Source organism: Bos grunniens, chromosome 4 (assembly GCF_055505025.1).
Source record: "Bos grunniens cultivar Pamir isolate PY7600 chromosome 4, Bosgru_T2T1.0, whole genome shotgun sequence".
Classification (NCBI taxonomy): domain Eukaryota; kingdom Metazoa; phylum Chordata; class Mammalia; order Artiodactyla; family Bovidae; genus Bos; species Bos grunniens.
Genome location: NC_141168.1, coordinates 88,469,656 through 88,594,630, shown reverse-complemented (window position 1 = coordinate 88,594,630; position 124,975 = coordinate 88,469,656). Strand labels below are relative to the sequence as shown.

General features: G+C 39.4%; 2 protein-coding genes and 1 long non-coding RNA gene across 17 annotated transcripts; 2 read left to right on the top strand and 1 right to left on the bottom strand.

Annotated features, from left to right (window-relative positions):
* The first annotated feature begins 47,958 nt into the window (after window positions 1-47,958).
* KLHL7 (kelch like family member 7) lies at window positions 47,959-104,457 on the top strand. 11 transcript variants are annotated; one of them, XM_086397369.1, is made up of 11 exons: window positions 47,959-48,320; window positions 64,712-64,814; window positions 65,717-65,810; window positions 66,086-66,210; window positions 69,011-69,186; window positions 71,890-72,064; window positions 80,160-80,302; window positions 95,547-95,787; window positions 98,033-98,234; window positions 101,645-101,742; window positions 103,071-104,457. In XM_086397369.1, the coding sequence occupies exons 1-11, from the start codon at window positions 48,201-48,203 to the stop codon at window positions 103,352-103,354; spliced, it is 1,761 nt and encodes a 586-aa protein (XP_086253495.1). In that variant the 5' UTR covers window positions 47,959-48,200; the 3' UTR covers window positions 103,355-104,457. The 11 variants fall into 11 exon arrangements, 10 of the variants coding, with proteins under 10 accessions (XP_086253495.1, XP_086253498.1, XP_086253500.1 ...); XM_086397372.1 differs by having other exon boundaries at window positions 47,959-48,981; XM_086397373.1 differs by lacking the exon at window positions 47,959-48,320 and adding an exon at window positions 48,366-48,548.
* LOC147374492 (uncharacterized) lies at window positions 88,060-110,385 on the bottom strand. Of its 2 annotated transcripts, none has more exons than XR_015162818.1 (2): window positions 109,616-110,385; window positions 88,060-90,511 (listed from the first exon to the last, which is right to left on the bottom strand). It is a non-coding gene; the product is annotated as an uncharacterized LOC147374492 (long non-coding RNA). The 2 variants fall into 2 exon arrangements; XR_015162819.1 differs by lacking the exon at window positions 88,060-90,511 and adding an exon at window positions 91,642-92,901.
* On the top strand, window positions 110,057-124,129 carry NUP42 (nucleoporin 42). 4 transcript variants are annotated; one of them, XM_086397383.1, is made up of 7 exons: window positions 110,057-110,263; window positions 112,906-113,134; window positions 114,500-114,594; window positions 119,223-119,299; window positions 120,064-120,150; window positions 122,800-122,869; window positions 123,512-124,129. In XM_086397383.1, exons 1-7 carry the CDS (start codon window positions 110,152-110,154, stop codon window positions 124,087-124,089), a joined length of 1,248 nt encoding a protein of 415 aa, XP_086253509.1. In that variant the 5' UTR covers window positions 110,057-110,151; the 3' UTR covers window positions 124,090-124,129. The 4 variants fall into 4 exon arrangements, with proteins under 4 accessions (XP_086253509.1, XP_086253507.1, XP_086253511.1 ...); XM_086397381.1 differs by having other exon boundaries at window positions 122,785-122,869; XM_086397384.1 differs by lacking the exon at window positions 110,057-110,263 and adding an exon at window positions 110,308-110,588 and having other exon boundaries at window positions 122,785-122,869.
* The last annotated feature ends 846 nt before the right edge of the window (window positions 124,130-124,975 follow it).

Below are 124,975 nucleotides of genomic sequence, written 5' to 3'. Positions count from 1 at the left end.
TGGACCAAGCTGGGATTATGTTAAGAAAGAGGAGGAGGAAGTTATGCCTATTGAACTACTAACAGTGTCCACATCCTGGATTTCTTAAAAACAACCCTGGTTTCAACTATTTTCTTCCATTGGGGTTGTAAAACATGATCATTTTTAAAATGACTATTTCAAAACTCTCTCGAAATCCTCTGGTGAATGTACTGTGTCCTGGAAAGACAGTAAGAATATATCAGAATTCAAAAGAGCTGAGGTCTAATTCTGTCACTGTTTAAGCCAGTGTCATTGAGAAATTAACTTGGGACTCTCTGAAACCCAGCTTTTACTTCTCTAAGGATGTTGAAACAAAGTCTTCAAATTCTTAAAAGCAAAAACGACTGTAGCCAGCAATTACTTAGCACTTACTCTGTATCACACATTGCCAAGGATTTTATTTAGCATGCTATCATTGACTACTTAAAATAGCCTCAGGAATGATGAGTGGATGGGGGAATAGATGGGCGGGTGGGTAGATGGATAGGTACATGAGTGGATAAATAAATTAATTAACAAATTCAAAAAAAGAAAATCCCCTATAAAGTCTGTGGTGGTGGTGGTTTAGTCGCAGTCATATCCGACTCTTGCAATCCCATGGACTGTAGCCGGCGAGGGCCCTTTGTCCATAGGATTTCCCAGGCAAGAATACTGGAGTGGGTTGACATTTGCTTCTCCAAGTGATCTTCCTGACCCAGAAATCAAATCCAGGTTGAATTCTGTAAGCAGATTCTTCACCAACGGAGCTATGAGGGAAACCCTAGGCTATAAAGTCTGTAACTTGCCCCCAATTCAGTAGGCTGCTGAGTGAAAACTCTGAGATTCGGGTCTATCTGACCTCACAGTACACCTGCTAAGCCACTATTCCACATATACTGACCCACTTTCCCTAATTGCCATCAAACTAATTCTTTGTGATTCTGTAATTTATATGGTTTCTTATGGTTGAGTTCATTATGCTTTTTAGGAAAGACAAATTTTAGCATAACGAAAAGAATGTGGGCTTTTCATTTAGGCTATATTGGAATCTTGGCTTCACCACTCTCCTGATATATGACTTTGGGAAAGTTATGTAACTCCTCTGAAACTTTAATTTCCAATCTGTAAAATAACATTTTGCATAGCATTTGTGAGGATTAAAGGAGATAATACATTTAAAGTTCTTGGCACAGAGCCTGGACTATAATAGATACTCGATAAATGTTCATTTCCTCCTCTGCTTATTGTCTTGTGGGAAATGTTATCTGCTGAATGAATAGGAAATATTTTAGAACATTTGTTTATTAATTTCCCCAAATATTTTCATTCATAAGTGTCCTTATTAAGTTATACCAGAAATGGAAAAATTCTGCCTGTGCCTCTTGGCTGAAATTTTTCTAGATATAAAAACCCAGAAGATATAAGAACACAGAGAGAAGACCGTATCCAGGACAAGAACAACGCAAGACATTCTATCAGTTCCCCTATATCCACACTATCCTAACAATCTCTTCCCAAAGTTTTTTCAAGTGGGCTGTGTGGGTCTACATTTGAATTTGGAAGACTATTTCCAAATTTAGAGGAGTAGTCCTCCTAACCTGTGTTAATCTCAAAATAGAACTATCTCTGTGAGGTAAGGAGTCCATTCTTTCCTTTCACAGTGCTCCCCCCAAATGGAAGGGTAACAACACCCACAGACAGAGTTTGGGGAAAGCTATTTGATTTATGACAAGAAAAGCCATGGCTCCCAAGGAAAAACTGCTCCCTTTGAATCAGCTACGTTAAGGAAAACAGAATTTTACCCTCCGAGCTTAGAAGGGTGTGTGTAGTTAATAGTTCATGATTCATTCCTATGGGATTTGAAGACTTGTTTAACTGACAAATTTTTTGTGGCTCTATCATCACATCATTTTTAATGGTGAAAAGTGATAGAATTAGAAAACACAGCCCTTTCAAATACTTGAAAAATAAGAAGTTCTGATGTTTGCTTTAAAATCTAATGTTACTGTTTATGGTAGGCTATTTAATTTTGCTATCTTGAAGAATAACAAATTTTGGATTTAGTCACTCAGTGGTGTCCAACTCTTTGCAACTCCTTGGACTGTAGCCCACCAGGCTTCTGCATCCATGGGATTCTCCAGGCAAGAGCATTGGAGTGGGTTGCCATTTCCTTCTCCCATAGTAGTAGCAGTAGTAGTGGCAAAGTTCTCTGTTCTTTTTCCAAATGATATTTCCTTCAGACCCAAAAAATGAGACTGAATAAAGCATAACATATAGAACACAAGTTCTATATGTTATGAACACAAGAAAGGGAATACCCCTTTCTCCATCATCATAGGGACCCCAGGGCTCCCCAAAGTGCCATTCTAAAATCTGCCTCTCAGAGCCTAGAGAACTTGGCTGTCTCACTTAGCAGTTACTGGAAGAAGACTCATCTCCGGTGTGCCAGCAAGGGCCCCAGAACAATGTGCTGAATTGTACAATAAGAAGCTCCACCCAGGCAGTCCTGGCTCAACCTCTGCTTGCCCTTAGCCTGGCTACAAAACACCAATAACTGTGGCTATTTAGAATGTTTTTCCTCTCCAGATCCTGGTATGGACAGTCCCAGGCACAGTACCATGTGCTCCCCTCCCTGCTGTTCCCCTGTCTCCGAATCTGGGAACATCCTCAGGGACCCAAAAAAGGACTACCAGTCATGAAAGGGCAGTCCATGGCCATAAAGGGGAGTGTGTGGAGTTAGGAAGGGCAGTTTTGCCCACTTAGCTTTCTTGATTTGGCGAAGTGGTTATGGGCAGATGGCATGAGTTTGGTCTTTGTCAAAAACAAAATAAAACACAGAAAGGCTGACTGACAGTGTGTTCTCCGTCTGGCCACCTCTGTGTCTCTACCACTAGTATTTGTATCCACTGAGCCCGCATCCAGGGCCTGGGACCTGGACTTGGTTGAAGACACTGTCTGAAAGTTATGGGCTTCCCTGGTGGCTCAGACGGTAAAGAATCTGCCTGCAATGAGGGAGACCCTGGGGAAGGAAATGGCAACCCACTCCAGTATTCTTGCCTGGAGAATCCCATCAACAGAGGAGCCTGGCTGGCTACAGTCCATGAGGCCGCAAAGAATTGGACACGATCATCACTTTCCCTTTTACTTTCTTAATGTTCCGTGCCTGCCAACAACCCAAAGGTTAATATTTGTTTTAATTCTTTTTTTATTTGGCTGCGCCAGGTCTTAGTTGTGGCTCATGGGCTTTTCTTTTTTTTTTTTTCCCAAGTTGCAGCATGTGGGATCTAGTTCCCTGACCAAGAATCAAACTGAGGACTCCTCTATTAGGAGAATGGAGTCTTAAACCACTGGACCACAACGGAAGTCCCTCCAATGGGACTTGGTTTTAATTGGTTTTAATATTAAAACCAATGCTAAAGAAGTTAACCAACTTAGCCAAGTTCAGAGTAGTGGAGATGGGATTCTGCTCCATGACTGCCTAGTTTCAAAGCTCATAGGCTTTCTACTGCATTTGCTTGTTCTTGAGGAAAGGGGTTTTGATTGGAGGATATGGCGAAAGATGGACAGTTTTAGAGACAAGGTGAAATTGGGGTCACACCAGACCTAAATAAATGCTTTATTAGAAGTCTCTAGGAAGACACGGGGAACACAGATCCACAAGGGAATTGGGGAAGAAAGACAAAGAGAGGGAGGAAACTAGAGACGAACATCACCTAATCCAAAAACTGAACACGGTGAAGCCAATTCTGATACTTGAGCATTATTAGATGTTGTGTAGGAACTAAATCTCTTACAGTTTTTACTGTGTGACATTTTAATCTGGTGGAAGATATACCTTCAACTTCTGCTCTCATTTAATTCTTCATCTTGTTTCTGAGGCAGTCAGCAAAGGGATCCAAGATACCGGATCTGGTCCTAGTCAGTCAAACACTGTGAATTTTTTTTACATTGGCTCAGGTGCCAAAGTAATGATTCATTTCGCACAGATAGCCAATGGGATTGATTTCCAATCATGTCTGTCTTGGTCTATATCAGAAATAGGTAAAGGAGATCAAAAGGTACAAACTTCCAGGTATAAAATAAGTCCTGGGGATGTAACATACAACATGATGACTACAGCTGATAATAATGTTTTGTATATTTGAAAGTTGCTAAGAAATTAGATATCAAAAGTTCTTACCATAAGAAAAAATTTTTAACCATGTGTAGTGATAAATGTTAACTAGACTTATTGTGATGACCATTTTGTAGTACATACAAATACAAAACCATTATATTGTAAAAATATAATGAAACTAATGTAATGCCATATGTCAATTATATTTCAATAAAAACAAGAGAAAGAGAGATCTGCAAGTCTGAAAGTATTGTAAACTTACTGTAAATGATTCCATAGTTCATTTACAAACTTGCCAGGAAGTTCCTGCTGTGTCTGTGGGTGTGATGATAGACGGACCGAATGAGGCGGAGTTTTAACTAGTTTAAACAATGTACCTCAAGTAAAATTTATCTCCAATCATTCTAATTCAAACAACCAACTGTTAAAAAGCAATACTTCGGATAATCAGGGAAATATGAACACTGTATATATGATGATGTTAAGGAATTTATTGCCTACTTCTTTTGGTGTCATAATGGTATTGTGGTTAGTTTTTGTTGCCATTGTTTTATGATATCTCTTAAAGCTACATCAGAGAAGGCAATGGCACCCCACTCCAGTACTCTTGCCTGGAAAATCCCATGGATGGAGGAGCCTGGTGGGCTGCAGTCCATGGGGTCGCTAAGAGTCGGACACAACTGAGCGACTTCACTTATGTACAGATGAAATGATAGGATACTTGGGATTTGCTACAAAATAATTTGGTGGTAGAGGGAGGGAGTGGAGAAAAAGTAGATGTGTAAAAATGAAACTAGATTGGCTGTAAATTAATCATTGGAGAAGCTGAGTGAAGAGTAAATAGAAGTTTGTTTTATTATCCCTTATCCTTTTGTTTATGTTTAAAATTTTCCATTAAAAAGTTTTGTTTTTCTATATATAAATTTTATCAGTGTAACATATGGAAATTTCAAAGGCTTTGGAGGCAGGTGAACCAGAGTGCAAATACTGGTTCTTTTCACTAACCAGTTAGTAAAAAGATTCTTAAACTCATGGAGCTTCTTTCTCATCTTTAAAATAATTAACTTGTACCTCATAAGAATATTGAGAATTAAAAGAAATATTATCTCTAAAGTACCTCACACAGTGCCTGATACATAGTAGACACTCAGTAACTATTGTTATAATTGTACAAGATACTGAAGACACAGGCATTTCAAAGAAACTTGGAACAACATGTTTTGAGATTTCAACTAAGAAAACAAAAGGTGGTACCCTTTCATCAAGAGCCGGAGGTTAAAACTTTTCCTAGGCAACAAGACAATTATCCCAAACACAAAAGAAAACAACTTTCCATTTATCTCATTTCTAAGGTAACCATTGCATCACTAGTAAAATGACCCAAGGATAAACTGGACATGGTTTGCAAGGTCTCAGATTCCATTCTGCTTCAGCATTTGAATGAAAAGGGGGAAAGAAAAATGTCCTTGGCTGGGAATAGGAGAATAGAATCCAGAATTTTTTTATTGATACATTTCTCTGGTTTACGGTTGCACTTAAATTTAGTTTAATTATGTGTGTATTTGAGTCACATAGATCTCCTATGTGAAAAATGATTACTATTAATAATAATCAACAAAAATGATTATTGTCATCATGTTTGTTGTCATGTTTATAACTTGCTCCTTTTTCTGTAATAACTTAACCCAGTTACTGGCTTTACCATTCAGCTACTCAAACCAGAACTCTGGTAGACATACGCAATTTCCTTTTTTCCCCTCACCACTTCTCACCCACACACTTTTAACTGATTCCCAGGTCATCAGTTTTATCTCTCTGATGCCTTAGGCAAAGTCCTCAGCATCCTATAATTAAATTTTTGCAGCAATCATCAAACTGGTTTCTTTATATCCAGTTTCTTCTTTAATTATATTGCAAAATGCTGGCAAAAATGGCATTTTAACACTCAAATCTGATTGTTTCATTACTCTGGGTAAAATATTTCTGTAGCTCTCAATTTTCTACAGAACAAGTTCAAATGCCTTAGCTTGGAAACAACCTTTGTCCGCACTTCTAACCACATCTGCTCTTCAACTGTGCATTCAAATGCTCCCTGTCCCTCGCTCTCAAGCTTTGCTAAATGACTTGCCGTTTTCTACAAGTTCCATGTTTTCTTCTGCTTCTGTGTTTTTGCACATGCTATTCCCTCTGCCTTGCAAGACATTCATTCCCTGTCTATTTGACAAACCTTGCTCATACTTCAATATTCTTTTGGTTGCTTAGCTTTTCACCATCAGTTTCTCACAGACACCATGCTGAGTTAGACCCTCTATTCTCAGAGCAGCTTGCACATGCATGCATATGCTGCTGCTGCTGCTAAGTCGCTTCAGTCATGTCCAACTCTGTGCAACCCCATAGACGGCAGCCCATCAGGCTCCCCCGTCCCTGGGATTCTCCAGGCAAGGACACTGGAGTGGGTTAGCATTTCCTTCTCCAACGCATGAAAGTGAAAAGTGAAAGTGAAGTCGCTCAGTCGTGTCCAACTCTTTGCGACCTCACGGACTGCAGCCTACCAGGCTCCTCCATCCATGGGATTTTCCAGGCAAGAGTACTGGAGTGGGGTGCCATTGCCTTCTCCGATGCATGCATATACCCCTGTCTAAAATCTTATAATAGTAACTTGTGTATGTGTGTGTGAAAGAGAGAGAGATCCCATGAGCTCCTAGAGAACAGAAACTAGAGCTTAAATGTTACCCAGTACATGGCACGAAATAGGTGTTCCGGAATATGTGCAATAATTGAAGGGAACAAATTAAGCAAGAGAAAAGTTTAAAAGTGCAATATAATGAGTAACTGTACTTCAATCTTTCAAAAATACCTATCTTTCCATGAAGACTTCCCTATAGCTCAAACGGTAAAGAATCTGCCTGTGATGCAGGAGGCCAGAGTTTGATCCCTGGGTCGGGAAGATGCTCTGGAGGAGGGAATGGCAATCCACTCCAATATTCTCGCCTGGAGAATTCCATGGACAGAGAAGCCTGGCGGGCTACAGTTCATGGGGTCACAAAGAGTCGGACACGACTGAGCAACTAACACACACACATTCTTCTATGAAATATAAAGCTAAAAAAAAAAAAAAACTATCTTTCCTAGACGACGCCTTCCTCCCTCAAGCCTTAGTTCATTAGGTTATTCTTTCTGTCTAGACTGCCTTTCTCTTCAATTTTATCCTTGACTCATCTTTTAAGAGGGCTTCTCTAGTAATTCAGATGGTAAAGAATCTGCCTGCAATGCAGAAGATCCAGGTTCGATCCCTGGGTCAGGAAGATCCCCTGGAGAAAGGAATGGCAACCCACTCCAGTATTCTTACCTGGAGAATCCCATGGACAGAAGAGCCTGGTGGGCTACGTATAATCTATGGGGTCTCCAAGAGTCTGACACAACTGAGCGGCTAACACTTTCAGTTTCCTTTAAGAAGCTACTGAAGAGGTAACATCATTATCTCTACTAGGGTTTTCCTGAGCCTCTAGGGACAGTTACCAACCTCCTTGTTGCTGCTGCTACTGCCAAGTCGCTTCAGTCGTGTCCGACTCTGTGTGACCCCATAAACGGCAGCCCACCAGGCTCCCCCGTCCCTGGGATTCTCCAGGCACGAACACTGGAGTGGGTTGCCATTTCCTTCTCCAACCTCCTCCTTAAATGCTTGTAAATCTCTCATGTGAAAAATAGATTCTTATTAAACTCTTGTACTTTATAGTATATACCGGAGCCCCTTGATATTCATAAGGTATATGTTGTGAGACCTCACATATCCAAAAGTTTGACTATACAAAAGTTTATACAGGTTTCTGAATTTCTTCTAAATTAACTCTCTAGTTTGAATTTTGAATTTCCTCCCAACACAAGATAGTCAGCTTTTTGACTTTCACTTGAAATCCTTCATTTACTTGATGGCCACTTTAAAAAAAAAATTTTTTTTTGGCTGCCCTGGGTCTTAGTTGGAGCATGTGGGATCTAGATCCCCTACCAGGGATCGAACCCGGGCCCCCTGCTTTGGAAGTGCGGAGTCTTAGCTACTAGACCACCAGGGAAGTTCCCTGACAGCCATTTTTAAGAGTCAGACTTACTGGAATATGATTTACAGACAGTAAAATTGACTTTTGCTTTTGGCAGCATCTCAAGGCTGGCTGCCGTCTATGGGGTCGTACAGAGTCGGACATGACTGAAGCGACTTAGCAGCAGCAGCAGCAAGGCTGAAAGCAGAGTCCTAACCACTGGACCTCCAGGGAATTCCCCATAATCACCTTTTAGATGTATGATTTTATGAATTCTGGAAAATATATCCAGTCATATAACCACTATCACAATTTATGATACATTTCTACCACTCCCAAAAGTTCCCATGTACCCCTTTGTGGTCACTCCCTGGCCTACAGCTATCCCTATGGTTTTAACTTTTCCACAGTGTCACATAGGTTGAGACAGATAGCATGTGGCCTTATAAGTTTGACTTCTTTCAGTTAGCGTAACGCATTTGACATCTGTCCCTTGTACTGCTGAGTCACAGCCTATGGTATGGAATTCCATCGTATGGAATGCATCACAGTACGTGTGTACACATTGCAGACATACTGTTATTTACTCATCCTTTCACATGTAATGAACATCTGTGTTGTTTGCATTTTTTTTTCTGGTGGTTATGAATAGGCTTCCATAAGCACTTATGTACCAGTCTTTTGTAAACATATATTTGTATTTCTTCTGGGTAAAAACCTGGATGATGAGTTCGGTCATGTAGAAAGAACACGTTTAACTTCATAAAAAACTGTCATGTTGTTTTTTCAAAGTGGCTGCACCATTTTTCATGTTACCCGCAGTGTATGAGACCAGTGGCACAGCATCCCCTCACCGACACTAAGAGATCTGTGATGATATCTCACTGTGGTTTTAATTTATGAAATGCATGAAATTTCATTATGTATGAATTTATGTATGAAATGTCTGTTCACATATTTTCTCCATTTTTTAAATGACTTTGTTTGTAATTATTGAGTTGTTAGGGTTCTTTACACATTAATAATGGAGAAGGCAATGGCAACCCACTCCAGTACTCTTGTCTGGAAAATCCCATGGACAGAGGAGCCTGGTGGGCTGCAGTCCATGGGGTTGCTAAGAGTCAGACAAGACTGAGCGACTTCGCTTTCACTTTTCCTTTCATGCATTGGAGAAGGAAATGGTGACCCACTCCTGTGTTCTTGCCTGGAGAATCCCAGGGGCGGGGGAGCCTGGTGAGCTGCCGTCTATGGGGTTGCACAGAGTCGGACACGACTGAAGCGACTTAGCAGCAGCAGCAGCAGCACATTAATGAAATCAGTCTTTTACTAGATAGTGTTTTATAAATATTTATTTCCAGTCTGTGGCTTCTCTTTCATTTTCTTAATATTGTTTTTTGAAGAGTGGATGCTTTTAATTTTGATCAAGTCCTGTTTATCAACTTTTTCTATTTTGGTTTGAATTTTTTTGGATGCTCTTTACAAAAGTTTTGCCTAACCCACGTTCACAAAGATTTTCACCTCTTTCCTCCTAGAAATATTATACTTTAGGTTTTACATTTAGGTCTGTGGTCTATTTTGAGTTAAATTTTTACTATAGTGTAACGTATAAGTCAGCGTTCAGATTTTTTGTACATGTATGTCCAGCATCTGTTGTTGCAGCAGCAACATACTGAAAGCCTAGAATTTCTACATCACATGATTGCATAGTCTTCACAGCATGTTCGTCAAAAATCAATTGATCATGTATGAGTTGTTTTATGTTTGGATTCTGATCTAGGGTTTGGCCAACTTTTCCTGTAAAGAAATGGATAAGAAAGATTTTAGGACGGCAGGCTACAATCTTCCCTGTAACTAATCGACCCTGTCATTACAGCATAGCAGCAGCCATGGACAATATGTAAACAAAAAAGCCTGACGATTTTTTTGTGTCAACAAAACTTTCTTTTCAAAACAGAGAGCAGGCCAGATTAGGCTTTTAGGCTGTAGTTTGACAACTCTTGGTATAGTCTGCTTCACTGTTCTGTGTCTATACTTTTGCCGGTACCACACTGTATTAATTACTGTGGCTTGTAAGTTTTGAAATCAGGTAGTGATGTGATTCTTCCAACTTTTATCTTTTTTCATAATTGTTTTACCTTTCATTTAGTTTAGCCATTTTTCTGCAGAATTGTTTTGACTATCCTTTTCGCTTTCCTATATAAGTTCAAGATATGCTTGCCAGTTTCCAGAAAAGAAAAGAAAGAATGCTGCAATTTTTATTAGAATTACTCTGAATCTACAACAATTGGGAATAACTGGAATCTTAACAATATTGAGTCTTCCAGTCCATGAACACAGACACTTCTTTCTTTAGAGATTCTGTTTCTACTATCAGTATTTTGGACTTCCCTGAAGGTTTAAACAGTAAAGAATCTACCTGTAATGCAAGAGACCTGGGATTGATCCCTGGGTTGGGAAAATCCCCTGGAGAAGGGAATGACTTCCCACCCCAGTAGTCTTGCCTGGAGAATTCCATGGACCGAGGAGCCTGGTGGGCTACAGTCTGTAGGGTTGTAAAAGGTTGGACATGACTAAACGACCAACACTTATCAATATTTTGTAGTTTTCAGCATATAAAACTGACACAAAGTTAAAGTATTTAATGGTTTTAGTTCTATTGTGACATGGTACTTTTTATTTCACCTTCCAACTTTTGCTAACATATGTACACAATTGATTTTTGCATATTGAGCATGTATCCTACAACCTTGTTAAATTCACCTGTTAGTTACAGAAACTATTTTGTAAATTCTTGGGAATTTTTTATGTAGTCATGTCACCTGCAAATAGAAACAGCTTAATTTCTTCTTTTTCAATCTCTGCATTTTTTACCTTTCCTTCTTGCACTGGCTACAACCTCCAAAAGGTAGTAAATAGCAATGGTGGGAGTATACAATCCTCCCTTGTTCCTGAAAGTAGAAGAAAGCATCTAGTCTTTCACTGTAAGTATAATGTTAGTTATAGCTTTTTCATAAATCTTTTATTAAGTTGAGTAAGTTTCTATTTCTAGTCTGCTTAGAGTTTATATCATGAACGAATGTCAAATTTTGTTTAATTCTTTTTGTGCATCCATTGGAATGATCATACAGTTTTTATTCTTTAGTCTATTGATAGTGTAAATTACATTGATTTTGTTACAATATTAAGCCAACTTGCCTTCCTGGGACACACTTCCTTAAACAGGATGCTTTATCCTTTTGGGATATGCATTATCCATATTGTTGGATTTGATTTGACAATACTTTGTTGGGAATTTTATGCAGAATATTAGTCAGTAGCTTTATTTTCTTAAAATAATTTTGTCTGATTTCGGTATCAGGATAACGTTGGCCTCATAAAAACAGTTTCCTGTGTCAACCATCCCAATACAAATTAGACAGCTTTTCAATTCACACCCATTTACTTGACAAACATTGAAAAACAAAAGAGCCTCTTCAAAGTGACTCCCTTTTCTCTGTTTTAAAATTTTTGGCCATACCCTGCAGCATGTGGGGCCTTAGTTCTCCAATCAGGGATTGAACCCCTGCAGTGGAAGGGGGAGTCTTAATCACTGGACTGCTGGGTAAGTCCCCCAGAGTGACTCCTTATATGAAAAATAGTGTGCATCAACAAAGCTTCTTTAGAATATGGATGACAAGCAGTAAGGTAGACACATACTCATTGGTTCATTAACTGAATCTAGAACCTCAGACACTTAGTATAAAAAAAAATTCTAAGTCTCAGCACAATTGTATATTAGTATACCTCATTTGTCTCTTACTGGCTTGAGACTAGCCAAAAAACACATGTTAAATCTAATTGAGTCTGCGTCTCTGTAATTGCTACTCTAATTTTTGTTTTAAAAAAATTATTTCTCACTAGAATATCTCTTTATGGACATGGCATATACTTTATTATCTTTGTATTTGCAAGGCTAGTGCTAGGCTTGGAAAATCTTGGGCATTAGCATAATTTATCTAATGAATGAATGAGCACTAGAAAAAGCTACACTTTGTACAGCTTTTCCTTGTACATAACTCTTATTTCAGAACAGAATAATACTCTCTGAAACAACATATATGTCATAAACACTAAAATTAAAAACTTTCACTTTGCTAGAAGTATTCCATTTGTCTTTGGGTCTTACAGGAGAATAGCCAAATTGTATTAAACATAAATAATGATAATCGTTGCTTTCTTTTAATGGAAGCTTTAATAAACCTCAAGATCATATTGAAATCATAATAGTCTCAAAATACCAGCTACATTACACTATGAGTTACAATAGTACTGGTTATGTATATCCTTTTTGCAGAAATATTTTTTAGGCTTTAACATCTCCTTTAACTTTCAAAATAACCACAATTTTGTACTTATGGCACTTCTATGTCTGTGTCAGTAAGAGAAAGAACTCTACATGAGAAATCTGCCTGAAGACTTTTATATATGTACCTCATGAATCAAGACAAAAAAGAAAAATCTGAATTCCTTGTCTTTGAGGTAGCTGATCAGTGAGCTGGCCTATACTACAATGACATCTACTGGCGCAAGTAGGACTGAACATCCAGCGATAATTGTAAACGACATAGCAGTCTTTGAGTCTCCCTTTATGATTGCTGGCTGGTAACATGAGCTGCACCAGCCAGAATTTCTTAAGAACAAAGCTCATGTGTTTTTGATCTTTGACTCTCTGGTACCTAGTATTGTGCTTCTCACATTAAAAATGCTCCACAAATGTGTTGGAAGATCATGAACATAATAGCTGGTAGTAACCTTTTTAAATGGCAACCCACTCCGGTATTCTTGCCCAGGAAATTCCACAGACAGAAGAGCCTGGTGGGATACTGTCCATGGGGTCATAAAGAGTCAGAAATAACTGACTGACTAACACTTTCACAACCTTTTAAAAGCATGAAATCTGATAATATTGTAACAGTGATTTACATTCTTTAAAAATAATAGAACATAATGGTAGCCCTTCATCTTTGTGATTGATAAAGCTCACAAATTCTAACAATAAAAATAGATCCCATGTTCCAGAAAATTCACACACAATTTTACAAGCCATTTCACAAAGGTCCTGAAACCCATCTCTCAACTCCAGGTTAAGAATCCCAGTTCAGGAGGGAGCAATATGCTTTAAGATATTTCAATATGTATGTGGACAAATTAAAACAGCAATGAGGGCTTCCTGGATGGTCCAGTGGCTAAGACTCTGCTTCCAATGCATAGGGCACAGGTTCAATCCCCGGTCAGGGGACTAGATCCCACATACCACAACTAAAGATCCCAAATGCCACAATTAAGATCAAGTGCAGCCTAATAAATAAGTGAATAAATAAATAAAACAATCAGATGTCACTAGGTACCTACTGCCGCTGCTGCTAAGTCGCTTCAGTCGTGTCCGACTCTGTGTGACCCCATAGACAGCAGCCCACCAGGCTCCCCCGTCCCTGGGATTCTCCAGGCAAGAACACTGGAGTGGGTTGCCATTTCCTTCTCCAATGCATGAAAGTGAAAAGTGAAAGTGAAGTCGCTCAGTCGTGTCCGACTCCTAGCGTCCCCATGGACTGCAGCCTACCAGGCTCCTCCATCCATGGGATTTTCCAGGCAAGAATACTGGAGTGGGGTGCCATTGCCTTCTCCAGGTACCTATTAGAAAGGCTAAAACCCAAAACATGGAAAACACCAAAGACTAACAAATATGTGAAGCAACAGGAACTCTCGTTGTTGGTAGGAATGTAAAATGTTACAGTCACTTTGGAAAACAGTTTTGCAGTTCCTTATAAAACTAAACATCCGTTTATGTATGACCAAATACTCATGCTCCTTGGTATTTGCCCAAATGGGTTAAAAAACTATGTTCACACAAAAATTTGCAAACAGATTTTTATAACAATTTTATCCATAATTTCCAAAAGCAACAAAGATGTCCTTTAGTGATAAAGGATGGAGAAACAAAAGATAAACAAATTGTTGGAATTCGTGCAATGAAATATTACTTAGCAACGAAAATAAATAAACCGTTACGTCATGCAAAGACTTGGAAGAACCTTAAGGACGAAGGAAATTTCTTTTGTTCTTCTAGGTTCTTCTGGCTGGTCTGAGAACTAAATTGACTTGAGACAGATTAGTAGGAGAAAAATCACACAAAAGTTTAATAACGTGTACATGGGACAGACCCAGGAAAACTGAGGATCTCAGCAAAATGACTGAAACCTCACTGAAACGCCCTCTGTGGCTAAATACAAGCGTATACTGGGGGTAGTAATTTGGGGCTTGAAAGCAGAGGAAGGCAATTCACATGAAGTTGGAAGAGCAAATGTTTGGTAAACAAATGTTTGCTGGGCCACTCAGTGGCAAGGGGACACAGAGTGGACTCTGATCTTTAGGCCCTGCCAAATTTCCCCCACCACACCTCACCCATGTTCTTTTCATATATTGCTAGTGATAGCTCTATTCTGGGAACAGCCCCTTTAAATGCTTTAGACAACGAACGCATGCATGCTATGCATCCTAAGTCCCTCAGTCGTGTCTGACTCTTTGCGACCCTGTGGTCTGTAGCCTGCCAGGCTACTCTGTCCATGGGTTTCTCCCAGGGGAGAATACTGGAGTGGGTGGCCGTGCCCTCCTCCAGGGGATCTCCCTGACCCAGGGATCAAAAGTGCGTCTCTTATGTCTCCTGCATTGGCAGGCAGGTTCTTTACCACTAGTGCCACCTGGGTCAAAGTTTCTTCCTAAGTCTCTTGGACCTTGATTGTTTTCAGCTCAAAAGAAACCACAAGCCAAAGAGATATTTTGGGCTTGCAGAAAACTATTCTGTAGGATACTGTAATAATGTCATTCATTATCATTAAACATTTGTTCAAACCCAGAGAATGTACAACAGAGAAAGTGAATAGTATTGTAAACCATGGACTTGAGTCAATAATAGTTGATGACTATTGGCTCACTTTCAACAAGTGTATCACACTAATGCACAATCTTAAGAGTAGGAGAAACTCAAGGGAAGGGAAGGCAGTGAAGGAGGTGTATAGGACCTCTGTGCTTCCTGATTAATTCTTCTATAAACCTAAAACTATCATAAGAAAAAATACTCTGAAGGAGTGGTAGGGAGGCTCAAGGGAGAGGAGATATATGTATACATATAGCTGATTCTCTGTGTTGTACAACAGAAACTAACACATTGTAAAGCAATTATCCTCCAACAATTAAAAAATGACCTGCCTCTTGAGAAACCTGTATGCAGGTCAGGATGCAACAGTGAGAACTGGACATGGAATAGACTGGTTCCAAATCGGGAAAGGAGTACATCAACGCTGTATATTGTCACCCTGCTTATTTAACTTATATGCAGAGTACATCATGAGAAATGTTGGGCTGGAAGAAGCATAAGTTGGAATCAAGATTGCCGGGAGAAACATAAATAACCTCAGATATGCAATGACACCACCCTTATGGCAGAAAGTGAAGAGGAACTAAAGAGCCTCTTGATGAAAGTGGAAGAGGAGAGTGAAAAAGTTGGCTTAAAACCCAACATTGAGAAATCTAAGATCATGGCATCCAGTCCCATCACCTCATGGCAAATAGATGAGGAAACAGTGGAAACAGTGGCTGACTTTATTTTCTGGGCTCCAAAATCACTGCAGATGGTGATTGCAGCCATGAAATTAAAAGACGCTTACTCCTTGGAAGGAAAGTTATGACCAACCTAGATAGCATATTAAAAAGCAGAGACATTACTTTGCCAACAAAGGTCTGTCTAGTCCAGGCTATGGTTTTTCCTGTGGTCATGTATGGATGTGAGAGTTGGACTATAAAGAAAGCTAAGCGCTGAAGAATTGATGTTTTTGAATTGTGGTGTTGGAGAAGACTCTTGAGAGTCCCTTGGACTGCAAGGAGATCCAACCAGTCCATCCTAGAGGAAATCAGTCCTGGGTGTTCATTGGAAGGACTGATGCTAAAGCTGAAACTCCAATACTTTGGCCACCTGATGCAAAGAGCTGACTTATTTGAAAAGACCCTGATGCTGGGAAAGATTGAGGGCAGGAGAAGAAGGGGACGACAGAGGATAAGATGGTTGGATCACATCACCAACTCGATGGACATGGGTTTGAGTGGACTCCAGGAGTTGGTGATGGACAGGGAGGCCTGGCGTGCTGTGGTTCATGGGGTTGCAAAGAGTCAGACATGACTGAGCAACTGAACTGAACTGAATTAAAAAAAGGAAAAGAAAAAGTAGTCTATTAATTTAAAAAATAAAAAGAAATAAACTACTATCATACTGACATATGATTTGTTACAGTGAAGAAAGTGCATGTGGTCCTATAAGGGATGAATTGAACAAGTCTACCTTCTAATGTTATTCTCCACTACAATTTTAAATGATACATAATCTGTTGGAGTATCGGGGTTTGCTCAGTCATGTCTGACTCTTTACAGCCCAGTAGCCTGCCTGGCTTCTCTGTCCATGGAATTCTCCAGGCAAGAATATTGGAGTGGGGTGCCATTTCCTACACCAGTGGATCTTCCCGGCCCAGGGATTGAACCTGTATCTCTTGCATCAACAGGCAGCTTCTTTACGACTAGCACCACCTGGGGAGCCCACATACTCTATGCAAAAAGTTTACTTTATACATAATCCTGTAATCAAGTCTGTCTAACAGAAAGCTATTATAAACACTACAGAGAAAAAGATGTTGTACTTAATTCCTGGGCTGATGAAATTAAACACTTCATTTGGTGTGCTTTTCATTTTGATGTCCCTTAGGACTGAGACTTGCCTTTCTCAGAAAGTATTGTAAATCAACTGTGGTTTGCTGATGTGATAGAGGGAAGAAGGATGATTTAATGATGGCTTCCGCCAAGAGCTCTCAAGCCCATCTAGCAACCTGCTGCCAAGAAATGTTTAATCGTGTGGTAGGGAGTTCTACTCCCTGGATCTTTGTGAAAAACTGAAAATTGCTTTTGGCCTGTCAGTTGCATTGTAAAAAATCTTAGGCTTAAAAACTAATCTTCACTTTATCTTAGAAAGCAGAATGGCAGTCTAGCAAATCATGATTCCTACAAGTCCTCTTCTGAACTCCTGGTGCTTACCGAAGTAGAAGTATTTTTAATCCTTCCCCATCAAGTTCAAAGGGAGGTGGACCTTTGGGCCATAGCTTGAGAAATTTCAAAACAGCAGTTTGTCTTCTGACCTGAGTTACTTGAAGTTTGGGTCTATTATTTTTAAAAAAGCCTTTTTTTTTTTTTTTCCAAAATACCTTCATGTCTTCACCAGGGAGAAGGCCTAACCTTAAGTAACTGGGAAAAAAGTAACTAATAGTAAGATAAGCTTGGGCTTCTCTAGTGGCTCAACAGTAAATACCTACCTGCAATGCAGGAGATGAGGGACATGCGGGTTCGATCCTTGGGTCAGGAAGATCCCCTGGAGGAGGAAATGGTTACCCACTCCAATATTCTTGCTTAGAAAACTCCACGGACAGAGGAGCTTGGTGGGCTACAGTCCATAGGGGTCACAAAGAGTTGGACATGACTGAACACACACACAAGTTAAGCTTATAGCTATAACTGTTCATATTATTTAGGTTTAAAGATATTATTTTGCTGTGACTAAATGTACTTGGTTTGTGTCTAAGGAAAAGACCCTGCCCCCAAATGAAGAGATAAAGCCAAAGGAAGTGAATCCCTGCACTCCCACTGGAGTCCTAGCTTGTACTCAGCTTGCTGGGAGTGCATATACAGAAGTCTAGTCCACCAGGGCCAGGGGAAGCTTTCTGATGGAGAGCAGACCATATGAGATGTGACCAGCTTCAGGGAGTCTCCTTTAAGACCTCTATCTACATTAACATCTCTACCTTCCCAGACTTCTGTTAGAAATGCATTTATCTTGTTTTGTTAGTTGCAGTTCTTTCTGCTCACTCTCTATAACACTCTGGAACGAATTCATCTGTCAGATTTCACTCTTGTAGCATTTGGCCAAAAAAAACAGGACTCTAAAGAAACTAATGTACTCTTACATATCTATTGAAGATAGGAAGGAGGAATGATTTTGGAAGAAGAAAGTATTGGGATTGCCCAAAAGCACTGTCACAGCAGCACTTCTGCTTAAAAGTATTTATTATAATCTACAACAGCAACTAGGCAGGTGTGTTTGCCTCCTACTCAGTATCTAGATTCCTTTGCTGAGAAATTCAGAGGGTGAAATAACTAGCTGATAACTGTTAGTGATGTGGGAGATAGATGGGCTCCAGGTTAGACATTCACAACTGGCCTCCTGTTTACATCTCATGGGCATGAAGAAGTAGGCTTCAGGCTGAATACTTAAAACTGTTAGCATTTTCTGAGACAAGACATAGGTGGGCTCCAGTTAAGGTATTTACAACTAGCCTCCTGTTTGCTCTCCAAAATGGAAGTAACAGCAGAAACAAGGTAAATAGTCAGTGTTTGTCTCTTGTAAACACCTTAAGGTAATTGTCATGGCAAGTACAAAGAGGGGCAAAACTCTGTTTGAGTAAAGGATTAAGGAATCTCCGCTCTCCCCTTGTTTGGGACAAGGGAGACACTATACATGCGCAGAAAGCTCCTTGTGGGTCAAAAGTCAGGGTATAATGCCGCCATAATGAGTCTTGCTCCTCCCAGAAGCCTTTACTTCCAGATCCATCTTGGCTGAGGGCTGCATGAGCAGCCAGGGGAGGGTCTCAAATAGGTAAGGTATAGAGAAAGAAACCAGATAATTGGCCTGAAAGAAGACAAAGACTCGGAAGAACTAACTTACATAAATGACTTTTACTGCCTCTTTGCTGCATTACTCCTCACTGAGGAGGACACTCACACCCTTTCTCTCCAGGTGTGCATCTCTGCCTCGCTCTGTCTTAACTAAAAAAACCATTTCTCTGTGTGTTCTCCCAGCGGTTGTTGTGCTGTCTCTAATAATAAACTTTGTACCTGCTTTTATAGTTTCTGCTTCTGTGAATAATGCATGTTTCACTGGGGACAAAGCTCCAGGGAAAAAATAGCTTCTAGCCTCTAACTCTTGCTGATCTGGTGACTAGGATTCCTGGTTTTCATCCAGGCTACCCAGGTTCAATTCCTGGATCTCACTTTACGCCACTGCTCCCTGCTGCCTCGCCGAGATCATTGGTACATTTACTAACATTTCCCCTTCCTTTGAGCACTAAATGTTTACCTCGTGAAAATCCTTTGGCCAGACATTAATTTGAGATACTATCTGCTTATCTTTAAGGTAGAGGAATCTGAGTTGTTATACTCAAAGCAGCTGCTGCTGCTAAGTCGCTTCAGTTGTGTCTGACTCTGTGTGACCCCATAGATGGCAGCCCACCAGGCTTCCCCGTCCCTGGGATTCTCCAGGCAAGAACACCAGAGTGGGTTGCCATTTCCTTCTCCAATGCATGAAAGGAAAATTGAAAGTGAAGTGACTCAAGTCGTGCCTGACTCTTAGCAACCCCATGGACTGCAGCCTACCAGGCTCCTCTGTCCATGGGATTTTCCAGGCAAGAGTACTGGAGTGGGGTGTCATTGCCTTCTTGGACTCAAAGCAGTATCAACCTGATTTTAATAAGTCACTTGTTATTAATTAGACCTATCAAAATAGGAAGAAATGATTGTAGGGAAAGCGGTAATGTTGTAAACATACTACTAAAACAGGTCATATTCTTAAAATCTATTTATTAACATAAACCATATATTTGATACTGAGAGCCTGATATTTTGGCCTAGGTCACACAATTGCTAAGTAACAGTCAGGATTCAGACTCTAAGCTCATCTGACTCACATTATCTCCCCCATTATTACATCTGCTCAATGACTCATTAAATTTCAGTCACTGTTTCACATGCTTTGTGTCCATTAACTCTTTAATCATCACTGTAGTTCTATGAAGTAGGGACTATTATTATCTTCATTTACACATGAAGACCCTTGAGACAGTGACAGCAGAAATAATCTGCCACAGGCTCTGCAGCTAGTAAATGGTAAAGCTTGGATCTGACCCCAGATAACCTTCCCTGGAGGTGACGGAATTCCAGTTGAGCTATTTCAAATCCTAAAAGATGATGCTGTGAAAGTGTTGCACTCAATATGCCAGCCAATTTGGAAAACTCAGCAGTGGCCACAGGACTGGAAAAGGTCAGTTTTCATTCCAATCCCTAAGAAAGGCAATGCCAAAGAGTGCTCAAACTACCGCACAATTGTGCTCATCTCACATACTAGTAAAGTAATGCTCAAAATTCTTCAAGCCAGGCTTCAGCAATACATGAACCATGAACTTCCAGATAGTCAAGCTGGATTTAGAAAAGGCAGAGGAACCAGAGATCAAATTGCCAACATCTGCTGGATCATCGAAAAAGCAAGAGAGTTCCAGAAAAACACCTATTTCTGTTTTATTGACTATGCCAAAGCCTTTGACTGTGTGGATCACAACAAACTGTGGAAAATTCTGAAAGAGATGGGAATACCATTCCACCTGATCTGCCTCTTGAGAAATCTTTATGCAGGTCAGGAAGCAACAGTTAGAACTGGACATGGAACAACAGACTGGTTCCAAATAGGAAAAGGAGTACATCAACGCTGTATACTGTCACCCTGCTTATTTAACTTATATGCAGAGTACATTATGAGAAACACTGGGCTGGAAGAAGCACAAGCTAGAATCAAGATTGCCAGGAGAAATATCAATAACCTCAGATATGCGGATGACACCACACTTAATGGCAGAAAGTGAAGAACTAAAGAGCCTCTTGATGAAAGTGAAAGAGGAGAGTGAAAAGTTGGCTTAAAACTCAACATTCAGAAAACTAAGATCATGGCATCTGGTCCCATCACTTCATGGGAAATAGATGGAGAAACAATGGAAACAGTAACAGACTATATTTTCCTGGGCTCCAAAATCACTGCAGATGGTGACTGCACCCATGAAATTAAAAGATACTTGCTCCTTGGAAGAAAAGCTATGACCAACCTAGACAGCATATTAAAAAGCAGAGACATTACTTTGCCAACAAAGGTCTGTCTAGTCAAAGCTATGGTTTTTCCAGTAGTCGTGTATGGATGTGAGAAAGCTGAGTGCCGAAGAATTGACGCTTTTGAACTGTGGTCCTGAATAAAACTCTTGAAAGTCCCTTGGACTGCAAGGAGATCCAACCAGTCCATCCTAAAGGAAATCAGTCCTGAATATTCATGGGAAGGACTGATGCTGAAGCTGAAACTCCAATACTTCGGCCATCTGATACAAAGAACTGACTCCTTGGAAAAGACTCTGAAGCTGGGAAATATTGAAGGCAGGAGGAGAAGGGGACGACAGAGGATGAGATGATTGGATGACATCACCGACACAATGGACATGAGTTTGAGTAAACTCCGGGAATTGGAGGATGGACAAGGAGGCCTGGCATGCTGCAGTCCATGGTGTCGCAGAGTCGGACATGACCGAGTGACTGAACTGAACTGAACTGAACCTTCCCTGGGGGCTCAGCGGTAAAGAATCCACCTGCAATGCAGGAGACGTTGGTTCAATCCCTGGGTCAGGAAGATCCTCTGGAGGAGGAATTGGCAACCCACTCTACTATCCCTACCTGAAGAATCCCACAGACAGAGGGTTACAGTCCGTGGGGTTGCAAAGAGTTGGATATGACTGAAACAACTAAGCATTCACACACAGCCTTGACAATACAGTAATGTTTCTCTAAAACTCCAACTTGAGATTTGTCTTCTTACAAATGAATTTTGAATTCCCCCCCGCCATGGTGATCGGTTTCAGCCTATATAAGACGTCTCGCTTCCTACTTCCTTTCCACACTCTCATTCTTCACCTGTAGCTGGTGAGTTTAGTGACAGCAGCACACCGCAGACATTCAGCAGGCTCGCTCTGAGTCAGTGGACGGGATTCAGAGCCTAACTCCCGGCTGTGTAGACATGGGCACGTTCCAGAACCTCTCTTGTCTATAAAATGAGGATGTTCAACCTTATCTCATGTAATGTTATGAAGATTAAAAATGTTTATCTGCATGCACCCCAGTGTTCATAGCAGCACTCTTTACAATAGCCAAGACATAGAAGTGACCTAAGTATCCATCAACAATGAATGGATAAAGATGTGGTACATATATATATACAATGAAATACTACTCATCCATAGAAAAGAATGAAGTGATTCCATTTGCAGCAACATGGATGAACCTAGAGAATATCAAATTGAGTGAAGGAAGTCAGACAGAGAAGAAATATACCATATGATATCACTTATATGTGGAACCTAAAAATTAATAAAATGAATTTACTTACAAAACAGGAACAGACTCACAGACATAGAAGACAAACTTATGGTTACCAAAGGGGAAAGGGGGGAGGGGTAAATTAGGAGTATGGGATTAACAGAAACACATCACTATATACAAAATAGATAGGCAACACAATACATATATATGTGTATGTATGTATATAGTATATTAATATAGCTAAATCATTTGGCTGTACATCTGAAATTAACACAGTATTATATATCAATTATAACTGTACTTCAATCAAAAATGAAAAAAATCTACGTGTGTGAAAATATTCTCAGACCAGTGACTGGGACCATTCAGTAACTGGTAGCTATCATTATTATTAATCATTACCATTGTGATTATATTACTGCTCTACTACTATACCAGGAACACAAAATGATGAATGCTTGCCATTTTCAGTTACATATTTGTGTGCTGTTTCCAAAGGAAGGTATTCACATTTTCAATCCTGGGAAAGATGACTCACATTATTCTTTCTTCAAAAACTTTTGAAGCAAAGCACTAAGAATTTGGAACAATAATATGCTTTAGGAAAAACATCATATACCAAAGAATGACAGTTATTTCTCACAAGTGCAAAGTTAGAAACTTGAACTTAACTTTTTGCATTAAGCAAACAGATCAGGGATGACAGAGAAGCAGTAGTTATTAAGGTGTATCATCTCCAACCCATAAGCAACAGTGACTCAGCCCAGTGACACTGCCCACGCAGATCTGCTGTCATGAGCCTTTCACTGGTAGTAGGCTTTAGCATACGACCCTGTAGCAGACACTGGATCCAGCTGCCCTTCTTCCTTTCTCCATCACTAGCAGAGAGCCAAACTCCATTAAGCACCAGGGAGCAAAATGCTCAGGGAAGTTCAATTCTGCCTCTGGGAATCAATCATAATTGGCCTAAATCAGTACACTGATAATCTCATTGCCCTTAATTTCACTGGCTTAAGGATGAAAGAGTGACACAATTGGGGTCAATTAATTATAATGGGAAATAAACTGAAGGTTATTTGTTTAATACTCTGATAAAAGAGTCAAAGGAAAAGAAAACCCTTCCCTTTTGCTCATGTCTGATGAGGGCATACTGTTTAGAATGTTAGCAATTATCTCATGAGCATGAGGAGAAAAACAAAAAAATTGCAGTGTAGCTGATCAAGAGCTCAAGAATCATTAATTCTGAGACTTCCCACCTCTAGAGTTTTATATAAGATAACAGACTTCCATTGTTTAGCCATGTTTAGTCAGTTATTCCTGTTACTTGCAACCAAAAGCTTCCTAATTAATTCAAACTATAATCCATTCGGTTCTAAACTAAAATTTATGGGTGAAGTTAGAAGAGTTCCTAAAGCTCTCTGTGAAAGTGATGTATTATGGAGAAATAAATAAAACAATTAACTCTGGCTTATAATAAATATCCCAAACATTCCTCATATATTAGGATGGAAAAAGAATGAAAAGAAAATGAATTTTAGGATGAGACAGATATGGACTTGAATGGACTCTATCATTTAACAGCAGTGTGATCTTAAGCAATTTATTTAACATCTCTGAGCCTCTCTCTTTTGACCATGCGGATACTGGGACATTGTTGTTATTCAGTCGCTAAGTCATGTCTGACTCTCTGTGACCCCACAGACTGTAGCCTGTCAGGCTCCACTGTCCATTGGGTTCTCCAGGCAAGAATACTGGAGTGGGTTGCCATTTCCTTCTCCAGGGGATCTTCCCAACCAGGGATCAAACCCAGGTCTCCTCATTGCAGGCAGATGCTTTGCCATCTGAGCCACCAGGGAAGCCCATTGTATAGTGGGTTATTTAAATCAGGACTGTGTTTAGTGGTTCACTATATTGTGCCCCCTTTAATATACGTAAGTGTCATGGTCCCGGAGCGGGTTGGAAAAGAATTTCCAGACATGAGACAGAACAAGAGGGAAATAAAGTTTGTTAGAGTGGGAGACGCTGTTAGAACAGCGGGCCAGCTCAAGCAAGATCCGATGATGAACAGGGGTCCTTAGTCCACTTTTATAGCCCGGGTACAAGGAGTGGGATGGGGTCTTGCGGGTCATTTGCTGACTGGATTGTTGTAGCCACGCATTTTGGGAAACAAACTCACTCAGAAGGACAATGCAGATAGTGGAGTGCAGTTTATTACACTATTACACCTGCGGGCCCAAGGCAGAGTCTTCTCTTAGCCAAGGACCCCAACCAGTTTTTGTGAAAACCTTATATACCCTAAGTGTACGTACCCAAACCCACCCCCCCAAATTCCCTGAAACTAGTCTGAACAAAGGAAAAGAAAGATACAACCAAAGTTAACCCGTGATTCATATGCCTTAAGCCTAGGTAGTTAACAGTGGACAATTATCAATAGGTCTGTGGTCATACCCTAATAAGCATAATAGAATTTATGATTCTATTCAGTTAAACAGATAATTAGGGTGCTTTTTTAGCTGATGGAGAGTCTAGGTACGAGCCCTGGGGCTCTTCCACGGGGTGGGGGTGGTGAGGGGGTCTGGTTTTCCAGTTGATATGTCGTTTCCATAGATACTGGGCATTTAGCTCAAACTCCACAGTCCAGCCCAAGATGGAGTCCTGCTTTCAAGATGGAGCCTGTTCTGTCTGTTTCCTCCTTCAGGATGAGGCGTGTAATACTGGGTAGGGGAAGAGTAGGGCAAATACCTTCTCCCTATGGGGTAGGAGGGGAGACAGGTTATACTGTTCCATTAATAGTTACAACATGGGGGAGGGAAGGATGATAAGGGTCTGGTTTTTCCATTCCTGCATTCCAAGACCCTCCTTGGTTTTATCTGCTCTTTCTTCCTTGGGTCACCACAGTAAGTATCTCAACTCTTTCTGTAGCTTGTTTTAGGAAAAATATATAAAATCTATATATTAAAATTTGAAATTATAACCAACGTACTGAGCAACTGAACAACAGCAATTGAACCCAGACTCCACAGCGGGCAAGCTAAGAACAATATAGTGTTTTCTCCCCACTGCCCTTGCAGATCCTCTCTGATTGTTCTTTTCTGTCCCTTGGATAAAAGCTTTGGCAGATCTCAAAGCTTTTTCTTGCCATTCTTGGTAAGAAAGGAATGTTCTCCTTATTTTCAGGTCTTAAAATAATTCAATTGAGTGAAATATCAAAACTGTAAACTCTCATCCAATTGAAAACATCTCTCCTGCCTCCTCTCGGCTAGGATGGAATCAAGACCTGCAGGAGTAATGCCTCTTCTTCTGTCTCACATTATCATTTCCTCCACCTGCTGGCTGCCATATAAGATCTCTTAAAGGTTTGGAGCAGGGGTGAAGGAGAAACATAAGGCACAGGAACAGTCCTTGACCAGTAGTTTTAACCTGACTGTGCTAATTTCCAAAAGCACCCTCTTTCCCTCTGGGGCACCATCTTGGGATCGCTGGTGAAGCCCCACCCTTACCTCCTCTGCACCCACCTACCTCTGGGACCAGCTGTCTCCACATCTGTTGATGTAGGCAATGCATCCTCAGATGGCCCTGACTTTGCTTCTGAAAAGTTGTTGCTGAACCACAGAAGACATTGGGATTCTTGGCTTCCGGAGGAGAAGAATTCAATCTGGGGCCAGGGACAAGGCTTGATCGCTCAGAGCTTTTGTGTAATAAAGTTTTATTAAAGTATAAAAGAGATAGAAAAAGCTTCTGACAGATATCAGAAGGGGGCAGAAAGAGTGCCCCCCTGCTAGTCTTTAGCTGGATGTTATATAGCTACTTGCTGCTGCTGCTAAGTCACTTCAGTCATGTCCGACCCTGTGCAACCCCATAGACAGCAGCCCACCAGGCTCCCCCGTCCCTGGGATTCTCCAGGCAAGAACACCGGAGTGGGTTGCCATTTCCTTCTCCAATGCATGAAAGTGAAAAGTGAAAGTGAAGTCGCTCAGTCGTGTCCGACCCTCAGCGACCCCATGGACTGCAGCCTTCCGAAAGGCTCCTCCATCCATGGGATTTTCCAGGCAAGAGTACTGGAGTGGGGTGCCATTGCCTTCTCCTTATATAGCTACTTACAGTCTGCTAATTATAGAAAGGAGATGTCTCAAAACTCAGAGACTGGCACAAGGCCCCTCATCCACAACATGCATTTTTAGATAACATTGGCACCAGGTTAGTCATCCAGGGCCATAAAATGATTGACATGAATCTTAAAGAAAGGCATGTTTCCAAGCAAGTACAGTCTCATTAACATAGCTTAAGAGAACATTTGCATGAGCAAAACATACTAGTTTGTCAAGGCGGTTCTGAGTCTTAGGTGGAACTGACTTAAAGAGTCTACATTAAGTACATAGTTCATTAACATAGCTTAAGACAAACATTTCCATAAGAAAAACGCATTGGTTAGCTCAAGGTCTGAGAAAAGTTAAGTTCAGGTGGAACCAGGTGTCCTCATTGCAACAAAGAATTTTAAGAGAAACCTCTTTTTAAATTTGTATAGAGAAGGGGAAAAAAAAATCTAATGTTTGTTTCCTCCTGCCGCTTAAGAGAGAGAGAAAAAGATGTCTGACACTTGCAGCCTGTTTCCTCCATTTGGAGACCCCTGACCTTCCTGCCTGTTGCCCTCTCACTTCCGCATCTGAAAGTTCATCTGTAGTTTCTTCCCACTATGGTTCCCTCTCCTTTATCGGGAGGTTCTCTTGGGCACAGCCAATTTCAAGATAATAACCCATGCCCAGATTTAATCTGCAGCATCCACTCTGCTGCTGCTGCTGCTAAGTCGCTTCAGTTGTGTCCGACTCTGTGTGACCCCATAGACGGCAGCCCACCAGGCTCCCCCATCCCTGGGATTCTCCAGGCAAGAACACTGGAGTGGGTTGCCATTTCCTTCTCCAGTGTATGAAAGTGAAAAGTGAAAGTGAAGTCGCTCAGTCGTGTCCAACTCTTTGCGACCCCATGGACTGCAGCCCACCAGGCTCCTCCGCCCATGGGATTTTCCAGGCAAGAGTTCTGGAGTGGGTTGCCGTTGCCTTCTCCGAGCATCCATTCTAGCCTAGAGGAAATATGCTTGTATTTCTGACCTGCTGAAACACTGTCTACCCTGTCAAATCCAGGTGCAACCCATCAACTTCAGGATTTTCAGGTATGAGCCCAGCATCAATCGTTGTGTCTGTGCCCCAAGTCCAGGGACATATGCCAAGTTCTTCAAGTGGCTTCACTATTGTGCTGGCTTCAGATGAAGGTTCAGTCTCTCCCTTCTTCATCCCTCCTTCTTAGAGGCAAGAAGAAATGTACAGAATCCCCCCCTCCTCCCAAATCTCTTTCACACTTGAGTGCCCCCATCTTCTGTGATAGCCTGAAGTGGGACATGGGCAACGGCAGCAGTGTGGGGCCATACTGATGTAGCCTTCCCTTTTCTTCAGGGTGTGAAAGTTATTAATACCTGCTGTATTATTTTTGGCCTTTGAAACTGAAGGGATTCAGAACAAGCCTCCCCAAAATATGCCAGTGTGGCCAATGGACTATCTTGAGTTGAAGACAACAGAGGCTCAAAAGACTTAGGAAGAGTTTTTTCTCTCCCCCTCATCTGCCTAAAATAATTTAGATAAAGGGCCTGATCCAGGAAGAAAACCATCATCAGAGGTAACTACAAAGAACTTGGGCTAAGTGTGATGGGCTGGGAGGAACTCAGGAGGGCCCATTTGTTCAACTGCATGGCCAGGCAAACATTTGTTTACCTAACATTTGCTCTTGCCATCTTCTGGTGAATTGTTTTCCTTCCCTTAGAAGTACCAGGACCCTACCCGCATCTTCCTAGCTCAGAAAGGCATCAAAACCTCAATTGTCTAACTGTCAGGAGCTGTCTCACTGTCTTTGTGGGACTTCCATTATATGTAATTAAATTTGGTTATCTCCTATTCATCTCTTATATGTTAATTTAGCTGATAGGCCAGCTGAAAGAACCGCAGAGGATAGAGAACAAATTTTCCTCCCTTACAAAGCTTCTGCTAAAACTTTGAGATAACAGGAAACGTTCATTTAATATCCAGTTCCCAAGGTATATTATAATATTAAATGAACGTTATAAATGAATATCTTCTCTTGGAGATTCTTTAATACCCCTTCCAGGGCAATGCCCACCCCTTATGTAGTTGAGGAAGATCACTGTTTTATACATGCTCACGCTTGTGTTCAGTCATGTCAGACTCTTTGTGACCCCACTGACTGTGATCCCATGAACAGGCTCCTCTGTCCATGGGATTTTCCAGGCAAGAATATTGGAGTGGGTTGCAGTTTCCTCCTCCAGGGGGATCTTCCAACTCAGGGACTGAACCCACGATTCCTGTGTCTCCTGCATGGGCAGGCGGATTCTTTACCACTGAGCCACCTGGGAAGCTCTGTTTTATTCATAAAAAATACTCAATCTTCTTGAGGTTCTTCTTGGGGCACAGGCATGTTTGAATCCACTCAGATTTGGTACCTGGAATCAAGGATCAGTAGAGACCTCTGCCCAGATAGAATATCCAACTTTGGTGAGCTGTAATTGGTGGGCTGAATTTAATGAGGTTTACAACAAAACTGAAAATGCTGAGACTCTTCAGCCTGGTAATGACCAGGGTTCCCTAGGTCATTAGAACTGGAAAGACTCTGTCTAAGGGATCAGTAAGATCTGAGCTTTGAGACATCATTTCAGCCATTGTTTCCTTTTGCTATGATCAGGAGCATCTTGGGGTTGGAATGCTCATATAAAGCCATGAAATTGAGTCAAAAATGACTGGAGATGTGAACACATAATTTTATCCTCACTGGTTTCATGGTCATGGCAACTGAGTTCACATTGCAGAGACCATTCCCTAGAATGCTGTTTCTCATTTTGCCCAGAATGGTTGCAAAATATTTGTAGTTCTGCTCTTGACTAGATAATCTAAGAGTCTGGATTTTCCCATAAAGTCTATATCAGTATGATTCTGAGTTTTGAAAGGATTTTAAAGGCCCAGAGATATGGATAAAGGAGAAAATATTCTACCAAGAAGGTTATAACTCTCAGAGTATCGTTCCATAGGACACAATGTTATCAAAGTGTTGTTTTTTTTTTTTTTAAATCAAGGTATCTCTGCTAACCCTAGGTGTCAGCACAGTAATGGAACAGACACAGTAGATATGGCATTTCCTCATTGGAGGAATCAGTTCATTTCCCAGATCTTATCAAGTCCTGATGGAGTTAGAAATTGGTTTGGAATCTCCTCTAGGAGTTTCTACAACACTCATCTCTGGATAGGAGACTGTATTAAGTGATTTCCATTTCTTAAAAGCCCTGAAGAGGAGGAACAGTATTAATTCTGTGAGTTATGGCTCCTGTTGGGATTCCCAGGTGGAGCAGTGGTAAAGAATCTGGCTGCCAATGCAGGAGATGCAGGAGACTCAGGTTCCATCTCTGGGCTGGGGAGATCCCCTGGAGTAGGAAATAGCAATCCACTCCAGTATTCTTGCCTGGAAAATTACAGGGACAGAGAAGCCTGGTGGGCTACAGTCCATGGAGTCTCAAAGAGTTAGACATGACTGAGCGCGCGCGCGCGCGCACACACACACACACACACACACACACACCATAAGGCTCCTGTTAGAACAATGCTTCTAATCTTCCCAGATGTCTGTCAACCAGGAGAAGAGGCAGTATCCTTCTGAGATGACAAATGTCACAGTGAAGCAACTCATTGTTCTAAAGTTGTGTATCCCAGAGCCTGACTACCATGGGTGTCACAGGAAACATAACAATGCAAATGAAACTTCTTTTGATCAGAGATTAAGGATGGGTGATAAATAAAAATGATTCCTATTGCCTAGCCAATAATAAGTAATTTGGAGATAATTAATTTTTCTTTCGTATTCCTAAATAAGTCTCATCACTCCTGGCTGCCACGCAGCCTCAAAATACACAGGCACTTAAAAGTAAATGTCAACCTTCAGGTCATGTATATCCTAAATTGTGCTCTACCATGTTGCCTAAGAACATATGAGACCTAAGAGTGGAATACAAATATGATTTGCTAAAATATTATTCAACTTGAGCCCTGACAATGCAAAGTGTCAGTGTAACAGCAGCTGAACTTTGAAAAATCCACATATTCTTCTCTTTTGCTTTTCCTAGTCATGACCTTCCCTTTAAAGAGCTAAAAGCACCCATCTTCCCATCTTTGGGAAAGGGTGGTAAGTAGGAATGAAAGAAATAACAGGCAGCTTCTGACGTGGAAGCTAGGATTTTACAATGAGAAACAGTCAAGGTGAAGAAGATTTTTTTTCCCTACTTCTCTTTGACTCCCATTTAACATGCTAGGAGCTAGACTTGGCAAACCACATCACAGAGGTTTCCCTATTTTGCTTAAACACTGTGCCAAGAAACTTCTTACTCTGTAGGTGGGTGGAAAGAGGACGTGATAGAGAAGAAGTAAAAGAAAACCGTCCTCTTGGCCTGGGGGATGGTGAGAAGGGAAAGAGGGACCAGAGGAAGGGAAGGAGACAATGAGAGACTCACACTCCAAGGTAGTCATCTTGTCCATGTAGGATCCTGGGAGAGTTATGCCGAGTGGCTCCACTTCAACAGGTTAGAAGGCCTCAGTGCTGAGGTCCCTCCCTGGGAGAAAGAAAGAGAGAAAGCTTAATTTGCACTCCAAACCCTCCCGTGGTACCCATGACATGGACACAGAGTTGGGAGCCAGAAGCTAGCCATGGGACCTGTTGTGGCAATGGGATCGATGATCCCACAGTGCTTTCAGGATGGAGAGCCTGGCCAGGGGCTGAATGGGGAAACACCCAAAAGGTCTGCAGCCAGAGAGAGTCGAAGGGAGGCCAAGCAAATGAGGAAGGATGACCAAGCCCTGACAGAATCAGGGGGAAATAGACCACTTTAGGAGCCACTGAAATCTGTAGACAAAACTTGGATGAACTGACCAGTACACAATCAAGAACCAGGACAAGGCTATAGATCCCCTCTCCCTACCCCACACCACAAGAATACAATTAGCTGTATCCTTCCCCATGTACTTTCAGGTAAAAGGGCAGTGAGAAGTGAAAATGTGAAAAATCTGAGAACCGAAAAATTTTCTAATGAGGTGGTTAAATTATTGGTTGAAATATGAAACCAGATCAGCCAAGTTGGTCTTGTTTTATTTTTTCTTTCCCACCACCTACCAGGCCACAAGACCAGATCAGCTATAGACAAAATAAAGAAGCTAATTTTTTTCTAAATTTCTGTATTTTGAGTAATTCGCAATCCTGCTACAAAACATTGAGATCAAGTAATAAGTTCACATCAGACTGCATTTAACCCCACAAAAATAGTCTTTTATTCCTCAGGACTTTGTTATTAATAAAGATTTTATTTATGAGAGATTTTAGTACATGAAATTGGCTTCCCAGGTGGCACTAGTGGTAAAGTGCTAGTGAGAAGATGCGAAAGACTTGGGTTCAATCACTGGATTGGGATGACCCCCTGGAGCAGGAAATGGCAACTCACTCCAGCTACTCTTGCCTGGAGAATCCCATGGACAGAGGAGCCTGGGGGTGACAGTCCACAGGGTTGCAACAACTCAGACACAACTGAGCACACACGCACTGTTACTACTTAGTACATGGAGAATGGCCACTGCTATTTGTACTGTGGTTAATATCCAGTATTCTAATCTCATGGATATAATAAGAGTGGTAGACTATGTTACTTGCTCACAAGTCTTCCTTCCCTCCCCTCCTTTGCTATGGTTCACTGAAGGCAGAGCATTCCTTGCCTTTTTGATGTTGGCCTTGGCCATGTGACTTGCTTTGGCAATGGAATGTGGGTAGACAAGAGAGCCTGTCAGTTTTGAGTCCAGGTAATTACCCATTTCTACTCTCTTCCCTTGTACTTCAGTCATCTGACTTGAAAAGATCCTTGAGTATTCACTGATCCCACAATAGAAACACATGGAACATACTTCATGCAGATTTGAAGGAGACTCACCAGTCCCCACCTACAGGCTGTGAACATGAAATAAGAGATCTGGGAGTTGTATTTTATACATCAGTATTATTATACCAGGAACCTGACTGATGCATTAAGCAATCAGCATTTCTTTAATTACTAAACAATAAACATTATCCAAAATATTCATACATTCAAATTCCCAATAAATCACAGATTTAACAAGTCAAAATTTCTCAGATACTCAAGCACTGATTACAAATTTATTTAAAATTATAGTGTCTAAATAATGGCTTAGGGACTTCACTGGAGGTCCAGTGGTTAAGAAACCACGTTTCCAATGCAGGGGACCTGAGTTTGACTCCTGGTCAGGGAATTAAGCTCCCACAGGCCACATGGTCAAAAAATAAAAGTAAATAAATGATTTAAAATCATAAATTAACATATCAGATTCTTATAAATGCTTTAAAAACCTATAATGAGGACAAAACATATATGCTGATTATTAGCACTGAAGGATTTGGATAGGCAAATTGTTGCTTCTCAATTGGATTTGGAATTCAATTATACAGTTCTACTGCAAACCAGTGATCCTACCCCAAACCACAGGTTACTAAATTAAACCTCTATTATAGTCAAAACTCACTTTTACTTTTAATTAACTGCTTACTCCTTGGAAGAAAAGTTATGACGAACCTAGATAGCATATTGAAAAGCAGAGACATTACTTTGCCAACAAAGGTCCGTCTAGTCAAGGCTATGGTTTTTCCATTGGTCATATATCAAGTGGTAACACAGGGCTGGTTCCTTCATTAATTACTGAGTCACATAGATTTTATATCTACATAAGAATGTCATATAGAAATAATGGCTGCTTTTAAAAATTATCCTTTAGCAAGACGTAGAAATTGGAAAGGAAAAACTACCTGTTTTATTTACTATTTAATATCATTAATAAGTAAAAATTGAACAGATCTATTCATCTTCATCATTCTTTTGTCTTGTATCCATCTTTTTTCTTACATTTTATTTTAATCTTTTTCTTTTATCATTAGAAACTTAAAAAATAATAATTTGATTGTGAATTTTTCAAAATTTTGACAAGTGCTAGTTGCTCAATCATGTTTGATTTTTTGTGACCCCCCCTGGACTGTAGCCCACCAGTCTCCACTGTCCATGGAATTCTCTAGGCAAGAATACTGAAGTGGGTTGCCATGCTCTTCTCCAGGGGATCTTCCCGAACCAGGGATCTGATCCAGAAGAACACAAGAACACCTTTAATATGGTGCCTATGCCCTTTTAGCACTAACTCAAATGTATTTTTAAAGAATTCTTGTTTTCTGACAATAGAAGGATATTTTCTGACCCATTTCGATTTTTTTTCCTGTTTCTTATCTTGGAAACTGCTATAGTCCAAGGAGTCCAGTCTCCTTTTTGGTGGAGAAAATATCAAAGACCCAAATACTGGCACTGTAAGTACACACGAGAGTTAGTGGTGAGTGAGTGCTACTGCTGCTGGGGCACTGGAGAAGTCAGTGTCAGAAAACATGTTTTTGAAGTCTTGAGTTCATACTCATTTCCCCATGTATTAAGTTGCTATGTCAGACTTTTCTTATAAGCTGGGGTTTTACTGACCCCTAAGACTCTCTACCATGTTTCTGCTAAAGAAAACATGCTAAACCCTAGAAAAACACATAAACTTAGCTTTCTAGATGCACAGAAGGTGGCTTGGTGGGAAGCTGCAAAACAAATATTTGTATGTTAATTCTAACTTATTTCCTTGTCCCAATCTTCTACATACAGTTATTCACATATGACCAGAGAATGGAAGAGAGTCGGAAATCAAAAAAATTTGGGAAAATCACTCAGAGACAGAATAAGGACAAGATATGAATCAGGAACAAGAAATCAAAGATTCTGTCTTAAACAATCTCCATTCCTGAGTTCGAACTGGGTTCCAACATTGGATGAAGTGAAATATTCATTCTAACCTCTCCCTTGGTGGTGACAGAGAGTCAGTGTTCTCTGAGAACACTGTAACTGTGGCTTAGGCTCCCCTGGAGCTTTCTCTAAAGCAGGAAACACAGTTTTCTTTTTTACTGTAGGAGGTTTTTCGCTTTGGCTATGAGAACCAAGTACCACTTGATTCTAAAGAGTTTTCCGCTTTTCAGCTCATTCCCCACTGAGCTTCCTTCCCTTAGTTGCACTTTCAGAACAAATTGCATCCTGCCTCACCCAGAGAACTGGAGCCATGACTAATGTCAGATCCTTGGATCTAAGCATTAAATACAGCTGCATCTGAGTTCAGAGTGAGGCATCCTCTTAGTCCCCATCTGAGGCAGCCCAGAGGGTGAAGGGAGCATAGCACCTTCCATGGATTGGTTGTGCCTTAACACAGAGCTCATGTGACTTGGAACCAATCTCTCTCTTAAAATCTAAATTATTTCTCGGACAATTGAATCAACATTTAAGTGCCCACCTCTTTCATACACATACACACGGACACAAACACGCACAAATACACGCACAAACACACCTCAAATAGTTAAATGCTTTTGTGCTATAATAAGATTCTTCCTAAAACTGTATCACAGATTACCAGGTAAAGAATGGACTTGAATGACTTCTATACACTTTGTGAGAATACTGTAGGGTCTATCAACCAATAATGATATTTCTGTCTTGAAAATGACTTCCTCTCTCCTTTTCTCTGTGAAGCAAGTCACAGTTAATGCCCAGTAGGTAGAAAGTACGAAGTGTTCTATTCATTTCCCATGGCTGAGAAATTAATATTACCCCCAAAGAGAAGTTGTCCTTTAAGAACCACAAATGAACCAAATCTGGGGACACATTTGATTACTATTTCTTTGAATGATTTGTGGAAGACAAAATTTAGAGGACTCAGCCTCACAAATGGAGGAAGATGAGGAAATGTATAGAAGATTTTCACTAATCAAAGACATGAAGGTGAGGATTACAGGATACCTTACTGCCTTCAGTTCAGTCACTCAGTCGTGTCCGACTCTTTGCGACCCCATGAATCGCAGCACGCCAGGCCTCCCTGTCCATCACCAACTCCCAGAGTTCACCCAGACTCACGTCCATCGTGTCAGTGATGCCATCCAGCCATCTCATCCTCTGTCATCCCCTTCTCCTCCTGCCCCCAATCCCTGCAAGCATCAGAGTCTTTTCCAATGAGTCAACTCTTCGCATGAGGTGGCCAAAGTATTGGAGTTTCAGCCTCAGCATCAGTCCTTCCAATGAACACCCAGGACTGATCTCATTTAGGATGGACTGGTTGGATCTCCTTGAAATTTGAACAGGCAATTCACACACTCTGTTTAGTGCTAGGTAAAGTTTATAGACAAGAAGCATTAATGTTTATAGTCTAGTTAAGCTTGTATATGCTCACTTCATTTTACTGAGTGTTTGCCATGTTAGGACTAAGGATACAAAGGTAAGAAGGAAAAACAAAGCCCTGCCACCAGAATTTCACTTGGTCCTGACTTTACAAGCAGTTCTTTGACTCATTTCTTTTAAAAATTTATTTATTTTTAATTGAAGAATAATTACAATATTGTTTTGGTTTCTGCCATACATCAACATGGATCAGCCATAGGTATACATATGTCCCCTCCCTCTTGGGCCCCTCCCACCTCCCTCCCCATCCCACCCCTCTAGGTTGTTACAGAGCTCGAGCTGGGTTTGAGTTCCTGGAGTCATACAGCAAATTCCCACTGGCTGTTTATTTTATACGACTCTTGAATTTAAAAGCAGCAGCTTTGGTTGTGAAGGCAGCTAGAAGGGAATGATCATTTTGCCTAAAGAGCTCTCAATGGGGAATTACCTGGTGGATAATAGATGTTTCTGAGCAGCCAAAACCAATTTCACACGTTCCAAGTACTGAAAGTCACAGGATGAATCCCTAGGTGTGCCTCCTGGAGCCTTTACTCCTATTTTATATACAATTCTAGCCATGGTGGTATGTGAAAATACTGGCTCCCTTAAAAAGACACATTCTGAGAACTTTCAAAGTTAATACTGGAGGGAGATTCTTCAGTATAGAGATGGAGTGGAACCGTGCAGTCCTGGTTTACCCTCATCTGATTCTAGTAGCTTTGTTTTCAAGGTATATTTGACCAACACCCACAGCTGATAAAAGAGCAAATGGTGCCATAGCCCTAGAAAGTTGGAGGTTACCCTGAAGGATTTGATAAGGTGTTATGATTGTATAACCTTTAGAGACATTAACCCAGAAGATACTATGGTGTTATTACCCTGTAGAATGTTACCTGGGCTTGTATCTCACTTAGCCACATTTCCTTTTGCTAACTGTATACACATTTGTGTGTGTGTGAAGCAAGGAAACCAACTCTGTTGTCTAATTGCTTAATTCCTGATTCCCTCACTAATAAAAATTAGATGCGTGAATGCTAAGTTGTTTTAGTCATGTCCAACTCTTTGCGACCCTATGGACTGTAGCCCTCCAAGATCCTCTGTCCATGGGATTCTCCAGGCAAGAATACTAGAGCAAGTTGCCATGCCCTGCTCCAGGGGATCTTCCCAACCCAGGGATCAAACCTGCATCCCTCATGTCTCCTGCATTGGCAGGCAGGTTCTTTACCACTAGCACCACCTGGGAAATCCAAAAATTAGATACATTCTAACAAATAACTTTGTTCAAGAATTTTGCTTTTAAAGTTCTGTATTCTCGTAGCTAAGTCGGTAAAGAATCTGCCTGCAGTGCAGGAGACCTGGGTTTGATCCCTGGGTTGGGAAGATCCTCTGGAGAAGGAAATGGCACCCCACTCCAGTATTGTCTGGAGAATCTCATGGACAGAGGAGCCTGGCAAACTACCGTCCATGGAGTTGCAAGAGTCGGACATGACTTAGCAACTAAACCACTACCATTGGCTTTTAAAGCTCTGTCGCACGCATAATCTGAGATACTTAGCTGCTCTTCAAAGACTGAGAGAATTTCAAGGATATCTCATCTATGTTACGTCTTAGCTCCTACCCCATCTACAGAAGGAGGCAACCATCTCAACATTCATCCCAGAGTATGTTTTATTGGTAGTTTTGATGGCTTTGTGGTTGGGACCAGGAGAGATGCATTCTTAGCTCATGGCAGCTGCTCAGGCCTCTCCTTCCCAGCCTCTCATCAGTTGACTGGCTCTATGAAGGACCTGATCAGGACCTTTTAGATACTTCAGTGTAAGTATCTGAATGTAACAAAGTGCCAAAACTCTGTGCCAAGAGACGTGTATCCAGAAGCATTTCTTAAAGAACATTGTAATATTTGTAACTCCCATATATTTGCTGTTTCTATTAGGGCTTCCCTGGTAGCTCAGATGGTGAAGAATCTGCCTGCAACACAACAGACTGGGTTCAATCCTTATTTGTTTCCCTAAAACAAATGTTAAAACTTCAAATAAGAAGAGCTTATGTTGAGGGATCATGAGAATAATTTTTCCTTTTTAATTTATGTTCTTCCTCTATAAATAAGCACTGTTAGCAGTTTGATTTATAGTTTGGTTTCCAGACAGTTTTTCTATGTATTTTCATTATGTTCTGCTATCTTTCCAAATCATAGGCTGTCTCTTTGAACCACTTCCTCACAGTGATGAAAGATTTTTGCAAAAGACTTTGAATGTTGGTACAACAATGGGTGCTTGAAAATTGTGCTCAACCTATTTGGGGATTTAGAAAAGAATTGCTTATAATTTTTCTGTTTTGTCTATTGTTGGAAAGATTTATGGAATATGGGGAAAGGCTGGTGAAAACATGGAGAAGACGATAGAAAAGAAACTTAGAGAAGCTGGCAAGAGTTACTTAGAAAGTCTGGTCTGTAAGTCTCCAGTGAGAAGGGGGTGTGGGAGCAGAATTCTCACTGACTTTTTAGGGTCGCTCCCATCTGTGTATTTGTCAGGGAGAGGAGAGGGCGGTGACAAATGGTGAGGACAGACAGAAGTGCAGGAGAACACAACTGTCCTTAAAAACATCAGAGTGAGTGCAGCTGAGAAACTGAGAAAAGAGTATCAGATGGCTATTCCAGGTGAGCTGGACGAAGATGCTTGTTACCAAACTCAGCTTTGGGTGTTCACTGCTCTAAAGCCAGTACTGGAGAGGAAAGCATTGATTGGAAAAGGAAAGCTTGCCTTTATTTAGGAGGCCAGCAACCTGGGGAAAAGGCAGACTTGTATCCCAGTACCAACTCCAAAGATTCTGCTTGGCCATGAAAATTTTTCACTCAGAAGACCTGAGTGATGGTCTTTGATGGATTTCAGGCAAGTACCTGTGCGAATTATAAGTATTTGAAGGTGGTCAGGCCGAGTCATATTGGGTGCACATCCAGTTAGTGTTTATAGCAGAGAAAGTTTATTCATGAGGCAACCAAGCAAGGAGATGGGAGAACAAGTCTTAGATCTGCCCTCTGGAAGGCAAAGTATTTATGGGATATTAAAGCAGGGTGGGGCTTGCCTGGTGGCTCAGTGGTAAAGGATCCACCTGCCAATACAGGAGACATGGGTTCGACCCCTGATTCCAGAAGATCCCACATGCTGCAGAGCAACTAAGCCCGTGAGCCACAACCACTGGCCTGTGTTCTAGAGCCCAGGAGCTGCAGCTATTGAAGCCTGAGCACCCCAGAGCCCATGCTCTGCAACAAGAGAAGCCACCACAATGAGAAGCCTGCAAGCAGAAACTCGGGAGTAGCCCCTGCTGGCCTCAACTAGAGAAAAGCCTGCTGAGTGAGCAAGGCCCAGCACAGCCAAAAATAAATAAATAAAATAAATTTTTTTTCATAGCAGGGTGGTTTTAGGGGTGGGGAAAGGTGATTGGAGGTAGGGAATCATTCTGCAGAGGTGTTTCTGGGTTACGTGCTTCTTCATGGGATACATGTTCAAAAATGGTGCAGTTTTTAGCCTCCTGATGTCAAAAGGTCATTCACTGGACACCTGAGCAGGCCCAGTCTGGGGGCTGGTGGTCCGAACCACTCTTGACCAGTTTGAACTGGGTAAGAATCAACTCTAGGTTTCTAGAAAACAACTTAAATCCACTTGTCACCATAGTGACCCATACGTTAGAGACATTATCTATAGGGGTGGTTAAGGAGCCCTATAATATATTATCTGGGTTACATGAAGCTTGGAGGGTAGACAATTAAGAAAAACAACAACAACAAAAAAGAAAAACAACTAAATTAGTTGTTTAAGAAAAACAACTCATTTACTAATTAGTGAAGGGAGCTTACAAACAGAGAGGGTTTTAATAAGCTATTCCCTTATCTACTGTTTTGTAAGACACACTTGGGGTTTAAGATGCCAGTTTTGGTTAACCCTATAGGGTACAGTTTCAATTTCACATGACAACAAATTGTGCATTTCTCCTTTGTACAAAGAGAACAGCCATCACCTGGGCTAGGGTCTGTGGCATAATTACAGCCACTCTGTTAGGTTGGCCTGGGTCAGTAGACAGCAATCCTGAGGTTCAGGGTCAGCAAGAGCAGTGACAGTGCCAATGGTCTCTGGGTAACAACAGCTTGGGCTGGTCAGGGCATGCCTTCGGTCTGCTCGGGTTTCAGAAGGCTGTGTACCAGGCATTTCAGTAAACAAAGCAACAACAGCACATTTTGGAGTGTTATAGCATCAGGGCCGTTCTGTGGAATCTCTGACCTCAAGGGGGCACACTGAGTTTTGGGTTTAAGAAGGAAGAATAATAGCTAGACAGACAAAATATTTGGACATGAATCAGAACGCCTGGGGCTTCTTGTATATACAGTTCTTGGGGAGTAAAACTAAAAAAAAACTGGACTTCCTGCAGTCATGCATGCCACACTAAATTGTATAATACAGGGAAGCATGACTGGCAAGGATCATATGAGGCCATGCTTATCCAGATCACTCTGAATACTTCATTTTTTGCTTCTGCTGAATTCTTTTCCTCCTCAGGGTCAAATCTGTATTTTCCCTAGTTGAGTATTCTTTTCTTGTTGGCCTTGTCCTGTGTCTTCAATGACTTACTGGATTTTTTATGCCTATATTATCTCACACTTAATTTGCCTAAAACTCACCTTAACAAACCATGCTTGTAGCTGAAATTCAGCTTCTGTAACCTAGTACCAAACTGAATCTCAGAGACAGAGCTTTGGGTGAAATAGAAAAGAATAGCTTTATTGCTTTGCAAGGCAAGGGAAAGCAGAGCAGACTAATGCCCTCAGAACTATGTGGTGGCTCCAGAGGAGGTAATGAGTTTTATAGTAACTGTTCAAAGAGGTGGGTGTGATCAGCTCATAGCCATTCTTCTTATTGGTTGGTGGTGAGGTAATTGGGAGTCAGCATTGTCAATCTTCTGGTCCAACCAATCTGGGATCTACATGCTTCTGGGATGCACACGGTTAACTTTTTCTGGTGGGGATTTCAGTATCTGCAAAATAGCTCAAAGATATTGCTGTGTATATTCATTGAGGGGGAAAACCAGGATCCTGCCACAAGGCTGTGCTATTGTTTCTTGATTGTTCTTTTCCTGTTTCTGCATTTCCTCCCTTCGTTGATTAGCCACTCTTTGAACCTGCCCCTAGATGATGCTGTGAAAGTGCTGCACTCAATATGCCAGCAAATTTGGAAAACTCAGCAGCGGCCACAGGACTGGAAAACGTCAGTTTTCATTCCGATCCCAAAGAAAGGCAATGCCAAAGAATGCTCAAACTACTGCACAATTTGCACTCATCTCACATGCTAGTAAAGTAATACTCAAAATTCTCCAAGCCAGGCTTCAGCAATATGTGAACCGTGAACTTCCTGATGTTCAAGCTGGTTTTAGAAAAGGCAGAGGAACCAGAGATCAAATTGCCAACATCTGCTGGATCATGGAAAAAGCAAGAGAGTTCCAGAAAAACATCTCTTTCTGCTTTATTGACTATGCCAAAACATCTCTTTCTGCTTTATTGACTATGCCAAAGCCTTTGACTGTGTGGATCACAATAAACTGTGGAAAATTCTTCAAGAGATGGGAATACCAGGCCACCTGATCTGCCTCTTGAGAAACCTGTATGCAGGTCAGGAAGTAACAGTTAGAACTGGACATGGAATAACAGACTGGTCCCAAGAAAAGGAGTTCGCCAAGGCTGTATATTGTCACCCTGCTTATTTAACTTATATGCAGAGTACATTATGAGAAACGCTGGGCTGGAAGAAGCACAAGCTGGAATCAAGATTGCCAGGAGAAATATCAATAACCTCAGATATGCAGATGACACCACCCTTATGGCAGAAAGTGAAGAGGAACTCAAAAGCCTCTTGATGAAAGTGAAAGTGGAGAGTGAAAAAGTTGGCTTAAAGCTCAACATTCAGAAAACTAAGATCATGGCATCCAGTCCCATCACTTCATGGGAAATAGATGGGAAAACAGTGGAAACAGTGTCAGACTTTATTTTTTGGGCTCCAAAATCACTGCAGATGGTGACTGCAGCCATGAAATTAAAAGACGCTTACTCCTTGGAAGGAAAGTTATGACCAACCTAGATAGCATATTGAAAAGCAGAGACATTACTTTGCCAACAAAGGTCCGTCTAATCAAGGCTATGGTTTTTCCAGTGGTCATGTATGGATGCGAGAGTTGGACTGTGAAGAAAGCTGAGCACTGAAGAATTGAAGCTTTTGAACTGTGGTGTTGGAAAAGACTCTTGAGAGTCCCTTGGACCGCAAGGAGATCCAACCAGTCCATTCTGAAGGAGATCAGCCCTGTGTGTTCTTTGGAAGGAATGATGCTGAAGCTGAAACTCCAGTACTTTGGCCACCTCATGCAAAGAGTTGACTCGTTGGAAAAGACTCTGATGCTGGGAGGGATTGGGGGCAGGAGGAAAAGGGGACGACAGAGGATGAGATGACTGGATGGCATCACTGACTCAATAGACATGAGTTTGAGTGAATTCCGGGAGTTGGTGATGGACAGGGAGGCCTGGTGTGCTGCGATTCATGGGGTCGCAAAGAGTCGGACACGACTGAGCAACTGAACTGAACTGAACTGAACTGAACCTTCCCTTGGGAACTCAGGGAAGGTGATGGAAGCTGTATGAAAACTATTTCCTACAAACAAGAAATGCACAGAAAGACTTTTGTGCCCTGAAGACCCACAGGGTCCTGCTTGGTTTCATGCTTACAAATCAATAAGAAAAAAAATATCCAAAAGAAAAATGAACAGAGGACATAGACAATATAGAAAATGCATGAAAGAATAAATATAAATGACCAATAAACATGAAAAAATGTTCAATCTCATTAGGAATTTCTAAAACAACACACACACAAAAATCACTTTTTCGCCTGTCATACTGATAAAGGTTTCTAAAACCTAGAGTTCCACTGTCATAATGTTGCAGAGAAAAGGAAAAGAGGAATGAGGTTTTTTTTTTCCCTTTCCTGAGAACAAAGAAGATAAAACAGTGAGCAGGCCTGAACATCCCTAGTTTTTTAAGTTCTGCATGTCTTTAAGTTTGCTTTTCTGCCCCCTAACTTTGCAGGAGTTACAATTCATATTTTCTTCTTTGATTCTATGCTAAATACACCCCCTATCTGGTGTTTACCCTTACAACCCTTCCCCTTGTAGTTACCACAGAGCCACTGAACTGCCAGACTCAGATGCCCAGTTATTGACACCAGTTTACGACTATCTCTGAAACACTGCAAGAGGAAGAAATCAAGATCCTGGCACCTTTGTTCCTCATCACTGATCCTGAATGCGAGCCCTTGCCTTGTATAAGCCCCTAGACTCCTCGTGGAGGGGGAAGCACAGTTCTTGAGGCATGAGTCTACTGTGTTCCCTTCTCTGCAGGCTGAGAATAATAGCCATCTTTCTATTTATTCAAACTCTTGTCTCCGCATTTTTCATTTGGCCTCAGTGGGCAGAGAAGGCAAAGATTTTGGCTGGCAACAATGATCCAGATTTAAAGCTCTTTTTTGATTCCAACGTCTCCAAGCCTGAAGTCAGTTTTCTGGTCTGCCTGGGATTCTTCCCTCCAGGTGAATGATCCTTCCATTCTTTACAAAAGAAACTAAGGAGGTTTTCAGACATTTAGAAAAGCTAAGAAACTTCAAAATGACATCTACAATAGCAAATTATACCTAATCAAGTTTCAAGCAATAGGGATAAGTCTTCTCCAAACACTTAACATATAAGTATACTTGAGATTTTTCTCTGAGAAGGACACATTACTTATTTCCCAAAGTAGTATTGCCAGGGATCCTATTTCAGGAGAGGGCAGGGGGATGGTTTATAGAACTGGTTTCTGAGGAACACATTTTGGGAAATTCTGGATTAAATAACAATAGTTAATATTGTCAACTCAGTAAGTAATACTCTTTGCCTTGCTCTGGCACCAAGCTAAGTGTTACAAGAAGCACATTGACTAAAACCACCCACCCTGGCCAGGCACCATAGTAACTATTTGCATGAGTTATTTTACAACAGGAGGTCCTGATAAGGAACATAGAAGTAATAAGCCACCACCAACCAGGAAAATGAAGTGAAAGCCACTCAGTCATGTCTAACTCTTTGTAACCCCATGGACTGTAGCCCGCCAGGCTTCTCTGTCCATAGAATTCTCCAGGCAAGAATACTGAAGTGGGTCTCCATTCCTTCTCCAGGGGATCTTCCTGACCCAGGGGTCAAACCTGGGTCTCTTGCATTTCAGGCAGATTCTTTATCATCTGAGCCACCAGGGAAGCCATATGAGACACCAGGGAAGCCCCACCAACTGGAAAAGTTCGGGAAAGGTCAAAAGGATACGCCACTATGACCTCCCAGAATACTTCTCACTGACATCCATCTCGGCTGAGCAATGCACGCACCATCAGGAAGGATTCTGAGTCAGAATGATTGGCCAAAGACAACCCGGAAACTAACCCCATCACCATAAAACCTGAGACTGTGAGCCACGTGGCACAGCAGTTCTCCTGTCTTCCCTTACCCTACTGCTCTCCCCCCGGGTACCCCAATAAAATCTCTTGCTTTGTCGGCACATGTGTCTCCTCAGACAATTCATTTCCAAGTGTTAGACAAGCGCCCCCTTTCGGGCCCAGGAAGGGATTCCCCTTCTCACAAAGTAAGTATCTTTGCAAACCTTATAACAGTTCCATGGTAAGTTTTATTTTTACAGATAAGGAGACTTAAACACAAGAGAGGTTAAGCAACTTGTTCAAAGTTGGTAGTCTAGAGAGTGGCATACTTGACTTTGCATCCAGGCAAGCCTTCTGCCTAACCTCTGTGCTATATAAGTTTCATGGTCTCTTTAAGCTCTCAATCCTAAGGCTCTTCCATGACCTTTAGTGTTACGTATTCTGCAGAATATGAAAGGACTTTTTCCAACATCAAGTAGAGAGGATGCTATTCCTTGTTTCCTCTGCCTTATTACAGAACAGCATTCTACTTCATCGCCTACATTTCTGCCTTTGAATCCAGAATCCTTGGTGTCTTCCAAGGCCTTAGAGTAAGAAGACAGGTTTCCACTTACTTTCAATTACAAAAAATGTTTAAATATACTCATTCTTCACTATTCTAGGTCATTTAATAAAGTAAACAAAATTTTCCTCTAATTCCATTAGGGGATAAATGGTTTCTATGTTCAGGGTCCACTCTAAAGTCTCAAATTACAGTTGATTCTTTAACAACAGGGGTCTGAACTGAGTACTTACACAATCATTTTTATTTTAATAAGTATATGCAGTACTACGTGATCCACAATTGGTTGAATCACCTGTTGCAGAACCACGGATATGGAGGGTTCACTATGGGATTCTGAGCATTTGTGGATTTTGGTATCCCAACAGCTTCTGGAACCAACCCCCTGAAAATACTCAAGGATGACTGTCTTGACTAGTTAAAACAGAAGATCTGAGAACATTTAGATTTAAAAAAAATTACAAGGTACACAGAGGTATAAATGTCTTATTCTTTTCTAAGAATGCTTAGAATTTTTTTTTTTTTTGGCTGCACCTTCATCCACCAGGGATCCAACCAGCACCCCAGGTGGAAGCAGTGGAAGCACAGTTATAACCATGGACCACTGGGAAAGTCCCTTTCTAAAGCATTTTTTTGCTTAGATTTTTGTTTGTTTTTGGAGGGCCTTATAAGCCACTTGCTCTTTCATTTGAGTTATACTATATTGCTTTCTCCTAATCAAGAGAAAGTATAATGCTTTGATAGAGTCAATTATTTTACTTAAAGCATGTTTCTATGTATTCCTATATGCATGCATGCATGCTAAGTCGCTTCAGTAGTGTCTGACTCCGTGCGACCTTATGGACAGCAGCCCATCAGGCTCCTCCGTCCACGGGATTTTTCAGGGAAGAATACTGGAGTGGGTTGCCATTTCCTTCTTCCATATTCCTATATTGACCTAGGTAGAAAATTAAAGGGATATGTATAAGTTTTCAAAATGTAAATTTCAAATCTTATATTACAGATATTATATGCTAGAAATAATATGATTTATTGCTACAAAAAGCATCTCATGAGTTTTATGATTTCTTGAAGTGAAGTGAAGTGAACTCGCTCAGTCGTGTCTGACTCTTTGCGACCCCGTGGACTGTAGCCGGCCAGGCTCTTCTGTCCATGGGATTCTCCAGGCAAGAATTCGGGAGTGGGTTGCCATTTCCTTCTCCAGGGTATCTTCCCAACCCAGGGATCGAACCCTGGTCTCCCGCATGGCAGGCAGATGCTTTATCCTCTGAGCCACCAGGGAATTCCCTTATGATTACCTGGGGAAGCCTAATTGGAGATTTCTGGAGCTGACACCTGATCTTAGTTTCAAACACTGAGAAGTAAACCAGCCTAAGCAGGCAGGCATTCCACATCAAGGAAACACCGATGGGGACTGTGTATCCTTGCTTTATGACTCCGAAGCAAATAAACTTTATTCTCCATGCAATAAACCTTTAACTTGCAGTACGTGGTAGTCTCCTCCCATTTAATATTGAGCGCATACAGCATGTCATCTTCTGATACAGCAGTGAAGAAACACCAATGCTGGTCCTTACGGAGTTTACGCTAACGGGACGCTGTTTAATGCCTTCACACGCTAGTAAAGTACTGCTCAAAATTCTCCAAGCCAGGCTTCAGCATATATGTGAACCGTGAACTTCCTGATGTTCAAGCTGGTTTTAGAAAAGGCAGAGGAACCAGAGATCAAATTGCCAACATCCGCTGGATCATGGAAAAAGCAAGAGAGTTCCAGAAAAACATCTCTTTCTGCTTTATTGACTATGCCAAAGCCTTTGTGTGGATCACAATAAACTGTGGAAAATTCTTCAAGAGATGGGAATACCAGACCACCTGATCTGCCTCTTGAGAAATCTGTATGCAGGTCAGGAAGCAACAGTTAGAACTGGACATGGAACAACAGACTGGTTCCAAATAGGAAAAGGAGTACATCAACGCTGTATATTGTCACCCTGCTTATTTAACTTATATGCAGAGTACATTATGAGAAACGCTGGACTGGAAGAAACACAAGCTGGAATCAAGATTGCCGGGAGAAATATCAATAACCTCAGATATGCAGATGACACCACCCTTATGGCAGAAAGTGAAGAGGAACTCAAAAGCCTCTTGATGAAAGTGAAAGTGGAGAGTGAAAAAGTTGGCTTAAAGCTCAACATTCAGAAAACTAAGATCATGGCATCCAGTCCCATCACTTCATGGGAAATAGACGGGAAAACAGTGGAAACAGTGTCAGACTTTATTTTTCTGGGCTCCAAAATCACTACAGATGGTGACTGCAGCCATGAAATTAAAAGACGCTTACTCTTTGGAAGGAAAGTTATGACCAACCTAGATAGCATATTGAAAAGCAGAGACATTACTTTGCCAACGAAGGTTCGTCTGGTCAAGGCTATGGTTTTTCCTGTGGTCATGTATTGAGAGTTGGACTGTGAAGAAGGCTGAGCGCCAAAGAATGATGCTTTTCAACTGTGGTGTTGGAGAAGACTCTTGAGAGTCCCCTGGACTGCAAGGAGATCCAACCAGTCCATTCTGAAGGAGATCAGCCCTGGGATTTCTTTGGAAGGAATGATGCTAAAGCTGAAACTCTAGTACTTTGGCCACCTCATGCGAAGAGTTGACTCATTGGAAAAGACTCTGATGCTGGGAGGGATTGGGGGCAAGAGAAGGGGACGACAGAGGATGAGATGGCTTGATGGCATCACTGACTAGATGGACGTGAGTCTGAGTGAACTCCGTGAGTTGGTCATGGACAGGGAGGCCTGGCGTGCTGCGATTCATGGGGTCGCAAAGAGTCGGACGCGACTGAGCGACTAATCTGATCTAATCACCCAGTTATCCCCAAAAGATAATCTCGCCACGTCAGCCAAATTTGTAAAACCTGTCTTGGGCAAAGGGAAAGGAACGCGCAACTGCGGACCAGCTAGAAACCAAACAGCCGGCGCACGGAAAGGACGTTCGGTACCGGCCTCCAGCGGCTCGGAGAGGCGCGCGGCTCTGACGCATAGACCCCGCCCCCAACTCCTTCATAGCGGCCCCGCCCCCTCGAGCTAAGTGCGCAGGCTCCTCCTCCGGGCTCCGGTTCTGCTGGAGACGCAGCCCAGCGACTACATCGCCTTACAGAGATCTTCTGAGCGGGTCGTCTGGCCTTGCCCTACTGCAAGGGCTGCGGTGTCCCCGCGCGTTCGCAGGCAAGGTGGAACAGCCAGCCACTCTCCCAGCCTCGGTGGTTTGGTGAACACAAGCCCCAGCGTGCCTGGAGAGTGCAACCCCTCGCCCGGCCCGGCGAGTCCCGGGCGTGAGCCGCGCTGACCGAAGGAGGATGGCAGCCTCTGGGGTAGAGAAGAGCAGCAAGAAGAAGACCGAGAAGAAACTTGCTGCTCGAGAGGAAGCCAAATTGTTGGCAGGTTTCATGGGCGTCATGAATAACATGCGGAAACAGGTACCGCCTCTGTGGGAGTGACCGTCGGCGTGGGGGAGGTGGTCCGGGGCTTGGGCCCCTGACGGACCCGGCTGAAACCCGCGCCCCGTGGATCGCGACCCTCTTCTTCCTCTGTCCTCGCCCTTCCTTGCATTTTCGCACGCCCGCGAAGCAGCTGCTGGTGGAGGGTCGCGTTAAACAGCTCTCCAGCAGAAGTGCCTCGTTGTCCGCCGATGCTGTGGCTCCCAGGTCAGACTCCTAGGGGACCTCTCGGGCTGGCGTCCGGCGTCGGGTATCGGTTGTATAACAGCTGTGCCCTAGTTATCTCTTTGTGAGCCGAGCATCCCTCCATTGGCCAGCCGTTTTTAGATGCCGTGAGATCTCGTGCGAAGAATCCCATTGGCACAGCCCAAACCGAAGCCCTCGAGGAAGGGAGAAGCATTGCTGGCCCTGACATCAGCTCCTCTTAAATAAGGATCCCCGCCTCCCTTCTGTGTGTTACCGGGGTGGAGCTAGGAGAAGACAGAGTCTCCTGTACGTGTTAATTTAGAGCAGAAACAGTCGTGGATAAATTCCGTGCCATCCATTAAGGGTCCCTTGCGCCTCTGTTATTTAAGAGGAGTCTTTGTTCTGTCTTTGATGTGTGGCGTTTTAGTGACAGTCGTCAGCACGTCGGCGAAAGGTGGGTTGTGAAAAGAACGGGTTTTAATGCCAAAGAATGTAGACCAGAGAATCTGTTTGTTTATAAATGCCTTTTAGACCAGAAAAGTCGCTTGGTCATTTTCTCATCCTGGAAGCTTTGTTTGTAGAAATGTGCGTCCAGGGAGATCTGTGGGAATGTTTCAGTTTTGTGTCTGTGGTCCTGTTTTTTTCATGACAAAAGCAGGATGTGAGTGTAACTGCAAAACCTAGCTTGCTCATTTGGTGGTGCTGAAACTGCACAAACCAGATTGGGACTTGAACTTAATTGAGAGCATACAGCTGGTCTCCGGACTTTATTGAAGGTCGGTTTCTTTTTTCCTGCGGCTTTGTAGGACCTTAGTTCCTCAGGTAGGAATTGAACCAGCGCCCCCAGCAGTGAAAGCCAAGAGTCCCAACCTCTGGGCCTCCAGGGAATTCCCAGAGCTCAGTATCTTTGTCTTACGGTGGAAGGAATTCAGTGAAGTGATAGGTAAGAAGTGGATTTATTTAGAGATGCACAACCCATAGACAGAATGCAGTCTGTCTCAGTACCTGAGAATGCACCTTGAATGTGGTTAGTTTTCCTGGGCTGGATAATTTCATAGGCTAATGAGTGGGAAGATTATCCCAACGGTTTCAGGGGAAGGGGCAGAGATTTCTGGGAACTGGGCCATCACCCACTTTTTGGCCTTTTATGGTTAACCTCAGAAGAGTCAGGGCACTGGTGGGTGTGCCATTTAGTTTGTGCTAATGCATTACCGTAAGTGTGTAATGAGGCTCAAGGTCCACTGGAAGTCGAATCTTCCACCATCTTGGACCAAGTTGGTTTTAACCAGTTTTTGTCATGTCGTGTGGCTGCGCCACCCTTTTAAAGGTTGTGCTCTGCCTCCTTTCCTACCGTTTCTGTTCTGATGGGAATATGGACAATAATAGAGGAATTTGAAGATTCTTTTTTTAAGATAATAATTGCTGGTGTCTTTGAGCAGACTCTGCTGGCATCTTGTTTTTGTTCATTAGCTCCTGACATTGTGCACGAGTGCAATAGATGGTAGTGGGAGTGCATGTAAATCTTGCCTGGTCTTTGGGCTGAAGTAGCTGTGAATGCCTGAATTCAATATTTTATGTAACTTTCATGCATAAATTTACATGTATACATTCATGTTCCTTTCATGTGAACCTTTTTTATATTTACGACACCACTGACTTCACATTACTGGTGCATTTAACTAGTGTCTGCCTCTAAAAGGTAAATGAGCCCTAGTTGACTAGCTCCCAGATTTGTTTCCCACAATCCTCCCATTCCCCCAAGTGCGTGTTTTCATATGCAGACTATAGCATTGTGAAGCATTGCCTCATTCCATAGATATGGTGCAACTGGGGTGCAGCATCAAATGTCTGCTTGAGAGGGAGGGGATTGTCTGAGACTATGTTTAGCTTTGGGGGTTTAAAATTGATTCATAACCATTTCTTAGACTTAGCCTTAAGCAATATTAGTATCTGTTTATTTATTGTTACAATAGAAATACAGTTACTAAAGTACCAGGATTCTGTTACTGAGTGGGAAGGGGAAAATGGATGCTGGATGAGCCATCAGGAATTTCTTCCACAATGGCCTTAATCTGCCAGTTTCTGCTTTTTGTCGATGGCTTTGCTAACAGTTCTCCAGTAGCATTTTTACCAACTTCTTGGAATCCTGCATCTTTTGTAAGATGTGTAGTTTTGACTTTTGCAGTTGATTTACGTTGTACACGTATTGTTCTATTTGACATAACACAGAAGAGGCTCACCAAGAAGGACTGACCAGGGCAGTTGATGGGAAGTGGCAGAAGGAGAAGCTAGTGTAAGCTAGAGGAGGAATGTTGGAGTGAGGACCAGTTTTTAAATTGTCATTGTTCTCTGGTGAATACTTTTGTGTTAGTACTATTTTTTGCTTTCCCTCATGTCATTACTTTGAAGATGGGATGACAAGGGTCCTTCTGTACACACCCAGAAACATCCCTACAAGAATTGAAGACTACTGTGAACTTAGAATTCCTGAATCCCAATTCCTGCTCTATCATTAAATAGTTCTGTGATCTTAGACAAGAATTAGGTCATTTCATCTCTCCGTGACACTGCAGTCAATCTATACGTAGTGGTGAAAGGGGATGCTGCTGAGCCAGCAGCCTCGGCTTCCTGTAAAGCCTTTTCTTCCATTGTCCTTTCAGTCATTTCTCGCCTCCTGTTTTTAAGTAAACTTGACGATAAAGTGTAAGATTCACAAAAAGGGTCCAGATCATAAATGTGCAGCTCAAAGAATTATTGCAAAATGAACATACCCCCTCCAAGAAAAAGAACATGACTAATACACCAGAGGTCTCCCTCTTATGCCCTTCTCAGTTGCTGCCTCCTCAAAGGTAACCGCTGTTCTAATTTCTGCTGCCACAGACCTGTTTTTCCTGCTCTTGAACTTGCGTACATGGAATCATAGAGTGTATATTCATGTGTCTTGGTTTCTTAAAGCTCACATCTTCTTTGTGAGATTTATATATATTGTCGTTTGTTGCTCTAGTCCATCTTCAATGTAGTTTGCATACATACAAACTTGCATGAACACACCACAATTTATCCCTTCTATCATGTTGGGTATTTGGGATTATTAAAACTAGTACTACTTTGAACATTTTTGTACATGTCTTTGGACTTCCCTGGTGGCTCAGATGGTAAAGCGTCTGCCTACAATGCAGGAGACCCGGGTTCAATCCCTGGGTCAGGCAGATCCCCTGGAGAAGGAAATGGCAATCCACTCCAGTATTCTTGCCTGGAAAATCCCATGGATGGAAGAGCCTGGTAGGCTACAGTCCATGGGGTCGCAAAGAGTCGGACACGACTGAGCGACTTTCTTTCTTTCTTTTGATGTGTGTACGCGTGCCTTTGTTGGGAAATACCCAAGAATGGAGTTGCTGAGTCATAAGGCAGGCTACATTCAACTTTACTCCGTATAGGAGTACAATTTCTGAAGTTGTGCCAGTTCACACTTCAGCCAGTTCTGTATGACAGAGGCTTTTGCTCTGTCTCAGCCAACACTTGGTATTGTCAGTCTCTATGATGTTAGCCATTCTAGTGGCTGTATAGTAGCATCTTATTTTATTTGGTGGAGTGCCTTGTCATTTTTCCAACTTTTTTGTTTAGGTTCACATTATCTGTTACACTAGAAAGGGGCTCTTCAAAGCAGGGCAGGGTCATTAGTCACTATTGCACATATCCAGCGCTGATGCTGTTTGTTAATGCAGTCCAGAAGATCCTTATCAATTGAGAGATGTTTTGAGAACTTTGAGTACCACTAGAGTTCAGTTTCCTCAGGTTAAATGAATTAAAGAATAATTAGAATGTAAGAGCTTATGTTAAAGCCCCATTGAGAGTGAAGTGAGAGAACCGCAAAGCTAATTTTGAGGATTGGATGCTTGCTGAGCAGTCACCTCAGTGCTCTTACTATTACTAAAGTAACAGCCTCTGTAGGCTCACTTCTCCAAGACTGTCAGTTACTACACGTCGGTAATCCTTAGGGTCTCCTGCAGTGATCTAAGCCTTCTGCATCAAATCCTCAATAATAGAAACACTTCTCAAGCACTTACTTTGGATATAGCAGCCATTCTGCAAAGTGTTTTATAGGCTTTTCTCATTGAATTTTCTTAGCGCCCATTGACAACTCCCTATTATCCAGACCTCCCTATCCTTAACTCTTCTCAATTTTCTCTTTTTGTCTGTCCGGTTTAGGAGATATCTCTCTCTCTGCTCTCTTTTCAGTGTCCCAAGCTTTCTTGGCCCTCTGTCCTTTTTTTCACATCCTTTGGGCAAACAGCACTGATGACTGTTCACCTTTGTGCAAGGCTTCCAAGCACAGCTGAAGAATGTCCCATTACTGGGCAGCCCTCCACCGGGTGAGTCCTGACTTCACCTGGCCTGGCAGTGCTACTTACTGGTGAGCAATCCCACTTATCTGTCTATTTTACTATTTTCCTCTAGCCTGAATCCTGTATCCTCACTTTCAGTAGATCATCCCTCTTTTGACATCACAAATAAATATAAGTCATTAATCTGGAACTATCTAGCTTTCATCTTTCCACCACCAAATCTGTAAACTTGTTTTGGCACTTTTTAAAAATTCTGCTACAGTGACTAAGGCCATTGAAAGCCAGTACTTCCATCTGGGCCTTGCCTTTCTCAGTACTAGTCTAATCAGAAAAGTTGCTGCACCATTGATTACTCTATCCTTGTTAGGCATCATTAACTTCTCCTCTGCTGGATTCTAGCTATCAGCATTTAGGCATGTTTTAACCTCTCTAGCTTGTAAACCAACTAAGAAACCAATCCCACTTATTCTTTGTCTCAGTAGTTCCCTGTAAATACCTCTCTCCCTCTTTGGCTCACTGGTTATCTATTCCCCTATTTCAGTTTGGCTTTTTAACTCATCCGTTCAGGTGAATATCTGTTGCGAATCCACTGTGTGAGACCTTCTTAACATAAAATGGCAGGTCCCAGAGACTGGTAAAAGACCAGTGTGACTGGAGCACAGAACACAGTGGGAGGATGGTGAAAGATGAAAATGGACAAGTTGTTAGAGATCTACCCAGGTATAGCCTCATAAGCCAAGTTAGTGGGTTTTGCCTTTTTTCTGATACCCTTTCAAATATGTCTGTGAGAGGAGGAAAAGGTGTTATCAGCTTTTCTTTTGACAAAAATAATTGACTGCTCTGTGAATTAAGTGAATTAACTCAGTATTTGCTGACAGACCAAACAGAAGTTCCCAGTGAGATGGTCCTTTGGACAGAGGTGAGAGCAGCAACAGCAATATCAGTGAAGTTGTTCAGCCACTAAGTCTTGTCCAACTCTTTGCAACCCCATGGACTGCAGCACCAGGCTTCCTTGTCCTTCACTGTCTCCTAGAGTTTGCTCAAACTCATGTCCATTGATTGAGTCAGTGGTGCTGTCTAACCATCTCATCCTCTGCCGCCCCCTTCTCCTTTTGCTCTCAACCTTTCCCAGCATCAGGGTCTTTTCCAGTGAGTCGGCTCTTTGTATCAGGTGGCCAAGGTATTGGAGCTTCAGCAAAGGTGATACATTGAAGAGATTTAGGAGGTAAGATCAACAGGTTAGTGATAATAACCATCCTGTGTGGTTGTGATGACTAAATTAGATAATCAAGATAACTTAAAACAGGACCTGATAATGAGTAAGTTCTCAATAAAAGTTGGCTGCTTTTTTTGCTTTTGTGAAGGTGGTGATTGAATGCTGAGGATTTCTGTACAGGATGTCATTCATGATCCCCAGAGTTCTATCTAGAGTGCATAACTAAATGGATCATGACACTGTTTACTAAGAGAGGAGATACTAGAAATGGGCCACGGCTTTTTTTTTTTTTTTTTTGGATTAAGGCTTTGAGGAAAAGGTAATTTGCATTTTAATTGATTCACAGTGCTGCTGAAACATTGAGGTATCTGAGTTGACAAGTCTGGAGAGTTGTGGGTTAAAAATATGAATTTATGAATTACCTGCAGATAGAAGATAACTTCACTGAAGCTGTGGAGAGTTAAGAGACTAGGATAAAGGCTGGATCGGGAATGAGCCTGTAAGGAAAACAAAAAAGGAATGGCCAGAAGAGTAGGAGGAAAGTGAGAGTTTTGAGACTCAGAGAAGAAATTGTTTCAGAAAGAAGATGGCAAATTTTGAAGCCTATGAGAAGTCAGTAAGATAAGATCTAAAAATGCTTGTAGGATGTAATAACAAAGAGGGGTTTATTGACTGTGAATGGAAGTCAGATTAGTGTGAGTAGGTTATCAGAAAATGGGGACAGTTCATTTGAGAAATTTGACCCTAACGGAGAGAGGGAGTCAAATGAAGGCTTTTGATGTTATTTGTTTAAATGGGAGATGTATGTGTGTTTGAAAACTAGTAGGAAGAATTCATTTGAGATGGAGAGGTTGAGTTCTTGTGAGACAGAACGGGTAGTTGATAGATAATTCCTGAGATGAAGTCCGAAGTAAAGGTGAGTAATCTCGTTTGGAAGGAGGATGGTCCCTCTTCCATAGGACTAGGAAGGAAAAGAGGGTTGGTAAGTGTGTAGGTGGGTATGTTTGGAATCAAGAGACTGAGGGAGTTTCTGTCTAGAGACTTCTGGGAGCTTTCTGCATTCACCGCAGGCTGGAAGCTGAGCAGGCCTGGCAAACGGGGAACAAGGGATTCTTTGGTAACTAGGCTGCAAAAACCCCAGAGCCAAGGTTACAATGCAGGGACAGTCTTGACGACTAGCTCGTGCCACTATAAAGACGTCTCCATCCCCAACACTCTGCCCTAGTGTTCCATCATTCACTCAGGTTTCAAAATCCTGAAAGTAGGTGTCTAATTGGCTGGCCTTTGATTGTTTGCCAGATTAGGTCTTTGCTACGGAGTGAATAGAAGAACTGTCTGACTTATGGGTTCCATAATGAGAGGCAGGCTCAGAGAATTGCCCTCTCTCCAGGATAGTTCATAATGAGGATTTTTTCCCCCAGAAATGAGAGTTTGGAGTTCTAATAGGAGGGGGAAATTGGAAGCTAGATTGCCAGAATCCACAAATACCCACCATGACCTCTGCCTTAGGCTGTCCAGTACAAACATGCATGCTCTTATTCTCATTCCTATAATTAAAAATATGTATCAGTTCAGTTATATATACCACCAAAATTTTTTTTCACTTATAGTGTCTAACTCCAGGATCACTTAGTGATATCCATTCCTTCTAAGTCACTTGAAGATCCTAAGGGCTATATATGATAATTGATGGTTTATATGATCTTAGAGGGGAAGGGCAACTATTATGTAAATATTTTATAAAAAAGAAAAAAGTAGAAGCCACATTCATTGTTTGTCATGGTTTACTAATTGTTGTATTTGTGACTTCTCTCTTCACTGGCCATCCTATTCTTTGTCTTTAGCCAGCCCCTCAAGTTTCTTTATCTGATGGGGTGGTAACCTGATCTTTTCTTCCTAGGTATCTTGAACCTTCGGACTTCCCTGTATAGGATTACTTTAGTCTTATATTTACTGCTACATTTGGCAGCTTCAGTGTTACCTCTGGGATCTGATTTTATGTTACTTAAAAGCTGACTAAGTTAGCCTGTTACTGTTGGATGGATGCTGGCAGAAGACGTGAGACTCCTAGGCCAGGGGCCACAGACCTGGCTATTCGCCACACAGCATCAGCAGCGTCAGTGTGTATGCACCAGTTCCCCTTGCCCCGGAAGTACTATGAGGGTGACGTGGTGGGGCCTGGATGGATATTACACACACAGTGGGTTTGTGCTGGAGCTAAGAAATGAGCACTGAGTTTAAGGAATCTGCCAACTTTATAGCAAACCATAGACAGGCTTGCTTTTTATCCTGGAAGGGAGACATTGTCTCACCGTCATGGTCACTTTCTGCCAGGAAAACCCTGAGAAATGGGGGCTTGGGTAAAAAGTGACAGAACCCTGCATTCTTAGCATGTCCAGGAACTCGAGAACCAAAGAGGATTGTTTCTCCCAACAACCAGAAGGAATCCAATGGGGGTCCCTTGAGTTCCAGTCATCTTTTGTCTCATGGAGAAGAGCAACAATTTTTTTTCTTGATGGCCAGGATCAGGCACCTACCCCACTGTAGTAACTTTTTACCCAGTGGCACAAGGAGGCCAAAATGGCCAGGTCACAGTTTTAACTTTGAATTCTATGGAAATGCTGTTTTATCACTTGATTAAATGATTCTTTTTCTGGGTCCCCAAATCTCTAAACTGCTACCGCAACCCACCTCCAGAAGGACTAATTGCTGAGATCAGAAACAAAAGTTTTGTAAATGAATCATTAAGCGTATTAGTGAGGGGAGCCTCTTCCATACCTTGGTTGCCAGGCTAGTTCTGGCCAGAAACCATTCTGTCTGTACAAATTAAATGAAATCAAATCACTTGAAAATGGATTCAGCTGCTTAAAGAAAAAGCTTTGAAAACCACTGATCAAAGGTTTTTCCCCGAAAAAAGAATAAACTGTGTGTGTCTGTCTCTCTGTGTCTACGTGGTATTGAGAACAGAATATTTCTGATCATCACTTCTCTCAAAGGAAAGGCACAAGGTATCTTGAGTTCACATCTGTCTTCCTAATTTTACCCAACAAGAGCGAAGTTGCTAGTAAAATTAAATTAGAACAAAAGACATTGCTGTTTTATTAATGATGAGATTCCTCACATACTTCTGCTTGAGTTCCCCATCTACTCAATAGGACAGGTAAGATGTGTCTTACGGTGGACTCTGTATGCTGGACTTGGGCCCAGCCGTCTTCCCCACTGCCCCTCTTGCAGGACACATGAGTATTCAGATTATAAAATTTAGATTATTGGAATTTACAAGGTGTTCTTCTCAAGCAAAGCCTCGTCTTCCAACTTTATTTCACTAGAGAAGCGCTGCCTATGGGGGATTACTAGGTAGCTGCTCGTCTGTCAGTAGGGTGTTGTATTATGTCTCATTTGGCTGTTGATCTTCAGATAAACTCTCTGAGTTGAGAATCTTAGAGAGCTGAACCAGGCACCAGCTCTCTCACAGACGTTAACTGGACACAGTACTGTGAGTTCGTATTCCCAGGTTTGCTTTGTCTTCTAGGTGTTCTGTTACTGGCACAGGGAGTGCTTTGTTCTCAGATGCTGACAGGGCATCCTCTACCAATTGACTGTTCCTTTGTGTAGCCTCTGAAGAACGGTGAATGGTGCAGGAAGTTATTTAATTTTTTACTCCAGAAAGCTGTGGAATGCAGAAAGGTGTGGAATGGGTAGATATCTGTTAACTCTAGACTTGGAAGGGCACTTCATTTCTCATCTCAAATTGTTCTCAGCCAAGATGTCATTCATAGCTCTGTAGATTGTCTGCAGTGAACAAATGACAGTACTCTAATTCCATACTAACAACAAAATCCCCCAAGTCTGTCTGTTATGAACCCCCTTATTGTTGAATTCCCACATGTGTAATCTCCCTGTCAGTTAAAGCAGTTGAAATGCAAAAGTCTGCTCTCCCTATTTTCTTATGCTGCTGAGTGTCAGCCATAAGGCATTCACTTAAGTGTTAAGGTCAAGTCAGGATAACTTCTCCAGCACCTTCAGTGTAGGCTGTCTTCCATCGGAATAGACTGTTAATTGAGCACTTCCAGAACTTCTCCAATTTCAGAGTAGTTTGTGTCACGTTTTCAGTATGGCAGAGGGTCTTCAGGACTCTTAAGATTAGCATAGTGTCACCCCCATCCCCACAAACTTGAAACTATACAAGCACATCTCCCATCTCTCAATAAATAGAAAAGATGTTGACACAATATAATATGGTCCTAACCCACTGTTATTGTTGCCAGCCAAAATCAGAGCAGAAACTTTGTTTCTGGTGAAACAGTTTTCAAAGAAAATCTTGGCTTTGATTTTGACAGACTGCTAGCCTTTGTCAGCTGTCTGTAATTGATAGACCCTAAGACTAAACTCAGCCTGGAGGAATCACTTTGATGAGGAGGCTAATGGGCACACTGTTTACTGGAGAAGGAATTTCATCTATGCATGATAATGCTTTGTTGGCATAGGATACATTGTTTTCCATGGAAATTTGCCAGCGGAGTTTCTCAGCTGCTGACTCTGCTAGAGTTTCTCTTTTCTCCTTGTGGTCCATCCTGCACGTTTAGGATTAATTTTCATTTATTTGAACCTTGTGTTCCTGGCAACTCGGTGCCAAAATAGTTGAGCTTTGTCTAGTGACAAAGTCTTCCCTCCTGTTTGGGAGGAGAGGGATTCGAATTCGTAATGGGCGGTTGTGCAGAGCAGTTTGTGGCCTTGAATCCTCCGCAGTTCTGATCCTCCTGGTTGTTCTGCACCTCTGTGTCATTACAATCCTCACCTGCTGTGAAATTCCTTATATATTCACATATATGTGTGTATAAAATACATTGAAGTATAGTTACTCTACGGTGTAGTTTCAAGCGTACAGCAGAGTGATCCAATCTCCTTCTATGTATTAATCTTAGTTCATGGAAGAGCCTTTTCTTTTTTTCCCCTCCATTCGTCTCAGCTGGATCGTGACCTTTAACAGACTCCTCTAAGGCCCGTGGCCCTTTACAACGTGCTCCTCGAAACCTTGCCTTTCTTCATCTTTTGTTTGCCAGGCCTGGAAAACTTGGTGGTAGCAGACGCATTCCTTTCTGTTTCCTATTTGTGTCGAAGTGGGCGGTGTCTTTGTGTCCATTTGTTCCTTCCAGACAACCCCAACTGAGTAGCTAACCTATTTAAGCTGAATATTTTCCTATCCTGTAGAGCTAACATTGCTGAGATCAAATGCCTCTTTTCCTTTTCATTTTGGCCCCAGATGTTTTGCTAACCTACTTCTAGTGCCTTTCAAAGTCTATAGACATCGCCATGGTAGAAAATATAAGAGGTCTGTGTTAGGTTTACTGCCAACCCTTAACCACCCTCAGTAAGGTAATTTTAATTACGGGGAAGCCCGGCATCTAACAGGTCTGAATTATTTGGCTCCCCTTAATGGGACCTAGTACTCTCCCATAGTCTTAATTTCCAGGAACTTCGCAGATATGTTTCACTAGAGCATTTACCATTCCTGTCTTCTGACCAGATCACCTTGCAGATTATTTAATAATGCATGCAGTATGTTATTGCTGATCTTCATTTCCCCTTTTCAAATCACTCTGAACTTACTGTAATCACCTACTACAACTGTCCCAGTCTTTCGAGGGCAGTCCTTTAATTATGTGTTTGATTTCTTACCTTTAGCTTTAAAAGAAATCTTATTAAAAATTCCTAGGTCAAACTTCTTTCTGAGAGAGATTGTTTAGTCTCCTGAATTCTTTCTTCCTTTGTTATATATCTCTTTGGTCCACATCACCTTCATTGAATAAATAACAACAAAAGTAACCTTTTTTCCCCTCTAATCTCATCTTTTAAAGATCAGTTGCACCAAAATTTATCTGCTTTTCTTTTCAAAGCTGTTTGACTGAGCTTGTCATATATTTCCCTTAAGGAAGGAAATCTTCTCCTTTATTAATCTAGGTGTGTTCCTTTGTTTTTCTTTTACTTTCCCACTTGCCTTATCCTGATTATACATGTATTTAAGCCCAGTGCTGTTTTTCTGAACAAAAAAGATTTCTAAAGTCATGTAAATTATTTTTTTCTCTTAACCTTTGGGTTTATTATTGCTTTGTTGAGGCTTTTCTGGGCTTCCCTGAGGCTTTTCTAGTAAATCTCAATCCAAAATGATGATTTATTCCTGTGTAATAAGGGTTCCATTTTCATTTATCCTTTCAGTGATTTAAATCCACCACCCAACTATAGTTGAATCTACAGTCTACTCAGGGATCTGTACCCAGGGTCAACTTGAATTCACGCTGGGAGGGACTGATTGCAGAACCTTGTTGACAAGCCACATAAATCCAAAGGTTAGTCATTCCTCAGTCCTCTCCTTGGGATACAGTGAAGAACAGAATTTGGGACTGCTGCTTGCATGCCTTCTCCTAACGCCAGCACATACCGCAGAAAGCTAGAACCTCATGCAATGCTGTGGAACTTACAGGAACCTAAAGTGCCTTTTTGCAGGCCTGTCTGGCAACTACCTAAAGAGAGCAAAAGGTCATTCCACAAACGCATGTCTAAAATGCCTGCCTTTAGGGGAGTTTTGAGGGGAGTCTTTTCAAGCCAAAGGACTTTCCCCACAGAAGTGCCTAATACTTGCAAACCCTAAAGCAGCCCCAGAGTTGCTGTTTGCCTTGGTTTGAGTGTCTATCCATAGTGGTTTGAGGGACCCTCTTCCTCTGGTTCTAAATATTTCAGAAATAGACACAGGAGACATAAATTAATGGCGAAAGACTAGTGAGCATGGCCTTGACTTGAGCATAAAGTGGGCTTCCTCCTCTTCTCCCCCTTAACTAAAAACTTTCCCACCCAATCTGAGGCAGAGCAGCTGAGGAATGGAAACAGTCCTCTCCTGCCACAGACGGAGGCAAGCCTGTCCCAGTGAATTCAGTTCTGTTGGGGGAGCAGATTCCTGGAAGAGTGAGCTGGGAGACCTGGCTCCGTGTGGTCAGTGACCTCTGCTATGCTCTTGCTCATCCTGCAGTCACTCTTCTACCAGCGACGGATGGAGAAAAGGACTGAGACTTCCTTCCCAGTACTTACCTTCACCAGAGGAAGAGAGAGCACTTTATGAGAGAGAAAACTATTATTTATTTTCTCATAAATTGGTAACAGCCACTCCAATACCATTTTGTCAGTTATCAAATCTCTCACCACCTTTTTTAAATTAAACTTAATTTTTTTTAGAGCAGTTTTAACAGAAAAATTCAGCGGAAAGTACTTTCCATTTACTCCTTTCATCCCCTTGCCCCAGTTTCCCCTCTTATTAACATCTTGTCTGAGTGTGAGGCATTTGTTAAACTGGATGAGGCCTTGTTAAATTATTAACTATAGTGTATCTTAGAGTTCGTTTTTTGTACATTCTGTGGTTTTGACAGATGTATAATGACATATATCCATTGTTAAGAGTATCAAGCAAAATAACTTCACTGCCTTAAACATTACCCATTACCTGTGCCCCACCTCCTTACCACATACTTGAAATGGTATCTTTATCATATGCCAAATTCCCATTAATGTAGGTCCCTCACATTGTTTAGATTTATTTCTCGATATTTAATTATTTTCTTACTGCTGTGATTAGGATTTTTTTTCTAATTTGTGTGGTTTTTTTAATGACATATTACATCTAATTGCCTTTTCATATTTATCTTCTTTGTCTAGCTACTTTACTGACTTTCAATATGAGTTCTAGTGTTAAATTGATTTATCTTTATTTCTGTACTGATGTGGCTAAAAATTCCAGAAAAATGTGACAGGATGTGTGTATATGTGTATATATATATTTCAAACTTTAATGAGAATGCCTCTTCTGTTTCACTATTAAATGTGATGTTTGCTGTTGATTCTGATGAATGACCTTAAGCATACAGACACATCATTTTCTTTATTAAAGAATCTTAGGAAATGAATTTTTAATATTATCACACACCCTTTTGCCATATATTAAAGCTTTTCTATGTGAAAAATTTCTCTTTTAACCCATCAGTATGATGAATTACATTAATAGATATATTGTTCTTGAACCCTTCTTGCATGCCTAGAACAATACCCTGCTGGACTCAGTTTGCAAATACTTGACAGACTCTATGTAAGTCCCTGAAAGAGGAAAAAAAGCAAAGAATATGTGACCAAAGTAACAACTGACAGTTAAAAAAAAAAATGAAGATAGCAAGGAAATAATAAATAGCATTTAAAAAGATAGCATATGTAAAATGAAATTAAGTTATTAGTGATAAACAGGATTATGTTAAACTCTATTAAAAATTATCTTTGTGGGACCCTCAGGCAAAGTTACACAAAAATTATGCTTTTATAAGAGACTTAAGATTCAAAAGCTGAAAATAATAAATACAAAGATCTAACAAATATGGGAGGACATAAACAGAAATTGCAAGGTTTTTTGGTTTGTTTAATCCAGTGAAGATATGTTGTTCAAAAGGTAGTTTTGTTTAAGTTTCTGTTCTGTTCACTTCGGGCTTTCATTCTCCAGCTTCCTGAGTCTCTGTCTCTTCCCATTTCCTATTTGTGCATACCCTTCTTCCTCAAGGATAGATAGCAGGAGGGACTTCTCTCTTTAGGTCAGTCCCATTTCTTGTTGAATAGGACCTATTAATCTGTTGTAGTCCAGTCAAATAAATGGACCATTTGGATGTAAACGATTGCTCCCGTTTCACCTCCTCCCACTTGCTGTACACATTTATATCCAGCTAGAGATTAATCTTAGACTAAGACTAAATTGTACAAAGAGCCCTCTGATTTCCCTGACTTCTTCTGTGTCTGTTAATTCACTGCACTAACATTTCCCATCCCCAAGTATGCCTTGGGAAGGTTTTTTGCTGCTTTTCAGTTTAACCTGACATTTTCTGGAACTTCCCGTCAGCAGCCATAGGTCCCTCTCCTATCTAATTTGCTTGCTATTCTGTCAGTATTCTTTCTTCCTCTTTTTTTCTTTCCTTCCCTCCCTCACTTCTCCCTGTCTTTTTCTCTTTCTTCCTCTTAAGCAAACTTGATCAGCTTGTTTTTGATGGTAACCAAATAATTGGCTTGGTTTTGCAACCTAGTATTTTTTGGTGCAGCAAAATCACCTGCAAGCTATGCCTATTCTGTACCCCTTCCCCAATAAATGGAAATAAAAATGTAAGACATTATTGGAGTAACAGTGGCTTTACTTATGATCTGCATATAATGTCTAAGCAATAGTCTGTAGTTCCTAGTAGTGTTAGTTGCTCAGTCGTGTCTGACTCTTGGTGAACCCATGGACTGTGGCCCACCAGGCTCCTCCATCCATGTAATTCCCCCAGACAAGAATACTGGAGGGGATTGACATTTCCTTCTCCAGGGGATCTTCTCAAACCAGGGATCAAACTCTGGTCTCCCACATTTGCAGGCAGTTTCTTTACTGTCTGCACCACCAGGGAAGCTTAAAAAAAAAAAAGTCCTTAAGTAAGCTGTAAGAATGAAATGTTCATTTCTTAGCCCACTAAGAACCCATTTTTAGGGTTCTAAAAAAATGGGACGCATTCTTTTCTCATTCTAAGTGTTACTATCTTATTTGGGTTTTTATTCGTGGAATAGTAATGTAGGAAATAGTGATTTATCTATCAGAAACTATTATCAGTAGTTTTAGTAAAATACCTAAATTTGCAAAATTCTATATCTTCTGAGCTATTGGGCCATTATTGAGATTTGTGAGTACTATTACTCTGAAAATATTATTTGCCTCGTATTCCCAGTGCCTAAGAGAGTGCTTTACATATTTTTTTCTGAGCCAAATCTATACATTATATCTTTAACTTCATTAAGAAATTGAAATTTTATTTGATAAATAAGACATTTCTTTTTTCTTGAAACTCATCTTTAAGTAAGTAAAGTAAATCTTAAACTTTAATGTTCCCCATGTTTCTAACACTTTTAAGTATACAATCTAGATTTGCCTTCTTTCAGTAACCTACAGTGACACATTTGCCCTTGGTTAGATATCACAATTTAAAATTGGCTGCTCTCCAGGTCTTATCAGAAGTGCATATTAGAGAAGTGTTATTTAAGGAAAGAGTGCTCAGTGGACACTTGGTTCATCTACTCTATGTTCTGAGTTGTTCCTGTTTCGGGTTAGGTCTGTGAAGGCAACTTTCTTGGAAAATGCAGTGTGTACTCTACATTTTATCAAGGACAGTTTTTTAAAAGTATATTGTTTTGTTTGAAAAACCACCAAGGACGTTGTCATTTAATGTCCCCGTAAAATCTCACTATGAGAAACATCTTAGAATTAGTGTCAGATTAAAAATAAAAAATTGGCTTCCCGCAAAGGTTCGTACTTTTTTTTTTCTGATTTTAAAGATCTTTTTTTTTTTTCTGATTATTGGGAGCTTTAGTGCCAGATTTTGATACACCAAACTCATGACAGCAACTCTGTAAGTCCTTCGTAAATAGATTTTACATTATAAACAAGATCTGTGCTGGGGAAATACTGGATTTAAATGGAAAATAGAGATAAAGCATTTGGTCAGCACCTGTTTTTTCCTTTGCCTAGCCATTCCCATTGAGCCCTTTTTAATTGTATTTATTTCTCTCTTGATTAGAAAACGCTGTGTGATGTGATCCTTATGGTCCAGGAAAGAAAGATACCTGCTCATCGTGTTGTCCTTGCTGCAGCCAGTCATTTTTTTAACTTAATGTTCACAAGTAAGTATCTGAAGATGAAACATAATATTTTTTCTGAGATTTAGGTGAAGTCTAAATGGAAATATGCCATTTTCATATTTAATATGCCAGTTTTAAAAGCACTTAAGGCCATAGAACAGTGAAGAGATTGAAGAGTGGTCATGGTGATGATTGCTCGAAGGAGACCTGTCCTTTTGTTAGCCCTAAAGGCCCCTAAGTGTTTATTAATGAATGTACAGCTTCTAGTTGAATACTGGGTTTTTTTCTTAATCTCAGATGAAAAGGCAAAGGAGCAGATAAGTCTTATGGCATTTTATCTAGCAAGTTAAATGAAATAAAATGAAAAATGAAATATAACATACTAAGAAAAGCCATATTTTGGAGTTGAGAATTGGGTCCGAGTCCTGGTTCTTCTACTTAGTACTGCTTATGAGCTTGATCAAGTTATATAATATATCTGCCTCAAGTTTTCTCTTTAATGCCCTGGCTACCTACTAGGGTTTTGGGGAAGAATGAGAGCCTTGCTGTTGAAAGCTGACTATGTATATTTAATTGTCATTGTTTTTATAGGTCTGTTCCAGCTGTATCAGAGGCATTTTTCCCATAGCAATTTAAGAGAATGCTACCAAATTAATGTAGGAGTTGGGGAAATACTGAATCTAGATTTATGTCTTTCTGTTTACTTGGCCTTTTTTTTTTAAGTACACTAATTGACTAATATTTTAAGGCACATCTCAAGTATGGAGAATTAATTTGCATTTATTATAGGGCAGTGGTGGGTGGGCTTTCTAGGGTGTTTTCTTTCAGAGAGGTGTCTGTCATGCTATTTTTCTCTAACATTTAACACAGCCTAGAATGATCTGGTTCTTCAGTTAGACTCATGGAAGTACTTATGCCACTTATGTTTCTTCTCTTTGTATTAGCTAACATGCTTGAATCAAAGTCCTTTGAAGTGGAGCTCAAAGATGCTGAACCTGACATTATTGAACAACTTGTGGAATTTGCTTATACAGCTAGGTAAGTTAAGGATCATTTCTGCTGTGGAGAAGTAAGGTCAGGATCTGCCATGGAAAAGTATTATTATAACAAGTTGGTGTGTTCCACATTCTTCAGAATGAAAAACTATAAGGGTAGTAGGGGTGGGGTTTGAGGATCCTATGCTATACTAGTTCAAAGGCTGAAAAATCTTAATTTTTTTGTTTAATTTTAGGGGCCAGTAGGATACATTTTACCACAGTATTATTTAAACAATAAATTGTAGGAAATTGATATTCATTTCACCTTATTTACAGAATTTCTGTGAATAGCAACAATGTTCAGTCCTTATTAGATGCAGCAAATCAGTACCAGATTGAACCTGTGAAGAAAATGTGTGTTGATTTTTTGAAAGAACAAGTTGATGCTTCAAACTGTCTTGGTAAGAAATGAGATTCCTATTAAAAAAAAACACTTTAAAAAAATAATAAAATAAAATAAAAAAACACTTTAATTTGTATTTTAATAAAGAAAAAAGGCATGGTTTTAAGTATCCTTATTTAATCTTCTTTTTTCCTTATTTAATCTTGAGATGTTCACTAAAAAATTTTGCAGGAATATATTTTAGGAGGAGATTCAGTGGAGTAGACATGAGCAAAGCACACCCTCCTAAGTTGAAGAAATTTATGGACAAGAAGTTATCATTAAAATTAAATGGTGGCAGACATGTCCAAGGAATATTGTGGGGATTTGATCCCTTTATGAATCTTGTGATAGATGAATGTGTGGAGATGGCAACTAGTGGGCAACAGAACAATATTGGAATGGTGGTAATACGAGGAAATAGTATCATCATGTTAGAAGCCTTGGAACGAGTGTGAACAATGGCTGTGTTCACCAGAGAAATCAACGCTTCCATGTGTCCCCTCTCCACATTTTACTACCAGAAAAATTGGGTTGTGTACATTTTCTTACTTTTTTGTTAAATAAACTTTTGTAATAGCCAAAAAAAAAAAAAAAAGAGGAGATTCAGTTCAGTTCAGTCACTCAGTCATGTCCAACTCTGCGACCCCATGAATCGCAGCACACCAGGCCTCCCTGTCCATCACGAACTCCCAGAGTTCACGCAGACTCACATCCATCGAGTCAGTGATGCCATCCAGCCATCTCATCCTCTGTCGTCCCCTTCTCCTGCCCCCAATCCCTCCCAGCATCAGAGTCTTTTCCAATGAGTCAACTCTTCGCATGAGGTGGCCAAAGTACTGGAGTTTCAGCTTTAGCATCATTCCTTCCAAAGAACACCCAGGGCTGATCTCCTTCAGAATGGACTGGTTGGATCTCCTTGCAGTCCAAGGGACTTTCAAGAGTCTTCTCCAACACCACACTTCAAAAGCATCAATTCTTCGGTGCTCAACTTTCTTCATAGCCCAACTCTCACATCCATACATGACCACAGGAAAAACCTTGACTAGACGGACCTTTGTTGGCAAAGTAATGTCTCTGCTTTTAGGGAGAACCTATTAACCTCAGCAGAAACAAGCCATAAAATACTGTATCAGCATTTTCCAAAATAAAAAATAACCTCAGCAATGATTTTTTGTGTGTATAGGAAGAGGAGCAAGGATTTACTTTAGAAATGCCAGAATGATTCAGTGTTAAAAAAACAAACATAATTTACTACGCTAACATGCATTTGAGAAGGAAATGGCAACCCACTCCAGTGTTCTTGCCTGGAAAATCCCAGGGACGGGGGAACCTGGTGGGCTGCCGTCTGTGGGGTTGCACAGAGTTGGACCCGACTGAAGCGACTTAGCAGCAGCAGTAGCAACATGCTATACTTATATAAAAATACTTAAAGCCATAGCAACAGATGCTGAAGGCACTTTTGTATTTCAGTACTCATTCCTATATTTATGAAAACTCTTAAACTAGAAATAAAATAGTTAATCTATATGTATCTGAAACTGATAGCAAATAGTCTTTGCATGGAAACATGCTAGTGTTCAATTTTGTGCTGAAGGTTTCTATCAGTGCAGTCAAGAAAAAATATGGTAACAATAGAAATTTCCTTATTTGGTGCTGAAGGTTTCCATCAGTGCAGTCAAGAAAAAATACGGTAACAATAGAAATTTCCTTATTTGGCATAATCAGAACAGTAGTTAGTTGGCTAATTTAAATTTCATTAATGTAGTAAGTGGTTAAAGGTTTTTATCAATTGTAAAGATTGCATTTTAGTGTAATATAAATATAGCAATCTGCTACTGTTTGATGCTAAGCCCAACTCTATAAATACTGATTTTACCTAAATCTGTCTTACATAAGTCACACCAATAATATATCATCTATGATTTTTTATTCTTAATTTCCTTAAAACAAATTGATAACTCAGCAAGAAGTCTGATGACAGAATCCTTCTAGAATTTTGCAGTGTTTTCTTAGATTTTATCAATTGTCTTGGTCATGCTTGATGTGAGCTATTTCAAGTCTGTCTTAACACCTTAGAATTAGTCTTCATAGAAACAACTACTTTTCACATTCATATTTTATTGATCCACATGATTATTTGGTTATATAATAACCACAAATTCAACTGCCAAAAATTAATTAATAAATAAATACTGGTTTTTGGTGATAGTATCATTTCCCTATTGGGAGCCTAAACATTCATATGTAGCCGACTGCTTACCATGAGTATATAGCATGCCATCTTATTGGTTAGTACATTCCCCTCCTTTCTCTCCCCTACTCTCCCTTTTTTCACAACCCTTTAAAAATAGGAAAAATATTCTTAGCTGCTGACGCTACAGCTAGAGGTGAATAATTTGGCTCATGGACAGTATTTTGCAGATTCCTGATACATAACATTAATAATCAATTAATTACATTGAAGATCACTAAAAAAATCTAAGTGGAGATCTGTCAACTGTCCCTAAAGTAATCCAAATATTTAGCAACCCTAATTGAAGACATATTAGAATTTTTAAAAAGTAGAACATTATAAGCTTATTTTAAAATTTATTTGCAAGAGAAAATGTTTTACTTGTAGCCAAGAAAAGTTTGAAAAAACATTGAAGAGGGTCTGTCCTACCAAGTACCAAATTCAGCCACATATAAGATGATATCATGCTGGCATAACAATAGACAAATCAATGGAAAAGATTTATGAAATTTATTATCTCATTTTCCTAGAGTCAATTACTGTATCTTTAAGGTATTTTGGTTCATTTATTTTCTATCTTCAGGTATAAGTGTATTAGCAGAGTGTCTAGACTGTCCTGAATTGAAAGCAACTGCGGATGACTTTATTCATCAGCATTTTACTGAAGTTTATAAAACTGATGAATTTCTACAACTTGATGTCAAGCGAGTTACACATCTCCTCAACCAGGACACTCTGACTGTGAGAGCAGAGGATCAGGTAACTAAATTGCCTTCCCACATTATTCTTAGTAAAAATGTTCCTATGAATTTCTTACACTTCATTTTTGAATACATGACAAAGAAAAAAATCATATTAGGAGAGACAGTATTTACACTAGAGTATTCCAAATTCTGTTTCATGGCTGCTGGATGTTAGGAAAGTCAGGAAAATGGTTTCACCTCTAGGCCTTCAGGCAGCCTTGCTGACACCTTGATTTTTGCCCAGGGTGTGACCCACTTTGGACTGTGATCTCCAGAACTGTCATATAAACTGTCAGAGGTGTAAGCTGGGTGCAGCGTTGGGAGCTAGATGGGGTAATGCTTTAATATGCAGACATTTAATCTCTGTTTTCAGTTCCCCATCCTTCTTTGTAATTTAAGTCAAAAAGTTTGTGATAATGTATTATATAACATGGAAATCAGTGATACCATGTTGATAGCACATACCCTTAATATAATGAGACTGGCATGTCATCTCTGTCTTCCTCCCAAAAAAACTATAGCCCCAGCCTAATCATGAGATAACCTAGATTGAGAGACAGTCTATACTGATTAGAACTCACAACTATCAAAAATTGTCAAAAACAAGGAAGGTCTGAGAATCTGTCATAGTCTAGAAGAGCCTACAGAGAAGGCGATGGCACCCACTCCAGTACTCTTGCCTGGAAAACCCCGTGGACAGAGAGGCCTGGTTGGCTGCAGTCCATGGGGTCGTGAAGAGTCGGACAGGACTGAGTGACTTCACTTTCACTTTTCACTTTCATGCATTGGAGAAGGAAATGGCAACCCACTCCAGTGTTCTTGCCTGGAAAATCCCAGGGATGGCGGAGCCTGGTGGGCTGCCATCTATGGGATCGCACAAAGTCGGACACGACTGAAGTGACTTAGCAGCAGCAGAAGAGCCTAAGGTGATAAGATGACTAAATGTAATGTATCTTCTTTGGAATTGAGGAACAGAAAAAGAAAATTAGACAAACTAAAGGATTTTTTTAAAGTATGGACCTTAATGTATCAACATTTATTTGTTATTTATGATGAGAGTTTTATACTAATGTACCAATTAACATCTAAGTGCAGGGTATATGGGAACTCTCTACACTATCTTTCCAATTTTTCTGTAAATCAAAAACTATCCCAATAAAGAACTTATTTAAAAATAAAAGACTAGCTTAGCCAATCAGCCAATTCTCAGTTGCTCAGGGTTTCCTGTCTAGCCTTAAAATTGTCACTCAAAAGTGAACCCTGGCAGGACAGGAGCCCTGCCCTCCATCTGTATAGTCCTATGCTTAATGGACTTAAACACTAATGACATGTTTGTTGAATGAGTCAGGGAATGAGTGACTACAACTCCTCTTCTTACTTTATAACATCAGCTTTTATTTACTATTAGCAATATAAACTAGTGTGTACAAGTTCTAAAGAGGCATATAAAACCCATATTGGTCAGATTTTCCACCTGATGGTAACTAATAAATGCTTCAGTGATGGAGGTGGAAGTTGAAATTTTTTAGCAGTATAAAGTTTGACTTTTATCTTTGGGTTTCATTTACTCATTTATGATACTCTGAGCATCCAATGGCTTGGGTAATTTGAAATGGACAATTTCCATTAATTTTATTAAATGCACACACTTCTGGACTTGTATCATAGGCTACAGAAAAGGGTGGAACAGTGCATCTTCACAATAAATCTGAACCCACTTACCTGCTTGGCTGGACTGTACTTCTTGGATCATAAAATTTGCCCTCTGTAAACCCAAGGAATGTAATAATGATGTGAACTTGTCTGAACTTGCAGTCCCAAATGCATGAGAGTGGTTATTTAAGGCCTGTCATAAATACAGTGTCATGTAACTTTCATCAAAATTTTGAGATATGGGAACTACAGTTTTGAAATAATGTAAAAAAAATAAATAAATAAAAATAAAAAAAATAAAAGACTAATTCCTATAAAAAATTTAACTGACTCATGGGGAAATTAAATTTAGGCCTTATTAATATGACCTAAAAGTATGTGGTATATGAAATACTAGACTTTTTTCAGTGTGTTTAAACTAGTGATTTGTAGATCAAATTATGTTAATAAACTTGGCACTTTTTTGGTAGTTAAAGGAATTATTTATTTTAGAAAGCAATTCTTACATAAATACTCTAATTTCCTTCTATATGTATAGAATTTTTATATCATAAAGTTTGTGGGAAGCACATAGGTCTATCAGTTCATAATTCAGGAATATTAGATTGAAACAAAATCTTAGATGACCTTCATATCTCTTGGGGTAGAAGGCCTCTGAGGAAATAACACATTTTCCTGGTACCATATAAGCATATATTGAAACTAGCATTGATCAATAGATTTTTTTCAGTGGGAAATGTATATCATATCTCCTTCCAAAACAGAAGTTATATTTTGTTTAAAAGCAATTTAAAAGTATGTATTCAACATCCTCCTTATCATTACATTATGCAGTAGTAGTAAGTTCTATAAAGCATATTACCTAGAAGAATCTCTAGAGCATTGTGTAAACTGTTCTGAAGTAAAGATGGGTATTTGGGGATGAAAACAAGTATCTGAATAAGATATTTGGGGTAAGCAGTTATGTCTTAATGAGATTCTTTCCCTTCACTGGGAGAGTAAACATAGGTAATTGGAAGTGCTGCTGCCATCTGAAAATTTTACCATGCTGTTTTTCTCCCCTTAGGTTTATGATGCTGCAGTCAGGTGGTTGAAATATGATGAACCTAATCGCCAGCCTTTTATGGTTGACATCCTTGCTAAAGTCAGGTTTCCTCTTATCTCAAAGAATTTCTTAAGTAAAACAGTACAAGCTGAACCACTTATTCAAGACAATCCCGAATGCCTTAAAATGGTGATAAGTAAGTTTCCTTAATATCCATTTATAACCTGATCATCTAGCCAGTTTCTCATGGACTTAAAACCTTTCAGATTGGATCAGATGGGGCAGCCAGGGAGAAACACTTGAGACTTAGCCCTTCTGTATAGTTAATCTATTGGGATTCTCAACTGTCTATCTGGAAGGAACTTAGCCCCATCCGTTATTTTATAGGAACACCTGGGATAGAAGGTAAAAAATTAGACTTTGTCTCCTTTCATGTATAGCAACTTTCATTTTATGTGTTTTATTTCCTTTTAAAATAATTGAGCTAAGTAGTGTACTGTGATCACATTTTCTTTTTTGAAGAAAAATGTTGGTTTGTTGCACCTGGAGCACATTTTTTGCCACATTCTCTTTTGATGCACTTAATTTTTCTTGACTTGCAGACTTGAGTTCCAACCCCTCTGTAAAATGCCACTTAATAAAATTGTACAATTAAACAATCTGTTGCTTTTCTTTCTTTGGCAACACTGTTGATAGAGCCTTCTTTCTGCCTGTTTCAGTATGAAGTGTTTGCATTGTAGGTGTAAACTTAAGACACAGTTCTCATCCTGGGACTTCTCTGCCATCCTGGGATGTTCTTTCACTCTTTTCCTAAGTTAGATTTCACTATTTTCCTCAAACGCACGTCTTCCCCTTCCTAAATTCTGTTTGATTGCACATATCCTTAAAAGCTTCCTGAGAAAGAGTATATGATCAGTAAATATTTGGAAATTTGACAAATCACATCTTTATTTTATCATAAAATGTTGAAGGATAGTTAAACTAGGTATAGAATTATGTTGAAAAATCATTTCCAGTTAGAATTTTAAGGCATTTCCCATTGTTTACTAGCTTCCAGTGTTACTTTTGAGAAATCTGATGCCAGTTTATTTAGTATGCCTCCTTGTAAGCATGTAACACTTTATTTTCTTTTAATCCCTGGTATTTTGAAGGGTCACAGTAATGTACCTTGGTTTTCATCTTTTTTTTAGTTATCACACTGGCATTCTCTATTCAGCCACAGATTTCTCAGTTCTTTATTGCTGATATTGTGATTTTTTAGGGATTGAGTCTGTCATCTTTTCTTGTCTCTCCTATCCATCTTTGCCTTTTCTATTTTCTTGGAAATAGCCTTTTCTTTTAGCACTTTTATTTCAGTTATTTTGTATTTCTGTGAGTTTTATTCTCTTATTTCATGGCTATAATATCTTATTCCAGAGTAGCATTATAATGCCTTTAATATTTTCTTATCTTGCCTGCATTTCCTGTATTGCCTTCCTTTTTTCTTTTTTTCTTTGGTTTCTTTTTTTTGCCTTTGGTTTTTTTTTTTTTCTTTTTGTTGTTGAAAACAAATATTTCATATCATCTGTGAATCATATTTATAAGAGTGTGTTATTATAAAATTGATAATACTATGTATGTGAGTGGTCTTCTCATTTATTGGACTAAACTGTAGGATAATCAGGATAGCCAGACAGTTTTTAAATTGGGGACCCCCAAAGGTCATTATCTGTAGTTATTTTCTCAGGTAGTTGGGTTGGAGGCATTTGGGAACTGAATGGGGGAGCATTTTGACTTGAAGGCTTTCACTTAATCCCTGTTTTCAGTTTATACCGCTTTCTGTGTGATTCCCTGAATCTGGACATCTCTGATTCAGAATCTCCAAAGACCAACCCTTCTGTCTCCTATAGTGGGAAAAGCATAGGTATCTGACTGCAGTAGGGAAAGGAGACCTGGCAATTCAGCGGTCATTTATTTTAGAATTTTAGAGTTCTCTTGATTTCATCCCCACTCCAGCTTTTGGGGTATTCTGTATCATTCCAGGGTTCTGCAGGATCATTTGGCTTGCTTCTCATTGGTGTCTCTTGCCATAACTATTCAGGTTTAACATTCAGTCTGCTAGCTGTTTTCATTAACTGTTTTGGGAGTTGCAAATCTTCTAGCACTATCAGAGGTAGAGTTTGTTTGCTTCTTCTTTCCTTGTTTTTGGAGAGTGGCTTTCAAGAGAGAGGAAAGAAAACGTCTTGAAATGGCAAGTGTAATCTCAAGTTGTTTTTGTATTGATAAATCTTAATCAGTCTTTTCCTTTATATCCAGCTTTAGAAATACGTTTGGAAGGGTCTTTCTTGGTCCAAGATGATTTTTTTAAATTTCCTAAATTTTCCTTTTGTGCATTTATGGATTTCTTTTTTTTTTTTCTTAAGCAACTGAGATTGATTACATATGAAATAATCTCATGCCACCCAGAATAAATAAGAGCATAGCTTTATTTTCCCTCCTAAATGTTTGGCAAGATTCTAACCCAGTATCATTGTTGAATGATTCATCTTTGCATTGCAGGCAGATATTTTACCATCTGAGCCACCAGGGAAGCCCTTAAATATTGTTGTACTTCATTTAAATTGTTGTGTGTCCCTAGAGAACTTGTAATTTTCTTACATTCTATATTTCTTGAAAAAAAATTTTCAGATATTTTTGTTGTTGCTATTGTGATTGTATTTTTTTTTCTTTAGTCATTATTGATCTTTTTTTTTTTTTTTAATTTCAGTGGACTTCTTTTTTCTAGGGAAATAATTCATGATCTGCAAATAATGATTTTAGTTTTCTCCCTTAATATTTATACTTTTTTCTTTTGTTATATTGCCTAATTGCATTGAATAAGTTTTTAATTGAATGGTGTTCAATTAACTATGGTGGTGATAAATATTAGCCTTGTCTTTCCCTTACGCTGATGGGAATACCTTTAGTTCTCACCTAGAGCCATGGACCTGGCTTTTGACGTTAGTTGGATACATGTGTTGGGGTATATAGGTGGATATGAGTGGAGTAGGTAAGAGATGTCTATAATTAAGAAATTACTTTTGTTTTCCTGAATTTTAAACTTATTTCTAGCGGATACTGATAAAAGTTACTGCTTTTTTCCTGAGAGTTTGAGGATTTTGACAAATATTGCTATAGTGCTATTTTAAAATTTAGTATGTGTATTTAAGCTGTACCTAAATCTATAAAGAAGAATAATGCAAACAGTAAATGTTTTTTGTTCTGTATTTTAGTGGTTTTTTTTTTAACTTCTCAAATGGGACTTAATTTTTTTTAATAGTATTTAAATTTATCCATATTTGTCCATCTCTTTGCACACCATTTCTTCTTTTATCTTAGACCTTCTCCCTATATTCCTGAAGAGCATCCTTTATAAAGTTCATACACTGACAGTCTATTGATTTTAAACTGTTTCAGTTACTAGTTATATAAAAATCTTTTTTTTCTTTTACTCTGTTCTTAAAGGTGAACTGGGCATGTAATTCTAAGTTGAATGTATTTTCTCTCAGTACTTTGAAGATATTCCACCCCACCTCCATCGTTACTATTGATGTCTCCTGTCAGTGTAGTTGTCATTCTTTGTAGACAATGTGCATTTTTTGCCTGTGGCTTTTTAAAAGGGTTTCTGTTGGTTTTGATGTTTAGCATCAAATATAGCTGGACATTTGTTTGTGTTTATCCTGCTCAGTGTTTGTTCATTTTCCCGAGTCTGAGGAATCCATGTTTTTCATCAAGTTTGGAAAACTCTCAGCCATTTTCTCTTCCAATAGTGTCAACTTCTTCGGGAATTTTAATTAAAAAGGTTGTCAGTTCTCCACTCCATAATTTCTAAGCTTTTCGTTGCACTTGGGGTGATTTCTTCAAATCTATATTCCAGTTCACTAGTTCTCCTTTCATGTGTTTCTTTTCTGGTTGGCTGAGCGGTGTCTTCATTGCTGTGGGCAGGCTTTCTGTAGGTGTGATGAACGAGGACTACCCTAGTTGTAGCACCTGGGCTTCTCATTGTGGTGGCATCTCTTGTTGCAGAGCACAGGCTTTAGGCACCCACCTGATTATTAAATAGTATCACTTTCCCTTGATTTGGAAGTAAAGTAAAATTTCTGTTAGACTTATCCCATGGCTACTAGTTAATAATATTACGGTTTTAGGGTAAGTTGACCCAATACTGTCCCCTAGTTTGGGAAAGTATTATGATATATCCATACAGTGGAATGCTCTATATTTACTAAAAATATCTGAGATGAATATCTAATAAACATTTTTCGTGAGTGGCAATAGCATAAGACAGTGCATGGTATAATACCTTTTGGTTCTAGTTATGGTGTCGAGGGGAAAAAAGGGTATGAATCAAGAACATATCCCTTAAGGGGTGATGGGAAAAGAACTGGAAAAGGAGAGTTCACCCAAGCTGCTGTCTTTGAAACCAAGGTGTAGGGAGTTTAAAGAAGTAGATCATAGGTAGTCCCTAGTTTCTTTAAATACAGGGAGGTGAAAGAAAATCAAGACCAAGAAGACACCTTTAGATTCGTGCTTTCATTATGTGGATTTCGTACATGTTAATATCGGATTTTTTGTTATACCCCTATTTGCATGCTGTGTCCTATTTCTGGTTTCACTGGGTGGAGACTTGCATCTGTTTATTCACACATGGAGTAAGCTGTTGAAGATAAACTAGCCAGTCTAAATAAAGTATAGTGCTTAGTTCTTATGTGGATTCTGAATTGACTTAGAATATTGGCATTATTCCAGAAATCCAGCCAAGTGTGGGGTTAGGCTCTTGAGCAGGAATCTTTGCTACATTTTCTTTTTTTGTTTTGTCTTGTTCTAATAAAGAACAGTTCTAAAATTCCTTGACTAGGCACATGCAGCTTTGAAGCCTGAATAAAGCTCAGTGGAGAGAAGGCCTCCCTTCCTCAGACTGTCAGTTACCTTCCTACCATCTGACCTACAGGCTGCCTTCTGAGGGTAGAAGAAAAACAGAAAAGATGATAGGAATGTAGACTAAAACTAAACGGAGAGAATTTACAACTAAAGAAAATGAGTCCTAAAATGAAGATCATAGTCAAAGCCACCACAAAGGGTCAGACCAAGTTCTTACTCAGAATCTTCAAATGACAGTACCTGCCTCTCAAAGGACTAACTCCCAAAGGAATCAGCCTAAGGAGCAAGGGGCTTCTCAGGGAAAGGTCCCAGAGAACTTGTCCTCAGCCCTGTCCTGGGAGAGAAACAGCCCCTCAGTGAAGGAGCCACAGTCTGTGCTTCCTCCAGGGGTGGACACAGTTGGCCAGAGTTGGCAACTGTTGTACAGTTGCACCCATGGCCTGTTGTCTGGAACCTTCCCCTCCTGAATCTCTCCTTCCCTACTGCCTATGTTCTGTTGTTGGGAGAACTGTGTTCATAGATTCCGCAGGACACATCCACCCTGTGTGAAGCCCTCCTAGAGCAGTGGCTCTCAAACCCCATAAGATCTGTTCTGGGGTAGCATTCAATAATTGGGATTTCTAACAAGTTTCCAAGTGATGCTGCTAGTCAGGGAGCTACACTTTTAAGAACTACAGTCTTACAACTAGAGTGGGAGAGGAGGGGATGAGGAAAAGTGGTTTTTCACAGTTGTAAAGGATTGTGAAAAAACAAATCAAAAATATATGACAGAAACCAAATGTGACTTACAGAGCCCAGAATATTTGCTGTCTGGCCCTCTGGAGCAGGTTTGCGGACCCCTGACTGAGAGTAGGCATCTGAGTCTTGGCTGCTGAGTGTGCCAGCTGTTCTAATGCACAGTGCATCTACTAATGCTCTAAAGTGGAAAGAAATGCTAGAAATATTGATACTGATTTTCATTCATTCACAACCTGTTATCCAAAACTGTCTTCTCTCTATACTCCTCTTATAAAAGCGCAACACAGCATCATGAACAGAAGTGTTTTCTGGATGTATTGAAAATTGCTTACATTATTTTATTTTTGGACCAGTAATACTGTACATCATACACAGTTCAAGGGTAGATAGTGAAAAGTCTCACTGGAGGTAACCATTATTATCTAGTATATCCTTCTAAAAGAAGTCTTGAGTCTGTGCATACACAGTCCTTTATTGACACATGCTTGTATAAATTATGTATAAATATATATAAATAAAGATATAAATTTTTAAAATAAAGTCACACTCTGTGTACTCTTCTATGTCTTTCTTTCTCCCTTGCCTGCCTTCCTGTCAGCTTGTGGGATCTTGGTTCCCCAACCAGGGAATTTTCCCATCTTGCTTTTTTTTCATTCCACATTATTTCTTGGAATTCATCCTGTGTGTACATATTACCCTTCCTTGTTCATCTCAATAACCATATTTAATGTTCTATTGTGTGGATAACCATAATTTTTAACCACTTCCCTGACAGTGAACTTTAGGTTGATAAAATCCTAAAGGGGGAAATTTCTGGCTAAAAGGTATGAAATAATAATTTCACAGATAATTTGCACTCATCAACGTCTCCACCAGGAGTGTAGGAGACTGCTGCTTCCTTTATCATACCGTGTTCTAGATAGTTTGATCTTGTGCAGTCTGATGTATGAGAAACTTTGATTTTAATTTGTGTTTCTCTGACTAGAGCACATGAGCATCTTTTCATATGTTTCAGAGTTATTTGTAATTAGTTCTTTTTCTATGAACTTTGTTCAGATACATGATCTAACTTTCTGTTATTTGATCATCTGAATATTATTGAGTATCTTTTATATGTCTTTTATATGATTTATAAATTCTTTTCTAGTTTGTCATTGTCTCTTTCGTTTAACATTTACTTATTTTTTTGACTGCACTGGGTCTTATTTGCTGCATGTGGGATCTAGTTCCCAGATGAGGAATCAAACCTGGTCCCTCTGCATTGGGAGTACAGTCCTAGCCACTAGACCACCAGGGAAATCCTGTCATTGTCTTTTTATTTTTTATTTTTGCCATAAAATAATTTAACTTAAAATTTTATGTAGTTCTAATTTTTTTTTTTTAGGTTCTGTGTTATTTGTCTTTTCTTAGGCTTCCTTGGTAGCTCAGATGGTAAAGTGTCTGCCTGCAATGCAGGAGACCTGGGTTCATTCCCTGGGTTGGGAAGATCCCTTGGAGAAGGAAATGGCAACCCAGTCCAGTACTCTTGCCTGGAAAATCCCATGGACGGAAGAGCCTCGTAGGTTACAGTCCATGGGGTTGCAAAGAGTCCGACACGATTGAGTGGCTTCACTTTCACTTTCAGGCTTCCTCATTCTGGGCCTATATTTTTTTTAACTTTAACTGTTTTTCTTTAGTTCATTTATAAGGCTTTAAAACATTTAAAAATATTCTATTGATTTGGAATTTGCTTTAGAGTAAAATATGAAGTTAGGTATTTTCTTCATATCACTGTCTATCATCATTTATTGAATAATCTACTTTTCCCACACTGATTTGAAATGACATCTTAAAAGTTTTTAATTGCTGAATGTCCCTTGACTTGGCAAAATTAAGTAATTGCTGAAAGATTTTAGATCACAATAGTTATGAATCCTCATTGCATTTTAGGATCATCTAAGCAGTAAGTACTTCTCCAAGTTTTATGTGCATCTGAGTTACTTTCGGATTTTGTTAAATATGCAGATTCTAATTCAGTAGCTCTGGGATTCGGATTTCTAACAAGTTCCCAGGTAATGAAGTTGCTGATCTTTTAACCACATATACGGAGAAGGCAACGGCACCCCACTCCAGTACTCCTGCCTGGAAAATCCCATGGATGGAGGAGCCTGGTAGGCTGCTGTCTATGGGGTCACACAGAGTCAGACACGACTGAAGTGACTTAGCAGCAAGGGGCGGTACCGGTGCTTCCACCCTTTCACCAGAGGTTTCGATTTAACTCTGCTGAGGTAGGCCCCAGCGATAGTTTCTGAGATTTTCTAGGTGACTCTAATGTACAGTGAAGATTGAGAACTGCTGGGTTAGGAGATCTGAATTTCAATAATTAATATTATGGCTGCTGTTGCTTGAAAAGCCAGATGATTCACTGATATTTACTAAGTGGGTAGGACAATCTTAGCATTAAGGTGATGACGGAGAATGATAAATTGATTAGCACTCAGATTATTATACATTTCTCCTGCCTCATTCCCCCTCACTCTTTCCATAAATGTTAGAGAGATGATAGGGAAAAAAAATGGTTACAGAAATAAGAGCACTGTTTTGTTTGTTTCCTTTTCAAAGTAAGTATTAAAGTGCCTGAAGTTCTTGAAGAGTTGTCATGTATTTTTCTATAGGTGGCATGAGGTATCATCTCCTTTCTCCAGAGGATCGAGAAGAACTGGTAGAAGGCACAAGGCCCAGAAGGAAGAAACATGACTACCGCATAGCCCTGTTTGGAGGCTCCCAACCACAGTCTTGTAGATATTTTAACCCAAAGGTAACTAACTTTTATCCTTGTTTTTGTTTCTAAAAGCACTGAGCAGATAGACTGGCACCTACCAGGGATAGTAATGACTCAGAGATGTTATAATTTATGGTGTTCTTTCATAGATCTTATAAGATACAGAGTTATATCTCATTTTACAAATAAGGAAACTGAGGCTTAGTCAGATTTCAAATGTCTCTGTGACTGCTCTGGAGTGCTACATAGTAACCATTATCAAAGAAAAGGGAAAGCAGTTCTTCTAATTTGTTGGGAACTCCTTGCATTCATCTCCACTCCTTGCTTTACTTATGTGCCATTTTCAATGAAAATCTGCTTCTGGAGCTATGGGTTTTTTTTTTCCCCTTTAGTAATTATGTTTGAATATAAAATAATACAGTCTTTCTAGAAAATGTGAAAAATGTAGACCATCATGAGGAAAAAGATAAAATTACCTTTCCCCAACCATCTAGATATTATTCCAATTTTAATGTGTTTTACATTATGCCATTTGGGCAGCAGAGTTTGAGTCATAGGTCTAGGAACACAATTTTTAAAAATAGATTATGAGAAAGTCCATTCATATTTCTACCTCTTGTTTCTTAGACCTGTGATTTTTGGCTATTGGAGAGATAATACTATATTTTGCTATTGCTACATATACTGGCCAAGCAGAACACATAATACCATTATCCTAAAAAGATAGCACCTGACCTTGCAAGATGGTACCCATAACTGATGTTGAGTCTCAGCACTTAACGATCTCTTTCATCATCTTATAGGCCCATTTTTTGTCGATGATAGATACCTGGATGAGTCCAGAGCATCCTTTTTACATCAGGATACTTCTGATACTACTTTCTCTGAGAAGTGGGTCCTTGGAGGCTTTCTATATAATACGATAGTGGTGATACACATAGGGTAGTGTTGTCAAGAGTGCAAAAGACAGCGTGGGCCAGTCCAAATCCAGAATAAATATCAATTCCAATGAGGACGGAGCTTTGTCCCTTCAATAATGGGACGGTTCCAGTGTAGTTAGCATGGCATTAGGTAACTAACTGGTTCCCTCAAGGTATGATAACAAATCAGCTTCTTAGAATCGGTCAGTATTGCCCACAAAGTGGGTGCTAGCCAGTAGTGGATAGCCACGTAGGCTTCAGGTAAGGAAGGGCCATTAGCTGTTTTTTTTGTTGTTTTTTTCCTAACTTTTTATTTTATATTGGAGTATAGCTGATTAACAATGTTGTGACATTTTCAGGTGAACAGCAAAGGGACTCAGCCATACATATACATGTATCCATTCTCATAAAGGCTCACTAACTTCTGTAGCCACTGACTTATGTAGATAATGCATGCATCTATCACTGCACTGTAGTCACTCAAGCCCACTGAGCAAGCATCACACTGGGGAGGAAAGATGCAGACACAGTCCTAACCACATGATTACTGAGACTTTGCTGCAGCTGTGGGCACTCCAGTAAGAATTCATGTGGGACTCAAATTTGTTTCCTTTTGGGAGAACGGGGTGGGGCGGGCTTCTACATTATCCTTTCTCAAATCTCCTTGTCAGCATTTTTTTCATTTTTGCTTATTTCAGGTGTAACCATCTGGGTAAACCATTAGTCACTGTCTGACATTTGATAAAAAACTGACCTGAGGCTTCCTGTACGGAATGACATAATGAACAATTAAAGGAACTGCTTGAAAATCTGCCATATCAGGATATGTCTTTTCTGTATTATGCCTCAGTACCATTCCTGAAGGGACTATAATGCTTAAGCTAGTACTTTTGGCTAGTACTGTCACAGATGAACCAAGCTCAGGTCTCTCAAATTTGTCAGCTGATGTGGAAAGACCACCTCCAAGAAGACATAACCCTGGGTGAGGGAGAAGCCTACTGAGGAAGGGTTGTGATTATCCTATTTGGATGTTCTGTGCCTTTGAGACCTCCAAAAGCCCAGTTCTGTGTCTAAATACTAGATCATGGATCGAAACCATGCTATTGGTGATGTGGTAGGTCAGGTAACACTATTCAAAATGGGTTAACGATATGCTCACCTGGTTTCCCTTGGTGTCAGACATTTGCTGTCTGTCAGACCCTAGTGGCCAGCCAGGAGCTATTTCCTGAAAAAATGGTACCTGCCTAAAGTAGGTTGGCCCTGCTCTAGAATCCCAGGGGTGTGCTCTGTGGTCGTATTGGGACATGCCTCAAGTTATAAGCAGCAACTCAATGCCCTAGGGTCACAGGCTAGCCTGAGCAGCTGAGCTGTACTTTTTCACCTGTCCCACTTAGAAAGCTGCTCCAGGTTCTGCTCACAACTGGCAGCTTTTTGGTTTGCCCAGTTAGAGTGTAAATGTAGGACACCCAAACACAGGATATGTGTCATTTGTAAAGTGTTAGAAGATGCTTGGGGCAACAAGCTGTCCTTCATTTCCAAGAGGTTATACCAACATGATATAGATCAGGGCTTGGCTAACTTTTTCTAAAAGAGATAATAAACACTTGAATTTTATAGTCTACATAGTCTTTGCTATAACTGCTCAACCTGATGCTGTAGCCAGAAAGCAGCCATAAATAATACATTAAAACATGGGTATGGCTGCATTCCAATCAAACTTTATTTACAGAAACAGTCGGTTGGATTTAGCCTGCAGTTTGCCAACCCTTGCTGCAGACCTGTGGACATCTAGGAACTCTGTTGCGAGCAACACCATACTTTAGGATAACTTTTGTTTTGAGAAACACTTGTCTTCCCAAGACATGTGGGATCCCTTCTATTTTCCGTTCATTTCTGTTTCCAGAACTGATCAATGTTATAGGCATCCACATAGGAGACCTTTGGCAAGGTGAGATAGACCAGGGCTCCTGCAGCTGAGATCATAGCATAGAGTTAGTCTAGAGATCTTGAAGTCAGACTATGAAATAACTTTATCTTTTCTGTCAGTTGAAAAGAAATTCCATCTAATGATCTTGGGTAGATAGTAACAGAAATACACACTAGCCAGAGTGTAAGCTATAAACCAGGTTTTAGTGGTTGCTTCAGTCTGGTCCAGTGAGGAGACCGGAACCTGGCCCTGATGCAACAATCAAGAGTCACCAGTCAGTTCAGCTGCTCAGTCGTGTCTGACTCTTTGCGACCCCATGGACTGCAGCACGCCAGTCTTCCCTGTCCACCAACTACTGGAGTCTGCTCAAACTCATGTTCATTGAGTCGGTGATGCCATCTAACCATCTCATCCTCCGTCGTCCCCTTCTCCCACCTTCAATCTTTCCCAGCATCAGGGTCTTTTCCAATGAGTCAGTTCTTTGCATCAGGTGGCCAAAGTATTGGAGTTTCAGCTTCAGCATCAGTCCTTCCCATGAATACTCAGGACTGATTTCCTTTAGGATGGACTGGTTGGATCTCCTTGCAGTCCAAGGGACTCTCAAGAGTCTTCTCCAACACCACAGTTCAAAAGCATCAATTCTTCAGCGCTCAGCTTTCTTTATAGTCCAACTCTCAGATCCATACATGACTACTGGAAAAACCATAGCTTTGACTAGATAGATCTTTGTCAGCAAAGTAATGTCTCTGCTTTTTAATATGCTGTCTAGGTTGGTCATAGCTTTTCTTCCAAGGAGCAAGCATCTTTTAATTTCATGGCTGCAGTCACCATCTGCAGTGATTTTGCCGCCCCCAAAAATAGTCTGTCACTGTTTCCATTGTTTCCCCATCTATTTGCCATGAAGTGATGGGACCGGATGCCATGATCTTGGTTTTTTGAATGTTGAATTTTAAACCAGCTTTTTCACTCTCCTCTTTCACTTTCATCAAGAGGCTCTTTAGTTCTTCTTCACTTTCTGCCATAACCCACAGAAGATATATGCTGCCAGATACCAAAAAGACCTCCAGGGAAGGAGTGGCAGGTTAGTTTGGTTAAATATCATTATATTTAGACTGTCCCTGTGACTGGCTTTTGGGTCATATATCTACAGTCAGAATATAGGCTGATTTTTTTTTTACCTGAAGACATTTAGTTTCCTTCCTTAGTAGAAGACTGAGTGAATGGCAGGTACCATAAAGCTTGATGGCCTGTGCAACACAGTGCAGTAAGCACAATGTCAGTGTGCTTAACAGGTTGATACACCTACACATCTATTTCATACAAGTAATGTTAAGACTGTTGACATTTCAGTGGCTATTTAATTTCACTGCTTTTTAATTTTTCAGGATCCTTCTGAGTCAGGAGCAGGAAACTTATCAGTTCTTTTTTTCCCCAAGAAAAATCTAAAGTCACAGGAGCTTAAATTATAATTCTATGAACCACAGCTTTCAGGTGTTGATGATAGTTACACCCTCCTAACTTTGGTGTCGATTTTGACAGTTAAAAACCCAATTAAAGTATATTTTGGTAAATACTTTATCTTTTAGTAGATGTCTGTTTTGATGTACAGAGGTACAAGGAGAATACTGATTTCACTTGGGAGACAGCATTGTTTTTAGAGTAAGGCAAATATGGAATGACTACTAGCACTTGTTTCTGGCCTGTAGTTGTAACAATTTCCTTGATTCTTTTTTTTTTTTTTTTATTGAACAGTTGAAAAAAGATGAGTGTGCTGCACAAGCCTGGAAATGAGACTGTAACTTCAGAAATCTCATTTGATGTCTTGCTTTGCTCTTATAAATGGCACATACTTGGTGCTCTTCTGTATACTCAATCACAAGTTCTTAGATTTATAGTGGAAATATTTAAATAATTGAGGATATAACTACCAATAAAAACATTCTTATTCCATCAATTATTACTCATTTCCTAATGTTAACACTGTTAGCACCCCCATTATAATATTTATTAAATATTTCTGTTGGAAGTTCCACCCTCTCCTTTCTTTTTACTAAAACTACATCTTAAAAATTTTCACCATTTACTCTTAATATTTTGATATAAGTTGATTATTATTTCTAATATTAAAAGTCGGGAGGCTGATTTCTCTAAGTTATTATTTACCTTGAATCTCCAAAGTGAACATTATTTCATTTTCCATTTCAAGTAGACTGCTTAATAATAAATACTGTATAGGAATTGTTTTAAAATTCTTGAATTTAATATTTTCAGAGATGTTAAAATGGTTTTAACTATCCTTAATGGAACCCATTGATATGTGTCCTATACCTGTCCCAAATGATTATTTTCACTGAATTGATCTCCTTCAAAGACACAATTTAAGCAATACTACTTAATTGAATTATCTAGAATTAAGCAGTATCCCTATAAAGTGTTGTCTTTAGATATTCCTTGGATATCACTCATGAGAAGCAGCAAATATTTATATTAATTGCTGATTGAAAGATGATAAGAAAAAATATTTTTTTTCTAGTAGATAAGTAGATAAAGTAGTAGAAATCTTGGGTTGCTATATATTGAATTGAAATGATACTGTTCTTGTCATCCTTTGAGAATTCTGCTGAGTCTCCTCTTCCCCTTCCCCACTGTCCCTGTTGATATTTATCAAGTGTTTAATGATTATTGAAGAGTTATTTGTCTGAATCCAGTGCTCTGTTCTCAGAATTTGTGTTCTCAATTGTAGCATGGGAATGTTTTATAATACTGATGCCAAAATAAAAGTTGACTTAATTGACCAGATTATTTGGACTATTCCTGTCAGTGAAATGATAAGCTTTGAGGGCTTAAAACTTTGTAGGGGTCTTGGCTCACCACTTTCACATGGTGGAGACAGAGACTCTGCCTCAGAGAAAAAGGGATTCTGCATAATACCCTGCTAAAACCAGACAAGGAGTAAGAACAACACGGTGAGGACCAGGTCTGGTTGCAGAGGTAGAAAACCAGTGGTGCCATGTTTTACAGAATCATCAGATTCAAAAGGTTTATGCTGTGTATCTTTTTCTTTTGGCTTCACCGCACAGCTTGTGGGACTTTTAGTTCCCCTACCAGGACCCTCGGCAATGAGAGAATGGAGTCCTAACACTGGACCACCAGAGAATTGCCTCTAAGTACCTTTTCCTGCTCACAACTCTGAAGTAGACTCATCACTGAGCTTAGTGTCTGGCCCAATGCGTACGGAGACGGTCCTATACTATCATCAAGGTGGAACTTGGCGATTATATGTTGCATATGATTTTAAAAGACTTGTGCGTAAAAGAAGTATAAACCTTATACTACTACTACTACCAAGTCGCTTCAGTCGTGTCCGACTCAGTGCGACCCCATAGACGGCAGCCCACCAGGCTCCCCCATCCCTGGGATTCTCCAGGCAAGAATACTGGAGTGGGTTGCCATTTCCTTCTCCAATGCATGAAAGTGAAAAGTGAAAGGAAGTCGCTCAGTCGGAAAATGTTATTAAAAAATTAGAGAAGTTTTGTAAGAGTGCATCAGTGGTGTTTGTCACCAGCAGAGTGTTGTACAAGTAGTGTACTGAAGTCCAAGAGGGAGTGCTGCTGAAATGATCAGGAGCATCTGTCAGAACAGAATCTCCACAAAGGACAGCAGTAATCCCAGGTGGGTTGGACCCATAGCTGTATCCCCCAGGGACTGACATTGCTGGAAGACAAGTATGGGTCACCATGGGTGTCCTTTAAACGTTCTTAGTTGTCAGTATAATAGGTAACAGTGGTAAAACCAGTGTTCTTTGCAGCTTATGCACGTTAGGTATTTCTCACACCTGCTTGTTTGCAGGCAGTTTGGTGGTCCTCAAGTTCAGATAGAAGAGACTGCAACACATTCTGAGGTGAATTCTCAGTAGAGTGCCTTCCTAGAATGTTTTCCAAAATGGGAATATTGATAGCCTCTTTTTTTTTTCCTTATAAGCATCTCCATAACATACTTTTGTAGTTTTGTTCTAAAGTCAGCCTCACAGCCCTTGTACCACACATAGGTGTGGTACCTGAAGTTTCCCGCTTCAGGGATCAGTTCCTTTTGTGTTTAATCACTGTGTCTGCAAGAAACCTTGGTGAAAATACGACTCACCATGGGAGGGATGACTTCAGAGTCACTCTCATAAGCCACAGTCAGCCATAATTATTACCAGTTAACAGAGGAGTCCCCTTAAAAGACTGAGAGAAGACAGAAACAAAGTTGTAGGCATTTGATTGAGGGCCCTAGGTGGGAAAGGATAAGGAGACTGGGGAAGATAAGTCTATGTGGTGTTTTGAAGGATTCTAGTCATCCTGGAATTAGCTAGAGGGTAGTGGGTACATAAATGCAATGCTAGGGGGGCAAGAGTCAGGCTGAAGAAAGCCAACCAGGAGTGAAAGAAATTATCACTATTTTTACTATATCTTGTCACTTGGAAATTACTATTGGCTACCTTTGGTAATTGTTCATATGATGATCCCAAGGCACAGTAAGAACTATTATTCTAAAATCATGCTCAGATAGGTTTCTTGTGATGATTTTCTTTGAAAATCGGTAATCAGTATAAGAGATAATTAACTTCAGTTGTTATAAATGACAACAGATTGTACGACAGTGTATTGTACAGTCAGCTGGTTGTAAAGTGCAGTTTAACCAGAATTTGAAATTTTGGGGTTGGGCAGCAGCGGGGATTGTGAAGGATATATATCAGTCCTGTCCCTCACACTCAAAGTGTATGAGGTGTACACAACCTTGAAGCAGTTAGAGAAGACGGAGGCTGAGGTCACTGAAGCAGCCACTGAATGTAACTACTTAAAAGTCGTGATACTGATAGCTTACCTTGAACCGTGTCAGATTCGTGATCTCTGAAGAAGAGAATTTAGCTTCTGGACCAGAGACGAGGCTTGATCACTCAGAGCTTTTGTGTAGCAGAGTTTTATTACAGTGAAAAAGGGATGGAGAAAGCTTCTGATATAGACATCAGAAGGAGGCAGAGTGTCCCACTCAGTCTTATCAAGACCTTATATACTTCTTCAACTGGTTGCTAACAATAGTCTTACCAGGCCCACTCCCACAACATAAGTCTTAAAATAACATGATTAGTCAGAAGGTTCCTAGTAAGAAGGAGAAATTGTCCTCGACAAGATACATTGTTGTTATATAATCATTCAGTTCAATTCAGCTCAGTGTCCCACTCTTTGCAACCCCATGGACTGCAGCTCGACAGGCCTCCCTGTCCATTATCAACTCCCAGAGCTTACTCAAACTCATGTCCACTGAGTCGGTGATGCCATCCAACCATCTCATCCTCTGTCGTCCCCTTCCCCTCCTGCCTTCAATATTTCCCAGCATCAGGGTCTTTTCCAATGAGTCAGTTCTTTGTATCAGGTGGCCATAGTATTGGAATTTCAGCTTCAACATCAGTCCTTCCAATGAATATTCAGGACTGATTTCCTTTAGGATGGACTGGCTGGATCACCTTGCAGTCCAAGGGACTCTCAAGAGTCTTCTCCAACACCACAGTTCAAAAGCATCAATTCTTCGGCACTCAGCTTTCTTTACAGTCCAACTTTCGCATCTGTACATGACTACTGGAAAAACCATAGCCTTGACTAGACGGACCTTTGTTGGCAAAGTAATGTCTCTGCTTTTTAATATGCTGTCTAGGTTGGTCATAGCTTTCCTACCAGGGAACAAGCGTCTTAATTTCATGGCTGCAGGCACCATCTGCAGTGATTTTGCCGCCCCTCAAAATAAAGTCTGTCACTGTTTCCATTGTTTCCCCATCTATTTGCCATGAAGTAATGGGACCAGATGCCATGATCTTAGTTTTCTGAATGTTGAGTTTTAAGCCAACTTTTTCACTCTCCTTTTTCACTTTCATCAAGAGGCTCTTTAGCTCGTCTTTGCTTTCTGCCAAAAGGGTGGTGTCATCTGCATATCTGAGGTTATTGATATCTCTTCCAGCAGTCTTGATTCCAGCTTGTGCTTCATCCAGCCCAGTGTTTCTCATCATGTACTCTGCATATAAGTTAAATAAACAGGGTGACAATATACAGCCTTGACGTACTCCTTTTCCTATTTGGAACCAGTCTGTTCCATGTCCAGTTCTAACTGTTGCTTCCTGACCTGCATACAGATTTCTCAAGAGGCAGGTCAGGTGGTCTGGTAGTCCCATCTCTTTCAGAATGTTCCATAGTTTGTTGTGATCCACACAGTCAAAGGCTTTGGCATAGTCAACAAAGCAGAAGTAGATGTTTTTCTGGAACTCTCTTGCTTTTTCGACGATCCAACAGATGTTGGCAATTGATCTCTGGTTCCTCTGCCTTTTCTAAATCCAGCTTGAACATCTGGAATTCACGTACTGTTGAAGCCTGGCTTGGAGGATCTTGAGCATTACTTTGCTAGCCTGTGAGATGAGTGCAATGGTGTGGTAGTTAGAGCATTCTTTGGCCTTGCCTTTCTTTGGGATTGGAATGAAAGCTGACCTTTTCCAGTCCTGTGGCCACTGCTGAGTTTTCCAAATTTGCTGGCATATTGAGCGCAGCACTTTCACGGCATCAATTTTTAGGATTTGAAATAGCTCAACTGGAATTCCATCACCTCCACTAGCTTTGTTCACAGTGATGCTTCCTAAGGCCCACTTGACTTTGCATTCCAGGATGTCTGGCTGTAGGTGAGTGATCACAGCATCGTGATTATTTGAGTCATGAAGATCTTTTTAATATAGTTCTTCTGTGTATTCTTGCCACCTCTTCTTAATATCTTCTGCTTCTGTTCAGTCGCTCAGTCGTGTCTGACTCTTTGCGACCCCATGAATCGCAGCACGCCAAGCCTCCCTGTCCATCACCAACTCCCGGAGTTCACTCAGACTCACGTCCATTGAGTCAGTGATGCCATCCAGCCATCTCATCCTCTGTTGTCCCCTTCTTCTTCTGCCCCCAATCCCTCCCAGCATCAGAGTCTTTTCCAATGAGTCAACTCTTGGCATGAGGTGGCCAAAGTACTGGAGTTTCAGCTTTAGCATCATTCCTTCCAAAGAAATCCCAGGGCTGATCTCCTTCAGAATGGACTGGTTGGATCTCCTTGCAGTCCAAGGCACTCTCAAGAGTCTTCTCCAACACCACAGTTCAAAAGCATCACTTCTTTGGCACTCAGCTTTCTTCACGTCCCACTCTCACATCCATACATGACCACGTACAATTTCTGTCCTTTATTGTGCCCATCTTTGCATGAAATATTCCTTTGGTATCTCTAATTTTCTTGAAGAGATCTCTAGTCTTTCCCATTCTATTGTTTTTTTTATTTCTTTGCATTGATCACTGAGGAAGGCTTTCTTATCTCTCCTTTCTGTTCTTGATATAATTTGGCCTGGAGTACAAAATGAAGCAGGACAAAGGCTAATAGAGTTTGCAAGCACCCTCTTCCAGCAACATAAGAGAAGACTCTACACATGGACATCACCAGATGGTCAATACCCAAAGCAGATTGATTATATTCTTTGCAGCCAAAGATGAAGAAGCTCTATACAGTCAGCAAAAACAAAACTGGGAGCTGACTGTGGCTCACATCATGAGGTCCTTATTGCCAAATTCAGACTTAAATTGAAGAAAGTAGGGAAAACCACTAGACCATTCAGGTATGACCTAAATCAAATCCCTTATGATTATACAGTGGAAGTGAGAAATAGACTCAAGGGATTAGATCTGATAGACGGAGTGCCTGAAGAACTATGGATGGACACTGTACAGGAGGGGATTAAGACCATCCCCAAGAAAAAGAAATGCAAAAAGGCAAAATGTTTGTCTGAGGAGGCCTTACAAATAGCTGTGAAAAGAAGAGAAGTGAAAGGCAAAGGAGAAAAGGATAGACCCATTTGGATGCAGAGTTCCAAAGAATATAATCATTACAGAGCTTAAGGAAAAACATACCATTGAGCAAGGTGAGTTGTTTTGTTGTGTAATCATTAGTTCTGGGCTTGAATAAAGTTGGTCTTAGGTAAAATAGATTGTTGCCATAACAACTCAGATCTGAAGAAAAAAACCATCTTATGTGATAACGTGAAGGAATGTAGAAAAAGGAAAACATTTGTATAAGGAGGGCCCCAGACTCCTTATCAACGCACCTCAGAATTAACTCTCAGTACAAAATAGATAATGACAGCAGTGGTGGTCTGAGAAGAAGAGATCCCTCTGGGATGGATTTGTCCAGCAAGCTTCATGGAACTTTGAGGGGAACTTACTGATAGAGTTTAGATAGATAGAAACAGAAAGAAAAGAATATATTTAATCCTAAGTATGAATATATCTTAATTGTTAAATTTTTTCATAAAAAGCAAAAGCATACAAAATATTAACTGAATGGATTCTAACTTTTTCCTTTAAAAAAGGAATTTAGATATAGGTGTACTTTTCATGAAACTATGTCTAGGAATGCTGTGGCATCTGGCATAAACCTTTCTCCCCTAGTTTTGCTTGATTTTCTCTCAAAATGATACAAAATAAAGTTCTCAAATCTTTATTTTTAAAAAGTTTTTTTCATACTGCATTTTGCATATCTTATTAAAATTTACATGTGTAGTGTTTCTGTTATTTGAGGATTCATGTGTTTTCAGAATGCAGATTATATAAAATCAAACTTTTCTTTTAAGGAAAATATCAGGCTGATATTTTTGCCTTAAGGCATTTGAAGAAAAATACTACATCCTATCAACTCAGGAAGCTTTTCACTTCCTGTAGCAGTGTCCTACAGCTGAAAAATCACAACATGTAATGAAGTGCTCTGTCGTCAACTCCAGACTTCAGTGTGGTAGGAATTCAGAAAAAGGTAATCAGAGAAGCTTGCAAAAAAAGTCTTGATCCTGAAAAAAGTCTAGAATGTGATGTATCACAGCAGAGGCAAGAAAGGTTGACTGGGACCAGGAAAGATAGGACTTTATACTTGGGTGTATCTCTATAGTATGTGGGGATGCATGCATAGACGATTTTTCAAAACTTAAATCCTTCTGCTTGTGTTTTTTCCAGTTTTCTCATTTTCATATCTTCTCAGCATCTAAGCATAGAACCTTGCCTAGTTCAGTTCACTCAGGTGTGTCCAACTCTTTACAACCCCATGGACTGCAGCATGCCAGGCTTCCCTGTCCATCACCAATTCCCAGAGCTTACTCAAACTCATGTCCATTGAGTCAATGATGCCATCCAACCATCTCATCCTCCGTCATCCCCTTCTCCTCCTGCCTTCAATCTTTCCCAGCATCAGGGTCTTTTCCAATGAGTCAGTTCTTGCCATCAGGTGGCCAAAGTTTTGGAGTTTCAGCTTCAGCATCAGTCCTTCCCATGAATATTTAGGACTGATCTCCTTTAGAATGGACTGGTTGGATCTCCTTGCAGTCCAAGGGACTCTCAAGAGTCTTCTCCAACACCACAGTTCAAAGGCATCAAATCTTCGGCGCTCAGCTTTCTTTATAGTCCAACTCTCACATCCATACATGACTGCTGGAAAACCATAGCTTTGACTAGATACATCTTTGTCATCAAATTAATGTCTCTGCTTTTGAATATGCTAAGTTGGTCATAACTTTCCTTCCAAGGAGCAAGCGTCTTTTAATTTCATGGCTGCAGTCACCATCTGCAGTGATTTTGCTGCCCCCAAAAATAAAGTCTGTCACTGTTTCCATTATTTCCCCATCTGTTTGCCATTAAGTGATGGGACCAGATGCCATGATTTTAGTGTTTTGAATGTTGAGTTTAAGCCAACTTTGCCTAGAATGGATAATAAAACTTAACTGAATTAAGTTATATTTTTAGGGTAACAATTTCCTGCTCACACATATACAGTGTGACTCTAGTGCTAGTCATCCATCTGTTGCTAACATGAAAGCTCCATGTGCTTTTACCTTGCCCACAGTCCATGTGTGCAGAGAGCCATAAGTAATTCTTCCTCCACCTACAGGATTGGGAGTGGTCCCGTCAGTGCAATAAGACCTGGCACTCATATCCACTAAGCGGACAGGCCTGACTTCCCATCTGTTGTTTTCCCCTCTCTGCTTGCTTCTTCAACTACGCACATCTCCTAGACAGTATATAACTTATATAGTATAAGTTATTAAAGGGCAGATGTTAAATCACATTCTCTACTTTGGATGAAGCGTAGATTGAAGGAATTGGGCATATTTCCAAGGGAGGTTGGCCCATATACACCCAGGAAAAAATACCATAAACTCCCCTGCATACAATCTAAGCCAGATGATACAGGTGCATTTAACACCTGACAGATACATATAACGAGCCAAAGTATAAAACATTACTGTTTATGTGAAATGAAGTCTTATTTTTCATTGTAGGTAGAAATTCTTGCAAAGAAAGATCATTTCACTTATCTGCCTAGAGGATGAACTCTTAGGCAGAATATTATATATGGCTAATACTTATCAAGCATAGTGTTTAACATGTATAGTGGAAGAGTTAGAAAAGATTTAAGAACTTTGAAGACTTCTAGAGAAATCAGAGCCCAAATTGCAAGTAGATAGAAGCATGTGCCTATTCCTGTGTCTCACACACACCCTGCATACACACTAGCTAATCAGTTCCCTTGGACTTAAGAGTTCTGAGAGAGCAATTTAATTCTTGAGTATGAAGCATAACCTAGCCCTGTATGACTTAATGATCATCCATTCCCTACTCAGGTCCTTGAGTAGTACTGGAAGGTTAGAACTATTGTTACCAAGCTCTTTCAAATTACTTCACTCTTCTGAACCCCATGTCGTAGTATCTATGTAGTTCATTGAGCTAAAAGAAGTAGCATTTTTGTTTTCTTAGTTCGAGCATCTACATGGGTAGCTCTTTTTATTTTGAAGAGTACCAGATGTTAGACACCATTTCAAAGAATGTCTGACCAACTTTCTCATCCTGAAATTAAGGAAGAGCTTCGAAACATGTTCTTAAAGATATCTTTGGAATCGTTTGCATATTATTTTCTAATATCAAATAAATTGGGTATAAGAGTGGCAAGACTTGAGGTTCACTAAATATAACATCATTAATAAAATTGTATTTCTCTGCTATTCAACCTGGTCAGGTAGGAATTATGAGTAATTTGCATAATACGTAAGAGATTAACTTTGTTTGCTTTTGAGATATTGCTCCCTGTAGAATATTCTATTGCTTACTTTTTTTCATTCTGTACTATATAGTTTCCCTAAGGAAACAAATTTCTAAAATATTCTTCCTCAGTTTTTCAAATCCATTGAATAAAACTGACATTTCAGGATGACGTTTATCCTACAGTTTTGTGTGCCTACCAATAAACATACCACTGAGTAGCCCATGGGGACTCAGTAGACCCTACTTTGAGAATAAAAAAGGGATTAAGGCTCTGTTTCTCTAGTCACCTAAGAAGCAGAATGTTTATCATTACTGGGAGTCAAGATACTCTACATCAGGTGCTCTTTTTCCTGAAGAGATCATTTCTTATGTCCTATGATGCTTTGATGAGCTAGCATAATAGCTATCAGTCAGATTTTCCCAAAAGGAACTCAGCATTAATCAATCACACACAGTGCTTTGCTTGATAAGATTGGGAATTGTCTGGATTTCAGTCTGACCCTGATTATTTTCAGCCATTTTCAGAATGCAGCCAGAACACTGTAGCTTCCTTGCTTTAAAAGGGGGAGGATCCAACAAGCTGTAACTTTGGAAGCATTCCCCCACATATTTTCATAGAAGACAGGCACGGGCTTCAAACAAAAAGTGGTGGTGCTGTGAGCAGCCTTTTTTGTGAAGTGCTGATAGGCGCTCATTTCTTCTCATTGAGAAGGAAAAGTTTGAGCTTCCAGATTACTCAGATTATCCAAGTATATCACAAATATCACAGCTTTAAGAGTCTGGCTGACTATACTGACTCAACTGAATATTTACAAAAAATATCTCTCAGAAGTCTACAAAATGCCTTCTGTCTTTAGACATCAGTAAGCTAATGGCAGTTAAGCTTCAAATTATCCACTCTTTACATCACTATACATCTGGCAAAGAAGGGATGCACATATTTCTTTTTTTTTAAGTCTTTAACAAAACTACTTATTTTAGAATTTTCTTGTGTTATTATCCTCAGTAACAGAAGGAATAGAAGACTGGGTGGTAGCGATGAATGCAAATGTATTATAGTTTATTTTAGAGCCAGAAAAGACCCAAAGCCATCTCTGTCTTCCTCTTGCCTTCTGCCACAATTAACCAACATTCTGAAGAAGAAATCACACAAAATTAGATAATAGTTTCAAGCCCAACATTCTTATATATACTGATAAACTAACATATTCTTATGTTTTGTATGTTCTCAACTGTATCTTTGCTTCCTCCTTTTCAGTTATATTTTTCCGTCATTGAAAGCTTCCTGTCCTTTCCTATTACAGGATTATAGCTGGACAGACATCCGCTGCCCCTTTGAAAAACGAAGAGATGCAGCATGCGTGTTTTGGGACAATGTAGTTTACATTTTGGGTGGCTCCCAGCTTTTCCCTATAAAGCGAATGGACTGTTATAATGTCGTTAAGGATAGCTGGTATTCCAAACTGGGCCCTCCAACACCTCGAGACAGCCTTGCTGCGTGTGCTGCAGAAGGCAAAATTTATACATCCGGAGGTTCCGAAGTTGGTAAGGACTTATTTAGTATTTGTATTTGTGCTTTAAAGCCAAGTGTATATATAGGCTTTTATATCTAAATAAAGAGTTGGTATTATTTGTCCAGATACTTTTTGACATAATTGAAATACATAGCTGTCATATGTTAGAGCACATTTCCTTAAGGTTTACCTTAGTCTATATAAACCGTTAAGAGAACTTCATCTTAAATTATGTTAATTATCCAATTTCTGTCATGATAAAGCTTTCGTTGACGTCATATGGATTTGAACTTCATTGGTGCCATGTGGATTAGTTATTTTATATGCCTAATCTTGGAGAAGGGAATGGCAACCCGCTGCAGTATTCTTGCCTGGAGAATCCCATGGACAGAGGAGCCTGGTGGGCTGCGGTGCATAGGATCACAGAGTTGGCCGTGACTGAAGTGACTTAGCATGAATGTACACATGCATACATGTTGTTTGCTTTAAAGATTTCAGAGTTTGGCTTACTTGTAGACCCTTTAAGATCTCTTTATTACAGTCAAGCTTTTAAAATCTATTATCTTTGCTTTTTTTGTATCAGGAAAAGGTAAGACAAAACTTTTTCATTTGCTTCATGCTTTCACTTTTTAATATAATGACTGGTAATGGTATCTTGGGCTTTTTGATCAGAATGGGGTGTGTGTATGGGTATAAAAGCCATTCTCATTGATAATTTGCTAGTGTCTACTAGTGTTCCTTTTCTAAATGAAAAAAATTTCTAAATGAATATTCTACATGCAGACTAGATGCATATTAGCTTTTATATGCTTTCATCTTTTCAAATAATTTCTTTAGCTAAATAATGGGCTTATAAACAAAACTAGGAAGATCAAGTAACTATAAGATATGGAATTTAAATGTTAGTCTTTTTATTTTCTTTGATGATTTTTATATTAGCCCAAATAATGTTTTAGTTTTGGTCAGCATATTTATTTTTTACCCCCCACCCCCAAATGTTTGTAAAATGAATACAAGAAAGGTTATATTTTCTAAATGTGACTTTAGGAGGTGACCTTTCCCCTCTTTAAAAGCATTCTTCACACAATGTCTAATACAGCATATTTGAAATAACAATAAATCCTAAATATAGTAGGAAGTGTTTTATAGATATACTTTTGTAGAAAATATAGTAGATAACTTCATTTCTTCATCATTTACTCTACTTAGTTTTTCACTTCAATAGTAACTTTTTTGGTATCTACTATATACTGTGTATTTCCCTTATGTCAACTAACTGAATCTACTAGATTGGAAGTGTTTAAAAAGTTAAAAAGAAGTTATTGTTAGTCATGATATTACTTCTTCCACTTGGTATTCTTTGATCTTTGCTCTTTGTAGGCTTTGGTTTTGATAGAGAATTACAAGGGTGCTGTTGTTTTTAAACATTAGAAAAGTCAAGAAAACTTGGAGATGAGCAATAATTTCATTAAGTTCTAACTTCTTTTTTTCTTGGGAAAGAAAAACACACTTGACCTTTAATAGTATCATTTCTAAAAAAACAAAAACTCTTTACTGAGCTCCTGTCATGTACAGAAGTTGTAAAACAGGATGAGTGTGTTTTACCATTAAAATGTATAATCAAAGAGCACCAGAAACATACAACAATGCTATGAGTGTATACTTAAAAAAGGACTGGCATGATTTCAGAGCCTACTTATACAACAATATTCTCTACACAGCTGATAACAGTGAGGGAGAAGTTTTGTTAATGATGCAGTGACTATTCTAGAACATTACATGACAATCCTTAGGATACTCTCAAATAGTAGTTTTATAATTTAAGGTATGGATTTGCCATCTGTAAACAGCTGTTTTTCTCCTTTATAGAAACATTTGAGGTTGAGTTAATTCCTATCATGCATAACTGGGCTGGAAGACATACATAACGTTTCTTACTTAATTTGAAAATCTTTTGAAATCAAACCAGTTTCTTTTCTCAAAGTTTAATTACCAATTAACCAATTATCAATTACCAAGGATCTCCGACAGATCCTTTTTTAAATATTTTCCAAGGTCTATACAAACAAAGATAGCTTTTTCTTAAACTATTTTTCTGTTTGGCTGCTGTTGTTGCTTGAGAATAGAAGACTCTACAACCCTCAAATCTTTCCTGTAGGAATTAATGATTCATCCTCAGTCAGCTCACTCCAAGCTCCCTCCACCACCACGCCCTCCCCCCCACACACATACACACTAAGCTAAGCTAATCAAGACGGGGTCCTTTTCTTTTACAGGAAACTCAGCTCTGTATTTATTTGAGTGCTACGATACGAGAACTGAGAGCTGGCACACGAAGCCCAGCATGCTGACTCAGCGCTGCAGCCATGGGATGGTGGAAGCCAATGGCCTGATCTATGTTTGCGGTGGAAGTTTAGGGAACAACGTTTCTGGGCGCGTCTTGAATTCGTGTGAAGTCTATGATCCTGCCACAGAAACGTATGTATCATCAATTTAAAAATCTTACTTCACTATTAACTGTATTCTTTAAGCTCCAAGGAAGAAAATCTTAAAAGGCAGAAGGAACCCAACAGAGGGATTTTGTTCTTATATTAAGAGTGTATTAATACATACACTTTAGAATGTGCTAGGTTCAGGGGCATGTGTATAGGCTGGACCCTTCCTCTACACCTTAAGAAATGGCTTGACCTTGTATCTTGTGGGAGCCCCTCTCTTTCTTTCCTGCTTGTGCAATAAATAAATGCCTGAGGATGAGCAAATATGACTGATTCATCAGATTCAAAATGCCTTTTTTTTTTTAGATATCAGGAAGTGTAGAGAGGGGAAAACAATGTATAATCAGTGGTAAATTTGCCTTTAATTATAAATATTATATACTGGTTCATAGCTTTAATGAATGATAGTCCTAAGTATAATGTCTTTTTTTTTTTTTGTAATTTGCTTACTAAGGTATGTATGGATTCACATTTATTAAATAAAATTATTCTTCATCAACTGGGAAGTAAACTCCTTTTTAAAAAGCAAAATATAAAGAAATAAATGGTTAGCCAGTTTTTCTGATCTTGTTAATGACGGAACCCATCCAGTACAGCCAAAGGAAATGCGCTAGTTATTGAATAGTGGGAGTGGTGGTAAGTATAGTGTAATTGACTAACGAGAAAATGAACACAGGTGATGATACTCCAGTCAGACCTTCTATTAATAATCAGAAACATACATAGACCTTTAATAAGCAAATTCACTTGTTCATTTGAAAGGATTGTTCTTCCTTTACCAGAAAAAGTTATTGGGTAAATATGTTCAACTTAAATGTTATGCTAAAGAACTGCACCAAAACTCTTGTGCTCAAGGTTTGTATTTAGAAAATACTGCTGGGCTACAGAACATACAAGTCTTCTGCTCTAGCTATTGCTTTTTTTAAGTTAAGAGTAAGCATTTAATTATAAAATATGATTGTCATTTGCAGCTGTTTGTTTGTGCTTCCCTTCTACTTTTGAAGGATTTAAGGAAGCAAAACCATCAACTCTTTTCCCAGACAGAAGTGCAGCTGCAGTTGTTCTTTTCTCATTTCTTGCTCTACTAGTCTCCCATGTTAGGAACAGAATTGAAAGAAGCTTATCTTGAAACTGGGGGCCTCCTTAGTAGTTCAGATAGTAAAGAATCTGCCTGCAATGTTAGAGACCCGGGTTCGATCCCTGGGTTGGGAAGATCCCCTGGAGAAGGGAATGGCAACCCACTCCAGTGCCTGGGAAACCCCATGGACAGAGGAGCCTGGACGGCTACAGTCCAAGGGGTCACAAAGAATCGGACACGACTGAGCAACTAGCACTTCTATCTTAAAACTTATCTTTTGCTAAAGTGTTGAGACTAGGAAATCTCTTGAGATTATCAAACTTAATACTTCTCAATGTTTTTAAAAAATGTACCTTTGTTCTGGCCAGGGCTCACTGAGGATACCCCTTATCCTAATCCTATCGTCCATCCAGCCAGTTAGCTATCCAGCCCCTCTTGTCCTAAACAGTAGGAGCAGGGTGTATACAGATGGTCCTCTCTCCTGTATCAGTCTCTACTTTGCCTCCCATAAATTCTATACTCAGAAAGCATACAGGTTGGAAAACTGTAATCTCATTCACTCTGCTGCCTAATTATTGTTTCGTTTCTTAGAAAGGTCTTAAAAGTAAAACCCATACCATATAAACTCCAGGCTTCTAAATTTTGAGATCTGTATTTAGGCAGTATCAGTGTAAATCAATATATTCTTGTTCATAGTAGTGGGGGAAAAGTATAAAGGAATCTACAACATTAATATTTTTTTAAAAAACTAGGTGAAATAATCAGTTTGGGGAATATTTTTAAATTTACACAACTTATATATTAAGCTTGTGTATTAAATTTGAATTCTGTATATTTTCTATTATATTTAAATTCCCTAAATTTTCCTAAGTGAAAAGCTAGTGTAAATTCTCTTGTATCATAAAGAAGAAAGGGGTATGTGTATTGAATTTTTCCCAGATACTATTTTATGCGCTTTGACAGCTCACTGAGTGCAGAGCCTGTCAGAGGTTGAGTACAGGCTCTCCCACTTCTGAGTTGTACACTGACCTTTTCCCCTGGGGGGCCTGTGTGTTTATCCTGAAAAAATGGGAGGTCTTTAACCAAATGCTCGGAAAATGAGAGTAGTGACTGTCAGAACTATTTTTAAAATAAACCAGAAGTATGTAAATATAAGGCTACAAGAGTTGTTGATATTTCAGAGTTCTTCATTATGCTCTAAAAAGAAGAGTTACAAATAACCATATTAGAGAGTTATACTTATGCCAGATTCCACCCCCCCCTTTTTTTTGTGGTTGTCTGGAGCCTTTTGATTTATATCACCTGTTAAGAGCACCACCTGCACAATCCCAGGTGTCAGTTATGTGTCTGGGAGTTTAGGCAAAGAGATTGAATCTCATAGAAAAAGTAACAAAATGGTGTGTGTAAAGCTACCTGAGAATTATTCTCTGACATGTGTCCACATTATATTCTCAATCTCATTCTTTATAGTAGAGCCTGTGAACACAGCAGTGTGCTAATAAGTTATTAAATGTGACAGAATGATAGTAGTACTTTAGTTACTGCTGCTGCTAAGTCGCTTCAGGCGTGTCCGACTCTGTGCGACCCCATAGACGGCATCCCACCAGGCTCCCCCATCCCTGGGATTCTCCAGGCAAGAACACTGGAGTGGGTTGCCATTTCCTCCTCCAATGCATGAAAGTGAAAGTGAAGTTGCTCAGTCTTGTCCGACTCTTAGTGACCCCATGGACTGCAGCCTACCAGGCTCCTCCGTCCATGGGATTTTCTAGGCAAGAGTACTGGAGTGGGGTGCCATTGTCTTCTCTGACTTCAGTTACTAGAGCTGCCTAAAAGTTCTAAGTGTTTATTTAAAGATGGATGTGTGAATCCATAGGCTAATTTGCTGATTGCTAGAGGCCCATGATAAATTGTTTTACTTATGTAAATATTAATTAAAACCACATATGACAGTATTAATGCCTTATATTTCCTTTCACATCTTCCCTTTCTTGTTTGTTACTGTTTTACAAGTTATTGTGAACTATAGGAAGTGGATTTCTTCCAAAAACATGACAGAAGTCTCCAGATAGCCTCTACTTCCCATATTTTATTGGAGTTGAAAGAAGAAAATCTCTTTTTACCCCACCTGTAAATCACTCAAAACCAGTTAACTTTTGTTTTCTAGCTTTTCAGATGTGCATATTTGTGTGTGTATACACGTATGTGAGCTGTAACTGAGCACTTACTTGGGATAACAGACCTTTCCTGTAAATTCATATAAGTCCTTTTACTTCTTGTAAACAAGTATACTAAACACTTTCCTTAATTTTTTTCAGGTGGACTGAGCTGTGTCCCATGATTGAAGCCAGAAAGAATCATGGGCTGGTATTTGTAAAAGACAAGATATTTGCTGTGGGTGGTCAGAATGGCTTAGGTATGTGATGTTAATTCACTGTTCAACATTATCAGTGAATTTGCTGCTGTTTCCTTATCCTAAATTATAAAAATGTTTCTTGAGATTTTGATACAAGCATTAATTACATACATCATTACATTTATTTTTATAGTTTCTGGGCACTAACATTTTATGCAACGTCATAATACATTTAACATTCCTGTCCATGAATGTAGGTAGTAGCCAGCAGTCATTGTGACAGTCTCAGATGGCTTTTGTCTATTTCCAAATACCGTCTGGAGAATGGCATCACACTAGCTTAAGAACTGTTGAGTGACAGAAATATTTGAACTTTAATACAACGTTTAAAACTTTTAATTTAACTTTTAGGTCTTGTATCCAGGCTCTGAATAGCGCTGTTTCCTAAACATTTTTAAACACTTCATGAACATATCAGTATTACTCTTCTAATTGATTAAATTTGATATTTTAATTTTTATAAATAATGTTGTACTAAAGAATCTTAAGTTATTGCTTTAAAAAAATAATTGTATTTATCTGTTTCTGGCTGTGCTTGGTCTTCACTGATGTGCCGCCTTTTCTCTAGTTGTGGTGAGTGGGAGCCAGTTTCTAGTTATGGTGTGCAGGCTTCTCTTGTTGCGGAGCGCAGGCTCTAGAGCATGTGGGCTTCAGTAACTGTAGCTCCTGAGCTCTAGAGCTCTGGTTCGTAGTTGTGGCACACAGGCTTAGCTGCTCTGCAGCATGTGGGATCTTCCTGGATCAAGGATCAAATCCATGTCTCCTGCATTGACAGACAGCTTCTTTACCATTGAGTCACCAAGGAAGTCCAAGAAATTGCTTTTAATAATGTAGAATTTGGACTGAATCTACAGATAGATTCCACAAAGCCTATTTTAGTCAGTACCTTCAATCTTTAAGAATAACAAAGAAATAACTTTTCCTTCTTCTCTTTCCATTGATATTTTTCATAAACTGCTGATAGATAAATGGTAGAAGGAAAAAGAACATTTGAATAACTGTAATCAAACTTAATCAGAAAGAAACTTCATTGAGTGGTTTCCTTTTTAATTTTTCCACAGCAGATAGAACATTTTTAGTTTTATAGAATAAATTTTAAGTATTTATGGTCTAAAATGATAAATAAAAAATTAAGTTAAATTCCTATTGTGTTAAAATCAGAATAAGAATTTAGGTAGTAGATATGTAAGGATTCATTATAAAATTGTCACAACTTTTCTGTATGTTTGAACTTTTTCATAAAAAATGTTTGGAAAAATATGAAGAATTATTACTTTAAGAGATTGTAGAATTTTTCACATAGTCGTTCATGTTTTATTCTTTTGAAGGTGGTCTGGACAATGTGGAATATTATGATATTAAGTTAAACGAATGGAAGATGGTCTCACCAATGCCATGGAAGGGAGTAACAGTGAAGTGTGCAGCAGTCGGCTCTGTAGTTTATGTCTTGGCTGGTTTTCAAGGTGTGGGTCGACTAGGAAACATCCTTGAATATAATACTGAAACAGACAAATGGGTTGCCAACTCCAAAGTCCGAGCTTTTCCAGTAACAAGTTGTTTAATTTGTGTTGTTGATACTTGCGGAGCAAATGAAGAAACCCTTGAAACATGAAAAACTGAACCTCAAGATTCATTGGAGACTCAAAAATATGGCCACCCGTGCTTTGTTCCAAGAGTGCAGTCACAAAGTTTTAGTTTGGTGTTTTGTTTTTTTTTTTTTCCAAGGAGTTTTCAAGTAAAGTAAGATTCATGTAAAATATTTTCTTTTATATGGATTTCCTTCCTAATTGAAAGACTGTATTTCCACTGGCCATGTAACCAAGAACAAATCTAGCAAACTTGTAAAATTATAAGCACTTGGTGAAAACATGAATTCTTAAATGAATTTCACATTTGTAAGTATGATTATAGCAGAATGGGGGACTGACTCATGATTGAAGCAGTCTCATGTTAGCTCTAGATTCTATTTTCATACATCATAGAAGTGCTATGTAGTTATGTCTGTTTCTCTTCAGTCAAAAACTAAGAAATAGTATGAATTGTAAGTCAAAGATAGTTCTGATGGAGCAGCTTAGTCTCATGTAATTTTGCTTGTCTTCATTTGTTCCATTTAGTGCCAAATGTATTCCATTTTAAAAGCAAGCCAGAGTGAGTCAAACCATACACTTATATCTCATAAAAACATTTTGGGAGTTAAAATGTAATCAACTCCTCATGAACTATATTCAGTACAATTAAATAATTCCATCTTTTTAACACAAAACGTCAAGCTTAGCACCCATCATTAATTTACTTCACTTTTTTAACCCAGGGATTAAAAAAGGATTATACCTCTTCAGTGCTCACTCTGTTAATATTACCTAGCAAAAGAAAGCTACTTATAGCAAATTCTAGGTCACTAGAATATCACTGATAGTGATACACTGTCAATGTTGAATTTTAACTTCTTATAGATTAAAAAGGTACATAATTTCTTTTCCTTAGCATAACATATCAGCAAATTTGACCCAGTTGTCTCTAAAAGCTTTGTAATTGAGTTACATATTTGTCATATTACTTATATGTGCTCAGTAAATCTTTTACAAACCCAACTGTTCATTTCTTTCCTAGTAATGTTTTGCCCTTTTACATTATGAAATGTATGGAATGAGCCATGTAAAGCTGTCACCATCAATGTTTTTAAACCTGATAATATTAAATATTTTTAAACTTCAAGCAGACTGCTAAGTTCATTCTTCACTTAAATGTGTTAGGTAGTTTTTAACTTGTGAAGCAATGTTTCTTTTTAAATTTTTATTCTTTATATGAGGGTTATAATCTTAAGACCTAAAAATGTTTAAATGAAAAGAATTATAAAAGATAAAGGTAGATATATTTCCATTTATGTAAGGTTTTATGTACATTACAGTTCTATTAATTTATGAGTCATACAATTCACTTGTTTAAAGTGTACCACTCATTGATCTTAAATATATGTACAGAGTTATGCAACCATCACCCTAATTAGGGAACACGTTCTTCACCATAAAAAGAAACGCTATACTTATTAGCAGTTACTCCCCATTTTCCCTGTATTACTTCCTAATGGCTCCTATAACAAGTTACCATAAACTTCATTGCTTAAACAACAGAAATTTACTCTTTCACAGTTTGGGAGGCCAGAAATCCTAAATTAAGATATTGAAAGGGTTGATTCCTTCTGGAGTTTCTGAGGGAAAAACTTCTCTTGCCTCTCCTGTATTTTCTGGTGGCTGCTGGCAAGCCAGGTATTTGTTGACTTTTAACTGCATCACTCCAGTCATTGCTTCTGTCTTCACATGGCCTTTTCCCTTGTGTGTGTCTGTCTGTCTTCTGGTACTGTTAAAAGTCATTGGATTTAGCTCACCCTCCTCACTGGTGGAGGGCATGGCAACCCACTCCAGTATTCTCTCCTGGAGAATCCCATAGACAGAGGAGCCTGGAGGGCTCGCAGAGAGTCGGACATTACTGAAGCAACTTAGCATGCACGCATGCACCTCTTTGTATTTTTTCAATTAATTTATTTTTTAATTGAAGGATAATTGCTTTACAGAATTTTGTTGTTTTCTGTCAAACCTCAACATGAATCACACACCTCTTTATCTTAACCAATGACTGTCTCCAAAATAAGGTCTCATTTTAGAGTTTTAGGGAGATATTACTCAACCCAGTTCTATCTCCCAAAGGACTCCATCCCTAGGTAACCATTAATCTTTCTTTTTCTAGACTTTGTTATTCTGAACAATTTTATGTTGGGTTTTGACCTTTGCTCTCTGTTGGGAAAAATGTGTAATATTTTTGAGGGTAGAATATTGATTTGTCATATCTCAATTTGGTTATATATTATGTAGTTACTTAATATTACTTAAATAATTTCCCATATGGAATATACAACTGTTTAAGGTATTTTAAATAGATTACCCATTTCTTTAGGTTATATCTGCTGACTAGAACACACTGTGATAATGCAGATAGCTTTGATGTAGGTTATAACGACGGAGAAGGCAATGGCACCCCACTCCAGTACTCTTGCCTGGAAAATCCCATGGACGGAGAAGCCTGGTAGGCTGTAGTCCATGGGGTCTCGAAGTTGTACACGACTGCGTGACTTCACTTTCACTTTTCACTTTCATGCATTGGAGAAGGAAATGGCAACCCACTCCAGTGTTCTTGCCTGGAGAATCCCAGGGACGGGGGAGCCTGGTGGGCTGCCGTCTATGGGGTCGCACAGAGTCGGACACGACTGAAGTGACTTAGCAGCAGCAGCAGCAGGTTATAATGAAATGTGTGTGTGTTTTTCCTTAGTAATCTTAGTAATTCTAATTATTGTCTGTTTTCTGTCCTGGAAATAGTCTATGATATTGTTGATATCAGGATAATGAGTATAATATGTTGGTAAGTATATTTTCTATTGCTTTCCTACTCAAAATTCCTATCCTATTTAGTTAACATGTTAATATTGTGTTTTTTGCAGTGATGCTATTTAGATGACATAACAATTCAGTTTATACTTTTGAAAATCACAGTGTGAACATGAAATTTTAATGTCTTGAAAAAAGTTGTTGCTATCAAAAACATTTAGTCATGAAAAGGAGCCACTTTTAAAAACCAACAGTCTGTATTTCTGTTGAAATGTCACTCTTACTAACTAGAAAGCTTTTTTACTTTCCAGAGCTTTAGCCTCTTCTGATAACAAAGCTGTAAAATGGGATTCAAGGTCTGGTTTATTCAGTTCTTGTAGGGGATTTCCCCGTCTTCCAACCACCCACTGAATTTGTTAGCACTATCCATGTTTAATCTCCAAGAGCATTTTTCTTTTTATGATTGTCCTTTTCTACAGCATGTTGGTCTTGTTTCAGGTTGTCCTTAGGACATTTTAGTTTGCTTTTGTGTGTGTGTGTCACTCAGTTGTGTCTCTTTGCACACCCATGGACTACAGCCCGCCAGGCTCCTCTGTCCATGGAATTCTCCAGGCAAGAATACTGGAGTGGGTTGCCATGCCCTCCTTCAGATTCAGGGGATCTTCCCCACCCAGGGATCAAACCCAGGTCTCCTGAATTGCAGGCAAATTCTTTACCATCTGAGCCACCTTAACATTACTTTTGCTATTGGTGTGTTTCTCTTTCTTCTCACTTCTTTTTCAATTGCTTTGATCTTTCCTGTTGGAATCTGTCCTCAAACATCTGGTCCTTGACTGTGCATTTATATTTAAAATGAGATGTTAAAAAATTGTGACCTTTCATGTACAAGCGTGAGCTGAAGTGTCAGAGAACTTCATCATATGATAAGGAAATGGCTGCCTATTTTTGTTGGAGATTGGTAAAAGATCTCATAGATACTTTTCTGGGATGTCTGATTCTCCAGAAAATAAAACTTCCAAACTCCCACCTTTTGCAAGGGGGAGGGCAAACTAGGAAGAGACTGTCCTCCTGGCTGCAGGATCTCTGAGCTCAGGCAAAGCACCATTCAACAGGCATAGTTTGGTTCCTCTTTGTCAGTATCATAACTTGCCCCTCTATATTTACGTCCTGGACTCTGAAGCCTCTCTCCTTACATTTTTGTCAAGAAAAACACCTATCTCCCATCAGGTAGGTGTGAACGGTTCACCCTTTTCCAATGCCTGGTGGTTCTTAATTCTTGAGGCCTCTTAATTTTCAGCCTTCTTTGGGGACACCAGTTGTCCACCTTAAAGGCATATGACTCTTCCTCTAAGAAATTTACTATGTACTCTTATATGTACATTCAGTCTTCATAAATTGTGGTTTGAAATTATGGTTTTCTCCTAGTATAATCAAAGACAAAGTTTTTGCTTGTTTTCCCTCTTATTTTGAGATATTTTCAAGCGGAAAGGGAGGCAGAGGTATTTTTATTGTCACCTTGAAATTAGATGTTTTCTTCCTATGGCCCCACTCTCTTGATTTCCATCTACTCCTCCCCTATCACTAATGAGTTCTACATTCCTCAGTCCTTGACTCTCATCATCTCACACAGCACTTTATCTTCTCCACCCTCACCCTCATTTAAAGCTTCAGCCTAACTGGTATTATTTTAGGTCTTTGATGCCAGCAAAGTCCTTATACACGCTGGCATCTGCATGGATGAGAAGTCATTGGCCACAAAGAGAGAATGGTTACCACAAGGGGACTGCTCAAAATAGATATGTTAAGAATAATGGGAGCCAAGTTTCTCAGTGTGAAAGAGGAAAAAAAACAGAAGGGAAATAAAATTAATTCTGTGATCTTGGATTGAAATTGGAGGTTATCAAAGTGTGAAGTCATACATATAGAAACCGAAATGTGCGTTGATGTAAATGTGTCTGTCTATAGTATATGTTCTCTAGCAACGCCCATGAAAGGATTTGGGAACAAAGATATCACAAAAGCAATGAACAAACTTAAGAGCTCAGATCTTGGCTTCTAAGTACCACCAAAACAGACCCAGATCTCCTTGGAGAGCAGGGAAAGTGTCAGATGACCCTGGAGCATCTTTTAGGCCAGGAAGTGAAGTGCTCAAAGAAGCATGAGATGTTTCAATTGGGAATGATTTGCACATGAAAATAAATGATAGTAACAAAGAATAACCCAGTGAATAAAATTGGAAACTCTAAGTCTATACTGATAGGAATAAATAAATGAGTGAATTAAAAGTTTGGTGAGGAATGAGGTTTTACATACTTTCAAAGTCTCTCCCTTTTGTTATTAATAACAGAGGAAAAGAGTAATTTTACAGTGGAGCAGCTTGCCAGATAACACCTGAAGTGATCAAAGTGAACATTACAATTAATGGGACAAACTGACGTGCACAACTTGACAGGTGCATTGTGAAGACCATGGATGCCAAAGATGCATAATCTAAATCTAACGAAACACTTAGGTCTGCATTAAGGAAATTTTATAAAATAGCTGTAAGCCAAGGTAATGAAAGTCAAGGAGGGACTGAGAAAATATTCCAGAATGAAGAAGCCTGAAGAAATATGAGTAAGGCAATGATAATTTTGAACTGCATCCTTGTCACTTAAAGGACATTATTGGGACATTTTTAAGGCAAAATACGAATAGAACCTAAGGATTAGTAGTATGCAGCAATACTAATGTCCTAATTTTGGTTATTATATTGTGGTTAAGTAGAATGTCCTTGTTTGTAGGAAATAAAATAATTGGGTGGTGGGGCATCAAGTCTATAATAAAGTCTCAAGTGGCTCAGGAAAACGTTCATGTAACTCTCCCACAGTTGTTTTTTTTTTCCCCCCAAAAGAAATGAAAGGAATTTAAAAAATATATATACTAGATTGCACCAGTTATTCTCAGCGCTCTGTAGATTCCACTGTGTTCAAAATCCAAAGTATATGAGCAAAAACAATGGCTGATCTTTTTATTTTAAACTACCAGGGACAAACCTGTAATCCAACAGATCTATCGACTCACTGCAACCAAGAAGACGGCACACTAGAGGAACTGTAGTGTGTTTCACCACACAATGGAAAAGGTAGTTGTAGGAATAGTAGGAAAGGTGGAGTTCAGGTAGAATCTAAATGAAACAGTTTTGATACTCCCAAAGCATAGCAGAGCAGTGTAATGATGCATCAACACCAGATCTGGAGTGAGAAGTGGATGTAGGGTCATGTTTCTTTGGAAACCACAAAGTTAAGACGATATGAACTTGTTTTTTTCCAGGAATCCCCCTATCCGCAGCTCTGCACCTGGTTAGAAACAGAAGCTGCTTCTCTGTGTCAGGTGTCTTAGATCCTCTAGGCAACGAGTGGAATGTTTCATTATTACTGATAAAAGTTCACATAGCAACGTTCACGTGGGTTTTCAAAGAACAAAGTTTCTCTGTTTAAGAATGTAGTACTCACCCAAAGATGCCGGTTGTTATGATACTTTTTAGTTGCACTTTGTCCTTAAATCTGTTTCCTGTAAACGTTTCTACTGGCTTACATTGTTACCCATCCTAATGAACGGCTGGCCAGGTTTTAATTAAGCAGTTACAAATGAAAATACGACTATGCTTCTCAAATCACAGCTAATACTCCTCCCAGGGCTGAAGTCCTTAGTTTGCCTGACCAACTTTCTTTCCTCTCATTTGAGATCTCAAGCCTACATCGAACAAGACCCTGCATCAAGCTCTTAAGCGCCTTTCTCCGCAAAACCGTTCAAGCATCCCGCCCTCTCAACGTTGCGCTCAGGGCGTGCCGGGCGGGCCCACTCTTCTCAAATCTTATTGGGTAAAATCCTCGCCTCTCATCACACTATGGGCGGGACAATAGAGAAAAGGCCTTTACCAGGCGCAAGAAGATGACATCACAGTAGCGGAGCCGGGACCTCTGGTTGCTCTGGGCTCTGCTCGCTGAGGGTGCCAAATGAAGACCGCTCCGTTCGCGACACCGTCGCCATGACCATTTGTCAGTTCTTCCTTCAAGGCCGCTGCCGCTTCGGAGACCGGTGCTGGAACGAACATCCCGGCCCCAGGGGTGCCGGCGGAGGACGGCAGCAGCAGCCCTCAGGTAATGTTTTCCTCAATCCTTCGCAGCTAGCCGAGCAGGGGAAGGCCTGACGTGGGGCCGGGCGGGCGAGGATCCGGCGTCCCTCCTGGGGCCGGCCGCTGGGCACAGCGCCGCGGCGTACCAGTCAGGTGACGCGGACGTGCCCGCGCCGTCCCCTCGCCCGCCCCGCCCACTGACGTTTTCGCCCTTTGATTAGGAATTACGGCTGATTTTGTTAAGTGGGCGGCAGCTTATTCATGGTTACAGTGAAAAACAACGAATTTTCAAGTCGTAATTACGTATTAAAACTACCTAGTCTTTGCACGGCAGTGGTTTCAGAATTGGCGTAAGTCGACCTAGACGCCTCCTTGCTGTAACATTGTACTATTCCGGGTACTTGTTTTTCCCGTTGATGCTTTTAATGTAATTTTTTTTCTAAACTTATTTCTAGGGAGAGGCTAGTAAGTGGGGCCAGAGTCACGGCTCTTTGGGGAAGTCGAGAACTCCTTTGAAAATCTAATAAAAGCTGCTGCTGCTGCTGCTAAGTCGCTTCAGTCGTGTCCGAATCTGTGCGACCCCATAGACGGCAGCCCACCAGGCTCCCCCGTCCCTAGGATTCTCCAGGCAAGAACACTGGAGTGGGTTGCCATTTCCTTCTCCAGTGCATGAAAGTGAAAAGTGAAAGTGAAGTCGCCCTGTCATGTCCGACTCTTCGCGACCCCATGGACTGCAGCCTACCAGGCTCCTCCGTCCATGGGATTTTCCAGGCACGAGTACTGGAGTGGGTTGCCATTAGGCTACAGAGCCGTAAACCTCATAAATGCACATGCTTATAAAATTGGAGGTAAAATCGGGAGAGTGGGCCGCTCAATTAAGAACTCTGAGCTCTAAGGTAAAGGTATGCAGGACTATGGTGACCTGCCTTCTGGGCCTAAGTCATTGTCGAAATTGGAGTATTTCACTAAATCAATTGTGGATAATGCAACTGTCTTCAAGGAGAGGAGGGATCCGATGTGAATCTATAGTACAATGCAAGGTTTTAGAGGTCAGATGAATAGTTAGACTTTCTTAGAACTGAGACTTAGTTCTTAAAAAGTACCACAGGATACTGATCGCCTCTCCCTTCTCTTTCCTCCTGTACTGCAATTCATCTGACGTTTAAACCTTTTGTTGCATTGTGGTTTCACTTTTATAGCTCTTCCAGATGACAGTCTTTTTGAATTACCCACAGTTAGTCTAGTGAAATACTCCAAACCAAAAATTAGGACTCGGGATCAGACAAATGTGAGTATTTCCAGGAACAACAAAATGTAATATTTAACATTCTGTGGAGACTTACTCTAAATATAGTACAGAATAAATGTTGAATGGATAGATTTATGGGTTTTAAAAGAGTAAATAAAACTAGTTAAATAAACAGTGTACCTAATGCCCAGAAATAAATAAATGCTTGCAGAATCAGGAAGTATGAAGGCCAAAAGCTATATCCAAATGATGGAATGAATTTCTTCAGTTGTGAAGGAAAAAAGATCAAACTCTAGAAAAATACAATATTGTTAACCCTTACTTGCAGGATCTGGTCTAGCAATGTTCCCCCTTTCCTCTTTGGTTTTGTTAAGTAGTTTTAGAATTGGGAGATGAATTTTTTAAAGTAGTGTATCTCCCATCACTCCAGTTTTATTGTACATATTTAATAGCATATCTCCTAATTCAGTTAGAAACGTGGTGAATTATCTTGGCCCCAACTGAGAAGTGATGAATAAATGATATAGTTGAAGTGATAAGATTTTTTTTTAAATATAGAGACAGAAAGGAGAAAGTCCTGTTGGCTCATTTTGATAGTTATAAGAATACTAAAAATATGGTTATAATAGAGGAAGTCAATGCACTTTATTCATATGTAAACTACCGCTACAATTCTCATATGGAAAATAGGAGGATAGGTTTTCTTTCTCAGAATACTGAGTCAAATAGATTTACCCGTCTATCAAGGACAGAAGGTAGAATCTAATTTTTTCAATAAACTTCTTAATACATTGGTCTTTTTTTCAGATTTTACTACTATATAGGGCCCAATTGGGGAGCAAAGAATGATACAGATACAGCTTTTTATCATGAAGGAGCTTATGATATAGGTTACATGCCTTCTGTCCACTCCATTATCAAACAGTTGTTTAATAAACTTACATCATAATTTTTCTGTGGATTTACAGTCCTCCCAGTCTTGTTAAACTAGATCATTGTGTGATTTGTTGCTACTGTGTGTGTGTGTTTGTGCGCTCAGTTGCTCAGTCGTGTCCAACTCTTTTGCAACCCCACGGGCTGTAGTCCTCCAGGGTCCTCTGTCCATGGGATTTCCCAAGCGAGAATACTGGAGTAGGTTGCCATTTCCTTCTCCAGGGCATCTTCCCGACCCAGGGATCAAACCTGCATCTCCTGCACTGCAGGCAGATTCTTTACTACCAGCCAAGCCCCTTTGTTGATATTACACTTAATTCTATAAATTGAAAATGAAAAGTTTTGTAATTTAAAATGAGTGGGCATGTAGTGCCTGTCGAATCTTTACATAATATCTGCATATAATAAGAAAAAATATAATGAAATTTTTAGAGATTGAAAACATGAGTTGCTAGTAAAATTATTTATTTTGTTGTTTATTTCAGGTAGTAACAGAAGAGGATGGAATACCACCAATCAGAGATATTCCAGTGTTATCCAGCCATCCAGTTTCTCCAAGCCTACACCATGGGGGGGCAGCAGAGATCAAGAAAAGCCATCTTTTGCTACTTTTGATTCTGGAGAGTCTGCTAGCAAGAACAGGGGATTTGGCTTATCTCAGAACCCATTTGCTTCACCTGGCTCTGATGACCAGAAAGATGATAAGAAGCTTCTGTAAGTGAAAACCTTCAGAAAAATTACCACCCATTTGCTTATTTTTTTCCAAAAGCACCTATAATATTTCCTTAAAAAAGAAGTGATCCTATTACTTTATTAAATTGTTATAAAATCAAAATAAGCAAAAGAAAAAGCATCCATGATCAGAGGTAATCTCTGTTTTGCAGGTGTCATGCTAGACTTTATTTCAACTTAAAATGTGATTCTTCTATATCAGTGCAGTGTCTTCTTGGGGATAATTACTCTTTTTCCACTTTTCTATCAATGATACTAAACTGTGAATATCTTTCTAAGGTAATCCTGCTTATGTTAAATTATGAGTTCTTTACAAAGTATGAGGTGATTTAAAGCAGTTTTTGATTTTTGAGGTCACTTACAGCATCTTGTATTTTTCTTTCTATAATAAAACTTTTACTTCAGTTACTTCATGCAAACATTTGACTTCATTGTTGTGGAGTACATTTCTTATCATTTATTAAGAACATTTGTAGTTCTCAAAATTCTACATTTGTAGAATTTATGACTGGTGCTGAAACAGTGCCTGGCTGTATATAAGTAAGTGTTCCCTCAGCTCCCAGCAACTAGGACAGTGCTTAAATATATTCATTAGTCTTTTATATCCCATAATTAAATTAGAACTAGTTGTAAACGTTTTGAGCCATGTATCATATACAATTGAGTAAGTAAAATAAGACAAATGAAACATTCCTTCCTATATTTGATGTTATTGTAAAAATCTGAAATTTTAGTATTATTTTATTATCAACTACCATTCTTACTTCATTAATTGTGCCATCCTGGGTAAGAGGGAAATATTTAATTTAGAGCTGAATATATCCATGACTCTGCTAACAAATTAACCATGGACATGAGTCTGTTCCGTTTTTGCAAAATGTGAGAATTAGACAAAATGATCTCTGAAGTCCTACCTACTTAAATATTTTATGGTTCTTTATTACTTACTGGTTCTTTCTTTCTCAGTTAAATGATCATTGATGTTAATTATAATGAACAGAGAAAATTAAAGGTAATATTGTGTATTTTAAAATGTTAAGTTAGTATTGTGTATTTTATATTTCAGTTCTTTAAGATGTATATAGTACTATAGTGAGTTCTCAATAAATATATTGGTTAATGGTTCAGTGTACTGGAAAACCAAAATTATAAATGTCTTTGATATTATAATATTTATAATCATGAAGTGCAGCTCATATTTTTGCAAACTTCTGCTTTGAAGGACACTTCAGAAAATATAGTGGAAAATCTAAAATTATATATTTTCTATAACAGTCACTGAAAATTATCAATGATAAATTTTACCAAGCAGAAGAAAAAGATCTTTTGCCATTTTTATTTTTTTAGGGAAGGAATTGTTAAAGATATGGAGGTTTGGGAATCATCAGGGCAGTGGATGTTTTCTTCTTATTCTCCGGTGAAAAAGAAACCGAATATTTCAGGTAACTAGAAATTATGTGTTTTTAAAATGTGTTTTACCGCTATTATTTTCTAAAACCAAGACCAGATCAAAAAAAGAAATTAACGAAAAATTTAGCTACAGTTAGGGGAGTTTGGACATTGTTTAAAATACCTGAATATTCTACCAGAACTTTGTAATTCAGAGATTGAGGTTGGAAGATATAGTTCAAGATATATTGATCCCTTGGGAAAACCAGTAAAATGAGGACTTGCCACTTGCCACATTTCTAATTCTGTAAGCCTAAGAAGAGGCTCTACTTCCTTGGTTCCCTGTAAATGCTACTTTGGAACCTTTAGCTGCCTGCAGAGAATAGAAGAGTCATATTATACCTGCCATTGGGCTTTGACTCTGTTCTCTTTCTTTCCTCTTTTTTTCTAAGGTTAGTTATTTTTAATAAAGCATGTTGATACCTCTTCTGGAGGTAATGTTTGAAGTTAGGGAGCCTTAGAATGCTCCTTTTTTCCCCACTTTCTTTTGTCCATAGCTCATTTGGGGCTGAAAGCTAGACCACCACAGTTTTCTAAGCCTGCTTTTGAGTGGTCCTAGGCCCTATGAAGTTGAACAGGAAGTCATTGGAAAATGAGGGCCCTTTCAGTCTCTCAGAACTCTGGAATTTCTGTCTCTGCTCTACCTGCTCATTCTCTGTGAGTATTTGTGTCACACCACTCCTTAGTCATTTATTTACTAATCATTCAGCAAATACTTATTGAATTTCTTTTTTGCCAGGCCTCATTCTAGGTGGTAGGGATATAGCAGTGAGTAAGATAGCTAAGATCCATCCCTCATGAAATTTATGTTCTTGAGGGATGGAGGCAATAAGCAATACAAATAAATAATTTTAAATAATGATTTTTCTGTAAAAGTAATAAGTGTTAAGCCTTTTTTAAAAAGTTCAGAATTGGACATGATGCCTAATGTCCTAAAGCGGTGGTTCTCAATGTAAAATACAGATCCCTCAGCAGCATTGTTAGATAAAATATGGGACATCCAGTTAAATTTAAATTTCAGATAAGTAATGACATTTTTAGTATATGGATATCCCATGTACTATTTGGGACATACTTACACTTTTTTGTTTTTTGGCTTTGGCCTTACCATATGGCTTGTAGGGTGTTAACATTCCCTGACCAGGATTTGAACCCAGGCCCATGGCAGTGAAAGCATGAAGTCTTAACCCTGGACTGCTAGGATATACTACCTTTTGAAGTATTTGTTTGTCAGAAATTCCAATTTAATTGGGCATCCTTTTTTTTTTTTTTTTTGCTAAATCTGGCAACCCTATTCCTGAGATCCTTTTTAGGGGCTATACAAGTTTAGAAATATTTTCATAATAATACTAAGACATTAATTGCCATTTTCACTGTGTTGACATTTATACTGTTGGTGTAAAGCTGTTGATGAGGTACAGGCAACAAACTACTAGTAGATTATAGTAGTCAATAAAAAAAAATTTTAATGACATCTTCACTTAAGAATGTCCCTGATGAAGAGGTAAAAGTTATTAATTTTATAAGCGTACACCTTTTAAGTATTCTGTGTGCAAATGGGGAGCACACATAAAGTAATGTTAACAAATACAAATTTTTTTTCTAGTAAGATGACGTGTGCTAACATTTGGAAATTCTGGATAACTCAGTGAACCAATATTTTCCAAATGACCAGTGTGTGAAGTTACATGGTTGAAAAATGCATTCTAAGTGAAGTGATGTGAAAGGCGCTCAGTTGTGTCCGACTCTTTGTGACCCCATGGACTATACAGTCCATGGAATTATCCAGGCCAGAATACTGGAGTGGGTAAACTAGTTAATAGTTTGGTTCATTAATATGATATCATTAATATGATTTGAGTCCACATTATAGCTAACCTTTAAGAAACTGTTGCCTGTCAAGTTTTGGTATTGTACCAAAGAAGAATATCCACAATTATCTAAAAAGACCATTAAAGTCATCCTTTCCCAGCTACATATCTGTGTGAGAAGTTTTTCTTTATATACTTGAACCAGACAATGTACTGAAACAGATTGAAGCAGATTAAATAGCAGAAGCAGATATTATAATACAGCAGTCTTCCATTAAGCCATGCATTAAAGAGATTTGCAAACATAAAACAATGGCACTTATATCACTAAATTTTTATTTTTTGTTTTGGAAAATAGTTTTTTTATTCATGTTGACACATTGATTTCTTATTTTTAAATGAATTAATATTTTCTACACTTTTCAGTTTTCATTTCAAATATGGTGAATATTGATTTATGTAACCTATGTAAGCAAAAGGTCTGGAATCCTTAATTATTTTTAAGAATGTAAAAGGGTTCTGAAGTCAGAAAGTAGGAGAATCACTGTCTTTATAATGAATTAATTTTTCCTTTGCCACTAGAATGATACTGTATTTATACTTATCTTTGAAAGAATTGAGAAAATAGTCACCCACATCATTTTCTGTCTTTGTGGTTCACCATGAGTGACTGATGGAAGGAAGAGAAAGTAACCAGAGGGACAGTGTTTCTTTACTTAGAGTGGTTATCTCTTTTTAGGAAGCAGTATTGAAACTGAGTCCTGAATGAAGAGATGTCTCTTCTGGGAAGATTTGGGGGGGAATGTGCAGAGCCCCTTGTGCAAACCGGATTGGCATACTTGTAGATTAGTGAGGCCTGAATAGCTGGAGGAGAGTAAACAAGAGAAAGAGTAATATAACATTAGGCCAGAGAGAGGCAGCCAGGGGCCAGATCATGTTGGGCCTAATTGCACTAGGAAGCCACAGAGAGTTTTGAGCAGGAGGAGGGATGTGATCTGATTAGAAAGAGCTCACTTAGACTGTTAAGTGAAAAGAAATGGTTTGCTGGGAACAGGGGTTGGGGGCACAAAATAGAGGAAGGGAAATGAGTTAGGAGACAGCTGCTGTTGACTGAGAGTTACTTGCAGTGGAGACAGAATGGGTCAAATCCATGTTTTGGAGCTAGAACTGGCAAGAGGCTTATTAATTAGATATGGGCAACAAGAGAAATACGAGGTGATTCTTGGTTTTGTGGCCTGAGTAGTTTGTAAAGATGGTAAAGATAAGTTGTTAGAGAGCATCGAGGGATCTGATTTGAATGTTTTAGGTTTTTTTATTCGAAGGTAGGAGTCTTTGGAGTTAGTGGTATCTGGTTACCAGTAAGTCTCTGTAGAAAAAAATTCTGAACATTTTTCTTTCTTCTTTTTTTTTTTCCTCAAAAAGTTTTCCTATTATGAAAGTTATTATCTGTTGCCATAGAAAATTTGAAAAATACAGAAATATGTAAATAAAATAAAGATCAACTGATCTCAGAGATAACAGCTGTAACATTTTAGTGTATTTCTTTCAAAACATGTAAGCACTTATTTCTTATTATATATATAATTAGCAGTCATAACCTAGTGTTGCAGAAGCCTTGTTGTTTTCAGTGTGTCTATTACTAGAAATACTAGAATGAACATCTTTTTTATGTAACACCCTTTGTTTACATGTTCAATCATTTCCCGAGGTCAGATTCTAGAAATTCTGTTAGAATCAGAAGGTATGAGCATTTGTAAGGCCTTTGACATTTATTGACAATTTTCCTCCCAGAAAAGTTTTACCATGATTTCCATAATGGCAACTTAGAAGAATGTCCATTTCACCACATCCTTAATAATGATTGTCCATTTTTAATTTTTGCCAATCTGATAAATAAAACATTGTGTCTATTTTAAGTTGTATTTTTATTAAAAAAATTTTTTTTTATCTACTTATTTTTGCCTGTGTTGGGTCTTCATTACTGCACAGGGGCTTTCTCTAATGCAGTGAGTGGGAGTTATTCTCTGGTTGCGGTGCATGGGCTTCTCATTGCAGTGGCTTCTCTTGTTGAAGAGCACATTTTCTGGAACATGCAGGCTTCAGTGGTTGTGGCGTGGAGGCTCAGCGGTTGTGGCGTGGGGGCTCAGCGGTTGTGGCGTGGGGTCTCAGCGGTTGTGGCGTGGAGGCTCAGCGGTTGCAGCTCAAGCGTTCTACATCTTGGACTCAGTTGTTGTGGCACATCAGTTTAGTTGCCCTGTCTTCCCTGACCACCAAGGAAGTCCTAAGTTGTAATTTTAAATTGAACTTTTCAATTTCATTTATATACTGGCTACTTGAGTTATTTTGTGAATTGCTTGTTCATTATCTTTGCCCATGTTAGCTTATTTTTCTTACTGATTTGTAAGAGCTAATTATACATTCTCATTAACTCTTCTGTCATATATGTTGCAGTTATGGTATTCCTAGTTTACTGTTTGCCTTTTAATTTTGCTTGTTACAGTTTTTGACATACAGAATTTTTTTTATAAGTTCAAATGTATATGGAATCAACTCTCTTTTTCTTTTCTGTATTATTCCTTCCACTCCGTTTATCTTTAGGAAATTTTGCCCCTTCAAATATTAATAATGAACTATATTTTATTCTAATTTTATACTTTATTAAGTAGAGTCTAGTTTTTTAATTCTTTCCTTATGATTATGAAATTTTTCTAATGATCAAGATTAGCATATTTTCCTATCTAGCACTTCTCATTTTACTATACTATCAAAAGTATTGGTATTTAAAGATTCCAATTGATTCCTCACTTCAGGTTTTACAGACATTTCACCAGAGGAGTTGAGACTTGAATACCATAACTTCTTAACCAGCAATAACTTACAGAGTTATGTAAGTTTGTTTCCTATTCATCTACTAACAGATTAGCTGTTAATTATTGTCTTCTCTATAGTGGCTCACTCGTGTGTTGGCAAAGTGGATGAGGTCTATTTTTTTTTTTTTTTTTTTCAGAAAACTATATTCTAAATTATTTTCTTTACAATTGGTTGGTTATCTAAAGTGATGAGAGTATACTTTGACTATAGTAACTACCAGTGCTTTTATTTTTATTACCAATTATTCAGCAATCAGTCCCAGAAATCATACCCTTTCATCATTTGACAGACATTTATGGTGCATCTCGTACATGCAGACACCATGATGAATGCTAGAAAAACAAATAAATGCAGTGTTGGGTGCAGATTAGCCTTCTCATGTATCAAGTATCAAAAAATTGAGAAACTGGGTGAGAATAAGTTTAGTGCTTAAAGGAAATGACATAAACTCTGTATTTTCTATTGTCTACTGTCAGTATCATATCAACCAGTACACATGTTTGTCTCCCATCCAAATATAACTATTAATAACTCTGTGCTGCCAGGTACTTGGGATCTTAACTAGGTTATACAAGGAGCTGGAGAATAGGGAAAGGGAGAGGGGTCTACAGCAGGAGTGTCTGGCAAGTAGGGGTAGGTCAATGAAAATTTTAGAAGTTATGGGCCATAAAAATGTTTTATAATTTTATTGTGACTTTGGAAATAAAGACATGAAGTTGTTGAAGAGCTTAACTTAAACACTCAATACTGACATGTTATTTTTCTGTCATCTTTCTTCAGCTAAATTCTGTCCAGCAGTTGATAAATCAGTGGAGGAACAGGGTGAATGAACTGAAAAGTCTAAATACATCAACTGCAATAGCTTTGGTGAGTATTGGAGAATCTTCTACAAGGAAGTATCTTATCTGTTGCCTTTTTGAAGAATTTCATTTTGGATTTGTGAAACAAAGCTAAAGAATTATGATACACATTCTCAAGAACCATAATATATTATCATTTAGAGTCAAGGTTCTGGAATTCCTTTCTCTCTGTTCCTTAGTCAGAAAAGCACAGATAATTATGCTTTTCTAAAAGTATTCTTAGGATTAGGTTCTTAATTTTGGTAGTACTAGTTTTGAAAATTTGGAAATATTATATAATATAAATTCAAGTATTACAGGTTTCAGCATTTAAAAAGAAATTGCTTTGAAAAATTATATGAATGCATATTTATTTATTTATTTATTGACTTCATTGGGTCTTAGTTTTGGCACATGATATCTCCATTTCAGCACGTAGGCTCTCTGGTTGAGGCATGTAGGCTTATTTGCCTCATGGTGTGTGGGATCTTAGTTACCCAACCAAGGATCGAACCTGCATCCTCTGCATTGGAAGGCAGATTCTTAACCACTGGACCACCAGGGAAGTCACATATAGACTAGTACACACTTTGGTGACTGGAGGACACTTACCATATGTTCCTGTCTTATACAGAAATGCTGTTAGGAGGTATATACGCACTTGTCCCCAAAAATACATGATACTACTGCAGCATATTCATTATCTCTGTTGATAAAGTTTATTTTTCTGCCCCCAAAAAGTGTTCTTAAGAGCATTATTTTTAAATAAAATATTTACATTTGGAATTTAATATTTCCAGTTTCCTAGGTGATTTTTCTTTGTACTTTCTGAAAAAGCTATAAGAGTAGTAGCTGCCTGAACTTAGTGAATGACTGAAAGTCCTAATACCCTACTCCTTAAATATCTGCTTCTAAATGACTAGACTCTTGTGCAAGCTAGTTTCTTCTGCCTTTCAGTTGTTGTCATGCCATTTGAATTCAGTAGGACTTCGGAGAAGGCAATGGCACCCCACTCCAGCACTCTTGCCTGGAAAATCCCATGGATGGAGCAGCCTGGTAGGCTGCAGTCCATGGGGTCACTAAGAGTCGGACACTACTGAGCGACTTCACTTTCACGCATTGGAGGAGGAAATGGCAACCCACTCCAGTGTTCTTGCCTGGAGAATCCCAAGGACGGGGGAGCCTGGTGGGCTGCCGTCTATGGGGTCGCACAGAGTCGGACACAACTGAAGTGACTTAGCAGCAGCAGGACTTCTTGGAAGTATTTTTTCTCTAGATGAGAGGTGGCCCACTATCACCAATGCTAATGTGTAAGGGGTAACTGAGTTCAGAGAACTACGGACCTTCCTTCAAGATTGGAAGTTCTGTGTTCTTTGACAGCTTCCAGGGGGCCCTTCTGTAACTGAGAATCTTGGATAGCCCACCTACAACTGGCTTACCGTGCATCAATTCTTTATGTCCAATTATTCTTTTAATCCATTATATGGATATAATATGATTTGTTTATCCACATTCCTTATATGATAATTTATCACACAAGCTGAGAGAGAGAAGCTAGCCCCTCCCCCCCCAAAAAAAACCAAAAACTGTATACTATATGATTCTATTTATATGAAACTCCAGAAAAGACAAACCTCATTTCTAGTAATAAAAAGTGGATGAGTGGTTCCCTGGGACCAGAGGTTGGAAGAGGGTTGCCTGGAAATGGACGCACGAGAACTTTTATGGGTGATGGAAATATTCTAAATCTTGATTGTAGTGATGGTTATAAATTTATGAAAACCCATTGGAAAATAAATTTCTCAATGGATGCATCTTATTTTATGTAAACTATACCTCAATAAAGTTGAATTTTAGAAAATGCTGGGGACTTCCTTGGTGGTCCAGGGGCCAAGACTGCATTCCCAATGCAGGTGGCTGGGGTTCTATACCTGGTTGAGGAGCTAGATCCCACATGCCATAACTAAAGGATCCTGAGTGCCACAACTGAGACCCAGTGCAGCCAAATAAATAACTATTTTTTAAAAACAGTGCCAATAGGGTTTTCAAATGAGAGAAATAATATATGCTTGTATTAATGAGGAAGGACTTATTAGAGGTTAGGATTAAGTGAAAAGTTCATTGAAAAGGAGATTAAGATTTCAGTAAGCAGAGATGAAAGATATTTCTACAGCAGAAAATAGCAAGAACATAAAATATTTTAAGGGAATAGGGAATGTTTAATAGAGTTTACTGGTAAGCTTTTAATAATGTAATTGTGAATTAACTTCAAGTCAGGCATTTGAGTAAGTCAACTGGGGTAGCCTCTAAAGGTCCCTTACCTAATATCTAGGTTTCTTGGTTAATGCAGATCAACCTGTAGACACTGAAATCTAGAATTAAAAAGTATTTATGATTTTAATATGTGTTTATTGAAGAAATTTAGAAAATGTTTTAAAAGCATAAATAAAATTAAAAACACTCACAATTCATCAGCCAGACCATCACTCTGAACTCCTTGAGAACTCAGGGCCCATTTTTTCTATGCATATTCACTTGTGGGCATTTTTCTATGTTAAGCAATTGAAGACATTTTAAAGTGCACATTTGAAAAATTAAATTTGGCTAAAAGTGTACAGAAAAAGTACTTGAGTTATTCACTTGCCTACCTCTTTTTTAATAGCTGTCCGATTTACAGGATGGAGTGAATCAAGCAACACCTTCATTTGGATTTGGCAATAGGCAAACAGTAACATTTGGGTCACCAGGTAAGTGAAAAGTCATGCAAGACTTGATTGATTTAGAAAAATGGGATTTTATGGGTTTCAAATACAAAGCCTGAAGGTGTCTCTAGTGCCATGTTAAGTCACCCTTGCAAATTTTACCACCTTCCATAATAGAGCTTCAAAGAATTTGGCTCATCTAGCATTGTGAAATGGTGTTCAGAATGGGCACGTTCTTTGAAAGACCCTATGGCTCAGGTTTTAGATGTGTATTTTAGGAATGGTGTTTCTAGAGTTTCATAGGACTACATAGCTATGGTAACAGTACCTATGAGGACTTTCTTGTTCCTGTACATAACAGCGTAGTTTTGTTTTCAAGTGACAGCTCCAACAAGAGTAGAGGACAAGCTGAAGTGAAAGTCCACTCCCTAATCCCTGAGATTTCTCAAGAGCTACCTTCTTAAGTGAAGGTAAATTAGAGTGCAGATGAGATCAGTGTAGCAGAAAGACAGGCCAACAGGGTTTAGTGAGTTTGTCCTAACTTCTCATTTTCACTTTTCTTCCTTCCAATAAGTTTCTCATCATCTAAACATAGCAGAAATAAGAAAAAGAAAAGGTGGGGGCAAGGTAGTAATATAGCTACATTTTTTGACTAATAGTTTTTTTTTCTTTTTCTGGTTTTTGTAGGTTTTCCTGTGAATAACAGCAGCAGCAACAGTGCTCAGAATTTTAGTTTTAAACCAAGCCCTGGATTTGCTACAGCCCCTTCTGGAAGCCCTCCTGTGTTTGGGAATACTCCAGCGTTTGGAGCTGTACCCGCTGCCAGTTCTGCCATTGCTGCTGCTACTCCGACTTTTGGCCTTAGGAAACCCGAAATCACATCTGCTGCTTCATTTTCATTTAAAACCCCTGCAGCTTCTGGTTTTGGATCATCTGGATTTTCAGGATTTTCACCTTCTATGGCAGCAAGCCCTGTTGGATCTTCAGTGGCCCCAGCCTTTGGAAGTGGCAGTTCTGTAGCTGGTTTTGGTAGTCCAGGCTCACAGCCTCACACTGCTTTCTCTAAGTCATCCAGTGACACCTTTGGAAACAGCAGCATACCTACTTCTCTCTCATTCTCACTTGGCAGCACCTCAACAGATAATGCAATATTCACACCCAAGGATCAACTAACAGCAGAAGAACTGGAACAGTTTCAATCCAAGAAATTTGCTCTGGGAAAAATTCCATTAAAGCCACCACCTGTGGAATTTCTAAATATTTAAAAGGGCAATTTTAAATACAGAAAAAAACTGGCTTTTAAAATTGTTTTGAGTGGTTCATATGAAAGAGGAAGTATATATATATATATATAAGTATATATATACACACACACATACACATGTATATGCATATATATTGATATATATTTATAAGAAGTATAAATTTTCAATAACATTAGGAGTTCTTAAATTTAATATTTTTCCTTGAGTCTAGCTATTTAAGTAAAACAACAAAAAATAGCAGCAGATTTTTTTCTTTTTTTTTACTGTAATGATGAATGGAACTGAAAAAACTGTTAGGGTGCACTGAATAAAGTATTTTTCTCATTCTGTATCACTTTATACTGTCTTACCATTTAAAATTTTACCTTTAAACTTTTTTTTTTTAAGGAAAGAGGTAATTTCTAGAACCAGTAGGGAAAAAATGCTAAAGTGTTTAGTCTACCTACTGAATAAACATCAGTAGCATGGTGACTTTCTTTCGTGTACAGAAGATTCTCTTAAAGAGAGAAATATAATTTTTAAAGGGTAAAAGCTTTTATTTTTAGTACCTAAGAAGCATTTTCGCCTCATAATTTTTCCTCCTCAGTTTTGGCCATCTCATGAACCATTTGAGTTTTTGTCAACAGTTTCATACTAGTTTTTATCTTGGCCTAATTTTTATGTAATTCTGTTTTTTCCTCACATCGTCTCATCAAGTGGATGGATTGTAAGAGGACTAGAAATTATGATCTCATGTAGATGAAGAGCATTTGTATATATATATATCCTTTGTAGATGCATAAGACATTTCTGGAAGAATAAGAAACTTGCTAATAATGACTACCTCTGGGAAAAGAATTGGTGTCCAAGTTAGGAGAAATATTTTATATACCATTTTGAACTGTTT

Bases quoted from the DNA above. Each gene is read 5' to 3' on its own strand.
- KLHL7 (XM_086397369.1), top strand. From the start codon at position 48,201: ATGGCAGCCTCTGGGGTAGAGAAGAGCAGCAAGAAGAAGACCGAGAAG. The intron at 80,303-95,546 runs GTAACTAACTTT...TTCCTATTACAG, and splicing joins GTAGATATTTTAACCCAAAG to GATTATAGCTGGACAGACAT. The intron at 98,235-101,644 runs GTATGTATCATC...AATTTTTTTCAG, and splicing joins TATGATCCTGCCACAGAAAC to GTGGACTGAGCTGTGTCCCA.
- NUP42 (XM_086397381.1), top strand. From the start codon at position 110,152: ATGACCATTTGTCAGTTCTTCCTTCAAGGCCGCTGCCGCTTCGGAGAC. The intron at 110,264-112,905 runs GTAATGTTTTCC...TGTTTATTTCAG, and splicing joins ACGGCAGCAGCAGCCCTCAG to GTAGTAACAGAAGAGGATGG. The intron at 122,870-123,511 runs GTAAGTGAAAAG...TGGTTTTTGTAG, and splicing joins AGTAACATTTGGGTCACCAG to GTTTTCCTGTGAATAACAGC.